The sequence below is a fragment of the Esox lucius genome, chromosome 5 (assembly GCF_011004845.1).
Source record: "Esox lucius isolate fEsoLuc1 chromosome 5, fEsoLuc1.pri, whole genome shotgun sequence".
Taxonomy (NCBI): domain Eukaryota; kingdom Metazoa; phylum Chordata; class Actinopteri; order Esociformes; family Esocidae; genus Esox; species Esox lucius.
The window spans coordinates 15,522,781-15,645,163 of NC_047573.1; the positions used below are offsets into that span (position 1 = coordinate 15,522,781).

General features: G+C 41.7%; 7 protein-coding genes and 1 long non-coding RNA gene across 17 annotated transcripts; 3 read left to right on the forward strand and 5 right to left on the reverse strand.

Annotated features, from left to right (window-relative positions):
• The first annotated feature begins 1,351 nt into the window (after positions 1-1,351).
• unc13d (unc-13 homolog D (C. elegans)) lies at positions 1,352-15,584 on the forward strand. Of its 2 annotated transcripts, XM_010891898.4 has the most exons (35): positions 1,355-1,451; positions 1,662-1,774; positions 2,980-3,012; positions 3,149-3,199; positions 3,415-3,471; positions 3,606-3,713; positions 3,858-3,917; positions 4,053-4,119; positions 4,276-4,456; positions 4,642-4,686; positions 4,795-4,866; positions 6,550-6,619; positions 7,066-7,170; positions 8,053-8,145; positions 9,650-9,750; positions 10,084-10,201; positions 10,293-10,414; positions 10,539-10,629; positions 10,736-10,792; positions 10,907-11,004; positions 11,121-11,172; positions 11,266-11,396; positions 11,513-11,633; positions 11,949-12,101; positions 12,277-12,372; positions 12,525-12,731; positions 12,927-13,001; positions 13,125-13,204; positions 13,369-13,483; positions 14,017-14,088; positions 14,215-14,298; positions 14,390-14,510; positions 14,610-14,733; positions 15,116-15,333; positions 15,425-15,584. In XM_010891898.4, exons 2-35 carry the CDS (start codon positions 1,712-1,714, stop codon positions 15,535-15,537), a joined length of 3,354 nt encoding a protein of 1,117 aa, XP_010890200.1. In that variant the 5' UTR covers positions 1,355-1,451; positions 1,662-1,711; the 3' UTR covers positions 15,538-15,584. The 2 variants fall into 2 exon arrangements, with proteins under 2 accessions (XP_010890199.1, XP_010890200.1); XM_010891897.3 differs by having other exon boundaries at positions 1,352-1,774.
• On the reverse strand, positions 15,552-26,254 carry unk (unk zinc finger). Its single transcript, XM_010891896.3, has 14 exons — positions 26,009-26,254; positions 25,050-25,259; positions 23,513-23,689; positions 21,536-21,666; positions 21,277-21,412; positions 21,057-21,174; positions 20,157-20,244; positions 19,704-20,071; positions 19,307-19,523; positions 19,054-19,149; positions 18,757-18,939; positions 17,943-18,124; positions 17,170-17,430; positions 15,552-17,064 (listed from the first exon to the last, which is right to left on the reverse strand). The coding sequence occupies exons 1-14, from the start codon at positions 26,155-26,157 to the stop codon at positions 16,912-16,914; spliced, it is 2,469 nt and encodes an 822-aa protein (XP_010890198.1). The 5' UTR covers positions 26,158-26,254; the 3' UTR covers positions 15,552-16,911.
• A 981-nt stretch (positions 26,255-27,235) lies between these two features.
• On the forward strand, positions 27,236-29,545 carry LOC105023027 (histone H3.3A). Its single transcript, XM_010891894.4, has 4 exons — positions 27,236-27,369; positions 28,131-28,264; positions 28,494-28,647; positions 28,724-29,545. Exons 2-4 carry the CDS (start codon positions 28,137-28,139, stop codon positions 28,850-28,852), a joined length of 411 nt encoding a protein of 136 aa, XP_010890196.1. The 5' UTR covers positions 27,236-27,369; positions 28,131-28,136; the 3' UTR covers positions 28,853-29,545.
• Positions 29,546-29,628: 83 nt separating this feature from the next.
• On the reverse strand, positions 29,629-40,042 carry si:ch211-250n8.1. Of its 4 annotated transcripts, none has more exons than XM_020046566.2 (17): positions 39,597-40,042; positions 38,833-38,940; positions 38,662-38,737; positions 35,169-35,325; positions 34,992-35,037; positions 34,813-34,871; positions 34,603-34,638; positions 34,468-34,520; positions 34,233-34,365; positions 33,804-34,021; positions 33,426-33,471; positions 33,268-33,333; positions 33,131-33,190; positions 32,942-33,027; positions 30,254-30,348; positions 29,896-29,944; positions 29,629-29,817 (listed from the first exon to the last, which is right to left on the reverse strand). In XM_020046566.2, exons 1-16 carry the CDS (start codon positions 39,631-39,633, stop codon positions 29,919-29,921), a joined length of 1,302 nt encoding a protein of 433 aa, XP_019902125.2. In that variant the 5' UTR covers positions 39,634-40,042; the 3' UTR covers positions 29,629-29,817; positions 29,896-29,918. The 4 variants fall into 4 exon arrangements, with proteins under 4 accessions (XP_019902125.2, XP_034148412.1, XP_019902124.2 ...); XM_034292521.1 differs by lacking the exon at positions 29,896-29,944 and having other exon boundaries at positions 39,597-39,748; positions 39,879-40,040; XM_020046565.2 differs by lacking the exon at positions 29,896-29,944 and having other exon boundaries at positions 39,597-40,040.
• A 31-nt stretch (positions 40,043-40,073) lies between these two features.
• zgc:194990 (SPRY_PRY_C-I_1 domain-containing protein) lies at positions 40,074-49,721 on the forward strand. 2 transcript variants are annotated; one of them, XM_010891892.3, is made up of 10 exons: positions 40,074-40,289; positions 44,810-44,891; positions 45,022-45,120; positions 45,245-45,352; positions 46,762-46,920; positions 47,494-47,634; positions 48,003-48,054; positions 48,376-48,402; positions 48,521-48,547; positions 48,669-49,721. In XM_010891892.3, the coding sequence occupies exons 2-10, from the start codon at positions 44,829-44,831 to the stop codon at positions 49,226-49,228; spliced, it is 1,236 nt and encodes a 411-aa protein (XP_010890194.2). In that variant the 5' UTR covers positions 40,074-40,289; positions 44,810-44,828; the 3' UTR covers positions 49,229-49,721. The 2 variants fall into 2 exon arrangements, with proteins under 2 accessions (XP_010890194.2, XP_019902127.2); XM_020046568.2 differs by having other exon boundaries at positions 40,221-40,289; positions 48,000-48,054.
• Positions 49,722-49,861: 140 nt separating this feature from the next.
• itgb4 (integrin, beta 4) lies at positions 49,862-84,838 on the reverse strand. Of its 4 annotated transcripts, XM_010891888.5 has the most exons (40): positions 84,686-84,838; positions 82,307-82,427; positions 78,121-78,200; positions 77,907-77,989; positions 77,721-77,816; positions 76,708-76,912; positions 75,935-76,031; positions 75,600-75,771; positions 74,112-74,375; positions 72,828-72,917; positions 72,570-72,692; positions 72,234-72,401; positions 72,057-72,133; positions 71,283-71,488; positions 70,972-71,075; positions 69,479-69,833; positions 69,225-69,331; positions 68,750-68,783; positions 68,420-68,614; positions 68,207-68,310; positions 65,683-65,741; positions 65,383-65,555; positions 65,081-65,260; positions 64,250-64,398; positions 63,968-64,172; positions 63,303-63,626; positions 63,021-63,181; positions 62,604-62,784; positions 62,230-62,367; positions 61,952-62,134; positions 61,302-61,430; positions 57,910-58,101; positions 57,433-57,606; positions 54,754-54,888; positions 52,926-53,075; positions 52,529-52,717; positions 51,758-51,913; positions 51,462-51,626; positions 51,101-51,292; positions 49,862-51,000 (listed from the first exon to the last, which is right to left on the reverse strand). In XM_010891888.5, exons 3-40 carry the CDS (start codon positions 78,191-78,193, stop codon positions 50,843-50,845), a joined length of 5,946 nt encoding a protein of 1,981 aa, XP_010890190.2. In that variant the 5' UTR covers positions 78,194-78,200; positions 82,307-82,427; positions 84,686-84,838; the 3' UTR covers positions 49,862-50,842. The 4 variants fall into 4 exon arrangements, with proteins under 4 accessions (XP_010890190.2, XP_010890191.2, XP_010890192.2 ...); XM_010891889.5 differs by lacking the exon at positions 82,307-82,427; XM_010891890.5 differs by lacking the exon at positions 84,686-84,838 and having other exon boundaries at positions 49,862-50,997; positions 82,307-82,840.
• A 1,598-nt stretch (positions 84,839-86,436) lies between these two features.
• sap30bp (SAP30 binding protein) lies at positions 86,437-106,203 on the reverse strand. Of its 2 annotated transcripts, none has more exons than XM_010891885.4 (10): positions 106,066-106,203; positions 104,285-104,403; positions 104,122-104,166; positions 100,941-100,983; positions 91,921-92,009; positions 89,764-89,855; positions 89,568-89,680; positions 89,358-89,461; positions 88,964-89,045; positions 86,437-87,362 (listed from the first exon to the last, which is right to left on the reverse strand). In XM_010891885.4, exons 1-10 carry the CDS (start codon positions 106,157-106,159, stop codon positions 87,184-87,186), a joined length of 960 nt encoding a protein of 319 aa, XP_010890187.1. In that variant the 5' UTR covers positions 106,160-106,203; the 3' UTR covers positions 86,437-87,183. The 2 variants fall into 2 exon arrangements, with proteins under 2 accessions (XP_010890187.1, XP_010890188.1); XM_010891886.4 differs by having other exon boundaries at positions 89,403-89,461; positions 106,066-106,199.
• Positions 106,204-108,468: 2,265 nt separating this feature from the next.
• LOC109615784 lies at positions 108,469-109,654 on the reverse strand. Its single transcript, XR_002196775.2, has 2 exons — positions 109,225-109,654; positions 108,469-108,947 (listed from the first exon to the last, which is right to left on the reverse strand). It is a non-coding gene; the product is annotated as an uncharacterized LOC109615784 (long non-coding RNA).
• Between the last annotated feature and the right edge of the window lie 12,729 nt (positions 109,655-122,383).

Genomic DNA, 122,383 nt, shown 5'->3' on the forward strand with positions numbered 1-122,383 from the left:
GCAAGGCTTTTGAGAGCTAACAAATTAATTGACTATTTATTCACAGACACTAATTTCAATTTAAAAAGCCACAGGTGTGGGAAAGTCACCTGTAATTGCAATCTTCACCTCTGTGTGTCACCTCGTGTTTCTGTAAGAAGGTCAAATATTCAAGGGTATGTAAACATTTGATCAGGGCCATTTGTGTGATTTCTGTTATCATTATGATTTAAAAAGGATCCAAACCACTATGTGATAATAAATGGCTTCATATGATCACTATCCTTAAATAAAAGACATGAACAGTCATAAAAGACATGTATCAGTCATATCAGTCATGTTTATGCTGACACACACCGCCATCACTACAATGTCCACCACAGTGACTAAAGGCAAAATACAGGAATCTCTTGTCAAAAGTAGACTAGTTAAAGTGGAATATTTTCTCATCGATGATAAGATTTTTTTTTTATAATGTTTTAATTTAAATGTTATTTACATTCATGCTATGGCATTTCATGTAATTTGATGACATCCAATAATTTGTAATGATAATAGTCAATATGAACAGTCAATTGCTAAATGATTATTACAGATTGAGAAAATGGAAAAGCAAATGGAAGATGGCTGATGCTTTGATGAAAGATTTGCCAACAATTCTTATAGTTATGGATATCTGTAATGTAATGCTAGACATAGTCACCACAGACTTCCAGGTGTAACTGCAGTTTTGCAAATGGAAAAGCAATAGTAACCAATAAAATGGTCACTTGCATAAAAACAGAGAACGTTACTTGCATCTATTGAATAAGTGCTAGTGTCAGATCAGCGGTAATGTGTAGTAACTGCTATGGGTACATTCTGTGGTCAGCGCAGGTCGCTAACATTAACAGATCTGCCCACTCCTCTTCAGCGGGGGTATTCTGAGAAGTCTTTGTCTTGATTGTGTGTTGTGCTGTGCTATACATTGCAGGTGTTAAGCTCCCAACCAGTCAAACTGAATGTATTATTATGTCTCATAGTGTACAATTCAGCACTCTCAGGATACGTTCTGTGGACATTTCCATGCCCTATTATTAACAACCATGTAAAGAGTGTATATTTTACTGGCTTGCTTAATCCATAACAGTACATAGCAAATGACATGTGAACGGCCCTGAGGACAGTAGTTATAGCTGTGTGGCTGAATGCAGACCCCTTAGTGTTGCACACTGTGCTCAATCTTGACGAAGTCTGCGGTGACGGATGATATGGTGGTGTTGCAACAGAGTCAGATAAGAGGAGAACACAGTGCAGAGAGGGAAACAGACCATTGTAATGAAAGGGCTGGATGTGGTGTGTGTGTGAGAAAGAGGAGAGCGAGAGTAGGGGAGAGAGAGAGAGAGAGAGAGAGAGAGAGAGTGTATGCTTAGGTTTGGGGTAGGAAAATCACAATTTGGTGTTATTGTTAGGAATAGGGTTCTGAATTAAAGGTTAGATGCGTGTGTGTGTCTCTCTGAATGTGTGAGTTTTTATCATTTGTTTATGCGTGTGAGGGTGTATGTGAAACAGATTAAGAAACGGTTGCAAGTCACAGCAACTACATTCAACAGGAAATGATGACTTCCTGTTGCTAAGCAATAATTTGGCCAGGCTCTACACTACCTTCTTGCATTTTTGTCTCACTTCTTCCCATTCACTAGGCACAGTCGACAACACAGCCTCATCAGAAGGCTCATCATCCATCACAACCATGATGCCAAACCAAGATGGGTTCTCAAAAAAAGGAGAAAACCTACTACAACCTCCCGATCAGGCAAGTAGCGAACTTTATGTAGAAAACAGGTTCCCTTTGAATGTGTTCCTCTGTAATAAGCGATGAATAAAATCCAACCTAATAATATTCTCTCAAAACACCTTTATTGTTTTTGATATATCTATGAAGGATTAAAATTGCAACAAATATCCACTTTTAAAGGGTTTAAATTCCATTTTCGACTCTTTTGCCGTTATCAAGTTCCAGTGTGTGCTGCATGTTTGTATCCCCTTAGGTTTTGGTTTGGTATGGGGCCAAACAATAGATGCTATAGTCAAATTGGCCTGCAAAACATTATTTTCACTACTAGTTAAATATGTGATGCTATGTTTTATACGATTTTAACTAGCCTCACATTAATGTGATTAAGGAGGAATGACATTGTGAGACTTTCATTCTTATTTAATGTGACACTGTTGTGGAAGCATTAGGCCCACATTCAATCTATTCATTCCTTTACTCAGGTTTTTTTTTTTATCAGTCTATGGGCTATTTTTAGATTAGACGTGAATCATACTTCAGTTCTACTCATGGTTTCTGTTTGAGATCAGATGATGATGATTTGGAGAGTGTTTTTATTTTATTTTAATAAAAGATCAGAACTGACATCCATAGTTTTGATATGCTGTATGTGTAACTTTGCATGCCTGTGTGTATGTGTGTATTCATGTCTTAAGTTAATCCTTGTCAGTATAATTTAACACTCTGTCTTTGCTATATTTGAGTGCTGCAATTGGAGTAATAATCTTAATTTGATTATCTTGTTGTGAAACACATGTTCCTGAACAGCAGGAAATTCAAACATGTACTGTAGCGTATTCTAGGTAAAAAAATACTTATAAGGTTTTTTAAAAAATGTCGGCCTCGATTTCCCCTAACAAACAAGTCATTGCCCACTAAAAATATCTATTAATGATGAATCACATGTCCTGTTTGTGGCTCAAATTAATATATAGCTTGTGAGGGTAATTTCCATATTGCCTTAAATGAGGAAGTCGGCTATCTGACCAGTGTTATGGGCTATTTGCATAGAAAAATAATCCCAGGCATTTCTTGAGTTTTCCTCACTAGTACATAATTGAAATGTTATAGCAGGTAACTTTGGACTATTTTTTGCATGTCTTTCTATGACAAGTATATTACCAGAGAGCTTCTGACCAGGGGCTAACCTGTTTTGATTTCTTTTCACAACAACTTCCTTACAGATAAGTGGCTCAACCAGGGTCCGACAGAGACAGGTAGAGTAAGGAGAATGCCTCAACTTCAAATGTGTTTCTGGAATATGCACATCCAATATATGAATGCTACTTCACTATACATGCTTCCCATGAGAAGGTAACTGTTTAAGCATTGTGTGTTAACCTATAAATCCAGATCTCCCCTGGCCGTAAACTTGGGATGACCAGAAAACAGAAGGACAGGAGGGTAGGTCCAGCCCCTGCTTTTATCCACATAGTGGTTGGTGTTGTAAAAAAGCATGTGCTAACACCTATTGTGGCAATAAATATAATAATCAATGATGTCTGGTCTACATTCGTTCTGTAATAAACAAACCATTCACACACAGTGCCTTTTATTATGTCACTTGACAATGTCTTCAACACCAGACTCCCAGTAAATAACAGTATCTGTATTAACAGGACTTTAAAGATGATGAGAACCCAGAGGAGAAAGAAAAAAAGCACAAGGAGCTAGAGGTATCATTGCTACTATTGCGAAATATGCTTGTTTTCAAATGTATTTATTTTTTTGCAACAGTAGGTTGCGTGAACATGTCCTGTCAGAGTCTCTTGCGGCTTGAACATTTCTTTCTCCTGGCCCTTCATCCCAGCTGAAGCCCCTGTATAAAGAACTGTTGTACACCATCACCCACAAACTGGGGAAGCCTTCTTCACCGGAGGTCTTCACTGACAACCATCTCCGTCAATACATCAGAGAGGTAACAAGTTGACACTCAACTAACCAGATACATTCCCTCGTTCCACAACTTGTCACAGACTGAATGCTGTGCTCTGATTATTTCACTGTCTCAGTATTAATAACTTGTTGTTGTTATGAAACTACCCGACCCCTTCCCCTCCAGGCTTTCTGCATGACAGAGGATGAACACGAGAGTCTCACAGAGAAGGTTCAAAGCACAGAAGTGAGGGAACACTGGAATTTTGAAGTCATTCAATCCAGCAGTATTTATCTATACTATCAAGTATCTAAGAGGGTTCTCCCATATGCAAGAGTCTAGTATTTTTCTCAATTCATGAGTTTTAAGTCTTATCCACAGCCTCCAGTCTACTGTTTAATGGCCACTGTGAAGGAAGCCAAGGGCATCCTGGGAAAAGATGTCAGTGGTACGTCATCCTTACTTCAGATCTGTCAACCAATCAAATTCACTTAAACTAATTTAAGTCTCTGTAGATGGCAAAATAATTTTCAGAGGGATTTGTCAGTTTAGTGAGCACAGATGTTTAACTGTTGTGGTTTGGGTTGTGTTACATTGTCCCCAGGTTTCAGTGACCCATACTGCCTGTTGACCATCCTAGAGGATGAAAAGGAGTGCAAGACACATCGAGGCAAACCTAAACCCTGTAAAGCCATGGTAAAAGATGCTGTCTCCGACGAGGAGATCTACACAACAGATACCAAGAAACAGACCCTAAACCCCATATGGAACCAGACTTTTGTAATGTGAGTGAAAGAATATTTACTCAAGATTGGAGCCCATTCATAGAACATAACTATGAGTTTACTTTACAAATGGTGCCTCTATAGCCAGGTCCCAGATCAGTTTGTTGCCTTGAACATTAGGATCAACTAAACATGTAACGTATTTCATTGAGGTAGTAAACATCTCTCTTCCCATGGGCTGGCAGGAAGTTTGAAGACACCACAAGGGCCAGCTTCCACCTTGAGATGTGGTGAGTCACCAGATAAATATATATATATACTTTTTTTTACTTTATTTTGGTTTATTTAACTTCAATATGTATTTTTCCATAATGACTTCTGATAAATCTTAATTACAGGGATAGAGATGAGGAGGTGTCTCTGGCACAGAAGCTAGAGGAGATCAGAACCAACTTCCACGGACTGAGAAGGTAGCTATTACATGCACACACACACACACGTGCACCCATACCGAGCCCTCCGTATGTATCGGGACAGTGAGACATTGATTCTTCTTTTGGCTCTATACTTCAAATGTTTGGATTTCAAATCAAATAGTTACTATAAGGTTAAATTATAGACCCTCAACTTTTATTTAGGGCTTTTGTGTTTGTGTATTGGTCTACATATTTTCTGCACATATCAGTTTTCACCATTTAGAAATTACAATAATGTATATGAATTTTAATTTCAGGTGTTTTGACAATTGGTTTGACAGGTGTTTCTGGTTAGTCTGGTGTATTCTGTCAAAACATTTGTGCAGTCATCTGACAGCTGTCAATGTCAAGGCTTAATTCTAGAATTTGCATTTAGAATGTGATTTTGTTCTTTGTGAACATGAGGACCAAACAGATGTCACTAAATGTCTAGGTCTATATATGTCTGAAAAATCATTAACAATCCATCAGAAACATTGTAGTTGAGAACATCGTTCAAAAGGAGGCAAGCACTGGTGAGCTCAGCAATCGGTCCAGTTGGCCAACGAGGAACTCTTCTGTGGATGATCAAAGAGCCATTACAATAATGAAGAAAATCTGAAAGCTCCAGAACACTCTGCAGGTTATAGGCATGGATGTTCCAGCCACCACCCTGTGTGGATAATCTCATCAGCCAAACAGAGACTACACTGGAAGGTGCATCCCATTAGTTAGCTTTTAAAACAGAACCTACAGAGTTCTGGAAAATGGTATTGTGGCCAGATGAGATGAAGATCAACATACATACCGTGCTGATGGAAAGAGGAAACTGTAGCACCTCATCAGTGAAATATGGTAGAAAGGTGTTATAGCTTGGTCATGGGCTGTCACGGCAACTGGGACGCTATGTTGATATCATATCTGGTCGGCCACAAGTAAATGCCTTCAAACTCAAAGGACATCACTTCCTCATACAGCAATAAACTAAGACATGCTGCCGTAGGAAATAAGGAGATTTTCAAGGGCAAGAGTGAAATGTTTTGTGGCCAGGTCAATCGCCAGAAGAGAGTTCAGACAATACCTAAAAATGTTTTACTGAAGATAGCAGCTAGTTGTCACATTTCCTAAATTCTCACCTTACTGTCAACATGTGAACATGGCTAAGATTCCCAAAAACCTGTTGTGTGATCTTGCACTGATTACAGAGGCTGTTCAGGCATGCCCCTGTGGGGCTGATGCTGATGTTTAAGCAGCTTATCAGCAAAGGTCCACCCCATATCAAATTCATTTAGAAGCCCACCACCCACACAGCACCTCAAACACAAACACACCAATCATTTCTGGTTTATTCTGTTTTCTAGAAAACATTGTCTCATCAGTATTGAACCAGGCTACTCTGACCACAGAAGGCTTGTGAATGTGACCTAGATTGGTCTAATGGTCTAACCAAAGCCCCCGACTAACACATACGTGTTTGCAGCATGGGTTTGAATCCTGCCCGCTGCTCTTTCAGCAAAAGCCTGTCTCTGTCTTTCCACATTTACCTGTCAAATGAAGCATAAAAAGTCTGAAAGCATAATTTAGGCTTGTTAATGTGTGTTGGGTGTGGTACCGCCCATTGCATCACATTACCTACCAGGTTGACAGTGAGGATACACACCCAGCATCCTAATCTTGATTATTTTTTTTCCCATTCAGGATGATCAAGGATGCTAAGAAAGAGAAAGGCCAGGATGATTTCTTGGGGAGCATTGTGCTAAAACTAAAGGTACAGCAGTTTCCACAAGAATACATACCATGATGCTCACTGAGTAACGTACAAAATGTGTGTGTCTGTGTGTGTTAGTGTGTGTGTGTATTGGAAGGGGCCTGCTCATCTGATGGCTACATGTAGGCCTTTGCTGATAACCTGCTCAAATACCAGACCCTCATATTATGTCAGCCTTGGTGGTTAGTTCAGTCTTGCGGTACCGATGTTAGGGATTCTGGGCCATTTTCACAGGCTGACAGTATGTGACCTTCAAATAACAGATCTGTTAGATTCAAAGGAAGAGCTACGGGTCAGGAGTCATGGGAAGCCTGGCTGTGTGGAGACTGATGTTTCTACAGTTGTCTAGATATCTGAGCCCTAAAATGTTGTAACATCTTGTGTAATGAATATCTTTTGTGGATTCAGATCATGTAAAATGTGCATGCGTGTGTTTGTGTCTGAAGGATCTACATTGTACGGATGATAATTGGTATATTCTGGAGCCAAGGACCGAGACCTATCCAGATCGAGGTCAATGTCATCTGCAGCTCAAATTCATCCATAAAGAGGTGGGCTCAAGTTGTTCTCTACAAACATGTAACAGTAAATGAAGGTTAATAAAACAGAAGTGGTCAAGATAATGAACACATTTAAACAGTGTCTATACAAAAATTAACCCATTAGAGATTGTTCATAATTTAACATACAAAAAACGTTTCACATGACCCTCTCCTTTTACTGTAAAAACAACAACCCCAAAACCATGATTTATCACTGCAAATAACCCTTCGTTTAAAAACACAGGGATCGAGTATTTGACTTTAGCATGGTATTGTGGTATAGTCAATACCACTCAGGGCTACTGATCAGAATGTTCACCAACCAACATGGATGAGCTCCATCTACCTACGTACCTGACTCATTACACTATAACTGGGCCCCCTGAAGATGATGTAGATGTCCAATTATCACGCAAATGATCCATCAACCATTATGGTGACTTTGTAGATAGAGGAAAGGATGGATAGTTAATGTGGTATTGTAAGAGGACAGGATAGGTAGTTGATGTGGTTTAGTCAGAGGACAGGATAGGTAGCTGATGTGGGTTAGTAAGAGCACAGGATAGATGACGTGGTTTAGTAAGAGGACAGGATAGATATTTGAATGTGGTTTAGTAAGAGCACAGGATAGATGACGTGGTTTAGTAAGAGGACAGGATAGATATTTTATGTGGTTTAGTAAGAGGACAGGACAGGGAAGTCGCATGAAAATAGATCATGAGGTGGCTAAGAAGCAATGATACAGCATCATCTCCAAAATGAGCCTAACCTAAAAACCACAAGCCTCCTCAAAGACAAACATTGAAGTTATACACCCCCACCTATAGTTGGGCAATCCCCACCCAGAAATAGTAGGAACTGTTTCTTACAGCCTGTGTTTGTCTGGAACAGAGAGACGGGACCTTGAGTGCTGGACGCAGTCCTTATGTCAACTACTGTGGGATCCTACAGCAGTTTGTCCAGTCTCACATCTCCAAGCAGCAGGTAATGAAGGGATGAGTCCTTACATTTGACCGTTGTACATCTAACAGTTAATCTGTCTTGGCGATCAGCGTTGGGGAGTAACTAATTACAAAAAACAGTAACTGTAATCCGTTACATTACCAACAAATATATTGTAAATGCATTACAGATACTTTTGAAAATATTTATGATTACTTTTGGATTACTTCAATAGAAAAATAATAGTTGCAAGAAATAATGATGACACATTGTATGTTTGAGTTTACTATTTAATGTTATAAAAACATCGTTATTACAACCAAAACATTGTGCCTCAGTTGTGTGTGTGATCATCATGCGCAAAGGTGGACGTGCATAACCATTTTAGTGACATAGGAAGCACTAGTTTAAATTTCTCCGGTTTTGCCTGGTTAGATGGTTGGTAAAAACAGAGTATATCTTCGATAATATTAGCCGAGCCATATAAAATGTTATTAACTTATCTACTCAATGCATAATTCTCAGACCAATGATAGACAATAAGCCTACCTGGTGTAATATCTTTTTCAAGTTTCAAGGTTTATTTGTCAAATGTACCGAACAACACAAGTCGAGTTTCACCGAATAACTTAGACCGGAATGGTGTAATAAATAAACTATTTGTTAGATAGCTGTAACATGGCGCTGCCTTCAAGATAAAACATTATATGGAATCTACCGACTTTTGAGGAGAAAGGGTGTGTTGGGAAGAACTCTGCCAAAGGATGATTATTTGCATTTGACGTGGCTACATCAACTCCGGCCTTACAGGTAGGCCGTGTCATTCTGCTAGCTTTGCATCTCTGAAAGTGTTGTTAATTGATTTTCATTGGCTGCTGACGTCATTTACTTTAAGCTAAGAGTGCAGGTTTATAATCATGCGGGTGTTCACGATTGAAAACGTGCATTCGCGTGCCGGGGGTTACTGCAACATTTTGACCATGTTGGTTGTGGAGCAAATCATCAGACTACTGCAGATTTAGTTCATGCAAGAAAAGCTACGGATATCTTAATTTATATATACAACAAAGTCAATACCCTTTCCGAGTAATTGCCATTTATTTTTCAAAAATGTTTTGAAGCAATTAAAAACATGAATGAAACACAAATAACAGAACAGGCTTAAGCTTCATTAGGTTTTGGGTTATGTTCAGATTCTGGAAGATCAAGGTTTACTGGATTAATTGGAATGACTGAATATCTGACCGACTCTTAGCTTGTAATGTAGAGATGTAGCACAATCATATTGAAGTAAAAAGCAATGGTTTTGAAACTCATTTCCAAAGGCACTGTAGCCTACACAAACCATAAGGTAAAATGCTAATTCAGTTTTTGGCCAGCTATGTATACTCTAACATTGAGTTTGAGTAATCAAAAGGTTAGGTTTCTGATTACAAATGTGGACAGGTAACTTGTAACTCTAACGGATTACATTTTAAAAGTAACCTACCCAACCCTGATGGCGATATACCTCTTTCTCTCTTTCGACTCTCTCTCTCCGACTCAGGGTAGCGGACCATGGAAGGGGGAGTTGTGTGGGGAGGGACAGTCCCTGTTGGAACTCTATGCCACTCAGAATGACCTCTCCCCTTTCCTGCAGGACCTTGCGTAAATAGGCTACCACACAGTCATAGACTCCACACACTCATAGACTACCACACACTCATAGACTACCACACACTCATAGACAGACAAACACTTACAGACTACCACACACTCATAGACTACCACACACTCATAGATTACCAGACACTCAAAAACTCTCACGCACATCGATCAAACTCCATTTGTCCCCTCTTCACGCCTCCTTATGAAAACCCAGTGGATGTGAAGGCCAGAGGTTCCGTCACATTGACCTCTGGGTTCTTCAACCAATGGTTTTAGATAAGGAGCTGTGAAAAGAGGAGTGTGCAATGGAACTGTCTCCACCATGTCTCATAGGAAGTGGGTGGCCTACAGTAAACTGTACCAGAGTTTAGAGGTCCACTCCTCAGTACTGCTCCAGCAGCTGACCAGTATAGAGTACCACTGGCACCAACAGGAGCTGCCCTACCAGCAGGTAACACAGTCTCTGCTTATATATTGTGCATTGCATACTGAATTGAACAGACAGTTTCATTATTACTAATGACATGAATCGGCACATTCAGAAACAGGAGCTGGGCGACTCTCTCCATGGTTTCCTGCAGTATGGACTGTGTCTTGTGGCCAAATACAGAGACATCTTTCCCCCAACGCAGGATGCCACCAGTCGCCTACACACACTGCTCAGGTACCTTTCGTGTGTGTGAATGTGTGACCGCGTGTGTGATTGTGCATCCATGTGACTGTGTGTGTGTGTGTGTGTGTGTGTCACACTGTGTGCTTAAAACAGTCTGCGTGTGGATCTGTTGCAGGATCCTCTGTCAGATCTGCAAGACTCAGGCGTTCCAGAAACTGAACCCAGCTCAGTTTGACCTACATGAAGAAGTCAATGAGGCCGTAGACGTGAGTACGGATCGACCAACCGCTGTGATACTGTACCCACCACACATGCTCAAAGATCCATAAAGCAGCCTGGGAAGTTATAAGTGAACGTCTTTGTTTGCCTCAGGCTGGTACACAGGAGTGGTTCACCATCAAGAAGGGGCTGCATCAGCCCATGACCAAGGTACTGATGAGGGAGGACACTCTATAATATACACTATACAATTGAATACAGTACCCTATATGTGTCATCTCTCTTTCAATCCCGGTCACTGACTCCCTCACTTCGTCTTTGCAGGACCTGACAGAGACTGTGAGCGCCCTCTCCAGGCTCATAGGAGAAGTGCAGGAGGACATCAAGCACAACAAGGACAGCTGGAACAGAGTGTTTGTGAGGTACGAGTCAAACCAGCAAATAGAACGTCAGGGTGAAATGAGGGGATATTGTCTGTATGGAAAACAAACACGGTGATTGTTAATCACATTAATGGACTGGTTTGTTTCCTCCTTAGTGCTGTACAGGTGGATGTGTTCACCATAGTATACCAAAAGCTGGACTCCCTGGTAAGTTGTCGGAAAAGATAACCTCATGACTCCCCAAACTTTCTGCCTTTCCCCGCTGTTCAACTCACAGCTTTCCACTTGTCTCTCCCGTAGCTGGCAGAGGAGGTGAGGCACACTCTGAGTCTACTGGAAGGTGAGATGGAGCAGAGTCTAGCCAATAGCCTGTTCCCTCTCTACCTGAGCCTGCAGGCCATCCACAAAGACAAGGCCTTCCTACAGAAAAGGTCAGATGTCACTCTGTTACACTAGACACTAGGCAGTCGTGCAAATGACTACGCCCTGCACCTTACACCCATTCAATAGTACACGTGACAGCACTGAAGTACGTGTGTTGTTTCAGAGGGAAGCTGCTAGAGCTGACTTGCTTCCATGAGGACTTCCGTGAGGCACTTCCATACTGGTTGAACAAGGCCTTCAGCACCACTCAGGACAGGGTGGAGAGAGCTGTACAGGTGGACCAGGTAACACTATTACAACACAAGTAGAAGAGGGCTTTCAACCTGCAGGACATTCTGTATAAACCTATAGTAAAATGTATATCAGCAACTGGAATGTATGAACTCCAGCAGGGAAAATAACTAAACATTTAAGCTGCATCATTTTTTTATGTGGAAAAAAGACTGCCAAGGAGTCTTGGATTGGGGTTTTGGATTGGGCCTTAGTGGTCCCCAAAAGCGAAACTGGTAGGATAGAATAGATACCAGGTGAAACAGTCACAGTACACCTCAATGCCAGCTGAGACACTCAACACTGCCCCTCCCCCCGTCTCCCCACAGCTCCAGCCGCTGCAGTCCGGGGCGGTGCCCATCAAACACAGCTCCTCAGCCGTAGACCTGGTGGCCTGCGTCCAGCCCATCTGCCAGCTGTGGGAGCAGCTCTCCTGGCCAGACCCTGAGGAGGCCTTCATGCTCATGGTCAAGCTCACTGAGGTGCTGCACTGGAAACATCAACGAATGAAGCGCACACACTATGTTGTCATTACCACACATTACCACGCATTACCACACATTACCACACATGCTGTGTCACGCGTCAACGTGAAAACGCATAGTCTCATCGTCGGCACACAGGTTTTAGCGTGTTTAAGTGCATGTTTGTGTTCAGGATGTGTGTAAGATCGTGGTGAACTACTGTCGTATCCTGAAGGAGAGGGTCAGAGAGCTGTCGGAGAACTCGGACCACGGCAGCGCTGTCAACATGGTGAGCCCAGGGACAACAGACCCTCCCTTCCACCCTTCACTCACATCCTGCAGCTTTTCAGTGTCGACCACACTTCCTCTCTCAGGACGTTTCCGTTGAGCCCCTTGTCAAACTGAGAGGAATTCTGAATGTATGCCGGTCATTCCCTCCAGCTGTGTGTAGTAGTAAATGACCTGGAACACCTGAGGTCGGTGCTGACCCGCCTGCCCCAGCAGCTGAACTGGGCGGGACTGCGGGAACGCACCCGTCACGTCATAGGCGACTCCCAGTTCCAGAACGTTCTGCCCTCGCAGCTGCAGCATGCACAGAGCGTGCTCAACAGGGAGATACGCTCCGCCTTGGAGACCGTTGGGCAGAAGGTAAGAAAAGGGAGAGGGAGGATGGAGGGATGTTGACCCAGACCAGGTGACCGTGTGAGAAAAGGGCCTAAAAAAATGCGTGCACGCCGCTAAAATACCTCACATGACAAGGCAAGAGGGGTCAGAGGGTCGAAAGGGACCAATGAATTAGTTGACCCCTATGGTTGTAAAATAACATGTCCTGCTCTCCTCCAGCTGAATTCAGACATTGAGACCTATGTCCGCAGCATGTCCACTCGACGCAGATTACCCTCCAAGTCCACGGAAGATGTAAGAAAGCGTTTCTAATGGAGCGAAACGGAATTCCAAGATGAACGTGTCCTCCTGTGCGTTAACATGACTCAGTAATATGACCGTAACGTGTCAGTCTGTTCCATGTGTTCACCTTCCCAGGCCGTGGTTCCTCTGATGAAATATCTGGAGAGAGAGCTGCAGTACATGAACGAGAACCTGGTCCAGGAAAACTTCAACAGGTAGAGGTAGACGCATGCACGTGCACACACCTGTAGTTCCAAAACACAACTTACCAGTGGTTCAATTAGTATTGAACCGGCATTACCTTGTGTGTTCCAGCACATCTACATGAATATGTTGGAATAGTTGTCAAGCCTCATCTCCCTCCTCTTCCCTTGTATAGTCTGTTGACTCCCTTGTGGATTAACTCCCTGCGGACCTTATACCAGGTGGCCACACAGCCAAGGCAGGATGAGGGACTCATGGTGTTCTGTCAACGACTGAAGTACACACTCCAGGTTGGTACACTATCGTTAAGGACACACTCCAGGTTGGTACACTATCGTTAAGGACACACTCCAGGTTGGTACACTATTGTTAAGGACACACTCCAGGTTGGGACACAATTCTTATGTACACACTCTAGATTAGTACACTATTCGTAACTACACACTCCAGATTAGTACACTATTCGTAACTACACACTCCAGATTAGTACACTATTCGTAACTACACACTCCAGATTAGTACACTATTCGTAACTACACACTCCAGATTAGTACACTATTCGTAACTACACACTCCAGATTAGTACACTATTCATAACTACACACTCCAGATTAGTACACTATTCGTAACTACACACTCCAGATTAGTACACTATTCGTAACTACACACTCCAGATTAGTACACTATTCGTAACTACACACTCCAGATTAGTACACTATTCGTAACTACACACTCCAGATTAGTACACTATTCGTAACTACACACTCCAGCTTAGTACACTATTCATAACTACACGGTTCTTAAGTAAATGTTGTTGTTGCAGTGTCTGGAGCAGTGTTTCCATGCTGACGGGAATGGACTGCCACCTGAAACCCTGCACACAGATGACTACAGGGTCAGTTCATGTTGGTCAAATTGCACAGTATACCATCAGGACCTTCTGTATTAGGACATGTATGGAACTGTGACTTTGGGTCCGGGACACTGTACAATAACCCAAACTTCTTCACCTCCCATTCAGATTCTGAAAGCTCATCTTACACACAATTCCCTCAACTCCCAGCAGCTTATAGAAAAATTCCTGGAGAGAAAAGTATGGGAGCAGGTAAGAAAGTGTTCGATTGTGTAACTGTGACGTACATAGTATTGCCCAAAACATTACACTGAACCTGTGTGTGTGTGTGGGTGTGTTACAGAAAGTTTACAGTGGAGAGAAGTATGGTGCGGTCACAATCATAGCATCCTATAGGAGGTCTGATCATAGACTCAGAGTGGAAGTGTTGAATGCCGCTAACCTGATACCCATGGACTCCAACGGTGAGTGTTTTCCTCTCCTAGCCTAGACGTGAGTGCATGTTAAAGTACCACACACGTATTCTCACAGATCAGATGCACATATATCTCCTCTCTCCCCAGGTTTCAGTGATCCATTTGTTCAGTTGTGCCTGGAGCCTCACCATGTGTTCCCTGAAGTGGAGCTTCGCAGCACGCAGATCAAGAACTGTGACCTCAACCCCCTGTTTGATGAGGCCTTTGAGTTGTAAGCACTAAGCTGTTCCCCCTCCACCGCTACATTGGTACACAGATAATCCTCAGAAGTCTCTCAGAGGATCTTACTTCAAAACAACCACCTTTTCCCACTTGAATGCCAACCTTTGCATTCTACTTTGTACCTTTAGGAACTATGCAAGTAGTCATCTTTCCAACATCCCTTTGCCTTTCAACTTTCCCCTAATTTATGTCTCATCTCCCTCTCTGACAGTCTGGTGTCCTTCTCTCTGTCTCATCTCCCTCTCTGACAGTCTGGTGTCCTTCTCTCCGTCTCATCTCCCTCTCTGACAGTCTGGTGTCCTTCTCTCTGTCTCATCTCCCTCTCTGACAGTCTGGTGTCCTTCTCTCTGTCTCATCTCCCTCTCTGACAGTCTGGTGTCAGTAGAACAGTGCCAAGCTGCAGGGGCATGTCTGGTGGTGAGCGTGTTTGACTATGACAAACTGAGGACAGATGACTTTGAGGGAGAGGCGTTCCTAGCTCTGAAGGCCGTGCCGGGGGTCGGAGGGGGGTCAGAGGACAAACAGGAGTCCCGGCCCGACCCCTCCCCTGCCCAGATCCGTCTGCCTCTAATGCACCCCAAACCAAATGGTATGACTTGGAATTCAGTTCTGTGAAGAGCGACAAACTCTGTGAAAAGGAACACCGGCTTACCTGACACATAACTGTATGTTTTCTCTAGATGACAGTATTCTGAAGCTGTTGGAGTCTAGAAAAGGAGAGCGGGAGGCCCAGGTGTTTGTGAAGAAACGAAGACAGAGAGAGAAACAGTCACAGGAGGGAAAACAACCATGACACACGCACAGAGCTTCATTATCCAAAAATATACCTTTGTATTTATTGTTCTATTCCAAAAAAAAACACCAAATGAAACACTGTTTGCGGACACAGTAAGAGAAGGTACAGACTGTGGGAGTAGTGTGCGTGTCTGTGTATAGTAGAGATCATCACAGTGATCTTTCATCGGGGACACACACACACACAGAGAGAGAGAAAGAGAGAGAGAGAGATAGAGATAGCGAGAGAGAGAGAGAGAGAGATAGAGAGAGAGATAGAGAGAGAGAGAGATAGAGAGATAGAGAGAGAGGGTTTCCAAAGCTGCAGTTGGTACCTGATACCTGGTGGCTTCAGTGCGTTGCACGTTTGACATAGAACTGCATGAGGTGTATGTGATACCAGCTTGACATACTGTGAAATATCAAAACCCCTACAAATGGAAATGATGTCTCAAAAACATAATGCATTCATTTTTATAGTAAAAAAAGGCTGGTTGTTTAACAGAAATAAAAATGCATTTGAGTTAACAATAAGCGCTATTATTGAATGAAAAAATAAACAATTTCAAAGACTACACAACTGACTAGTACATGTCTCTTGATTGTGTTGTTAACCAGCTCCCATCTTCCAGTTAACAGATAAGAATATTACAGACAGCAAACCTGAGAGACAGTCACATTATAGAAACCATCTTTGAAAATCAAACAGACTTTCTGTATCCCAAATGTCTAACAGGCATCCTTTCCTCAAATCTTTCCGAATTCAGCAACTTTGTAGGCTTCCTCCAAAATCTATTTAGATACAGCCCTTTTCCACCTATGACTTGAAGTGTTGTTAGCAAAATAATGACCACTGATTTAGCCTGATTTAGCCTTAACTTCTCTCCAATAAGCATGGAAATGGCATGAAAATATCAACTAGAATGTCAATGACTTGTACTCAGCTGTCTTTTGGGGTTTTCCCCCAGGCTGTAGTATCATGGAATAGCTGTCTGGATCTAACATGGACTTAACGATTGACTAAGAATCAGAGTGGTTTAGCTCATAATGGTTAAAATGTCAGGTCTGTGGTAAGGAGAGCCGATCATGAATCATTTCTTCCAAACAGGCAGTATGTGAGTAGAAAAATCTCTGATTTGAATCAGCGACTATAGCGGCAGGAGGCTGGTCTCTGTATGAGGACAACTGATCTAGGATCAGAGGGAAGAGAAAATGGAGTATCTAACATCTGGTCAAAAGACAGCTTTAAGGTCAACTATTTGGGTTCTGGTCTAAAGCCAGTTTGAACTGGTCGGGTCTGGCGTCAGGGTGACTGGGCTGATGAAGTGGGTCGGGCAGGGTGAGGCTGGTCTGCACTGGACAATCCCTCTGGACTGTAGCTGGTTGAGTCAGGTCAGGAGAGTGGATCCAGGTTGTGTTCTGGGCAGAGGGGACACTCTGAAGAGCCAGAGCAGCCGTCACACTGAAGACCGTGTCCACAGGGCAGAGAGATCGACCCCTGCTCCCCGCATGTCACACAACCCTGACGCTGCTTCCTGTACACCACCTGGAACAGAGAACGCTGGGGTGAGGAGAGCTCTGCTGAGGAGCAGTTTCACAGTCACAAACATAATGCTGGGTCTACCATGCGTATACTGGCCGTGGCCTCTACCTGCTCCACGGCGTGCAGACATGTACAGAGCTGGGCCTGCAGACTGAGGACTGACTCCAGAGGCAGTCTTTGGAGCAGCTGTAGCTGATGCAGGGCCAGGTGGGGGTTCTCTCCTGTGGTCATGCTCTCCAGCGCCTCCTGAAGGAGGGAAGTCTGTCTCTGCACCTCCACCTCAGCCTGCCTGGCACGCTCTGCTTCTAGAGATAACCGAGCGGCAGAGCCACGAGACTCCTCCGCATCAGACTTCAGCACCGCCCACGACTGAATGAGAGGGATGTGGATAGAGATGGAGAGGGTGTAGAGAGAGACAGGGTGCAGAGAGAGACAAGGTGTAGAGAGGTGTAGAGGGTGTAGAGAGAGACAGTGTGTAGAGAGACAGGGTGTAGAGAGAGAGACAGGGTGTAGAGAGGTGTAGAGAGAGAGACAGGGTGTAGAGAGGGAGACAGGGTGTAGAGAGGGAGACAGGGTGTAGAGAGAGACAGGGTGTAGAGAGAGACAGGGTGTAGAGAGAGACAGTGTGTAGAGAGAGAGAGTGTGTAGAGGATGTAGAGAGAGAGACAGGGTGTAGAGAGAGACAGGGTGTAGAGAGAGACAGGGTAGATATGGGTGATGGTGACGGGTGGCATGGTAGAAAAGAGGGGGAGAGTACATAAAGAGTATGAGTGCTGTATTAGTGTACAATAACATATACATGGCACACACACAGACACACACAGACACACACAGACACACACAGACACACACAGACACACACAGACACACACTCCTCCTACCTGGGCTGTATGTCTCCAGGTGTGGTCCCACTGTTTCAGCACTCTGTTAGCCTCGTCCAGTTCCTGTCGTAGTCTGGCTGTCTCCATGCTCTGGCTCATGGTGGGCAGGAAGGCAGGGGGCGTGCCGGGGGAACCCTGGCCTGACGGGTGCTCCCAGATACTACTGCTCATACCATTCAGGCCTGGAGATAATTGGATTTTGACCCGTTTTACAATCATTCAATGGATTAATGTAACAAACCAATTGAATGTATAAAGAGAGTATAACCATGACAGTACATGTATCTAAGATCAAAAGTTCTCCGGAGATTCAAGATGTTTGCCAGAGCAAAGATGCAGGCGGAGGTAAAGAAAAGGCGACAGAGCTTTCCCAAACCCCACTAGGGTTATATCTAACATGAAGATACCAAGACTAGTCCTGCAGAACAGACCCTTTATTGGTTAGGGACTCATTCCCATCTGTTCCTAGGGCCATCTCATAAGACATGGTGGTGTTATCGAAGATCAGGCAAGCTAGACAGTTAAAAGTAACCCTTTTGTCCCTGCATTCACACCTGACAGAAACATCTGTTAACCACTAACATTCCAATAATAGGGATAGGACAGAAATTAAGTATATAGGTATAAATGTCTATACTAAATAATGAAGAATAATTTACTAAGTAAATGAACATAGAATTGACATTTTTTCGTTCCTTCACACGACATAAGAATTTGAAGGGCGCTAAATGAGTATCTCCTTTAGTGTTGCGGGATTTCGTCCAAAAGCTTTGGGGAGAAACAGCATGCATGACCTCAAGAACAATCCACAAACCTAGGGAGCTATGCGACGTTCCCAAGAAGTTGCTTTCTGATTGGCCATGCGGTGTCAGATGAGAGAAGAAAGGCGATTGCTGGGCCCTGATTGGTGGAGAGGGTGAGGGGGAACTGAAAGGGGCGGAGCTGCACAGGGAGCCTGGGATGTTGACTGGAGCAGAACTCTGTACCTGATTCCCTCCTGCAACATCAATCATTTAAATCAACCAACCAGGACATTCCACAGGTGTGTGCGTACATGTGTGTGCGTGTGTGTGTGTGTGTGTGTGTGTGTGTATGTAGTCTCCATAACCACCTGGCATGGTTCTAGGCAGAGCGGAGCTGCCCTCCAGGCTTCTCTCCAGGGCAGACATGCCAAAGTCATTCAGGTCCAGGTCATCCAGCGCAGATTCTACACAACACATTAATAACAGAAGCAAAATGTCAGTTGGTCTTCCCCAATGTCATTACCCCTCGTGGATAAACACAGTCAATTATTTCCCTGAACACTAGGAAGAAAACAACAACAGTCTGCTTCTTGGCTGGTCTCCTGCGCCAGTGTGACTCACCGACCACAGACTCGACGGTGTCACTGGTGGGGTAGAAGGGCAGAGCGTTGGCGTTCATGCCCGAGGAGAGGCCTGGGGCCGGAGCACCTTGGTGGAGGTGGTGGCCCTGGTGGAGGGGTCCTGGAGGAGCTGGGCTGGGAGGCGTGGCTGCCAGGCTGGAGGGAACACTGGAGGACAGGCTCAGAGGACTCCCCACCGGGAGGAACACCAAAAGATCCTAAAAAGGGACAGCTACAATAAGCCAGGACGCCTCATCGTTTTCTCAACGATGGCTGCCTCGCAGAGACAGCAAGACAATGACAAACTGCCTAGAGCTGCAACAGACACGCAGGCCAATAGTGTTGATCAAAGGTTGACAGATAGAAGCCGGTTGATTTTGACGACAAGAAAAAGCTACCGGTTTGCTATGATGGGACGCCATTTCCCGGTTGCGCTGCTCCATGGCAAAATTCTTCTGCTTGGCCTGGTCTTCCCGCTCGTAGCCTGGCGCCCGGCCGTATCCGCCCTCCCCCGCCCAGGGGGAGAGGGGTTCGCCTCCCCCGCACACATCCTCGCACAGCGACAGTACCCTCCCCAAGAGGCCCTGCTCGGCCACACACACCCCCCCCGACGGGGAGAACGGGCCACCGGACAGAGAACCAGACCTCGCAACCCGGCCCCCCGGGCTGGAGCATCCTTCCTGGGCAGAGTGAGGATCCAGAGGCCCTGGGGGTGGAGGTGGGGAACTGGGGGTCTGGAGCGAGGGTTCTTCACTGACGGGCGGCTCTACGGGACGGGAGGAGAAGAAGGGTAGGTCAGTTGCTTGCTATCAACGCGCAATGCGATTGGTGAGAAACTGCCAGACACTTACTGTTGTCTAGGTGCGCAAAGGCACAGAACGGCCCACGGGGACAGCTGCCAGACTGCTGCATGTCGTTACACTTTGTGGATTTATAGATCTGATAGCAACAGGAGACAGAACACACAGTCATTATCTCATTTGAAATACATTTGACATTTTCTTCTGAATTTTGTACAACTGCACCCCAAATTCCTATAACATGGATTCAGAGTTAACTCCCTTCTCCCTACCTGGCCTTGTCATTAGTAAAACTTCCTATTAGAAACTTAGATCTTTACATTAGGAGAGCAATCTTAAACAAAAATAAAGCCAGTGCCATTTACAATTCTGCCAACATTCACCTTTCTACACCTTATCATCTAACAGGAATTTGCACTTACATTTTCCAATGTGGACACTGAAAAATAATTACCAACACTAACAAATAAAATGCATTTCTAATGTTGCTGGAACCCTATGTATTACTTAGTGATGGCCATACAAGGCTTCATTACCGTTCTTCTAGCAGAAGGATATTATGCTATCAGTGTTAACTAAGAATACATTTTTCTAATTAAAAGCCATCATTGAAATATATAAGGCAATATAGTTGGCAATCTAGTCTGTACATTTTATGTTTAATGTCCGTTCCAATATTGTTCGTGTCTGTTCATTTTACAGACTAGATTAACTATATTGCCTTATACATTTTAAGGATGTCTTTTATTGCGATACAGAAAATCTGAGTGTTGCCAGCATAATATCCGGCTGCTAAAATAACGCTAATGAAGCCTCGTTTGGCCATCACTAGCATTACTTCTTTGGACAGAATTCTTTTGAAATCCACGAGAAAATGTAGTGAAAAATGTGAATGACCCCGGATTTTGTGATGAAGACCACGTTTCTAAAGTCAGGAACCTCAGCACCTACCTCAGGGTGGAACTGCTGCTCAGTGCGTGTGTGGCAATACTGGCACCCCTCAGCCCCCTCACATTTACTAGGGTCTCCCCACTCCTCACTGTGCTTGACCGCTGGGCACGGCAAAGCTCTGGAGAGGGACACAGAGGCCACACTGTTTTGGGAAACCAGATTCCGTATGTTTAACCACAGGGCCGGTGTGCGGCAAATGGATGTGTGCACGTTCCCTTACCTGTATTTGTGTTTATGTGGACTACGCCGCCGGTCTTTGCTGTTGTGGTAGTAAGGGCAGGCGTAACCTTGGCGACACAGGCGAGGAGGCTTTTTACACAGCTCCGTCTTGTAGTGGGACAACACGTAAGTGTTGTCTGCGGAGAACAACGGGGGAGAAACCTATTAGCCTTGGAAACCCAGACTTCATACGCTACCGCTACGGATGAGTTTCGGGACGAGTATGCGCTGTGTGTGTGTGTGTGTGTGTGCAATCATACCCTGCCAGCGTGGTTCTTCGCTCAGAATCTTCTCAATGAGGGCGGTGCTGGCCGCCAGCCCCGACTGGCCCTCACCTCCTCCCCCCTCCGCGGCACCCGACCCTCCCTGGGACTCCATCACCTGCACCTCCCTGGAGGGGGAGGGACGCAATTAAGAAGGAGGACGGTAATGAAGTTAGGTTCCCGACACTCCCTCAACATATCTGCCAAGTTTGATCAGTGTTCAACACTGATGTTGTTGCATTATGTTGAGTCTTTACAGGGTTCGCCATGGTTGTACCAAAAACGCGGTTACAAACATCACTGAATGATTGGAATGCATTTTGTGCCGTACTATGCCCATGTGAATGATGGTAATCCACAGTATTCCGTCACTTGTTTTTACAATAGGTTTCTATGATGCCTTATTGTACAGATTTGGGCATGGTGCTATAAATCTGGGTAATTGAATTCATGTTGCTACTCACTAATCTATCATGAACTAGGAATCTGATTTTAACTCACAGTGGGCATAGCTTCTAATATACGGAATGTTGGGAGCCTACTTTCTAAACTGAATCAGAATCTAAATTTGTGCCACAAAGGCAAATTCTGACATTTCTATCTTGAAAGACATTTGTATGAAAGAAACCCCTCTGACTGAGCTAAATCTTGATGATTATAATTATCATCATTTAGGGCTGACAGAAATTGATTAAGTGTCCACTTTCTCAGGCTGAAAAACATCTGCATTCCCAAACAATTTGAACGTCAGGCAATAAAGGGTTAGTCAACATGAAACCACACAATCCTATCATATACATGCATTCTGTCATACATGAATATTCTGCATTCAGTTGTTTTCTTCTTCGGTAAAATAATAAAGATATAACTTTTTTTCTCCAATACTATGGCCTATTTGTTTCTTGAATACATAACTTGAAGAACAAAAATGTCTGGCAATTCATATCTTGCAGTAAAACTATAAATGTAATTCTAATCTCAAGGCAAGACTTTTAATGTTAACATACAGCCCCGGGAAAAGTTAAGAGACCACTGCACCTTTTTCTTTTCTTTCCAAAAAGGTTGAAAAGGAAGGTTTTGAGTGAGGAACAGAAGCGTTCAATTTGCAGTGGTCTCTTAATTTTAACCCTTCTGTTCCTCACTCAAAACCATCATCATCATCATCTTCCGTTTATCCGGGGCCGGGTCGCGGGGGCAGCAGTCTAAGCAGAGATGCCCAGACTTCCCTCTCCCTAGACACATCCTCACTCAAAACCTTCCTTTTCAACTTTTTTTGGAAAGGAAAGAAAAAGGTGCAGTGGTCTCGTAAGCTGTATATGTTTAATGGCACCCCATTTAGAAACAAGGCCTAATCATAAAAACACAGGAAGCAGTAGAACTGGGTTTAGCTGCAGGCGACCTGAGGGAAAATACTGTGATAATAGGAAAAAAAGAAATGTCCAAGAACACTTTGTTTTAGATGGATGTGCAAATCAGCTCCTCCTCTATTCTAAACTATTGGATGGGTGCCATCTTCCATTGTGCCCTTTGATTTATCTCTGGTGACATCTTTAGGACCCATCATTGCATCTTGTTTGAAAAGGTGGGCTGGGCCTCTCTGGATATAAGAGGGAAGCATTCTCTACTGTTTATTTTCAAGGTGCTCTTTCATGGTCTGACTACATATATCATGGTTAAAATAAGAAAATAAAGCATGAAAATAAAGGAATGGCTTGCTACACTCAAAGTTGCTTCTGCACTACTTGAGGAATGGAAAAATGGGTAAAAAGTGAAGAGTAAAAATATATAGTATCAGTTGAGAAAAGTCCCCACAGTCCCCTCCCTCCATTCATGAGGCTGGGCAACAATGAAACAGACAAAGAGCCTAGACTACACATTGGCTCTGGGTCACCAGACAACGCCTTCATTTGAAGATGCACAGAAAAGGATGCATGTGTATGCTGATTCTTTAAAAGGCTGTGTGTCTTCCTGTACCTTATGTCGTAGACAGGACAACGTAGGTCATGTGACCCATGCGCAAAGGCGCAGTGGGAGCCGTTCTTACTGCAGTGGCCCTTCCCGTCCGTCTCGTGTATACAGGAGCCCGTTTTATAGTATCTCAGATGGTATCTCCGCTCTGTATCCCCCGCTGTGCGATGCAGGAACGGGCATCTAGAAATAACCCCACAGACAGAGAATTTGAATATTGTGAGTGACAAAGAACAGCTTACGCATCGTGATATCAGCTCAAAGCCAAAATCTTCACCATTAGCATTTCCCTAGACTGTGAAATAAGTCAAAATTGTTAAAAGGTCCTATTCACATAATGTAACACCTGGTTTACTTAGCAAGAGGCACATCTCCACAGGTGGTCCAAGTTACCACTGCCACATACCAGTCACGACATTTCACAAGTTGGGGGGGTAGGAGTTTCTTCTAGCTTTAAATTGCTCCTCTATTGTTCCTCGTGAAAACCTCTCATCAGACCTATTCATTGGATTCCCTACTCCTTGCCGATTGAAAGTATAATATATACTCTTTTTACATCTTAGTGAACAAAATACTGCCAGTAGGAGGATTTAGCAAAAGATCACAGCAACGGTATGTTTTTGTTGTTACTTTTGGTGGTCGGTGTTACGTACAGTACCGAGGTAACAAAACAAGCCAAAAAACAACAACACTCCAGGCCACTTATTTTCAACACATTATTTTATCATGTACGCATGCAAGGAACATGTTCTTATTTAGTGCCAAGTTTAAAACTAAAACAAATTATAATAATGCTGGCCTGCAGCTTGGTTTTGACTGAGAAACTAGTTCATAAAACATGTGCAGTCCTGGAGCCATAATGACTGTCTATGGTCAATCCTGCTTTAGTATGTGATCACTGTGTTCATACTTGGGATATTGCACTGAAAAATAAATGAAACAACTGCATTTAAAAAACAAAACATATGTTGGCTTGACAGTTGCTGGATCTGCATTTGAGTCCTGGTTGGGGGTACCCCCAGAATTCGCTAGAACCCACCAGACCAAACTAGTTACAACAGGATAGAGGGGTGTTGTATTCTGAAAATCACAGTAGTGAGCAATCATCATCATGGGCGATTAACTTGAATAGATTCACTTCATTGACAAACACTGCCCTAAATAATCTGTTACAGTGACCACAAACTGTAGACAACTGACAGGCAACGATTGAGGCTTTTCTACATTGTTTGGTTAATTTCAGCTGATAGTCTGTTCAGAGGTGTTAAGTACTCATGGCAGAGATGCTCAATAATTGAACCATTCCATCCATGCCATGAATATGGGTAGTGAATGATAGACCACTCTTTTGCCAGTAGAGTAGATTAGAAACCTCCCATAAACGGTTCTGGTGACTCGTTAAGAAAATAAGTAGGTGCCTAGTTTAAAATTAGAGAACCAGTTGATCAAATCCCCAAATCTATCTTTGTATTATGGTACCAAGGTACCAGACCCACACAAAGACCCTCTCCCTCTCTCTTTCACACAGAAACAAACAACTCACTCATCCCCGTCAGCGCAGGTGCCTGTGCCCTCATCATATTTGGTGCAGTAGACATCTGGGCTGTAATTGAAGGTCCCGTCCCGCCTGCGGATGGGTCTGCGACGCCGCTGGTTCAGGAAATGCCAGTGGAAGCAGGCGAAGGGCCTGTGCTGGGTACACTTGTGCTGCACAAACAGAGGGCACTGCTCTGTTCTGAACTCCTTCAGATACCTGGACAGAGGTGGCAGAGGGAAAATAGGGACATGGGGAGATCATTTCCTATATTTGTTAACAAGCAACAAAAATAGCAAACTGCAGGTGCAATGACAACTTCATGACTATGTTTGAAATGTATGTCCCTTTCACAGAGTGCCTCCTAAAAGTTGTGATTATATTTCAGAATCAAGTATGATTCCTAGGACTTGGTTAGAAGAATGAACAACCTTTTTGAACCATTCGAAACTTCCTTTGTGAGAAGTTAATACAAGTTCAGCGCCAACTGAAAAGTCACATTTGCCTGGTTTTGGCCTTAGTTCAAATCAGGTCTGCCAAATCCATGGCCCACATACATGGAAACAGACATGTAAGCCTTTTAGGTAAAACACTGGTGTAGCCTATGTGTAATTCAATCTTTGTCATTTTATTGCAAATGATCTTATCCTGAGAACATTTAGGGGAAACTCAGGTAAACTTAACAGATGGCTCCCCAAATAGTCCATCCCTAAGCTACAGACACAACACACAGGGTAATGTTAACTTAGGACAACTCTAAATAAGACTTGAGGATGATCAAAAATACACACTTAGTCACCCAGTAGGCCTCTCACTTCTATGCCCAACTATAACTGGTGTACATTCATCCCGACCACAGAAGCAATTAAAGAATACTTAAATTCTAATCGCCGTGAGTAATTGACTTCTATAGGCAGTGTTCCTTTTGAATACACGTGAGGTTGTGTGTGTGTGTGTGGTCTACGTACGTGTAGTGTTGAGGTTTCTCAGGCTGTACGTGCAGGACGTTGGCGGGAGACGTTGTGCCTCCTAATGGCGAGGAGGAAGAGGAGGAAGAAGGTCCACCAGAGGCTGTAGGCCCCGACAAATTCGCGGGCTTTGTGTGTGTTTTCGACATATTTGTCCTGTTTAAAGCTTTTCTAACAGCGTTCCGTATCCAGTGTGCGACGAAGTCCGCATTCTTTACTATTGTGCGCTTGCGCCTGTACGAGGAAGTGGAAGCAAGCTCGAAGGGTTTGCTAAGAACTATGGGACATGTAGTTCAACAGTGTTTCTCCCATTTGCTGCAGTGTGTGGAGCTATACATAAAAGTACAATATCAAATAATCGCATGAATTAGATACAGCATAAATCACGTTTCATTTGACGTCTGAGTGACACGAATAAAATACAATATGTTCTGAGCCAACCAAAGCAGTTTACTTCAACCGAAACCTGTGTAAATAACATAGATCAAAGACAACAAAACACTGTTGCCCTTGTATGGGTCATTCATAAACTATTCGTCACAAAACATGTTAAAAATTAGATGTCTCTGTCATAGGAGAGAATTTGATTACAGAAAACTGAAAAATGTTAAAACCATACCCTGGCATCAAAATATAAATAATATATTAAGGACAAATTAGACTTTGAAATTGTCCTTCTACGGTACAGAATTTTTTTGTTGCATTCACGTCAACTCGACCAGGCAGCATTAATGTCTGCTCAGACAACCGTGGCCATATTAACACTCAATGTATGTTACGGTGTATTCTTACAAACTATTTTGCCGGTTTATGCTTACAACTGAACCAAAGTATACTCAATGATAATAAACGAATATTCACAAGTATGTGATATTTATTTCTATTTGGCAGTTATTTCTCGAGGAATATATACCATGAAAAATGTGAATCCACATTGATATTACAACCAATGATGTCTTTCAAATAGCACAGATTTGTTAGAACATGTTGAAACGTTTCATATTTACATTTTATTAAAATGCCAATGTTTATGTCTTTCTTCCACATGGGATTGCATTTTTTCTACCCGTGTATCTTCCTGTATGAGTTTCGATTGCTTTTATTGGCTAATGAGAATATATAATAACCAATGGAAGGTTGACTTTGTTGACCAATGAAAGAGACACCCTTTAACCAATAGCCTCACGACTTTCTTGGTCTAAACCAACCCGCTTTAGAAAACGGTTACTTGACGTCATTGGAAAGTATAAAATTTGACTCACGTCCCTTTCATCGTTAGTGTTGTGTGTTTCAACGAATAGGATATACATTAAGTCGGTTCACCTGTCAAAGTTTTGGAATACTTTAACAGTCACCAATTCGTAAGTAACTTGAGGTTTTCTGTTGTTATTTCCATTCAGTAGTATTTGGAAAAAGTAGTCGGTTGACCTACCGGGGGATTAAGGTTGGTTAAATATAGGTTGAACAATAGAATTCCAAACAGACCTGTGATGCTTGCTGTGTATCGGCTAACGTTAGCTAGACTAGTTACCGAAATAACCAGTAAACAACGTGACCTACTGTACTGTAGTTAACTACTGTTGACATTCGTCAACCATAACTAAGCACAATATTATATCAAATGTGATTAACGTTTAACCAAGAACATGGGTTTTGTATGGCAATGTTGCTAGCTAACGTTAGCATTACCGCTAATGCGCTACTTTTTAACGTTAACCATATCAGGTTTTGGTTTTCGCAACTTAAAATAGTATGTATTTTTACTTGAGCCACCTTCCGATCTCAAACACGGATTTATATTTAACTTAATACTACACGTTTTAAGGAAAGCGGTTCATAATCTAGCGCGCTGCTGGAACCGACGAGACGCCTCCCAGTGGTGCAGTTAAGCTATCGTAGTGGAGGTGGGGGAGGGTAACATCACGATAACAATTGTTTCCTATTCGATAGAGAAATTACGCAACCGTCACTAACTAGTAAAAACAATCGCCCCGGATACAACATTGTTGCAGCTCCTTGTTTATTAGACCGTGCCGCTTTTGTCAGCTGTACTTCGGCCTCGTTTAAAGCTGGTGCTCTTTTCAAATCCCAGCCTAATCGTTGACGTTTTTTCTCTCCCTAGTGAGAGATGGCTCGTACCAAGCAGACCGCCCGTAAGTCCACTGGAGGAAAGGCGCCAAGGAAGCAACTCGCCACAAAGGCAGCCAGGAAAAGCGCGCCATCAACTGGAGGAGTGAAGAAGCCCCATCGTTATAGGTACGGAATGCAACTCATTTTGCAGAACTGTTGTCTAGTTTGTGTGATAACTATTTATGAAATTTGGAGACAGCGCCTGTCTTGTTCAGGTGTCGGCTGCACCAGTGTATTGCATCTTTGCGTCTGAGCTTTTACAATATTGGCTTAGCATTGTATTGTGGGTACCCAAAATCACTAGCAGCACATCCAATTGTATCCATAGCCTTACATTGTAGTCTTTGTATCTTAGGCCAGGAACTGTGGCTCTTCGTGAGATCCGTCGTTACCAGAAGTCTACTGAACTATTGATCCGCAAGCTGCCCTTCCAGCGTTTGGTGAGAGAAATTGCCCAGGATTTCAAGACAGACCTGCGTTTCCAGAGTGCCGCTATTGGAGCACTTCAGGTAAGATCCATGCTGACTGCTGCTTCTGCACAAGTCTAAAAGTATCTGGACTGAACTGTCCTCTTTTCTCCAACAGGAGGCCAGTGAGGCATACCTGGTGGGTCTGTTTGAAGACACCAACCTGTGTGCCATCCATGCCAAACGTGTCACGATCATGCCCAAAGACATCCAGCTGGCCCGCAGGATAAGGGGAGAGAGGGCTTAAATGGCACTCTGCTGCTCCTTTCAGACATACTCCTATTTAACATACTAAACCATTTTGTGGACATGTTATTTTTGGGTATTTTAAGTTTTCTTCCTGTTTTTGTAATGTATTTTAGAATGAGATCAGTCATTCCACAACCCTGAATTCAGATCTGGCTAGTGTGCAATCAGGATTGTTGTAGGAATACATGCTTGGCTTTAATTGCAAATGAGGCTTGTTTTTACATTGCGAATAGCAGATAGAAAATGTTGTGACTGTTTCACCATAGTCCTCTTCATAGATGTCCTCTTCATATTAACTGGCTCATTTTGGGTCTTGGTGGGTAATATAGGCTCCAGATGAGGTTGGAGCTCTTGAGGTTTAATGTTGGGTATGTGTGAATTCAAGATGGCTGAATTCTTCTCTCAGCTTCCAAGGAGCTGTGGTCAGGTGTCCATCACTTTTCCACCCTCTGTCCCTGCAGTCTAACAGCGTGTCTTGCTCAACAGCTCACTCAATAGGGTCAGGTAGATTGTCCATGTGCAGTTCCTCCTGACATCCTGGGGTGGACAGGAGCATGACAAAGAGCCCTGTATATTCTGGACTGCTTTTTACATGTTATTTTTCCAAAATACAAACTTGGCAGCTACATTTAATACTATTTATGAAAGTGTTGTCACATTGTAGTCTTTCTATTAAATGTCTTTATGAGAATGTTGATGTCTGGTTCTTGTTCTGACAACGCTGAGGCTAATTCATTCACTTAGTGTATAAAGGCCTTTAATTGCTATTACCATTTAAAGCACATGTATATTCAGTAACAATAATTGGCAGACATTGCTCTAAAACATCTTTAATGTGTCTATGGGTTTTCATGTCCAGTACAAGCACAACAGTTGAGACTCATGTCTAAATGTAACATCTGGTTTGTCCAGTTGGTGGGATTTTTGGTCATACAAACCATTCCGTTTGCTTGAAACCAGCAGCTGTGGAAGGAAAGCAGATTTAAAGCTTGGTTCCACTCTTTCTGTTATGTTTTTGGGCACAAAAAAAACCTGACTCACACTATGCCACATGCTTGGTCCAACTACCACATCAGAATCAAAGTATGTACTGTGGAAAAAATGCAAATCTATGATTAAGTTTCAGTAATACCCATTTGAGTAGCTACACCTCAACCCCCACTTGGCAAACAATCCATTCAGATAACTGATTCCATCCAGTTTGTGCAATGCTCCCCAATCTGCTGTAGACCTGCATCTCATTTTAATGGGTATGGTTTATTTTTATTTTTTTTGAGGAACTTTGCACTTGAACTGGCTTGTGACTCTTTTCCCCTGGAAGATAAGTGTTTTTCAATTATGCCTCCCCATCTCTTTAACCTGTACCAGAGGTAAAACAGTGGAAATCGATTATACTCACCGATGCGGTTGACTATTTCCTCACACTCTTTAACAACACTGGCTTTGAGTACCACACAGCAGAATCCTGTTGACTGAGGAGTTTCTGGGGAGTCTCTGAAAACGGAGCCAATCACATGTTCTGATGACACACTCAGCCAATGACAACAGACCTGTGGCCGCTTAAAATGTGTCATCACTGTTGCTAACATCTTCAGGGAGGAGAGATGTGGGAATGTAGGAGGATAAGCCCAAGATGCAGATCTTGAACCATTTCTGTAAATGTTCCTAGATCTGTGTTTGGGTTATGTTCTATCCTGGAAAATGTGAGACAGGGATACCAAACTTCATTTGGTAATCATATACATGATTAGAATTTTTACAGCAGTTATGCTAAAAGCCATGTTGAATTAGTGTTATTGTTGTAATGTTTGTATTCTGAGCAATGATGCAAGCAGAGCAGCTGCTTCACCACTTCGAAATTGGGGGGCAAAAATGAAATGATCCATTGGGTAATTTTAAACTGGTGTTTTAAACTGATCTATAGTAAAACAGACATGCCAGTTATGTATACCTTAACATACAGTGCCATCTACCATTGAGACAGTAAAGTATATTTGTTATTTTGCCTCTGTATTCCAAAAGTTTGCTTTTGAAATCTAATAGTTACAATGTGTCCGACATTCTCAGACAACCATCGCTGCAGCACCACCAATCAGGCCTTGATGGTAGAGTGGGCAGATGGCTGTTAAAGGCACATGGTGGAGGGCTTCAGAGATGTTTATCCTTCTGGAAGGTTCTCCCATCTCCACAGAGGAACTCTGGAGCTCTCTCAGAGTGATCATAGGGTTCTTGATCACCTGCCTGACCAAGGCCCTTCTCCAAGACCTTCCCCAGATCCGTGTCTCAAAATAACATTGTCTCAGAGGTCTGCAGACAATTACTTTGACCTCATGGCTTTTTGCTTTGAAATGAGCTGTCATCTTTGGGATCTTATATTGTTAGGTGTGCGCCTTTCCAAATCATGTCCAGTCAATTGAATTTACCACAAGCGGACTCAAATCAAGTTGCAGAAACATTTGATGATCATTGGAAACAGGATGTACCCGAGCTCATCTTAAAGTGTTTTAGCAAAGAGTCTGAATACATAAATATATCATTTCTGGTTTTAATTTAAAACACATCTGCAAAAAGGGAAAAACAAACAGTTGAATTATTTTTTGAACCAGACTGTAATGTAACAAAATGTTGAAAAAGGAAAGGAGTCTGAATACTTTCTTAATGCGCTGTTAATATGAAGAAATAGTTTTTTTGGAATAAATTTCACTGTTGTTTATCAGCATGATCAACTATTTAAAGAAATCTAACATTAAGTTGAGTGAACATTATTCAAAGAAGAAAAAAAATATCAAGAATTATTTTCTAAAACATTCCACCTACAGGTACCAAACTGCTGGTTGGTTGTTACTTTTGGAATAACCTAGACCGCTCACCCTACATGTTTTTGATTGGATTTAGGTCATGGGACTGTGAACCAGTTTCGTCTGGATTGGGAAGTATAGTCTGATTGTTGTTCTGCTGCAAGATTTAAAGATAACCCAATTTTAACCCTTGTGCCAGATGCACTTGATGGGAGTCCATGTTTTCAATTATCCCAACAAGGTTCACAGGTCCTTTGGAAGTAAAATAGCCCCACAACATCACATATCCACCACCATTCTTCAAAGTGAGGATTCATTTCTTTTCATCATGACCCTGGCTCTTTTTATTCCAAACCCAACCATGGTATTTGCTTCCAAAAAGCTTAATTTTAGGCTCATCAGCCCATCTGATTCCAAAGTTCCAATGACATTACACAAACCCCAGGTGCTTACAATTGTGGTTTGGTGACAGCATAGGCTTTCTTTGAGCAACCTGTCCACATAACTTGTTGGAATGGAAGTGACGTCTTAATCGTAGTTTTGGAGACTTGGTCACCCCAAGATGTAACCAATTATGTAACCAACTTCTGCAATTATCCGAACTATGACCCTTGGAAATCATTTTGCCAGTTGAACCATCCATCACTGTGTGTGTAGGTATGCATCCTCTTCCAGGTAGGTTCATCCCAGCTGTGTTACTTGTTTCTTACTTATTGCCCTAATAGCCCTAATTAATTATTTCAGGCTTATATATCATTTTGTGAAATTCAACAACCTTTATCTGATTACATTTGAGTGTTCTGTGGCCTTTCCTAAGTTTATAGATGACTAAGGGAGTTTAGCCTGTGTGTCACCTCATATTTATACCCCAGTGAAACAGGATTTTATGGATGACAACTTAAGAGTTCCAGCAGAAACTTTATGAAAAAAGTCTAATTGAAAAATTTAATTGAAATAAAATAAAAATTAAACCTTAATAAACAATAATATTAAACGTTTTAAAAAGTAAAATCTTAATTCAAATATACATCAATCAATCAATAAGATGTTCTCCAGGTTCCAATAACTGTGGCACACGTTACTGAATAAAACAATTATTTCTTGATGACAGTTGTTTTTTGTTTAATTTAAATAATGTCACTTTTTCACATGCTTTTTATTCAAATTTAGCTAGGGTGCCAATAATTCTGGAGTGCACTGTAGAAAATGACTGGAATACACTAATTTGCAATGGAAAGATTCTATGTTACGGTATGACTGCTGTGTTGATTTTTTAAATGGATACTCACGACACACAAAAGGCAAAGATGGTATAGTCCGGGTAGCCAAACCGCCCTACGCATGAGATCTCTGGATAATGATGCTGGAACAACTTCTACATATATAGAGACATAAAAAAACATCACATGCAGTATTTGAAGTCAATCCCAATAACTGTAACACACTTTTATAGGAAATTTCTGATATGAGTTGCTCACTATCTTATTGGATTTCTCAGTGCAGATCAGGTGAGTTTCCTTTAGGTCCAAAAGTACTTCCTGTGGGAAAGTCAGAATAATAATTATTAGTTCAATTACAGACTACAACACCAAACTCGAGTTAGGGCAGCATGTACCTTGCTGGGCTGGTTTTTCTGTATAACCAAGGTGATTCCATGTTGAAGCACCTCTTTGCCTCCATACTGTCAAGAAAACAGATAAAACACTTAACCTATTACAAGTCTCATCAAGACAATTGATCAATTATTATTTGCAAAAAATATACTGTACATACCAATCCAATGTTGGCCTTTCCCAAGAACTGCACAATATACACAATCCTGGAGGGCAAAGGGGTTGTCTCAGAGTAGGTTAATATGCCTGCGTTCTATTTTAACATAATAGATCCTGTTAAACCACAAAATGGTGAATGCGAAATGAGGCCTATCCTTGTAAACATCACAGAGCTGAACGGACCGGATTGGCATCGCAATATCTTAGCACCAACAACTGAATAGCCACCATGTGTTTGCCATATTTTAAATAACAATTCTAAACTTTGAGACCTACGTAAGACTAGATGCTCTGTGTTACAAATTCATCGTGAAGACAACAAAGTGCTACACACCAATGTTAGGTGCATTACCACAACACAACAATCCTTTACACTTGCCTTCCCTCTTTGAGGCACTGAGAGGGCGGTGTCCCCAGGCCTTGATTAGTCAGTTGTAGAGATGAATGGGAGGAGCCTAGCTGCAGGGAGGGGTTCTCCTCTCTGAGAGCCCTCAGGAGTTTGATGATAGGGCGATACATGCCCCCGTCCTGCCCACGCCATCGCAACACACGCAGGGACAGGGGACAACACTTTAACCTGGTGAGGATCACACCTGCCTGAGAACACACATGCACAGAAGTCCACATGATATGCATATAGAGACACTGCGTTTCGTGATATACAAATACTGCATGATATACAAATACTGTCACTGGGAAGTGAAACATGTTGTAGGTCATGTAGATTCAGCACACTCCTGACGACAGTTTAGAAATAAGATGTGTTAGATTAAGGCTGGAATGAAATCCATCATTACGTTTTCCTTACCTGTCCATTGCAGGCATTCCGTAAAGAGATTCCGTTGATCTCGTCGATGATGTCACCGGGATGTACACACTGGTCCACCTGAGCCTGGCTACCTGGCAACAGCTGCAGGACAAAAACACGACCACTGAGATACCTGGAGGTTGACAGAGAGAGAGAGAGAGAGAGTCTCAAAGTAGAGTGAGGCCTGTCTATTCTGAGACACACTGAAAAATCCATGACAGGGAATGACACTTACCTGAGCACCATCCCTAGTTCCTGACAGGGTACAGCCTCATACACATCACACACCTGGAAACAGATAGAGCACTCACCTCAAAAGACACACAGATGAGGCATGGAAGTCTTCAATCAGAGATTGTATACTGCTTACCGGTAGAAGCCAGCTCTCATCCAGAAAACTACAGTTCTAAAATAAGGAAGTCGGACATGTTTTATTCTCCAGTAGTATAGGGACAAGTCTGGTTTTTAATAAGTGTTATACTATCTTACATGCCAACAGTGTAAGCAGTCACTTTCCACATGCTTTTCAACACTTTTCCACATAACAGGCAGAAAGGAAGGGGAATGAAATGGTTTGTACCTTCATGTCCAGTTTGAAGTCCATTTCTGTAAGGACCTTAAGCAGCGACATGAAAGGTTCTGAAAGAGGAAGGATACTTGACTCAATCATTATTGTTCTTTATAAGATTAATGTTATTAAAATGATTTATTGAGACACTGTCAAAGCCAACCATTTTAGAAAAAAGAAAAAAGCATCACCCAAAAACTCCTCATTCCTAAGAAGTGAAACTGCTGGGTTGTACCACTGGAAAATAGAAACCAGGAAATGTTATCATAGCCTATCTAACAACACTGACATTTTACTTTATCTAACATCAAAGAAAACCATATTGTAATCTTACGGTACAACAGAGTGACTAATTATATGAGCTAGACCTCTAAGACTTTCGGTGTGTGTAGCAGGTGTTTGATGACTTCTTCTAGAACCCTCCGTCTGAGGGCTAGCCTGAGGAGGTAGCGTCCTCGTCCCTGAGCTGACAACAACTTCCTGCAGGTTGAAGTCTCTTCAATTGCCAGCGAAACAGAGCTCAGCCTGTCAAACGCACACACACACCAAGAAAGGAGACAAGACAACAACTCGGCCTAGTCGAGAGCCAAATTATGTCTCTACCTACAAAACAATGTCTAAATGAGCTGTAAGTTGTTTACCTGTGTAGCTTGGTAAAGCATGGCGCCTACAACACCAGGGTTGTGCTTTTAGTACACACAGTTAGATCGGTAAAAATAGAAAATACAGTTAGGTCCAGAAATATGACACAATATTCGTAATTTTGGCTCTGTACGCCACCACAATGCATTTGAATCTAAACAGCATTTAGGAAGTGCAACCATTTTCATACTCAGTCCCCTTATTTCAGGGGCTCCAATGTAATTGGACAAATTAACACAATCATAAATAAAATGTTCATTTTTAATACTTTGTGGAGAATCCTTTGCAGGCACATGGACACATGGACATCACCAAACGCTGGATTTCCTCCTTTTTGATGCTTTGTCAGGCCTTTACTGCAGCTGTCTTCAGTTGTTGTTTATTTGTGGGTCTTTCTGCCTTAAGTTTTGTCTTCAGCAAGTGAAATGCATGTTCGATCAGGTTGAGATCAGGTGATTGACTTGACCATTGCAGAATATTCCAGTTCTTCGCCTTAAAAAACTTTCACAGTATGTTTTGGATAATTGTCCATCTGTAAAGTGAAACACCGTCCAAACAACTTCGCTGAATTTGGCTGAATCTGAGTAGACAATACAGGTGCTGGTCTTTAAATTATTATATCATCAAAAAGTAGATTTATTTCAGTAATTCCATTCAAAAAGAGAAACTTGTATAATGTATACATTCATTCCACACAGACTGATATATTTCAAGTGTTTATTTCTTTTAATTTTGATGATTATAACTGACAACTAATGAAAAACCCAAATTCAGTATCTCAGAAAATTAGAATATTGTGAAAAGGTTCAATATTGAAGACACCTGGTGCCACACTCTAATCAGCTAATTAACCCAAAACACCTGCAAAGGCCTTTAAATGGTCTCTCAGTCTAGTTCTGTAGGCAACACAATCATGGGGAAGACTGCTAACTTGAAAGCTGTCCAAAAGACGACCATTGACACCTTGCAAGACACAAAAGGTCATAGCTAAAGAAGCTGGCTGTTCACAGAGCTCTGTTTCCAAGCACATTAATAGAGAGATGAAGGGAAGAAAAAGTGTACATGCAATAGGGATAACCACACCCTGGAGAGGATTGTGAAACAAAACCCATAAGGGGGAGATTCACAAAGAGTGGACTGCAGCTGGAGTCAGTGCTTCAAGAACCACCACGCACAGACGTATGCAAGACATGAGTTTCAGCTGTCGCATTCCTTGTGTCAAGCCACTCATGAACAAGACACAGCGTCAGAAGCGTCGCGCCTGGGCTAAAGACAAAAAGGACTGGACTGCTGCTGAGTTATGTTCTCTGATGAAAGTACATTTTGCATTTCCTTTGGAAATCAAGGTCCCAGAGTCTGGAGGAAGAGAGGAGGGGCACAGAATCCACATTGCTTGAAGTTCAGTGTAAAGTTTCCACAGTCAGTGATGGTTTGGGGTGCCATGTCATCTGCTGGTGTTGGTCCACTGTGTTTTCTGAGGTCCAAGGTCAACACAGCCGTATACCAGGAAGTTTTAGAGCACTTCATGCTTCCTGCTGCTGACCAACTTTATGGAGATGCAGATTTCATTTTCCAACAGGACTTGGCACCTGCACACAATGCCAAAGCTACCACTACCTGGTTTAAGGACCATGGTATCCCTGTTCTTAATTGGCCAGCAAACTCGCCTGACCTTAACCCTATAGAAAATCTATGGGGTATTGTGAAGAGGAAGATACGATACGCCAGACCCAACAATGCAGAAGAGCTGAAGGCCACTATCAGAGCAACCTGGGCTCTCATAACACCTGAGCAGTGCCACAGACTGATCGACTCCATGCCACGCCGCATTGCTGCAGTAATTCAGGCAAAAGGAGCCCCAACTAAGTATTGAGTGCTATACATGCTCGTACTTTTCATGTTGGCCAACATTTCTAAAAATCTTTTTTTTGTATTGGTCTTAAGTAATATTCTAATTTTCAGAGATACTGAATGTGGGATTTTCATTAGTTGTCAGTTATAATCATCACAATTAAAAGAAAAAAACATTTGAAATATACCAGTCTGTGTGTAATGAATGAATATAATATACAAGTTTCACTTTTTGAATGGAATTACTGAAATAAATACTTTTTGATGATATTCTAATTTTATGACCATCACCTGTATACACTTCAGAATTAATCTGGTTGCTTCTGTCACATCAATAAACACTAATGACCCAGTGCCATTGGAAGCCATGCATGCCCATGCCATCACACTGCCTCCACTATGTTTTACAGATTATGTGGTATGCTTTGGATCATGAGCCATTCCTAGCCTTCTCCATACTTTTTTCTTCCCATCATTCTGGTCCAGGTTAATCGTAGTTTCATCTATCCAAAGAATGCTGTTCCAGAACTGGGCTAGCTTTTTTAGATGTTTTTTGGCAAAGTCTAATCTGTCCCTTCAATTCTTGAGGCTTATGAATGGTTTGCACCTTGTGGTGAACCCACTGTATTTGCTCTCGCAAAGTGTTCTCGCATGGTAGACTTGGATAATGACATGCCTACCTCCTGGAGAGTGTTCTTCACTTGGCTGGATGTTGTGAAGGGGTTTTTCATTACTATGGAAAGGATCCTATGATTATCCACCACTGTTGTCTTCCGTGGATGTCCAGGCCTTTTTGTGTTACAGAGCTCACCAGTGTGTTATTTCTTCTCAGAATGTACTGTTGATTGGCCACTCCTAATGTTCCTGCAATCTCTCAGATGGATATTCTTTTTTTCTGCAGCCTAAGGATGGTCTATTTTACTTGCATTGCGAGCTCCTTTGACCGCATGTTGTGGATTCACAGCAACAGCTTCCAAATGCAAATGCCACACCTGGAATCAACTCCAGCCCTTTTACCTGCTTATTTGATGAGGAAATAACGAAGGAATAGCCCACACCTGTCCATGAAACAGCTTTTGAGTCAATTGTCCAATTACTTTTGGTCCCTTGAAAAAGAGGGGGCTACATATTAAAGGGCTGTAATTCCTAAACCCTTCCTCTGATTTGGATCAAATTAAAGCTGGGCTACTGCACTTTAAGCCCATATTAATTATTTAACTGTAACTTGAATATAGTTTGGTAACAAGACAAAATAACTAAACTTGTGTCAGTGTCCCGTTATTTCCGGACCTAACAGTATACTCACTCACTAATGTAAGTTCTTCTGAATAGGAGTGTCTGCTTGACTATTTAAGCGTAAATGTTTACCTGCCGCAGGTGTCGTGTTGAAGGAGTTGCTCAAAGCAATGCCAGTAGTCCCTGTGTACCAGGCCAAGGACCGGCTCTGAGGGAGACAGAGACACACCAGTGTAAATGTCTGCAAGCTCCATGTCGTGCACTCCTCCTGTCTTTCGAGCTTGGCTTTGTTATAATACTCACGTTGAAGACCCTTTCTGAGGATAAGTTCAAGAAGTTCACAGCAAGAGGAGAGGTGAGGGCTGACATCAGTCACTGTCCCCTCCACCGTCTGCAGGTTCAGGATGCATACTAGACCAGCACAAATCCATTCAAACACAAATTATACAGTATGTGCATACACACATTGCATGGGCCACAATGGGTAGATGTGTATTGGTATGACATACATTAATGATACTGTGCGGACATGAACTCAACGATTCATCATTGGCTTATGATATGTGCACTATACATGGACATAACAGCAGAAAAGTGTCTTTTATAGTTTTTGTCCGATCATGACTGAATGAAATGTAACTCTCCCAAACTTGATGAAGGCGACCCAGTTGCTTGGCAACCAGAATCATCACCTATTTTTTGGTATTTGTATTTTGCAATAGGCTGACGAAACACTAGATTCTATAAGGTCGTTTGAGTGATGGAATATAACAGAGCTGATAGGAGCAATTGACGCTTCCAAATATTTTATACACAACATATCTGTCATTTCTAAGTCAGTGTGGCATAGTTTTGAATGGTCCTTGTGAATTTTTTTTAACTCTGCGATACATCAGCACATATCCTTAACCTGAGCCGTCAGTCCAATTATTATGTAATCAAGCTGAGTACATTTCTCCAAATATTATCAGCTCATGTTCAGTCAATTCCTGACTGTGCGTCCCCAATCAAAGATTGCATAACAATGAACCATTATACAGCTTTCCATTCACTCGGCATGTTCTTACCTTTTAGAGTCCCGAGAAGCGGATCTTTTGGAGGCATAATTATTACTCAATTCAGATGGAGACGCAAGGAGCCGTCCGTCATTTAACACCGACGCATAGACCTCAGACACTTCCGCATGTCTAAAACATACGAAGACGCACTTTCCCAAGGGCTGTTACATAGAGATATAGGTAAACCTGATAATGTCATAGATATGCTTTACATTTCAGGGAGGTTAGACAGGAAATGCCAGTATGAGCTGCAATAAACAAATGGCACGCAAAAAAATTTAGTTCGCTTACTACGTTTCAGAAGAGCGCACTTCACTTTACACGCATTGTTTCTGTCATTTGAAGTCTTATCAACTGACGCCATATAAAATACTTTTGGTACTGTGACGACCTCTAGTGAATAAAAATATCCACAATCAAAACGCGCGAGACGACCCAACAAAGATGTCCACCTCTTTGGTCCGTAAGCTGTTCGTCAACTTGTCGGAAACGCCCGAACTTTGATTCGTGCAGCGGGGTGTAATAAAGTCACTCTCACTCACTCAATGCCGTCGCGGGGGATATAGATCCTGCTGCATGTATCCTCTGTTAAAGGAGGTTAAGGCTTTAGCAGTGGTAGTCTGTTGTAGCATACACCCACAGAGACGAAGCGTGCTTTCTGCTGAAAACAGTGGACAACTATATTTCCTGTTGGCTCCCTAAGTAAGTATTTATGTTGCATTTAAAATATTTTTTTATAATAGCCAACATGTCTGAGAATAGCCAACATGTCTGAGAATCTGGCATTGTGTGTAATTAGTACATTGGACAAACTTTCACCATTGTTTTGGTGTAGCCTATGTTTGTTGGTTGTATCCTATTTATTCGGCATGCTGCGCAAATCGCACTTAATATATTACTTCATGGCCTATTACGCATAATGTGCTTGTGGCATTACACATGAGAAATGGTCCAAAGGAAACCTCAAGCCCATTGTATTGTGATCTATTTTAACCGTCCAGAGGTGCTGTGCTAGAATATAAAGTCACTAAGGTTGTGTTCAGGGACAGATTAGTTATAATCCGAGATTTGCTCTATGCGCTAAGAATCTACAGTAGACCTACGATCACCCTACGGGACCTATTATTACCGTCATTGTGGTCCACAAATATTTAATTTCACGTGCGTCATGAATTCCCGCATATTTTGGAGACATTAGGAAAATCCACTTTTGTGTTTATCCGCGTTGGTTTTAATTATGTTTCATAGTTTATCCACCTTCATTTAATTCATTAACCAGATTAGTGCCACGGGTCAGCTGGTGTCCAAGCGAGCCGCTCGCAGCCCCAATGCGCGCGTCAACGCTCGTTTTCAAAGAGATTGTCTTCGATATACTCTGCACAAATCGTGTTTGTTGTTTTGACCACGCCAATAAAAATGAGGGTTCATCTGTACTGAATGTAGATGTGAATTCTTGTGTAATTTAAAATCTAAACCAAAATGCAAGTTGAAAGTTATCCAGTATAAAATGTAGCCACACAGAAAGACGTACAACACATTTATTACGTTGCTAGGGAAGTTTGGAAGTAATTATTCTGCTTTAATTAAAAAGCAGAATATTTTTGCCTTACTTTTACATTATATTGATGAATAATATTTGTAAAATTTTATATTAAACTAACTATTTGTGTTACCTGTTCAAAATATATGTATTAACCTGGCCTTCTAAAGTGCGGTCAATTAAAATGTTAATAATAAGGCCTATAATCTAGGCTGCTGTAGCTTTCACCTAAGAAGCAGAGCAAGTGCACTTGAACACTGGCACAGTTTGGCTTCTTGCACAGGGGCCCAAGATTATATAGTTCCACTGCTGCATGCTGTACATACATTATCCTTAAAGTATTTTGACCAATGTTGTTTAGGTTACCACCCTAAGGTCACCCTAATGTCCTTCTACAAAGTCAGGGCATGAGTCAAGAATCATGTTTTTAAATGACTTACTATCTCCATTCCAGAACTTTATGATATTACATAATAGGTTATCCTTTGTACTTCTTGGTCATGTAATGAGCGCTGTTGTTGGGTCTTTGGGCCAAGTCCAGCAGGGCTCAGTGTGTCCCACTGCTCCGCTTCCTTGTTCTGAGATTCTGTTGTAATCTTTTGAATTAACAGTTCACCACAGGGACATTTGTGCCTATTTTGCATTTGAAACAACAATAACCAGCAAATTTTTTGAACGTCTATGGGAAAGATGACTGGTCTTTGGGAAAAATTTCCCAAACCATCAATGGGCCCTATTTGCTGAGATTGTTGGATGTGTTCAAGAGGATCAGAAACAGAATGTATAATTGGTTAATTGTGACAGACGGATCAACAAATAATAATGGTTTGTTGTTTATTGAATGATGCAAGGTGATTTGTAGGTCAGTCAGTCTGCAGTTGTCTTGAACAGGCCCTCAACCCCTTGAAGTAGTGTCATATGAATTACACTTCTATTCTAGAAATAAGCCCCCTGTAGCAAACAAGTCATTCTATTCTAATTTAACACTCATATTGGTTATCTGTACAAGCCTTTTGTATAGAAAAGGTGGGGGGGTTTTAGAAGAAAAAGAAGGCTTTATTAAAAACAAATGTAATTCTATTTCAAAACACCTCCAAAGAAAATGCCAGCTCCTGGACAAAGAAATAATTTCTGCTCAGTGGGGCCTCTCGTTAGCTCTTGAACTCCTTGTTGCCAAGGGGAAGGGGCTCAGATCAAAGAGAATGGCCGTAGGCCAGCCCTCCACTTGAAGAATGGGTTATGCAGGCATTTGCTTCAACTCAAAATGAACACACCTAATCAAACGCCTGACTATCACCAACTAAATCCCTGCAGGAGGGGTAATCCCCCAGATTTAATAATTTCAAGAGTTGTTTATGAGCTCATTATAAGCTGCCTTGTTGCTCTATGTCCCGGGGTCTTTATACGCTGCTTGGTTACTCTGCTCCATTTGCCCTTCAAACACAAATGATTAGCAAGCATCATCTTTGTCCCCTTTCCCGTGCTTCCCACGTCAGAAAAAGTACAAAAAGGTTCAGCAAATCCTTTTTTATTCGTCAAACCAGGGGCCGCTGATTCAACACCGTGGGACAGAATCCGGATCGGCAGGATTGGGAAAAAAAAAACACTTTCAGCTCCTGCCTCAGATCTCCCTGGGATTTTCTTTTGACACTAAGGCCATGATTAAGATGTATTGGTGCACACAAACCTAAAACATGTTACTCTGCAGTTTTCAGCTCTTGTCCTTTTCCATCCTCCTTTTTCTTAATCTCTTTCTCTCTCTCATACCTTCTTCTCCATCTTTCTTTCTTTCTGTCAACCCAGGCCAGTTTTAGATGAAGTGCTGCTAATGAGCCAACAGAGGGCTTACTGCAGTGTAGTGTAAGAAAAGTTAGGCAATACACACTCTCTCACACACACACACACATTTCTGTATTCTGCCTTCTCATCGATTTGAGGTGCCTTTGGAGGCCAGTCAGCTGTAGCTCAGGCTCAACACTGACAGAATGAGTGCCAGTGCATAATAAAACTGTGGATCACTGTGCCAACATTTTAAACCTGTGTGTTACTGTATCTGCGTAATATTGTTTTGTAGCACTGTACAGCCATATTAAACCTGTGTGTCACTGTATCTGCGTAATATTGTTTTGTTAGCACTGTACAGCCATATTAAACCTGTGTGTCACTGTACCGGCATATTAAATCTGTGTCAGTGTTCCAGCATATTAATCTGTGTCACTGTTCCAGCATATTAAATCTATTAGTCACTGTACCAGCAGATTAAATCTATGTGTCACTGTGCCAGTGTATTAAACCTGTGTGTTACTGTATCTGCGTAATATTGTTTTGTAGCACTGTACAGCCATATTAAACCTGTGTGTCACTGTATCTGCGTAATATTGTTTTGTAGCACTGTACAGCCATATTAAACCTGTGTGTCACTGTACCGGCATATTAAATCTGTGTCAGTGTTCCAGCATATTAAATCTGTGTCACTGTTCCAGCATATTAAATCTATTAGTCACTGTACCAGCAGATTAAATCTATGTGTCACTGTGCCAGTGTATTAAAGCTGTGTGTTACTGTACCAGCATTTCAAATCTATGTGTAACTGTATCAGCGTATTAAATCTATGAGTCACTGTGTCAGTGTATTAAATATTTATGTCACTGTGCCAGCGTATTGAAGCTGTATGTCACTGTGACAGCGTGTTAAAGCTGTGTGTCACTGTGCCAGCATATTACAGCTGTGTGTCACTGTGCCTGCGTATTGAAGCTGTATGTCACTGTGACAGCGTATTGAAGCTGTATGTCACTGTGACAGCATGTTAAAGCTGTGTGTCACTGTGCCAGCATATTACAGCTGTGTGTCACTGTGCCAGCATATTACAGCTGTGTGTCACTGTGCCTGCGTATTGAAGCTTTATGTCACTGTGACAGCGTATTGAAGCTGTATGTCACTGTGACAGCATGTTAAAGCTGTGTGTCACTGTGCCAGCGTATTACAGCTGTGTGTCACTGTGACAGCGTGTTAAAGCTGTGTGTCACTGTGACAGCGTATTACAGCTGTGTGTCACTGTGCCAGCGTATTACAGCTGTGTGTCACTGTGACAGCGTATTACAGCTGTGTGTCACTGTGACAGCGTATTACAGCTGTGTGTCACTGTGACAGCGTATTACAGCTGTGTGTCACTGTGACAGCATGTTAAAGCTGTGTGTCACTGTGCCAGCATATTACAGCTGTGTGTCACTGTGACAGCGTATTACAGCTGTGTGTCACTGTGACAGCGTGTTAAAGCTGTGTGTCACTGTGCCAGCATATTACAGCTGTGTGTCACTGTGACAGCGTATTACAGCTGTGTGTCACTGTGCCAGCATATTACAGCTGTGTGTCACTGTGCCAGCGTATTACAGCTGTGTGTCACTGTGACAGCGTGTTAAAGCTGTGTGTCACTGTGACAGCGTATTACAGCTGTGTGTCACTGTGACAGCGTGTTAAAGCTGTGTGTCACTGTGACAGCGTATTACAGCTGTGTGTCACTGTGACAGCGTGTTAAAGCTGTGTGTCACTGTGACAGCGTATTACAGCTGTGTGTCACTGTGACAGCGTGTTAAAGCTGTGTGTCACTGTGACAGCATGTTGAAGCTGTGTATCTGTGAAACAGTGTGCCAGCATGTTGAAGCTGTGTATCTGTGTGCCACAGGATTTTTTCAGCTGCCAACATGATCAAGGAGTGCCTCCAGTTCCTCATTGAACCAGCCAAAAAAATCAAGATCCGTCTCAAGGTATGACCCTTCTCCCGGGAAACCTCTGCACTCTCATAGACCCTCTTACTAGTATGGATGTCTGTCCTTGTTGCATGTCAGATTCCCTCCAGCCTTCTCTTTCTTTTTCACCATGCACTGTTCTGTTCAGGAGTCTCGTAAGAAAGTGAAAAATGAGAAGAAAGAACCTTTAGTGGAGAGTCAGCTGTTCATAATGGAGCTGGCCAGGGAACTTAACAGACTATGCCAGGTAAACACACATACACACACCCACACACACAAATACACAAGAACATGCACGCAAAGAAACACTAGAACACCCATATACACAGACACATGCACATTCTGTACTATTACTGGAACACTCTCTGCAGAGGTCCAGTGTCCTAGCCCACATCTGGACGTGTGAAGATACCTGGCCCCCCAGTGTGTGTCGGGAATTCATAGTGGAATGGGCAGCCGTGCTGGAGAACAGAGTACAGGTGAGCCGTCGTCTTTGTAGGCGTGGCGTGAGGGGGCAGTGCCTCAAGACTTTAACCCTCAGAACTTTTGCCCAGCTTCTACCCCTAAGGACATAAGACCATAAAACAAGGCTGTAAGTTTACCAATTATATTGATTAGCCTAGAAAAAATAGATCACCAAATATCTCTTTGTCCATGATCCCTTTGCCCCATGAACACGTATGTACAGTATACAGATACACATACACACACTTACATTCATACTCCACATATGCTGCAACTGATAATGTTAATTACCTATTCCCAACTATCGGTACATATACTCAAACGCCTGACCTGGTACTGTAGAAAGACGTTACTGTTATTCAGATACTTCGTGTCTTGTTATTTTTATGGAGAAAGACACTGAGATACATAATACCTTCTATTTTTCATTTTCTATTTTCTCATTTTTGCCAAACCGCATGAGCAGAGCTTACTGACTGACTGACTGACTGACTGAGTACCCCTTGTTAAATAGCGTAGTGGTTAGAGAAGTGGACCTGTAAACTATACGTCCTGCGGTCCTATCTTTGCACAGGCACAGCAAAGTATGCGTTACGAATTATTCTGTATAGATGAGAACCTCAATATTTACATTATAGTAAGCCTGAAATAAAACAGTTTATGGTTATATTGAGAGTGTTTCTGGTGGATTTTTGAAGTACGCATCCGTGCATGCGTTTTGGGTCAGGATAGACAAACACATTTGCCTTGCTCCAACATACAGTAGGTATGTTATAGTAAGCCTTAACTAAAACTGTTACGGTTATATTGAGACTGTTTCTGAAATGGAAAAGTTCATTTTCAGTCTTGATAGCAATTGCTCAATTCTTGTGACTACTCCAATAAGTTAGTAGATTCCGGTAAAGCTTATTACTGGCTAATATGCTGTTAAAACTGCCAGTGGCAAACACCATACAGTTCATAGACGCTATTTGTGGTGGAGGTAAACGTAGTAAGAAATCTTAATCAGTTTAACTGTATCAATATCATTCACGAATGGCCAATTAGCCGTTAAAACGGCCAATAGCAAAAGAGGATTTGTTCAGGATAGACACACAAGGGCTGTACTGACACCTGTCAAATGCACAGCTCTGTGGTGTAGTGGTTAATGACACAGCCTTTCACGTGGGTGACCTGGGTTTGAATCTCTAGAGGGTGAAACTTACTATTGCGGGCCGGCTGAACTAGGCTTGCCTAGTTAACAAATTACAAAGCAATTTACTACATTTAAATATTGTTTTGTGAAAAGCAGATACTACTTAGGACTTACAGTCAGTCATATCTCTAGACTTTTGCGGGCCCTAAGCAAAATTCATTTGGGCCCTCTCTCCCCTATTGAGTCTTTTTTACTCCATGTCATCTTATCGAGCCTGGTGTTTTGCAGACAAGGAGCATCCAAAGAGAGCTGCATGTTGAGTGGTCAGAGAAAAGGGACTGGAAGGATCATCTGCTGTGTATGCTGGAGACAGGAGGAGAACACGACATCGGAGGCCACAAGCGGGTCATTTTGGATTGGACTTACCAGCTGAAGAACAGATTAGAGGTACTGAACAGAAAGGGGTTTGGTTCACTATGGTACTGAAGTGATTGTTGTTTGTTGCGCTTGTTGCTTCTTGCTGACAAATTGACAGACAAATCTTTGTTTCTTCTTTTTTTTCTTTATCTGGTTCTGGAGGAACCCCCCAAACAAATAGAATGAAGTACCATTTTTGGTACTGTTAGCATTTTCTAATATCTGAATGTAGTAAAAAATAAATATATATGTCTACAGATCATTCAAACACGTCTTTAAACACTAAACTCCTTGGCTGCGCTAGACCTCATCAGCTAAACGTTAGAATTAATTCCAGATTTGAGTTATGTTGACTTATTCTGCCATTTCTTTGGAGGGCAACATATTGCTTTGTTTGCAGGAGCCTGGGAATGAGGTTAATGGCTAAATACTGTATTTTTCATTAGTAGCAACTGCCGATTACCCCTTTAAAGACACGAGTAACAGAAGAGACGAGTAATGGAAGACCACCTACATTTCTCACTAATTCCTTCCTCTCCTTTCCTCTTTAGTTTATACAGAAAGGTACTAATCTAATTGAGTTCCCTATTTCTCCCACTCTAGCCCAATATCTGGCCTGGTGAAACCGTGTTGATGATGTTGGATGATCTGGAGTTCCAGTGGAGGAGGGGACGCCTGCCAACCCTGCTCCCAGCCATGGAGCTCATCATGGAGGTTGTGCTGAGTTCCGAAAGCCCTGAAAACGTATGTATCTTTTTGCTGACAATGATCAATCACTGTGTTCCTGCTAAGCAACCTATGCATCTCTGTTCCGAAGTATCCCCAGACAGCTGTCCCCCCATTCTATATTGTTTATGTGAGTACTCTATATGTAATTTTGTGTTGTCTTGCAGTATTATGCTTTTGGCCAGCATTTGTTCCTTAATCGGCTTACCTGGTAAAATAAAGGTGAAAAAATAAAACATTAAATAAAATAAATTCAGTATTAGCTGACACCTGCACCCTTTGCAGTAAATCATAATCTCTGCGACAGTTGCATTTAAAAGCTGAAGTGCATATAATGTGCTCACAGTTGAATCCAGGACTCACTCAGTCCTGTCCTGTGTTAGCAGGAGGATGTCACTAAACAGTGGCTGATTAGAAAACAGAGGAGTCAGAGGATTGGTGAGTAGAGCTTTGAATCGTTGAAGTCATTATTTCGTCACCTCACCAATAAATTACGTGTTGTCTGCCTGTGATCTTAGTTATGTGATTTTATCATCAGTAGTCAAGATATCTTAACATTTTCCAATTAAATAATAATTTTGTCTTCTGTTGTTTTTGATAATACATAATGGCTGATGAATAGTTTTAGGTGCTTATGGGTAGTCGCTATTGAAAAGGATTGAAGCAATCATGGGAGGTTGATGATATTCTAATTATATGACCAGCACCTGTATAGGTTAAAATTTAATAGTATATTAATCTCATCTGTATAACTTTCAGATGCAGCTCGCTACATTCCCCACAATGGTAAGTCAAACCCATACTAACAAGTAAATGAATAATTCCAGATTTCTTGAGTTATGTTGACTTATTCTACCATTTAATGCTTAATTATTTTAATAAAAGAACATGGTTTTCTTTTCAGTATGGACCTGGATCTGTGATGCTGCAGGTATGTACACTTTAAAATGTTTACAGTTGTACGTACTGTCTAAGAACAAAATGAAAATATGAGTATAGACAGAAAACAATATTAGAGTACTTTTTATTTATTCTGACCACCCCTTCCACAGAGGAAGTGACCCTTGACCCTAAGACAGCCAACCCATATCTCATCCTCTCAAACGACAACAAACGCATGCGCTGTGGCCTGGAGCCGCGTGACTCCCCCAACTGCACACCCTGCTTCAACGGCTGGTGGTGTGCTATGGGGAACCAGGGCTACACCTCTGGGCGTCATTACTGGGAAGTGGAGGTGGGAGACAGGGACTGGCGCCTGGGCGTGGCTACGGCGTCCGCCCAGAGGAAGGGTTACGGTTCTCTCAACACACAGACGGGCTACCTTACACTGAGGCTGGAGAGAGGCACCGACCTCAAGGCGCTGACCCTGCCCGTCACCCCACTGACCCAGGCGCCGGTCCCCAAGAAGGTGGGGGTGTACCTGGACTATGAGCAAGGCCAGCTGTCCTTCTATGATGTGGAGAAGAGGTCCCACATCTACACCTACAACGAGACCTTCACAGAGAGACTGTTCCCCTTGTTTGGGACTGTTGAGGTGGTGAAGGATATGGTGATCAGGTCAGCACAGACCAGGGAACCCTGTCTCTGTCCTGGACCCTGTCTTTGGTGCTGAGTTAAATTCACAGCATTCTTTAAAACTGGTTCGTGAGAGCTTGCCTAGAATCCACTCTAAATATTGTAAACATAGCAATATTCAGTGTCCATTCAAGGCTAGTGGAGGGCAGGCTTTGTATGTTTTGGTCAAGCACTGATACACCTTATTCAAGGGTTTGATGGGAACTATTCATATTAGTTGGCATGGTCATTCATGGTATTATGGCATGTTGAAAGAAAGTGCTGCCCAAAAATAGTTCAGTGAGAGCTTTTCAGAGAGAGCTTGTTCAGTGAAGAGCTTGTTCAGTGAGAAGACACAGAAGATAGACAGCATGCAGTAGTTCATTCTTCCTGTCTCTGAGTCTTTGCCTCTTCTGCTTGCCATGGTCTCATAATGAGCATCAGTATATTCTTGGATGTTGACAGTGTGTATAATGGTAATAACAATGCTTTTTTCAGTCATCAATAAATGTAAAAACAATCCAAGAAATATTAGTTTGTCACTTTGTGACGTACCTACACTTAAAAAGAAATGGGTAGTATGAACACTATAGCACTTATATGGTTTATTAAATCTTTATTACCTTAAGTGCAATAAAATAGACGTCTTATCCATAAAAAAACAAATTACTTTATGAATTAATTATGAATTCTACAAATGGTCTGCCTTTTATATTTTTTGGTATACTGATGTAATGTTATTATATCTTTTAATAACAAATTAATCAAATTAATCCAACACTTTTCAGATAAATATAATTATACATGAAATGCCTCACTAAGAGTAAAAATTCCAATAGACAGTATTTTGTATTGAACCAAAGCACAGCATAAGTGGGAAAAAAACAATATACTGTTAAGAGAATACAATCTTTTTGTCTCGCTAAAACAAATCCCTCAAAAATATCTGTATTTTCTAGTCAATCTATTCTAAAATATATTAGTTTGGCAGAGACTGAAGCACTCTTGACAGAAATAAAAATGTAAACTATTACATGACCTTAATGAGCTTGGCAAAAAGAAAATATGCCAATTGACAGATGCAAAACGGAAACACCTTATACACAAACAATACATAGCAATATAGTATTTGGCTTCAATATTTCAATTCCATTTCCTCAAACATACAGATCCCATATCACTTTAATATGTTTCATGTTTGAAATGAGTTTTACCAACGATACGGTAATACAATGCAATAGGATACCCAACGAACAAACATCCTTTAAAGCACTGGCAGACGGTTACCACAAAGAGGCCATCAATTTAACAAACCGCAGCCAAGTACGAACCCTAGTAAACACTGTCCCTCTGTTAATCTCTCAGCTAATCTTGTGTCAAGGGATATTAGCACTAGCAGACTCTAAACTACAGAGACCTCAGACTAGTGTCCCAGCAAAATCTAAACCACTAGGCGTCATACAGTGAAGAACCAATAGAGGGAGCTGTGAAGAGTGTTTTTAAATAGTATCTACAACACCACATCTCTTTATTGGTGTAGTAGAGTTCTTTGAGTGTAAAAGGTTTTCACCAAAATAGAAAACAAGCGACACAAACTATAAACAAAAGAACGTCAGGGGAGACACGACAGGAGCCACTGTTTGTAACAGACAGAGCGGGGGCCGTGTTGAGCTCAGGTCTCATAGAACGACCTCTCGACCTTCTTGGTGACGCTGCTGGTGCCAGCCATCTGCATGCTCCTCTGAACCACCTCCTTGGTCACATGACGTGTCACCATGCCCCCGGTCTCTATGTGCTGAGTCGTCATACCAGTCATCATCATACCGTCTCCTGTGGGCAGGAGAGAGTGTTAGAGAGCGTGTAACGCGCGTGTGTGTGTGTCTGTGTGTGACCAAGCCAGAGAAAGGAACACATGAGATTGACACGCTACCTGAGAAGTAGGGGTCGTTAACCATGGTGTGTGTTACGTTGGTGTGGGTGGTGACGTCGGTCGGCAGTTGGAACACTTCTCTGTTGGTCACTGACTGGGTGCTGTACTGAGACATGCCTCCTAGTTGAGACAAACCGCTTAGGCCTCCCAGTTGAGACATACCACCTATTCCACTTATTTGAGACACGCTACCTAGAAAAGGGAAAAAGATAAATCACATTATATACGATAGTATACGATATAATTCCAAACTTACAGATTTGAATACAGGCATCAAAATATGTAACCCAAAATGGTACATTTAAAGTTAGTACTGACACTTTAATCATTTGATTTAAACACAAGAAAGAAAAACTCTTACCCCCTTCCTGAGACTCTATGGTAATGATACCCTCCCTCTCGGGCCCGAAGCCCTGGGTCGTCTTGGCCTGAACTTTGAACTTGTACGGCATGTTTTCTCTCAGGTTTGGAACAGTCAAACTGGTCTCGGCACTGTCACCGCTCACCTGGAAGGTACGCATGTCCCCTGGAAGAGACACATGGGTGATGGGGGATTAGAAGATTGTCCATGAGAAGTACAGGAGATGAGCAAAATAAAGGAGACAAGAAATATTTAACATCTCTGATGATGGATCATGTCTCAGTGCTCTGCCTCACCTCCTCCGTGCAGCTGTTCACAGGTGACCACATAGCCCAGGATGTCTCCATTGGGTTTGCGTGGTTTGTCCCAGCTCAGCTGAAGTGCCTCGGGGGACAGAGCTGTGAACACCAGGGGGCCGGGAGCACTGGGGGTGCTCAGAGTGAAGGGAGAACCTGGGTGAGATGTGGAAAGACAGAAACAGTCAGGAAGAGAGTAGATGGGGTGAGAGAAGGAAAGACACAAAGTAACAAGAGAGAGAGACAAGGTAAAGGTATAGTTAAACAGAAACATAGAGACAAGGTAAATGTATAGTTAAACAGAAACATAGAGACAAGGTAAAGGTATAGTTAAACAGAAACATAGAGACAAGGTAAATGTATAGTTAAACAGAAACATAGAGACAAGGTAAATGTATAGTTAAACAGAAACACAGAGACAAGGTAAATGTATAGTTAAACAGAAACATAGAGACAAGGTAAATGTATAGTTAAACAGAAACACAGAGACAAGGTAAATGTATAGTTAAACAGAAACATAGAGACAAGGTAAATGTATAGTTAAACAGAAACATAGAGACAAGGTAAATGTATAGTTAAACAGAAACATAGAGACAAGGTAAATGTATAGTTAAACAGAAACATAGAGACAAGGTAAATGTATAGTTAAACAGAAACATAGAGACAAGGTAAATGTATAGTTAAACAGAAACACAGAGACAAGGTAAATGTATAGTTAAACAGTGAGATAGCGGCAGGGGATAGTTGTGAATTAAGGGTGTACATGACTACCAGGCATTGGGCTCAGTGGACTGTTGGGGTCGACGGCTGACTCTATGGTGATGACTCCCTCTCTCTCCGGTCCCCAGCCCTCCTGACTCTGAGCCTTCACCTTGAACAGGTACGAGTGGTTAGGAAGCAGATCCTGCACAACCACGGAGTTCTCTGCTGGGCTGGACACGTTAATACGCTTCACATCACCTAGAGAAGGGGACAAGGGGCCTATTATCATACAGAGATCCAGAAACAAGGATTTGAGATCTAACGGAATTTACATGGCTGGAAACGAAATTCTTCGAACGATCCTTCAAACCATGCCGATCAAATCAGATTAGACATGTCATAGTCCCCAAGTCCAAACAGGGGGAAACGTGGTCACAGCGGTGCACAAATCTTCATATATCCGTACCTCCATTCAGCAGCTGGTACAGGACACAGTAACCCAGCACGTCCCTCTCGCAGTGTGGCTCCTGCCAGCTGACCTTCAGGGCTGTGGGGCCCAGGGCAGAGAACACCAGCCTTGTGGGAGTGTCAGGGACCCCAGGAGAGGGCCGAGACTCTGACATGGGAGATACAGAGGTATATGAGAAAGGAGGACAATTGGACAAATTGGTTGGGGGGGGGGGGGGGGGGTCAAGCACAATATGGAGGAGTGATTCCAGCACACATTTGCGCACAAAATAATGGAATGAATGTTATGGATGTTACATGAAATAGACTGGATTTATCAGGAAAGGTTTGTGAGTTTGTAAGTCTTAGGAAAAGGATTGGCTGAACACAAAAATTATAATTTGCAAGTGACCAAAATGACAGTTCTGGATATTATAGAGTCTGCAGTAGACTGGATAGCTCTCTTGATCAAAATCAATCATAACATATTTGTTGTCATCTGGAAGTACCTTAGGTTTGCAAAGTAGAGCTACACCCTAATACAGTGGGTAATTTAAATCAGAATTTGAGAGTTGAACAGAGACAATCCATTGTGAAATACTGATTAAAATCATCTGAACATAAAATGATATCCCTGTGTCATACTGCCAATCCACAAGATTTCAAAAGATTTCTAGGGGCTTTAATTTGAAGAAAGGACATGAATCACTCAAAGCACTCAGTTCAAACATCTACAGTATCTAAAACTGGTACAGTACTGACATAGATTCATTTCAGCATATATATTCTTAGAATATTAGCTCCAGCATTATTTCCAATATTTCAAATATCAACAACTGCTTCAGTTAAAGTCTAATTAATGCATCCAAAAAGAAGTACAAAAAATCTTAGCTTTTAAAAAACTTAGCTATGATATGACACTAAGTGAACCCTTTCTAAAAGCAATTAAATATGAGTGACTGAAATGCCTTGTTTAAGACTTGGCCACCTACTCTGTTAGGGGCAAAAAACATGCCTTTTCCTACATGCACTGGTAAAACCAAAACTGCACTCAAAAATATAGACCTTAAAGTTGCAATTAGAAAGTACTATATATATTTGGAAAATATATATAATTTTTTTGTGAATACGTAAATTCCTTCTTTAAGAATATACCATCATATAAAAATGGAGAATATAATAATAACATAATTAACACGTAATATACTTAGCTTAAACTTCTAAGCTTGTTAAAAAATAAATAATGATAAACAAAATGTTTGTCAATAAACACTCTATAGCCTACCAACATGGTTGAAACAATTTTTCTTGTTATGTTTATGTAGGTTGCAATAACCATAAAACAATAGGACACATGACAAACACAATAGGTCAGAAAGAAAATCGTCCATTTACAAGCAATCAGCCAATGACAATCACTACATTTTTTGCCAATTATGGTCTGATACTGATTGCTGGCCGATATATCATGTTGGTGCAACTGTAGATTAATGCTTTATGGACAATAAGGACATTCGGAAAATATACACTTTATTTTGTGATGCTCAGGTAGACAGTCACATGAATTCATCCAGGATCAACATGGACAGTACCTAGATGAGGTAGGATCAGTTAGAGGGGGGCGGGCGAATTGGAGAGGAGAGACTAAAGAGACAGAAAGAGGGAGAGAGGAAGAAATAGATACCTATCAACCACATTAAAGCCATAAAAAAAGCCTCAGCAACACAAAGCATTCCTCTCACACCACCAATAGGCATGATAGGATGAGCCCATAGTATGGCTTTAATCCTACAGGCTCTCCCAGTGAGGTGGAAGAGGGCAGCTGTGTGTTCTCCAGACAGACTCACCCAGGAGCACCCTGTCCAGGTTCAGTAGCACATCGTTGACATCCTCAGAATGGGTCCTGCCCCGAAAAGCCTGAGACATACCGTAGCTGTACTGACTCGATGTAAGAGTCTTAGTTGGGCTGAAGCCATATGTACCTGAGGATGCAGGGAGCGGGCAAAAGAGAGCATAATGGAGAAAGAGGAGAGGCCAGGAAGTAGAGGAAGGGGAGACGTAACAGGGGAAGGAGTAGGAAGGAGTCCGGGCAGCAGAGAGGATTGAAAGGGGGAGGATAACAAGAGAAAAGGAGAGCGACAGTCAGCATAGCTCCTGCATAGCTCTACACAGCCAATTGCCCCCTGTTATCAATATCTGATATCCAAGCCATCCTCCTCATGCACCTCATCCATAAGCCTGCTGCAGAATATTCGTAGATCTTACATTTACAGGCACGATTGGTGCAGACAAACAGATAAGCTTCTCCCAGCTTTCAATAGTATAGGACAGAAAAGAAAACGATACAATGGAATCGCCGCCAGCAAATTCCTAGTAATCAAAAATCTTATCTCAGTGCTTTAGTAAAACCCTATGTCGGTGACCTGTATCAGAGTGGATTGTGAATGACAAGCTCTTTAAAGAGCCAGTGCAATCTAAGTTCTGTTAAACAATTGTTGATGAAACTGCACTGTGTGACAAAATGATACTTGTGTTTTTACCTTATATAATTGCTGGATGAAAATACAATTAAGGGGCACTATGTAGAAGTTAATCCCAATGAGGAAACTGGGGGAATCGCAGGTAGATTCCTAACATATCTTACGTTCTAACATCTACGTTTTGCAAAAATTCTTAACATGTCATACATTTTTGCAAATTCGAATTCATGAAAGCTATTTCAATGTAAGATATCATAGTATTTAATAAAATGTCCCAGATATACGTATAATATGTTCCGTCTACCAGGTGATTTTTTTTTTCTCTTTTAGTATCCAGCTGAAAAAACAATCTTTGGGATAAACAACTTAGGAAAATATAAATAAGCGATTTTGATGGAACAATGATTTCCTGCAACAGGCAGTGGTTATCGTCATTTGAACAGAAAATGAGTGAACTGTATAGAATTTATAAACAACCAAATGACAAACACTGATGAGCCAAAACATTATGACCACCTGCCTAATTTGCTGTTGCTCCACGTGCCACCAAAACACAGCTGACCGGCTGAGGCATGGACTGTGGTATCTGGTGTCCTGTGGTATCTGGTACCAAGAAATTAGCAGCAGATCCTTCAAATCCTGTAAATTACGAGGTGGAGCCACTGTGGATTGGATTTGTTGGTCCAGCACATCCCACATTCCTCTCATAAGCATCAACAGTAGACCTTCTGTTGGTTCGGACAAGATGGGATAGCCTTCGTTGGCCTCGCACATCAAGGAGCCGTGGGCGCCTAACACCCTGTCACCGTTTTGTGGTTTGTTCCTCCTCAGAACACGGTTGGTAGGTACTCACCACTGCTGACCGGGAGCGCCCCACAAGCTTTTTCCGTTTCAGAGACGCTCTGACCCAATCGTCTGGCCATAACAACTTGGCCCATGTCAAAGTCGCTCAGGTATTTACTCCTGCCCATTTCACATGTATCCAACACGTTGACTATTGACTATGTTCGCTTGCCATCAAATCAACCAAGACATTGACATTTGCACTTGTTAGGCAACATGGTCTCATTGGAATATGTAGACTATTTTACGTAAATCCATGGCACCCAATTTCAAATAATATGTTAGGTTATGTTACATTCCTATTTGCAGGAGTGGGTAGTGCACCGTTCTATGGAGCTGAAGGCCACAGGTTCTGCCAATTATAATTTTTTTCTGGATTATTACTCGTTATTTCACCTAATGTGATATATCTTATGAATTTGGCTGTCAAAAATTTATGTAAAATAATATAAGTACTCCAATGAGACCAGGCAGCGTTAGGAGATGATCAACATTATTCCTTTCACCCATGAGTGGTCATAATATTTTGGCTCATCAGTGTATGAAGTGCACAAACATTTTCTGGTGAATAAATGTTATTAAACACTATCATTCCGCCGTTACATATATATTATGGACATTTTCTTATATTACAATAATATTTCTCATTAAATCCTACATTTAGCCTCTTTAATGCAAGATTGTCTAATCAGCAGGTTTTGCATAGGTGGAGTTTTAGCTTGCCTTATGTTCCAAACCTCTAGCTAATTGTTAGGTTACTTTTTCCTGTAATTTTACCACTCTAAATTCACCCTTCATTTAGACACTCATAGCTTTGACTGCACTTAAAGTAGTTAGATATTAGCTAAACTTTAGTTGTGGAACGTTCCATAAGATGAAAGAAACATTTAATACATCAAACCCAAGAGCTTGACATAAACAAATGTCTTGTCAAGAAAGTAATGTCTATAATCTCCTTGGAGTGTAGATACCCTCTGGGGGTTTGCATTTGGCCCTCACTATCAATAAAGTAGCTCAAAATCTTTTTTTTGGCAGTTAGTGTGACTAAGTAAACAGCCATGCATCATTTTTCATACTCTGTGAGTACTGATCACATCATGTATTTTCTTGGTCACACTACCTAGGAAATAAAAGAGAGATTCTTTCAAATACACTATTTTGTTTTGTTTTGAATGAGTTAAAATGTGCTTTAGCAAATCTTACTTTGGCCTTCAGAGTAGCCTGACAATCCACTGTGCATGTCTCCTATGACAATGGAATCTCGGATGTTGTCGTCATACTCATAGTAGCCTCTGTTCTCCGACCGCTTTCTCATGACAACGTTCTCTGTCCGTGTGCCGCCCCCAATCATCTGTGTACGAGAGAGGGAGGTTCCTCCTGTAGGAGAGAAGAAGGGTCAGTCTTATGATAATAATGACTACCAGGAATGGAAACAGCGCAAGAGACATATAGCACAGGCCTAAATTCAGAGTTTCTTAGAGCTCTTGGTGTCAACGTGTCTGCCTTTGAAACTCTCTCAGTCTGTCCCCATTGGAATCTCAGTCCAAGCTTGCTGAACTGGTGCACTGTTCAGTTAAGACCATTTAACTGGAATGTATTGTGTGAAAGTGAAAAACAAACACTCATTTTAAAGACAGGTTTAAAATCTTACATATTTAGATAGAGAATCTGCTATGTTACCTTGTCCAGAGATGTATGTGGTGGTGGAATCCATGGTCATGGAGCCCCCACCCCCTCCTCTGTGGTTGGAGCTGAGTGTGGACATGGGAGAAGCCTGGCCGTAGCTTGACGAAGACATATTTGCGCTGCGTGACATTGAACCACCGCCTCCAGGGAACAGGAAGTTCTGTTCCCACCTCCCGTTTACTTGCTCTGAAAGACAAAGATGAGAAGAGTCGGAGGAGTGAGAAAGGAAGAGAAAGAAAAACAAACCAAGTGTTTCAGGAACCAAACAACATTCTGAATCCAAATAATGGATTCAACTGCATGAATACCTGCAAATCACAACAAACAGCAGGAGTAACAGACACCTTCTAACTTTAGTCAGCACACAAGGACATACATATATTTGGCATTACCACTTCAACAGCCAAGAGAAGCATTTAAACCGCTGAGACCTTTGAACCCTACAAGCTACCTCCGTCCCCAGGGCCCGCCTCCACAGAGAGGTGTAAAGAGGTCAGACAGGAGAGACAGACAGGCACCTGGAAAAGCCTGTCCAGGATCATCAACTGGAGGTGGGGCAGTTGATGATAGGATTGGAAGCGCCTCTTTGGGTGGGGTGCTCACAGGCAAGGACAGGACCAGGTGATATTGAAAGGACCAGGTGATATCGACAGGACCAGGGGTATGGACAGGACCAGGGGTATAGACAGGAAAAGAGTGGAAAGTGTAAAACTGCTGGCGATTAGATCTGAAGACTTGGTTTGTAGATAGAAAGAAGGTGGCAAATGGACACTACAGCAGCAGTGGAAGGTCTAGCATGGCATTTCAGTTGTCTGCCTGTCTGTTTGTCTGCCTCCCTATCTGTCTGCCTGTCCAGTGAGGTCTTCACCTTGCTGGGGTGTCTGTGTTCGGCTGGGCCGGGGGGTCTCTTCGGTGCTGGAATCAGTGTCTGTGCTGACTCGGTAGGGGATCACATCCACATGCCTCTTCCAGGACACCGAACGCAGGTCCAGCTTGGAACCCACCAACTTGATAAAGCCTTGTTATGAAGAGGAGACGCAAGCAAGCAGGCACGGTGGGTGGGGGTTGGTCTGGACTGATGGTTGGCATGGCAGATGTTTTGTGTGGCGATTGGTATCAGGGAGAGTGGTGAAAGGAGTTAAGAGAGGACGAGGAAGAGGAGTAACACGCTTGGACGTAGCATCTGTGATATCTACCACTACAGATGTCTGGAGGCTCTCAGAAGGCACAGATTATATTTGCAATGATAGATGAATGGATCGGCATTATAAAGCCATGAAAAAGAAAATGTTAGACTGGTTTAATGGCTATTATGATAGAACCCAAAGCCATGTAGAGGAATATGAAGAGACAGCACTTTGTGGTCTGATAATGTCAGTTTCTTAATGAATAAAGAGAAAGAAAGGAGAGGCAGAAAGAAAACAGAGAGCAAAATTAAGAGAATGATAGAGGAGACCCTCCTGTTTATCAGCCTTGACCCGTGACTCTTAAAGACCTTTTCTCTTTGGATTCCATAACTTTCTCTGTCTACGCCAGTGAGACCCACTCACTTATCTCAATACTCTCAGTATTAGCGGTGACGTCAGGAACCATGGAGCACACTAAAGAACCCTTAGATTTAATCAAGGAAACACTGCAGATCAATCGTTCGTATTTGTACCTTCAATTAGTTTAGCGGTTCTTGGAGGAACATTTGATGTTTCAGTGTAGCAAAAAGTTGTAGAGGAACACTGGATGGAGGCATGTCTTAGTAGGAAAATGCATGGGTTTCAAATAGATATTCTTTAGTCTACCATTAGAGTAAATGTTTTTACTGTCCACTTAAGGTAGTATTGTTGTCTTACGACTCCCAGAGACCTTAAACACATGTATTTATAATACAATGTATTTATATGCTTGTCCTGCTCTTTATGTAGCCCCATATTGAAGTGTATTACCATTTACTTTAGGACAAACAGCGCATAAGTAGGTAACACATTTTGAGAGGTAAATTCTTTAATGTCACTTGGAAAGATCCCATAGACACAGACATTGATTGGTGAGTACGAAATGAATATCTAGCTAGTCAGTGATAACTGTGTGGAGTTTGCTGTGACAGCAGCTGTGCTAGTTTGATAAAGTATTATAGACACTGTCCTGAGATTTATTATGATCTATAGGACTGATAGGACTATTATTATGAAAGGTTCAAATGTTTTCGCATCACAAAAAGGTACAGGATTGGGCCTTAACACAGGGCTTCCTCTATGACCATCGTAGGAATTTCACGACGGCCAAGGCTGTCGTTGCCTTTCGTACGCCCTACTGCCACTATGGCCATGTTGCTCTTGCTACTGTAAAAAAACAAATTATATCGTGGTCAGCAGTCGGTTTGTTTGTACGTTTGTAGCTCGACATGGCAGCGTCTGTGGTGAAAAAAGAATACTTGCTACGCGCACAAATAAGTCACTTTTTTTTTATTTAGGTCGTACTCATTAGCGCAGGTGATTGTGATGTTAAAAGATACTTAGAGGTTTACTTTTGGGTAACTGAGGTAATGTTATCCGTCTGGCTAGCTGGCCTTAACGTTACTTAATAACTGTCAATATCGTTGCCTGTTTGTTGTGGAATGCTCTCAACTAAAACTTCTGGAATTAATCAAATTCCAGAATCTATACAAATTATGAGGGAGGTGTAGATTATATTTCAAAGATGAAGTTATGATAATTTAATGTGGAAAATCATATCATTTATAATAGGTTATTATTCAAAGTATGATATTAAAAAAGCGAATCATGTATATTTTTATGTCATGCGTGTTTTTTGTCTTATCAGCAATTCAAGTAATTTCTGTTCTCCTATTTCACTCCGTGGCCTTGTGCTCTGACATGTGGCCCTTGTGCTCTAAACATTTTTGTGACAGGGAAGGCCAAATGGCCTTGCCCCTAAATGGATGAAATTCCTGTTTGAGACCCTTTTGAGACCTGCAAATATTATAGTATGAAGTTATTACATCATACAAACATTGAAGATAAATCTTAATAAGCAACTACCAGATTCACATCAAATATCAACACTGATGATCAGTTGACAGTCCAATAGGCCATGTGACTTTTCCCAAAGTCAATCCCATGTTTTGAGGCACTGTCTCTAGCTTGCTAACAACTTAGAAAGAAAGAGTATGTATGGGGTGGGAGGGCTACCACCAATATGTGTCTATTCTAAGAAACAAGCCAACATGAGATCCAAAAATATAAAAAACTGTGAGCTTAATCCCCATTTGCTGTTACACAGCAACATGTACTCTTCCCGGGATCCACTCCAAACACAAAACAGCCCCCCAGTATGCCTCTGAAGACAGGCCGCAGAGAGAGCCAGGTGACATGGCATAGTCCGTGGGTACCCACCTTCGTCTGAGACGCTGGGTCTCTTGGAGCCTGTTGGTGACTTGAGGACCTCACTGCTGTACATCAGGTAACTGTCGTAATCCTCCCCTGCCTCCGCGTCCACTATCGGGATGTCTGGGATGATAGGTACTGCAGGGAGGGAGGAAAGCAGAAAGACACTGAAGTCGTATACTTACTACATCATCATCAGTTCTACTTTTTTACTACTCCAATAGTTCATTAAAGAAGGCTGTATCCTGCACACAACAGCAATGAGAAGGATGTATCCTGCACACAACAGCAATGAGAAGGCTGTATCGTCCCCCCAACAGCAATGAGAAGGTCTGTATCGTCCCCACAACAGCAATGAGAAGGTCTGTATCGTCCCCACAACAGCAATGAGAAGCTCTGTATCGTCCCCACAACAGCAATGAGAAGCTCTGTATCGTCCCCACAACAGCAATGAGAAGCTCTGTATCGTCCACACAACAGCAATGAGAAGCTCTGTATCGTCCACACAACAGCAATGAGAAGGATGTATCGTCCACACAACAACGAGTAGGATGTGTCGTGCACACAACAGCAATGAGTAGGATGTCTCGTCCACACAACAGCAATGAGAAGGATGTATCGTCCACACAACAGCAATGTATTTCCATGCAGGGACTTACTGGACATGGGTCTGGTCGGCTGTGAAGCTAGGTTGATGGTAGCGTCTTTGAAGGGGCCCCAGCCGACACTGTTCTTGGCACGGACCTGGTAGAAGTAAGTCTGGGCTGACTGCAGGTTCTCAATCAGCAACATCCTTTTCTTAGGGTTGTCTATCTTCACCTTCTTAGAAACACCCATTTGCTCTGTTTGGGGAAGACGGAAGGAGAAGACAGTGTCTTAGAAGCACAGACATTGTTCAAAGGAATCAAGAGACTCTTTGAGTTTATTAGACACCCACTGTTGTCCTCATTGATGGGTGTGTAGATGACCTCGTAGGCAGTGATGACGCCATTGGGCTCGGCAGGCTCCGCCCAGCTGACCTGAGTGACAGTTGGACTTATAACATTGAAGGCCAGACGACCGGGCTCACTAGGGACTAGAGGAGGAGGGAGGACAGGAGGAAGGAGTGGGGGACAGAGGAGGGAGGAGTGGAGGAAACAGATGAGGAGAGAAGGAGGAGTGAATGAAGGAGGCAGGAGAGAGGAGGTTGGTCACAATGTAGATATTGTTTTATGTTAGACATCCTGGTCCTGAATTTGTTAAAAACTGAGAAAAAAAGTCCAGAATCTTGGAATTCTAATTTTTGGCAGGACCATGAAGTGACCAACTTACCATCCTCCAGGGTCTGACAGGGCACCATTTCACTGTAGTTTCCATCTCCCAGGGCATTGTAGCCACACACCTTCATCTCGTAGTCACAGTAGGGGTAAAGTTTGGTCAGCTCAGCTTGGGTGGTCTTCACATCCATCACCTGCGCGTCAGCCTCTGGGTCCCCATAGATCCAATACTTCACCTTGAGTCGGAAAGGTAGAGAGAAAACATGGTTCACGAAACACAGGTTGGATTAAAGAAACAAAGAATTATGTGGTGTGTATTTCAAATGTTCTAATGTATTTTGCAACAGGTTCAAATCGAACGACTTGGTCACCTATGCTCCTAACAGAGTTATGGGTTTAAGTGATGACAAGGTAAGATATTCAAGGTCATTGTACTTTCTCCCAGAAGGTGGGATTCTGAGGGGATCCACACCTTGTAGCCTAGGGAGTTTCCTAAGGAGTCCCAGTTAAGGCGGATGTTCCGGGGCCCGGTGGCTGTGGCCTTCACGTTGGTCGGAGAGAGGAGACGGCCACCCGGGGACGCGACTGGATGGCTGAAGCCCTTACTCTGCATCTGGGCCACCTCTGGGCGTCCTAAGGGGATTGGGGACAAGGAGAGGAGCTTAAGTGACGCATCGTGTCGAGCATCCGGTTCCTCCCGGACAGCCCATACTGTGTACTTGCGTGTTCACGGTCTGTTTCTTTGTTGTCGTACCTCCATCGGTAACATTGACCATCGTTATCTTTCTCTCCCCGACCGCTGTGTTCTCACTGGGGTCGAACAGCTCGAGTTGGAAGGTTTCTGGTTTGACCGGGCTTTCTGGTTTAACCGATCGTGGGTCAATCACAATGTTCTTCTCTGTCTCGCCGGGAGCAAACTTGAGGGGACCGGACAGGTCATAGCGCTTGGAACTGCGGGTCTTCCAGTGGACCATGGCGGGACCCTCCGCATTGCGGGTGCGGACCACAGGGATGGAGTAGGTTGGGTCAGCGGTGCTGAAGTTCTGGGTGCTCTTCTTAAACATGACCACACTAGGCTCTGAGGGGAGAGGCCGTTGGGTTTAGCCATGTTAGAGAGGATGAAGATAAGGCTGGTACTAGTCACATGGTTGTGCAAGGCTATCCTGGCCTTGTAACAATCTACAGAAATATTGCAATATTAAAACTAAAAGGTAGTATAAATGGTGTCCTCTCATCTGGTTGGTCAGTGATGGTGTCAGTAATATATAACCTCACATTTGGTTTGTCAGCTGGTTGGTCCCTGCCTGGTGGTGTCAATATTATATCATCTCACATCTGGTTGGTTAGAGTTGTTATCAGTACTATCTAACGTATCACCTGGTTGGTCAGTGAGGGTGTCAGTAGTTTGTAACATCTCACCTGGTTGGTCAGTGATGGTGACGGTTGTTCTTGGGTATCTTCCCAACTTGGCTCCCTGTTTTGGGTTACTGAGGTCCATGACAAACTGTTTGACCTGTGTGTCCAGCAGACTATCCCCCTTTCCAAGCTCCAACAGACTCACAGGGACGTTCTTCTGGGTCTCACCAGGTCCGTAGGGCAGGACCCCATCCACAGCCACATAGTCCTGCCATGCGGGGACGAGCCGTTAAGATTGATTGCAAACTGAAAACAGACACTAATGAACGGCATGTTAGATGTTACCTTCTTGTCCTTAGCGGTGAGGTCTCTGGTGCGGTACGTGACCTGTGTGTTTCCATCTTCTATGATCTCTCTGCTGATGGGGATGTTAGCCACTTTGTCCTGTCGGCTGTAGGTGTAGGCAGGCTGGAGGAATGTCAGAACACTCTTGGCTAGAGAGGAGAGGAAAGACACAATTATTAGCAAATGAGGATCTGGGAAAGGAAAGTGGACCAAAAAAAGAAGGATGGCCCTAGCCTTAGAACACAGTGTTCAACAAGTAACCTTGAACCGTGCTGGTTCAAATCCCTGTTGATGTGCCCTTGAGCAAGGCAGTTAGATGTTATTGCACCTGTAGGTTGCTCTGGGTAAAAAAAAGTCAGCTAATTGACTACTGATTAAAATGAAAGATAAAAATAAAGATTGTAGGAAAGAGTTATGCAATGAAATCTGGTTTTAAATTATGTCTGATCCTTCTTTTACTATAAATGAGTGAATCAGGGCCCTTATTTGTCAAGCTTGCACAAATCTAGCTGACTCTAAACAGTAAAAGCTTAATCAAAACATATATTAAGTTAGATTTTCTAGGGGTGAAAATAATTGTGACGATTTTTTTCTTTGAACAATTTTCAAACAAGTAAAGACTCATATAAAAATGTTCACATACTTTTTTGTACATATTTACCTAGGTTGCCAGTAATTCTGGAGGGCAGGGCTAGGGAATAGAGATTACAGGTCTCCACAAGGATGGAAAGACAAAGGTGTGTTTGCGTGTGTGTGTGTGTGTGTGTGTGTGTCTGTCTGTCAAAGAGTAGACATCACAGGTCAGATAGGGCTCCACTGACTGGTTCTCACCATGTTCTTTAATAATAGTGATGTTGACAAAGCGTTTCCCTATCTCAGCAATGCCCAGAGGAACATCTACCGCCTTCAACAGCAGCCGCTTCTCGTCATCATCTTCATCCTTGATGAAGAGCGGCACACGCACATCCACCATCTCCACCCCCTCCTGGAACTCTACGGCACCAGTTGCCTCTGCAGAGAGAGAGAGAGAGAGAGAGAGAGAGAGAAAGAGTGAGAGGCAGTGAGGAACTCAAACACACACACACCCATATATACAGTACACACACATACATATTGTACACACACACGCACACCTCTATCTGTGGCCACTGTGTAGTAGTTTGGCATCACTTTAACATCTTGGAAGTTTCCAGACTGGACATTTTTCTCAGTCAGTTGGACGATGTCAGGGTAGCTGGAGCGAGGAGCGTGCAGAACCGTGTCCACGATGGTGTGATCCTTCCTTTTACCAGCATTTCTCTGTAATCTGAAAAACCACCAAAATGTCAGAATTGATGGTGTGAGCTAAAACTATTTAGCTACACAGAATGCACACATCTTTTGATTGTAATACATTCCAGTTGTATTGAAGGGTAGGTTGGAATGTGTCTCACCTAAATGTAGTATCCTCAACTGCCTTGGCATAAGGAATTTGCTTGTACACTTCATTCAGCTAAGTAGAGAAAACACACACACACACACATAATTGATTGTCACAATATTTCATATAAACAGCTTGTTCACACCAGACCTCTAATCCAGAGAAACTAAAAATAATGAAAACATATGCACTTACTATGAAAATGTAAGCACTCAATATTAACTGTGAATTTGGATAACAGTGTCTGCTAAATTACTTTCATGTAAAAACGTATGTAGAAATGTTGATATACCATTGGAAGTACAACCCTGTTTCCCAAAAAGTTGGGACGCTGTAATAAAAATGAAAATAAAAACAATGCAAAGATGTGCGAATCATTTAAACCCATTATAATTGTGTAATACCAAAACATTTCCTGGTGGAATATCACACAACCATTTAGGTTAATTGGCAACTGGTCAGTAATATGATTGGGTATAAAAAGAGTCTTTCAGAAGTAAAGAGGGGGAGGGGTTCACCACTCTGAAAGACTGCACAAGCAAATTGTGCAACAATTTAAGAATAACGTTTCTCAACGTAAAATTGTAAAGGTTTTGGGAATCTCATCATCTATGGTATATAATATCATTAAAAGATTCAGAGAATATGAATAAATCTCTTTACGCAAGGGTCAAGGCCAAAAACCAATATTGGATGGCTGTGATCTTCAGGGCCTCAGGCACAATTCTGTAGTGGAGATCACTGCATGGGCTCAGGAAAACCTCCATTGTCTGTGAACACAGTTTTTTCACTGCATCCACACATGCAAGTTAAAATTCTACAATGCAAAGAAGAAACCAGATATAAACAAGATCCAGAAAAGCTGCCGTTTTCTCTGGACCCGAGGTCATTTAAGATGGACTGAGGCAAAGTGGGAAACTATCCTCTGGTCTGACAAATCAAAATAATTTTGGGAATCATGGCTCTGCAGTAAGAGTCCAGGTGCTAAAGTGGCCTTCCTGCAGTCCAGACCAGTCACCCACTGAAAACATTTGGTGCATTATGAAACAAAAAAATATGACAAAGGAGACCCTAAACTGTTGTGCAGCTGCAATCCCATATAAACTAAGAATGGAAAAACTATTCACTTTCATAATTACAGCAATTTCTCTCCTCTGTTCCCAAACGCTTACAGATTGTGCAATACAGTAATAAACAAGCCCGTCCCAACTTCTTTGAAACAAATTAAAAATGGGCATATATTTTTCCAAAAATAATAATATTTCTCTGGTACATTTGATATGTTGTCTTTTCTTAATTTTCAAATAAATAAAGGGATTAAATGATTTGCACATCATTGCATTCTGGTTTTATTCCCAACTTCTTTGGAGACAGGGTTGTATTTGAAAGAGTAACTGAAAATGTGTATTTTAATTATTTAGTACTGTATGTGTATGTACATCCTAGTAGTGTCATACAGCCATACAGGGGCCCCATTGAAGTTTCCTACAGCCATACAGGGGCCCCATTGAAGTTTCCTACAGCCATACAGGGGCCCCATAGAAGTTTCATACAGCCATACAGGGGCCCCATAGTAGTTACATTTTAAATTACAAATAATAGTAACTTCATTTGCTGAGTCCCAAAATTGTGTCTCTAGATTCTCTATAGATTACCTACTGACTATCAGTAATATTTTAACTAACTATCTATTAACCCTAACCCCAACTAAATATTGTTCTAAACCTAACCCTAATCTTAGAAAGCAGTTGCATATCATCAGACAGTTTGTTGAATGTTTGTAGTGTAAATATCTATGGGACATCAACAGATGGAAAAATAGATACTTTTGGTTAGAGAAAATACATGCATTTTGATGACTACATGAATCCTTACACTATTAGTAAATGTTTTCTATCAAACACAAATTCATCAGAACAATTTATTTCTTTGCAACCAGGATCTGACAATGATTTATAAATTGACTGTTTGCCCCATCCATGATCACATTAATGACCTGGTCAAAAGACATACCCTCCAAAGCTGAGATGTCGCTTCACTTCTGCAAAGGATACTGGGACATGGTGGTCCCAGCAGACTCTCTGTTCAGTTTTGAGTGACGAAGTGTATTCCAAAGTCAGTAATTGAATAAGTAATTGACGATATGAAGTCATGAGGTAAACTCCAACATTTTTTTGGGGTAAATGCAGCTGTGCTTTATTGTTTGGTGAAAGCAGATTATGTCCAATCAGCTTTCCTTTGCTGGTGGTTGTGGCTAATTGTTTGGCGGAATAATTTGTTGTCCTGTCAATGTTTTTCATTCTTCTGCAGTAAGGGCAGCCTACTTCAAGTCTTTGACAGTAATAGTCAGGCATTAGTCAAATGCTTTTTTGCAAAGGGAATAAAAACAGCCCTCACAGCCTCACAGGGTCACAGCCTCACAGGGTCACAGCCTCACAGGGTCACAGCCTCACAGGGTCACAGCCTCACAGGGTCACAGCCTCACAGGGTCACAGCCTCACAGGGTCACAGCCTCACACAAACACAAACACACTTACGTTGTCATTAACCTCCCTTCGTAGAAGCTCAGAATCTCTGGAGTCTTGACGGGACAGGTTGTCTGAGAACAACCTGACCAGGCGAAGGGACAGGGGGAAAGGAACTACAGATATAGGAGAGGATTGAGAGGAGAGGTTTAGGGCTGCTTTCAGTGATCTAGAATCATAACAATGTGCCAATGAGAGCTGGAACAGTGAACCATTGAAACGTACTGATCTGTTTAGGGTCGGGCTGGACCTGCGCCAGTGGGTGGCTGGGTGGTCGGTGGACATTATCCGTGATCTTCCAGCGAACAACATCAGTGCTCTTGGGTGGGCCGGTCCTCACTAAGGGCGTGTCCAGGTGGTCAGAGGTGAGCAGGGATTGTCGGAGCATGTACTGGTCCTCCTTGAAACCAACCATACGCCCTGCGGACAGAACAACGCACAGAGAAACCTTGTAAAGCACTCAAGGTTTTAATAAAACAGGAATAATGACTAGTAATATACACCTAGCCAGATATATTATATTGTTCTAACGGTGACTTGGGGTGGGAGACTCACCTTTGCCACAGCATGGTAGAAGAGCAAGAAAGGCCTTGGATGGAAGAGAATGAAAGAGGGAGAGGCAGAGAGAGAGAGAGAGAGAGAGTATATAATCAAAGTACGGAAAGGACGTAGTTAAGTCATGGTTTTATGGTTGTGTTATGATTACGACTGGACAGTACCTTACAGCATGGTTGGCCGTGTTAAGGTCATGTTTTGGTTGTTTTTATGGTTTAATTATGATTGCGTCTGGAAAGTACCTTGCAGTACTGTTGTGTGTGTTATGGTCATGTGCTGGTCGTTGTAATGGTTCTGTTTTGATTGCATCTGGACAGTACCTTGCAGTATGTTTGGGTGTGTTAAGGTCATGTTCTGGTTGATTAATGGTTGTGTTATTATTGCTACTGGACAAAACCTTGCAGTATGGTTGGTTGTGTTAAGTTCATGTTTTGGTTGTTTTTATAGTTGTGTTATGGTTGCGTCCGGACAGTACCTTGCAGCATGCACAGTACTTCCAGCAGCAGAGCAGCAGCAGACCCAGCAATAACATGAGGAACATGATGAGAGGAATCAGCCACAGGAAACTACCAGGGGGACATTCTAAAGGGACGGACCAGAACATCAACAACGTCACGACCAGGCTGCAGGTTAAAAAAATGCGAAGCCATTGCAAAACAATTCCGGGAACCCTTGTAATTGTACAAGCATCACACAAACAAAGGGCATAGAGGAATTGACAAGTCGAACCTTTCTTCTTGAGCCCCTGGACTTCCAGATTCTTTTCAGTTTGCTTGTCAGAGTAGTCAACGGTGAACTGGTACGTGCAGTCATCATCCTCGTCGCGGTATACACATGTCTCAAACACATCTTCATTTTCCTTCAGCTTGTCCACCATGATGACTTTGAACGGGCACGTATCACATTTGTCCTTTGCCTTTTTCTCTCCCGTCTTCCAGGCCTGACACTGGACACAGCTCCTCATGCCATCACACATCCCACGCTGGGCCTGGACGTTACGCTCACAGGTGGAGGTCATGGGGAGACCTTTGTCCGGGCACTTGCAACGACCACATTCACACTCACCAATGTTGTTACAGAGACCCTGAGGAAGAGGCAGGGGTTGTTAGATCACGCAGGACTACAAATATTGTAGCAATCTAGAGAGGGAGAGATAGGGAGACGAAGAGACGGACAGAGATTACAACAATAAATACAGGTATCGACTCCTACAGCTTTTTCACACGCTGGGTACAGAAATCCAATAAGAATTGAAAAGGAACAGCATGTCGGAGAACAGATCAATCTGATTGAATAAAATAGAATCAAATCACTACTGGGACAATTGAAAAAAGAAACCACACATGATATTCCAAAATGGGTAAAACATTTCTGCAACCTTTTCAGCTATATTACAAAAAGCAAAACCAAAATCAAATGCGTAATCATTTACAAAACATCAGCTGAATCAGCTGTTGAGGACAACCAGACCACACTGGATTCTACAATCAGACAAAAGGGAAAGCCTCCAAACCAAAAAGGGACAAAATAGAAACCCTCCAAACCAAAGAGGGATAAAATAGAAACCCTCCAACACAAAAAGGGACAAAATAGAAACCCTCCAAACCAAAAAGGGACAAAATAGAAACCATCCAACACAAAAAGGGACAAAATAGAAACCCTCCAAACCAAAAAGGGACAAAATAGAAACCCTCCAACACAAAAAGGCATGTAATGTTGATTATATACTAAATAAAATGAAAAACATCACAGACCACGAACACAAATAAGCCACTCTAAAACATCCCCCTTGGCTCTGGAATCTTTCTCAACATTTGGATCCACGGTCAGATCTCTCAAAAGCATAAAAGCAGAGAACAATTGAAAATGAATTAGTGGTATTCTATGCGGTGCTTAGTGATACATTTAGTTGGTTTTTGAGTGTTACTGAAAGATCTTTGGTTTCTGCCTCCTACACTGTATGATCGATTATTTGGACTAGCCTGTAAGATAGAAAGGCAATTAAGCTACTGTGAACAAGATGAAACAAGAATCTATAATGTACTTTGGACAGTGACCCTGACTCTGGTCTTATATTTCTCCCACCTAACTGGGTTTATGGCCAACTGTGGTCCCGTCACAATACAAACATATGGATGGATAGATGAATAAACAGATGTATGAATGGACAGACAGGGTGAAAGAGACAGATAAAGAGACAGAGGACAATGTGTAGTACTAACCCCTTTAGTGTCCAAACAGGTCTGGTTACTTAAGGGACACTCACAAGCTTGTCCTTTCCAGCCGTGTGCACACACACACTGTCCCATGGAGCAGCTACCATGGTCTACACACACACATAAACACACAAACACACACATCCAGGAATGGTTACAGTCCATTCTCACACATTGTCACAGAAAACCACAAGCTATATTTATGACACCTGTTAACATACTGTAGCTTCATTGTCTTCTGACAAACTGGGTAATTCCAATGCAGCGAGTTGACATGGACTTGCTATATTTGACAATGATGACAACCCTTCACTCACCATAGCAGAGGAAACCTCTGTGGCGTGGACACTGAAGCTTGTGAAACTGACAGTAGGGTCCTTCATACTGGTCAGGTTGGTCACACACACACGTTCCACACAGACATTGTCCTCGGTCAGAACACGGCTTTGCCATGTTTGGACCCAGACAGGTACTTTCTGTGTTCGACGACAACTTAGCTGAGCAGTTACAGAATGGACCCATCCTTAGAACACACAGCAGAACATAGATCGTTGACTTAATATGATAGTAAACTCAATATGACATAATGATAGACTCAATATAACATGATGGTTGACTTAATATAAAATGATGGTTGACTTAATTTGATAGTAAACTCAATATGACATAATGATAGACTCAATATAACATGATGGTTGACTTAATATGACATAATGGAAGACCCAATATTAAATGATGGTTGACTTAATATGACATAATGGAAGACCCAATATTAAATTATGGTTGACTTAATATTACATAATGGTAGACTCAATATGATATGATAGTTGACTTAATATAAGATAATGATAGACATAATATGATATGATGGTTGACTTAATAAGACATAATGGCTTGAGTCAATATGATATGATGATTGACTTAATCAGACATAATGGTAGACCCAATATGACATGAAGATACACTGAGGGACAACTTCCTGCTTCCAAATGTTACATTAGGAAGTCTTGCCTCTCTTCTATCCAACTGTATTTGAATGTTCATTATCTGGCACACAAGAGGGATAGTAGATTCAGTTCTGTTAGTCTCACCAGCCAGGAGCACACTGGCACGTCCCACAGACCAGGTCCCCATTGCCTGAACACTTTGGTGCATTTTTCATGCGTTCCTGAGATGGAGAAAGATGGTATAAGAAACTGGAGAAAAAAAAAAGAAAGGACCTGAAACATGTTGTGTGTTCCTTAATGTGTATCTGTTTGTTTTCGCACCTGCTCACACTTGCAGGTTTGGCAAAGCACCTCAGCGTTGATTTTCAGATCTGCACTGAAAGTGGTTGGTTTCACGCTTATCTCTCCATTCCTGTCAGACTTTTTCAGCTCACACACATGTCCCTCACCTGCCTTCTCATTGGCCTTGACGCGCACCTTAAACCTCCCCTGGAAAACACACAATGGGTTTTGTTGTATTCGTGTGTGTGGGTGTGTATGGGCGGGGTGTGCTTGTGTGGGTGTGGATGTGTGTGAAGGATGTGTGTATGTGTGTGGGTATGTGTGTGTGTGTATGTGTGAGTGTGTGTGTGCCTGTCTGTAACATGTGTTTCTTACTATGTTTCCAGGCTTGATTTCGAAGTATCCGGCCTGTGCAGTACTCGCTACTTCTGATTGGACCTCAGCTTGTATAGCTGAAATCGGGTTTTGTGCCCGGATACTCATTTTAGAACGGATACTCTGAGAGGAGAGGGACATAGATCATTACTAGGAAAGAAGTTGTTTTTTTAAAGGCGTTTAGGGGATTCATTAAGTTGAATCAAATTGAATGAATGTGTTCACTGTGAAACACCTCTCAAACAAGGCCATTCTTACCGCAAAGGCACTCCTCAGAAGGGCGATAAAGTTAGTAGAGTCTTCCTGTAGTATACCCAGCTCAGCAATTGGGAAATACTCTTGTAGCTTCTACAGAGAAAAAACAAAAATAAAATATGATATAAGATTTTATCTAAAAAGCTAAGAGGAAGTTTAGAGAAATGTTAAGACCTTACAGAACAAACAGTGTATAAACTCCACTTATAATAACAATAGGACTGTCGGCGATGGGGATGTTGCGTTAAGTTTGGGTTAGTAAGGTTAAGATTACATTGAGCGTTAGTATGGTTTTGGTTTGGGTTAGTAAGGTTAGATTACATTTAGGGTTAGTATGGTTTTGGATTGGGTTAGTAAGGTTAGATTACATTTAGGGTTAGTATGGTTTTGGTTTGGGTTAGTAAGGTTAGATTACATTTAGGGTTAGTATGGTTTTGGTTTGGGTTAGTAAGGTAAGATTACATTTAGGGTTAGTATGGTTTTGGATTGGGTTAGTAAGGTTAGATTACATTTAGGGTTAGTATGGTTTTGGTTTGGGTTAGTAAGGTTAGATTACATTTAGGGTTAGTATGGTTTTGGTTTGGGTTAGTAAGGTAAGATTACATTTAGGGCTAGTATGGTTTTGGTTTGGGTTAGTAAGGTAAGATTACATTTAGGGTTAGTATGGTTTTGGTTTGGGTTAGTAAGGTAAGATTACATTTAGGGTTAGTATGGTTTTGGATTGGGTTAGTAAGGTTAGATTACATTTAGGGTTAGTATGGTTTTGGTTTGGGTTAGTAAGGTAAGATTACATTTAGGGTTACTATGGTTTTGGTTAGTAAGGTTAAGATTACAATTAGGGTTAGTATGGTTTTTGTTTGGTTTTGTAAAGTTAAGGTTAGTGTTAGTAATGTTAGGGTTAATACAGTAAGTTTAAAATGTTTTTTTAGTAAGGACACGATTAGAGTTGGGGTAAGCAAGGTTAAGGTTAAAGTTAGTACGTTTAGGATTAGGTTTAATAATGTTACGATTAGGGTTTGGGTTAGCAAGGTTAAGGTTAAAGTTAGTATGTTTAGGATTAGGTTTTTATAAGGTTATGATTAAAGTTAGGGTTAGCAAGGTTAAGGTTCAAGTTAGTATGTTTAGGGTTAGGTTTAATGAGGTTACGATTAGAGTTAGTAAGGTTAAGGTTAAAGTTTGTATGTTTAGGATTTGGTTTAATTAGGTTTAGGATTAGGGTTAGTAAGGTTAAGGTTAGGGCTGTGGTATAGTTCCTAAGGTTTACAGTAAATGAGTTACAGTTCTTACCTCATAATAGCTATAGGAGTATTTAGTAACTGCAAAAATGGGGATAATGTTGTGATTTCCCAGCAAGCGAACCAGGGTTGGTACAGAGGGATAGTCCTGCTTGGTGTCCATTGTGTATTTCCCCTGGGTGTCAAGGTGGCACTGCTCGTCATTGCGTGGCAAGATGCCTGACAGGACGTTGGCACCATCTGCCTCATAGTGGAAGGCCGACTCGGTGGAGAATACCAAGAGGTGGGTGGAATCATTACGCCAGCCAATCTTATCCTGGATGGTAGAGAGTGTAGGGTGAGGGAAAGAGACAGGGGAGGGCGAAGAAGGGGGTAAGGAGAATTACATACAAGTACAGCTGGTCCAGAACATGGCAACCCATAGGTATACATGGAGGCTGAGTGTCACAAGCATGGTACACTCCCTCCTAGCTCAAACATGGCAACCCATAGGTATACACGGAGGCTGATTGTCACAAGCATGGTACACACCCTCCTGGCTCAAACATGGCAACCCATAGGTATACACGGAGGCTGATTGTCACAAGCATGGTACACACCCTCCTGGCTCAAAGTAGAGGAAAGATTGAACTGGGCTTCAAATGCCCATGTTGGATTGGGAGGATGATTTGGAATACAGTGGATATAAAAAGTCTACACACCCCTGTTAAAAATGCCAGGTTCTTGTGATGTAAAGAATGAGACAAAGATAAATCATGTCAGAACGGTTTCCACCTATAATGTGAACAATTCAATTGAAAAACAAACTGAAATCTTCGAGGGGGAGAAATGAAAAATAAAAACCTTACAATAACCTGGTTGCATAAGTGTGCACACCTTCTTATAACTGGGGATGTGGCTGTCTTCAGAATTAACCAATCACATTCAAACTCATGTTAAATAGAAGTCATTACACACCTGCCATAATTTAAAGTGACTGATTAATCACAAATAAAGTTCAGCTGTTCTAGTAGGATTTTCCTGACATTTTCTTAGTTGCATCTCAGAGCAAAAGCCATGGTCTGCAGAGAGCTTCCAAAGCATCAAAGGGATCTCATTGTTCAAAGATATCAGTCAGGAGAAGGGTACAAAATAATTTCCAAAGCATTCGATATACCATGGAACACTGTGAAGAAAGTCATCATCAAGTGGAGAAAATATGGCACAACAGAGACATTATCAAGAACTGTACGTCCCTCCAAAATTGATGAAAAGACAAGACAAAAACTGGTCAGGGAGACTTCCAAGAAGGCCTACAGCAACATTAAAGGATGAAAGTGTCTGCCAAATGACTAAGTGGTAATGTAATTTAAGTGCTACGTTAACATTTGTTATGTTTTATTTCCTATCCCATGAAAAGAAACCACTGCCTCAGCAGATCCTAATAAATACCAAAATATATAGATCATTTACAATAACTGCACACAGAGGGGCTTCAGGGTTCCTTTTATAAAAGTAAACTGTAAGGATTGGTCTAGTAAATGTAATTCTTTAGTCATACCCCGCAGACCGCAGTTTGCAGTATGGCATCAAAGCCCCCCTCAGGAGCATCCAGGTTTCCAGAGATCCTCTCCTTCGTCAGCTTTTCAGTGAAGGTACGTTCATCACTAGTAAGAGTGATCACATGTTGGAATGAGAATGGAGGGTCGCTGTTGGGCCAGGGCTTGGCCAGTCTGGAGAGAAATGGAGGCAGATGAAAAGGACAGGAGAGGGAGAGAATGGGAAGGACAGTGAGTAAAAGCACATACATGCAGACATTTTAAGCGAACAACACATTTGTGTACGTGTGTGTATTTGTACATGTGTCTGTATGTAAAGGATAAAAATAGTTCTCACTTTGACGGTCTCATGTCTGTCTGGGGTTCTACCACCTTGTCAACAAACTTGCCGAAGCCAATAGTGAAGTCGTCAGACAGGTCTTTAATCAGTTCCGCTATTTAGGAACAGAGAATGTTAATACCGCCGAGGTAAACTCCCGGTAATATGGCCCGGGAGCAAGTCAGGTGCCGTAGTACCGTAACAACCGTAACATACTATAACAATTAGACTGACCCAGTCGGATGCCGTAACAACCGTAACATACTATAACAATTAGACTGACCCAGTCGGGTGCCGTAACAACCGTAACATACTATAACAATTAGACTGACCCAGTCGGGTGCCGTAACAACCGTAACATACTATAACAATTAGACTGACCCAGTCGGGTGCCGTAACAACCGTAACATACTATAACAATTAGACTGACCCAGTCGGGTGCCGTAACAACCGTAACATACTATAACAATTAGACTGACCCAGTCGGGTGCCGTAACAACCGTAACATACTATAACAATTAGACTGACCCAGTCGGATGCCGTAACAACCGTAACATACTATAACAATTAGACTGACCCAGTCGGGTGCCGTAACAACCGTAACATACTATAACAATTAGACTGACCCAGTCGGGTGCCGTAACAACCGTAACATACTATAACAATTAGACTGACCCAGTCGGGTGCCGTAACAACCGTAACATACTATAACAATTAGACTGACCCAGTCGGGTGCCGTAACAACCGTAACATACTATAACAATTAGACTCAGAGCTTCTCTTTCACTGACCCAGTTGGGTGCCCATCTTTTTGAGGTTGTCCAGATCATCTTGCATGGAGTTGGAGAAGTCCATAAGAATATAGAGGTCCAGAGGGCCTTTAACTGGTTCATACACCTCCATATCTATCACCCTCTCCTCTCCTGGAAGCAGGCTCATAGTCACCTTCTGAGGAGATACCTGGGAGCGGATGATCGTTTTGTCGATTCGTTGTTTCTGGAGAGTTAGATGAAGGGATGGAGGGAGGTGGAGATATAGAGTGGATAAGTTGTCATGTCCTCTATTTAATATGGGGGAATTGGCTTTAACCTGAATAAACCTAGCTTGTGACCACTGCAAATAAAGGATTTGTGTGGTGAACTGATTTGTAGCCAAATGGTGATGATGATGATGATGATGATGGAGATGATGGTGAAGATGGTATTGCAGATGCAGATGTGGAAAGGTAAGCCAACTAGTGAATGTCTGTACTGTCCTACCAAGCAAAAAACTGTAACATTCATTTAGTCATAAAATGTGCATATGGTATATTAAATACATGCTTTATCATATGGACAAGTGTCCTGCATCCAACATATTGTTGGAGACAATGTGAAGTCATATTAGCAGTAACTGTAAGGGTACTGTGAAACCAAGGAAAAATGCCTTTAAGTTTGGTTTCTTTCTACCTTTCCTGCAGAAGAGATGCACTTTTAGTAAAAACACTGCTCTATTATTGATAACATAAATTAGTACAATAAACTCAGAAGTCAAAATGTTAGATACTTCTATTTGTTTTGGTTTTGCCCCAGCGTTTGTTACACAATGTGCCAATGATGAAGGCTGTAACTGCTAATTCTTAGTCAAAGGATGATGTTAAAAATAATACTGCTTTTATTTATATTACAAATGTCCACATCTCCAGTAATCTGCTTAAAGTTGTTTTGGGTGGACAGTAAACATGTTGAAACCATTGTTCTCAATGCCACTCTATGAGCAGGTACTGCCTTCTAGCCTGGCAGGGCTGTGTGAGGGTGATACTTACTTCCAATATGGAGACACTGCCTGTAGCTGTCATTGTGTTTTTACAGCCACGCATTACGATGACCTGCTTGAGGTCACAGCGAGGACCATCATATACCTGTATGCAAACAAAGACACAGGTCATTTTTGTGTTTTCTGCTAAAGGTGTGTGTGTGTGTGTGTGTGTTGGGGAGAGTTGTCCTCTCACCTCATCTGGGCAGTATGCACAGTCCTTCGCCCGCTGGATACATGCTGAACAAGTCTGACTGCTTTTTTCCAGACAGGGGTTCACTGTGGGAGGGAGAACAGTTTGTCATCTTTTTTTTTTCAATGTGGCAATAAGCATTAGTAGTATTCCAATGAAGAGTATGATCTCAAGTAATTACTAATCAAACAATCACTTTTTATTACAATGTTCTCACCTTCAGCGTAGCAACTGGCCATGAGAACAGCAAGTACAACCCCCACACAGAGATGAAACATCCATCTCCCCATCTCCTACCTGCAAAAACACACACAGAATTGAAATAATCCCACTTTACACCTGATACGCCACTTTGCTAGCATCCTTATCTGAATTCCCATAACGTCTATTGTGCCCTTGTTTGACATTTTAAAATATAAAATTTACTCAATTATGGATATTGTTGTATGGGAACCAGCAAGTAAACATTTTGTTGAATGATCCTTACCATGTGTGTACTGTTCAAAAGAAAACTAAAACTAAAACAGACACACACATGCGCGCGCACACACACACACACACATCATGACCTTTCAACTTTCACCTCGCACTGGATCCCGTCATTTGTCAAGCTCATAGTCATGGAGGAGTAGGTCCTGTCTAATCATCTATTGTAGAGGTCACAGTGATCTTATCTGTGTGCCTAAAGCAACTTCTACATGGTGAGCATCCTCATTTTCACACAAAATCTATGAAAAGGTTATTTCAGCATCCAGTATTGCCTTCTGGGTTACATTATCTGCCTCCTGTCTCCCCCAGTGACCTCAGCACCTGGGCACATTCCTTTGCACAAATATGAAGGTGTAATCAAAACCGTCTGCCCCTGATTGGCTCAGTTCACTTTGTGGCCTACCAATCACAGAACAGAGAGACAATGTGAACCGTCCAGCTTGGTATTATCAACTATATCTCTCTGGTGTGCAAAAAAACCCATCTACACTTCAAACAATGCTCAACCTGTAACTTTTAACTTAAATATCTCAGCAAACAGAGGCAGCTGTGTCCTGCCATAGCTTGACTGGAATGCATGATCAAAACTTCAGAGTAGGAGTGGGGAGATCAGCTTGTATAAATCAAGTTTGGGCATGGTGAAATAAACTTGAATGTGAAAGCGCAGACATGTGAAATACAGTATTTGAGGCGAATGTTCCTCTGGTCATCAAGACAAGCATTGTTTAGTGGAAACGTTTGGAGTCTCATACAGTAGCAGATATCATTCATTGAAATGAGAAGCCACATATATTCCCACACAATCGTACATTTTGAGTGAATGCTTGAATTCGGTGTCTCAAAATATCATAGTAGAGGAAGAATGTTTTATGGTCCACAAATGCCCTCTATTTTGATCATTGACTCACCCAACAGGAATTTCATCCTAAGGCGAGACAGTGACCCAACCATGACAAAAACAGAGCAATAAAACACAGGAACGGCCACATTCTGTAGTGTAGCACTTTATCGCCAACTTGACCTGCCCACAGGAGTGTGTACACGTGTGCTCCCACTGGTATCTGTCCCAGTAGTAAAGTGGGACGTGAAAGAAAAACAGGACCAATTTAACTATGAAAAGAGATGCAAGGTCCCTACAAGTCTGTTAACAATTATAAAACACAGCCATATCAAAGAAGAATATCTAGTCAAATAGATATCCTTATGAATTATGTTCCAGGGCAAAAATTATTCTGATAATTAAAAGTTCTCTTTGAGTTTGCCTTGCCTAGTGCAGCATTTCTAACCAAGTGGGAAATGTGACTTTACAGCAAATTTGCTAAAGTCTGGATTTCTCCCAGACGCTGACTTCCGACATTACCTAAAAAATGACCTAATGAACATTCTCAGCAGTTAAACATAACACAGTACTAACAATAATCAACACTTTACACCTTTAGTTAATGGCTACCTTCTAGTACCTTTAGTAAAGCATGTGAATGCATCCAACTGATACTAACATGGTATATTCCCCCCTTCCACATGGTAACAAACATACTAACAAATTACTTACATGTAAAAACCTAAGTAGAAATGTTAAAATACCATTGGGAGTACAACCCTGTTTCATAAAAATTGGGACGCTGTGTAAAATCAAATAAAAACAGAATGCAATCAAGTGCAAATCTTTTAAACCCTATATTCAATTGAAAATAGTACAGAGATATCAAATGTCGAAACTGAGAAATGTTATTGTTTCTTGAAAAATATATGTCCACATTGAATTTGACGTCAGCAACACATTTAAAAAATTTGGGACAGAGAATGGAAAAGTTGTTTAATTCTAAAAAACTAAATCTGGTGGAATATCACACAACTAATAAGGTCAATTGGCAACTGGTCAGTAACATGTTTGGGTATTAAAAGATCATTCCAGAGAGGATGGGTCTGTCAGAAGTGAGGATGGGGATGGGTTCACCACTCTGAAAGACTGCACAAGCAAATAGTGCAACTATTTAAGAATAACATTTCTCAACGTAAAATTACAAAGAGTTTGGGGATCTCATCATCTACGGTATATAATATAATTAAAAGATTCAGAGAATGCAGTGAAATCTCTGTACACAAGGGACAAGGCCAAAAACCAATATTGGATGGTCGTGATCTTTGGGCCCTCAGGTGGCACTGCATTAAAAACAGATACAATTCTGTAGTGGAAATCATTGCATGTGCTCAGGAACACTTCTGAACACCATTGTCTGTGAACACATTATGTCATTGCATCCACAAATGCAAGTTACAACTCTACCAAAGAAGGAACCTATAATAAACAAAATCCAGAACCGCCGCTACCTTCTCTGGGCCCAAGCTCATTTAAGATGGACAGAGGCAAAGTGGAAACCTGTTCTGTGGTCAGACGAATCAAAATTTGTTGCGTCCTATGAACTAAAGAGGCACCATCCAGCTTCTTATCAGAGCACAGTTCAAAAACCAGAATCTATAATGGTATGGGGATGCATTAGTGTATATGGCATGGGTGACTTGCACATCTGTGAAGGCGAACATTAGGTGAACATTCCAGTGCAGGGAGGGGGACCAAGCCATTCTGTAATCAATATGAGGGCGTTGCACGGCTCCGTGACAGGGGACACAGCTAGGCTTTATACAAGATGGATCGTCAACTACACATCTGCCACAGCCATCCAGAAACACAGGTACTAAATGACCACACCATCAATCCATCCAAATGAGTTGACCGGGTTTAATAGGAACAGCAGTCTGAGAGTACAAGAGTGGAGAGATGTCTGGGACCTTTTGTCAGTCTGTGTTTTTTGATTCTGCTCTATCACTGTCCATCTTTTAGGCTGTGTCTCTTATGAGAAAGGGAGAAGAGTGACTCCTAAAGTGACACTTCAATGTGCAATGAGGACAATGTTATGCCGCAACCTTTTACAGGCTGTAATAAAATACACAAGAAGCTTTGGTATCCTTTCAAATCAGCATAGGCCTTGAACTTCTGAATTGTTATCTCTAGGATGCATACTGGCAATAACAGTCTTTTATTAGTATATCTGTAAAATGTAATCTGAATAACATTATTGGTTTAATCTGTCAGACATTTCGTTCTTCCAATCCAAAACATTTCTGTTTACCCATATTAATGCATTTTTGGTTTCCTTAAGCATCCTATGAACAAGGTTTGACAGCAAGCCCTGCTTGGGTTTTGTTTCTTGCACACAGTTTCCACCGTTTTCATGCTTGTGGCACTAATTTCGTCATTCAAGTCCAGCTAACAATATATAAGCATTATTTGTGCTTCATTTCATAATCATTCAGAAGTATCTTAAATGAACAGATTGGCTCCGCAAAACAGGATGCATGAAAAATTATAATATTGGTACCATGACCTAAATGGGATTTGTTCCGGATATGCCACAGTTATGGTACAGACATGGTCATATTTGAAATGTTCAATCCCATCGGAGGGTCCGTGAAAAACAGTATGAAAATGTATGCACTCACTACTCTGTGTCGCTCTGGACAAGAGCTTTCACTATATCAGCTTGCAAGTACCAATTAACCATAAGTAACATTATTAAGCTGCACAATCCTTTGTAAACACGTTCAGATAATTGTAACCTGGCGTTCGAACAACGCTAATATGTGTACCAATAACTAGTATGGATTTGTGACACATTTGGAAATAATGCCGGGCAAATAAAATGAAAGCACTGATTGATTGATGCCGAACTAACCCTTTGAAATGGTCCATTACAATTGAAAAGTGATCTCCTTCAGGTGTCTTAGAATGTTAAGCCGTCTGTGTGTTTGCTCATCCAAGTAAATGACTATCTTTCTAACACAGAAATGCAGGTTTCAACGCTGTAATAAAGCAATAGGAGTTTATAACCCAAAAGATTATTGATCAAACAAACCTCTTATGCCTTGCCCAATACAAGTCCAGAAATCCGTCCAAAAAGGGAGAAAATCGCTTAATCCTTTGCCTTTGTTTTGTTTTACTCCTCGCTGTTCTGCAAGGTTAGTGTCCACCTGCGTCTGGAGGGGGGAAAAAACTCTTAGAGTCCAAGTTCCAAGGAATTTCCAATGCCAATGTACAGGGGAGGGACACACTTCTATTTCTCCCTTTCTATTTCTTTCTTTTCTTCCTCTCGTTGTTCCTTCCTCCTTCCTTCCCTGCTCAGTCAAATATTGACTTCTATGTCTTTGAACTTAGAGGCGAGGTATATGTCTTAGTGAAAGCCTGAGTGTGAGTCTTTAAATGAGAGACACAGAGTAAGTCAGCAAGTTTTTTTTGTGTGTGCTGTGATCCCTCCTCTAACTTGCACTGACTCTCTCTCTCTCTCTCTCTCTCTCTCTAGCTCAGGTAAGTAGCTAACAGTAAGAGCAATTTTCTTCCTCTATCTCTATTGTGTCCCCTGGCGTTAAATGTTCAAGGCACCACACCTCTGAATTTGTCAATCCCCCTCCCTGCTACATTCCTCCAGAGCTGGGCTCACCTGTGTGGGCTTGAGTTTGGTAAGAGTAGCCCCTCCTTACATGGCCTGCTTCCAAGTTTAAGGGAGTGGCAGAGAACAGAACACTGCCTGCAGGCTACCGATAACAGTCAATCAAGAGTACACAAAGAGCTAACATGGCTCGATAAAGGGCCTCAGATACATCCCCTGAAATCACACACAGCCCCACTCACTTCAATTAGTGACATGATATCCCACTGAGTAATAACCTTTCATGAACTTGAAATGAACATAAACACTAAGTTTTGTGTACAGCTGGTGGAAATTAGGTGAAAAGATGGAAGCGACTAGTGTAGTAATGTGCATTCTTAGAACCTGACAGCAGAGAGAACAGGGGCACCAGAGAGAATAAAAGAGTTGCATGTTTTATATGTACATATGACTGCATTATATTATTTAACTGCCATGAGCTCTAATGAAAGCTACAGACAGGAAGGCATTACTGTATTTTTATTGTTCACCATGGAGGGGATATGACCTCTGCCCTGTCCAGACTAGCTCCTGTAGCTTGACCTGCTCTCATTGGTGAAATGCAAGTCCACTGACGTCACATAGGCCATAAGACCCAGGTCAAGACTGATTGCGATCTACACTAGCAAGACTCATGATATTGAGACTGATCCACAGAAGGCTGAACACATAAAAAAAAAGGCCAATTTGACAAGCAGACTGGAGTTCTATCTCACACTGTATTCAGTCATGCAATGACTCATAGGTGAGAAAAAAAATACCTTTGTCGCCACAACAGACCTTTCGGAAGGGACGTACAGTAATTGAAACGGAACACAATCATAAACAAAGTTTGGTTTTGACAATGGTTTAGTCCTCTCCAGAGAAATGGAAATGTTGCAAAACACCACTCCCTTTTTTTCCACCCTCCCTCCCTCCCTCCCTCCTTGGTTTTGGCAGTGATGCCAATCCAAACATTTAATTTAAGGAGTTAAAAATGTGTTGCTTGCTTAAACCTTTTTCATTTGTGTTTCTCAGGAGAGGTTTCGAAAAACGCTTTTTGTTATTTTGAGGGACAAGGTTTACAGGTTTTTACTGTCCATACACCTGTACTAATTACTGCAATGTAATTGTTATTTTCAGGTGTTGTAGGCCACCTAACTACCTCCGCCTTTTTAGCACCGAGACATTTACATTCACATCGGATTTATCTGTCCTCAAGGGCTTAGAGAAATATCAGCATGAGACCTCTTAGAAGCCTAGTACATTACCGAAGTCGGCGATTAAGCAGATAGTAAATAAATGAACCCAACACAGACCGAAGAAGGATTATTGCAAAAAAGGATGTTTATCTAGTGAGCATTATAACCGTCACACTAATCTCAGATAGGCTACATGTCAACCAAGCAGCCCGATGACCTGTAACAAGCATGCTACTGAATGCCCAATGAACTTTTAAAAGCAATAATTTAAATATATACTAAATGCCGTATTTCTTTAATCAAAACACATGTTGATTATAAATGTTAAAGTGCAAATGACGCTGCGTCTAAAACTCCTTGTCAACAATGTAAAGAACTCAGACTTCTACACTATACCCACCCCAACGGGAGCAGGTATTCTGCAAACCATTATTTTTTCATTATCATTAACTAGTCGACGCATTAAGTCCTTATGAATAGTAGCAAATTAATATATATACTAGATTGAGACACTGATGCCTAATGTTATTTGTCAATTTTCTGTGAATTGAAGGGTACCCATCTAAATGTTTATCCTTTCTACTAGAAGTCCAACAGCGCGCCTGAAGTCAACGTAGTGGTTCGTTACCGATGCCAGGTGGTATTGGCGCCCCGTGGATGAACAAGAAAAGTTGTTTCCAGTCTTCAGCGAGTCTTTAGCCTAACATTTCATCAATCCATTCGAAATATAAGGACGTACTTATTCTCCAACGATTCCCTCCAACTCGGTTGTGCTTTGTGCAACAGTGTCCCCAGTGTCAAACTCGGATTTCCATGACAAAAGCCCGAGTTCTTAGATCATTGAACTTGCCCAGAAGTCTTTGTGCCACTTGTTTTTTTATAAATCGGGTACAAAAACAGCCAATGAGAGATGGACAGTTTTTTGGGGAGGGTGGGATACCAAGTAATTAAGTTACGTTGCACCAGCCATGATGTACAACTGCATCCTGAACAAACGTGTTACTTCAGCTTAAAATGATTTTGACTTTGAACCAAGCACTCATTTGGTGTGGATAATGATGTGGACTATTGGACTTCTCATTAATGCTATATGAATACTTTGTGTCATTCAAACGTGTATCAGTATACAAATGGACGGTCTGCTGCGTTAATAAGGCAAGGTTTAGGCCTGTTCAGGACTTAGCTGTACATTGGGTGTGTCTCTGACTCACAGGAACAGGAACACACAGAGACAGAGGTATGAGCACATACTGGGTAGGGTTGCTATGCAGAAGATTCATACAAAATGTAGCCTGTAGGCATGTATCTAAGCACAGCACCATATAACAGTATTTAACCATCACAACAGGGAATTAGGGAGAGAAAGTGAGAAAGACCAGTACAAATGTAAGTACTGACATAACAGAGGAGATCGAGAAGGGACATAGTGCGATAAAGGCTGTTTTCACACAAGCAGAAACGATGATGTACATACTGACTCTCATCCTGTTCTGAGGTTTTTTCCCAGTTCACCAGTCTCATCTGGTTCTGGTGATAGGAATCATCTTGGGGAGCTGAGTTAGTGGGATTGGAGGCGATCCAGAAGAACGTGCCAGTGGCTCGGAACCACGGCATTCAGACATCTTCAATATGCATATTTGACATTACTGACAGACAAGAAAAACACCCATCACGCCTGGCAAGTGGAAAAACACTTAAAGGAGACCGAGACGATATTCACAAGAAAAAGTTACCATGTCTCATGTTTGGTCTGAAATGCTGAGGGAACCTTGGGTATTTCTCCTTTCCTTCCTGACCACGAGTAAGGGAATTCTCATGCACTTGCACTAAAATGTTCTGTACACAACAGCCTAAGGAGGTTACACATCAAGACAAACCAGCCATGTAACAACCAAGCAATTTTACAAGCAATCAAAGCTAAATGGTGATATAGATCCGTCGTTGGTACGCTGATCCTAGATATCTGCCTAAAGACTCAATCAAAATGACAGATAGATATCACACACTCAAACAACTCCTACTGGGAACTTTGAACTCAAGTGGTGCTTCAAAAGGCCACATGTTGGGGGAGATATACAGAGGTAGAATAAAGGGAAGATAGGAAGACATGGAGGGTGTAAATCACATCCTCAGCTGGAGAACACATGCAAGAACAAAGTACCCAGAAATGGAGGGAGGAAGGAAGAAGGGGGAGGGGAAACAGAAGTGGGTAGTGTATAGAAGGGAGGGGAGGGGGGGATAGTCAGAAATTCCTCTGTCCAGATTCAGGCCACTGGCCGCAGTCAATAGACTTAGAAAACAAGACAAAACCATCCCTTCATTTCCTGGACAAAATTCTATTCAGAGAACAATTTGAAAATAATTGTACGAGGAGACCACTTTCATTTTGTGTTTTTATAGAAAACAGTTTGGATTAAACCCAAGACCACACAGATTCAAAAGGTAGTATGATGCTTGATTTATTTACCTTACAATCATTAGCTATAGATATGTACATTTGTGTAAAAAAAACAAAAAAAGCTAACCAAACCAGTTTGAACAGGCCATTAACATTTTTATGAAGAAACACTGATGCAAATGTACATAGTATTCATCCTCAGCCTTAAAACTATAGACAATATAAAACATACAGCCCAGGAAACAGCACAGATACACCATATACAGTGCCTAAAAATTATATTGTAGACTCCCCTGATAATACAAATATATATTGTACAATAACAGGCAGACTGATACTGGAACAAACCACTTTCCTGGAGGATTTAACAAACTAACTGTTCAAGGTTCAGACATGAGCCTAGTAACCAATGCCATAACTGACTTACTTTTGTAGCTAAGATGGTTTTCCCAATGGATAGACTTCAGATAAGAAACAATGTCTAGCTGATAAACACAGACAACTCAATGAATAACTTCAACTGGGTGTGGACTACATCTGGGTAAAGGAGGCAGCAGAGAAGCAGAGGTCTTTGTGTGGCTATAAAAATGTTCATGTGACGTCCATATTGTCTTTAGATTTAGTCTCTTCTTGGCATTACTAATACAGTCACACAGCTATATGAAACACTGGCACTGGTCTCTCCAACACATGGACTCCATGGGAACAGAATTCCTGGCCAAGCCGGTTCACTGCTTGGCTTTCTTCAGGATGGTGCCAACAGCAGAGATGACCGTGGTCTTGGTTCCACTGGCAGTGGTCGTCACGGAAACGACCCCTGGAAGGGTTGCCGTGGTAGTGAGCAGGGCGGGTTGGGCCAGGGTCACTGGCACTGCAGAGTCCCACTTACTCTTCCTCTTCTGAGCCTCTGAGGAAGACAAATTGTGAATAGGTGAGAAAAGAAAACCTGATATATTCTTACTCTATTTCAGGCAGGTTATGAACTAAAATCAGACATTATAACGTCTTTAGAATCTCTCTGCCATTGATTGTACAAGTTTTGATAGCAGTCCATCGGATAATTTGCAAGACATAGCTGTGTATTATGTATATTGGATCCTGTAGTAGTAGTATTAGTTGTATGATACAGTCTATTCGGTCCTGTAGTAGTAGCAGTATTAGTACCTTTGGAATTATTCAGACCCCTTAATTTCCTTCATATTTTGTTGTGTTATAGATTGAATGTATAACTGATTACATTTGCTTTGGCCCAAAATCTACACTCAATTCCCCATTATAACAAAACAGGTATACAAATGGGTGCCAATTTATTGAAAGTAAAAAGAAAATCTCATGCATATAATTATTCAGACCCTATATTTTCTAGATGAACCTTTGACAGTAATAACAGCTTTGAGTCTTCTTTGGTTTGCCTCTTCCCAATTTTGTGCATTCTTCCTGGCTGATCCTCTCGAGCTCTGTCAGACTGGATTGGGGGCTTCAGTGAAAAATAATCTTCAGGTCTCCCCAACAATGTTCAATGGGGTTAATGTCCAGGCTTTGGCTTGGTCAATGAAGTATGTTCAAAGACTTGTACCAAAGTCACTCCAGCAGTGTCTTGGCAGTGTGCTTTGGGTCACTGCCATGCTGAAAGATGAATATTTGCCCCTGTCTGAGGTTCTGTGCCCATTTTCTTCAAGGACCTCTCTGTATTTTGCTCCGTTCATCCTCCCCTGACCAGGCTCCTTGTCACAAAAAAGCATCCCAATCGCAAGATGCTCCCATATCCCCCTTTCACTGTGGCATTCAGGTCTACTGGTTCCATTTTTGGTCTCATCATACCAGAGAATCATTTTCATCATGCTCTCCATCATTTAAGCGTGTTCTGACAAACTCCAGGTGGCATTTCTTATGCCTTTTACTCAGGAGTAGCTTCCACCCAGCTATTCTACCATGAAGGCCTGATAGATGTTCTCCCATCTCTGTAGAGAAACTCTGAAGCGCTACTCGAGTGGCCATTGGCATTTTCTTCGCCTAACTGATCAAGGCCAGTGGTGCCCGGCTCATTTGTTTGGCCGGAAGACCAGTTCTAAGAAGAGTCTAGTTGGTTTCAAACATACCACAATCACTTTGCCCCTGGGAATTTTAAAATCTTCAACAATTTCCCCCAGATCTATACCTTGACACAACCTCTCAGAAGTCTACAGAGAGTTTCTTGGAATTCATGGCTTGTGTTCCTTTCTAAATCTTTCCTCAGGTGGACTCCAATCAAGTCCCAAAGACATCAAGCATAATCAAAGGACAATACATTTCAGTGTCATGACAAAAGGGTGTGAATACTTAGGAATGTGAAATATTTAAAGTTGTTCATTTTAAATGATTTGGCAAAAATTTATAAAATAGTTTTTTTGCTGTGTCATTATGGAGTATTGTGTGTAGATGGAAGGGACAATTTCTTAATTATTAAATCAGTCAAAATGTGGAGTCTGAGTATTATACGGGCTATTCTTCTGATGCCACTGTATGTACCTGTGGTGGTGGCAGTGTTGGTGGTGGGAGCTGCTGTATTGGTTGGGTTGGTTCCCTTCTTAGTGCCGGTCACAAACTCAATCTAGGAGGGGAGAAAAGGAAACATGGGATCAGGCATACTGCAGAGGGAGTGGAACAGGGTTGTGACGACATTCGATAGGGATTAGGCTAAATCATTTGGCCTCTTAAAATGGTGAAAGATGGAGACTGAAGTGCCCTCACTATGGCTGGTATAACAACAAAGGTGTAAGGAGACTGGGAGATGCACGATAAAATGCTGTCCAGGTAGTGTATATTTTTAAAGAATGCTTTGTGGGCAGCATTTAAAGAGACCATGGTATAGGTTTGTTAAGAGAGGGGGGTTTAAAAACATGCATATTGTAATTCAGGTTACCTCAGGTCCCCTCTTCAAGTCAATAAAAACGCCTGTGTCCCTCACCTTCGTCCTGTCCTTCTTGGCTTTCTCCAGTTTATCCATTTCTACCTTCTGAGCTTTGGCTGCAGTGGAAAGGGAAGGAAAAGTCTTCAGTACCGGCTAACCCAACATGGCAGATGAGGACAATCAGCTTTTGCCACAAGCAAAGAATACATACGACTTCCTTACCAAGTGCCTCATAGTAGGACTCCTCTGACCAGCCATGAGGATCAAACATGTCTTTGGGATAGTTGGTTCCCAGCTCATCTATGCCGCAGAACTGGATGAGTTTCTCATAAATACTGCAAAGACAACAGTCAACTGATACATCTGGGAAAAGCACCGGTATATCAGATAATTATATAAGCCATCCCAATGTGTGTACCTAGGATTCCTGAACTCCTTCTTCTTCTGAATGTGGTTGTTTGTGTCAAAGTCTCCATGTAGATTCTTTTCATATAGCTTCTGTATCTTCTCCTTTTGACAGAAAACAATTGTATCTGGTAAATATTAGTCCAAGAGTCAAATCCACATCAGTATACAGTTGTTTTTACCACACACACAGTTTGTCTGGTGTACTGTGCATACATCACAATGGGTAGACATTGTAGTAAATACAATTGGAATTAAACTTGCAACCATTGGCCTTCATAGCAACCAACATTATGAACACTTATTGCCTGGTCAACTGGGAATTGAAGTGAGCTAGCTTAGCTACTTCAATGCTACATTGTGATAATCAAAGCACAACACGGCAGCTGTACTCGGTAGGGGCAGCAGCTAGGGTATTTACACCAGTCCTGACCCATATGACTGACTGGGCTCTGAATGGAGACATTGTGTGTCTGCAGTTTCTGATACCTCAGGGCAATATTTGGCAACTAGGCTCCAGGGAGCCAAATCTGTCAACTGGAGCCAGGGGTTAAATTAGCTTAAAAAAAGGGAAGTGGAATGGCACATTGAATAAAACATTATTTGCTTCATTTAACCATATTATGTCATTTAATTACAAGACTGAAAGACAGACAGAACAACATAATGTTAAAAACTAAGACAAATAAACGCTATATGCAGGGGAATAGGCATTAAACATCAAATGACAATACTATGAAACAAAGATTTCTGATGGATTCAGATGGTGAACTAAACACAGCAACTGGATTTGTTTTTATTAGAAAGTGTGAGGTGTGATGAAAGCCTTATGCTTAAAGTTATTTAGCAAGCGGCTCTAATAGGACAAGGAAACGGTTTAAACTTTCTTTGGAGACGTTACATAATGACGGGTGTTGCAATAATGCACTGACCACAACCTGTTTACTCGTGTGTGTGTGTGTGTGTGTGTGTGTGTGTGTGTGTGTGTGTGTGTGTGTATGCGCGCATGTCTATATCTCTTAACTAGCCTAAGGTGAGGGACATTCAGGCAGTGATTCATTATTATTGATTCAACTGGTAGAGCGGTGTTAGGCATGTGAGGCTCCCTGAAGCAGCATGAAGTGCTGAGCTGTTCCATCAGTGGACCACACCCTCAGCTACCTCAACATGATGATGTGCTGAGCTGTTCCGTCAGTGGACCACACCCTCAGCCCCCTCAACATGATGAAGTGCTGAGCTGTTCCGTCAGTGGACCACACCCTCAGCCCCCTCAACATGATGAAGTGCTGAGCTGTTCCGTCAGTGGACCACACCCTCAGCTCCCTCAACATGATGAAGTGCTGAGCTGTTCAGTCAGTGGACCACACCCTCAGCCCCCTCAACATGATGAAGTGCTGAGCTGTTCAGTCAGTCAACCACACCCTCAGCTCCCTCAACGTGAATTCCATATTTCTCCAAATACAGTTAGGGTTAGGAGAGGAGACCTTGACCCTAGATCTGTGCATGAGGCCTTATCAACCCAGAATTTAACATTTTATAGGAGGAAACCCTTTCAGGAGTGACCGACCTGAGCCTGTGTCCAGAGGGGAGTGACATACAGCTGAACACAGTTGTTGTTATTCTCCTACTAGAGGGCTGAGCTATGCAGTAGTGAGGAACATTCTTGAACATTTACCAAAAACTGCAAAAGGCTGCTGGATGCTGAAATGTAACAGAGCTCAGGAATTGGGAGGAGGGACCATGATCACCTGGAAACCAGTATTTCACTACCACCCATTAACTCTTACACCCCATCAAGATCTTAGTATTACTTTATCACTTGTGTACCAAAGGCAATAAATCAGCTGTCAAATTAATAATGGTCAAGTGTGTATTAGTTGTGTTCCAGGGAAACTCAGGTGAATAGCACATGTAGGTAGGGAGATAAGTAGGTGTGTGTGCGCTATTCACATCCGCATGCAGGCACGCACATGCACACACCTGGCAATGTGAGGCTCTTTGGCCAGTTCTCACTCGCACAAAAGACTATTTTAGGTGTTTGATTAGAATTAGGTTTAGGGGTTAAAGTGAGGTCAATATTTAGGGTTACGATTCAGGTTGTTGAGTTTAAGTTCGTTTTCTGTCCTGAAAAAGTGCACAGAAGTACAGGACATCAAGCACACGGGCATACCTGTAGGTGACTGGAGCAGCGTCCAGGCGGTTCCGGAGGGATCCGGATCTTGTCAGGTGACATGTTCCTCACTTTCTCTGAGAACAGAGCTGACAGAGAGAAACAACCAATCAGAGGAGCAGACAGACAGACAAACAAAAAGCCAACGACTTCTTGATGTTTACAGGTGAGCCCATAAAGCATGTTTCCGAAGTGAGCGAGTGTTGACACCACATGTCTAAGGCATTCGTAAGCTGACTGCGGATCTGCGTGCGTGTGGCTGTGCACGTCTATGCCTCTGTGCTCATGTGGTGTTCGGCAGCATCTGGTCCTGGTATGAGACTGCACCCATGCCCAGTCAGGGAGGGTCTGTTGGGGCTTGTGTAGAGAGGAGGCTACTCTCCTCTCACCTCTTCCCTCCTTCACCTCCCTACTCTCCTAAACTCTTTGTTTTTCTGACTCCAGGCCAGGCATTCTTTGGTGTCAGTCTGGGGCCTCACCAGTGGAGAGGTTATACAGTCACTCAGCACTGTCAAGCTAAAACAGGCTTTAACATGGTACTCATGATAGTCTCAAACATTCAAAAGGCCCGGTCTACAGACACTTTCACAGGTTTAGTTCCAACACATTTTCCCCCAGTGAGTTGTTGTAATTAATGTTGAATCTATTGGCCTCAACAAAATGCCAGGTTGGCACACCATTCCAGCTTTGATGGCAAACCAAACGATCATTCTGGGTCTTCAAGGTAGTTCAAGTTGTTCGTAGTAATATTAATGACAAATTATTAAATAAAACAAAAATTGATGTAACAGCTTGAACATTTTTAAGAATATCGGTTTACGGTCTTTTGTCCTTAACTCAGGCCAATCCCCATCGCTTACACTACCAGAACTTGCCCCCTGCTGGCCTTGCCCCCAGCTTCCGGTCTTTCCTCACACACTGTCTTCCCTTTAACACCATATCTTACTTCAAGGTGTTAAAACTGCTAAACCACCAGCCAAAACCAAATCAAGCGCTCTACTTACACACTGCCACCATTCTTTGAAACTGCACCATTGTTTGGAACACTCATTTGATTGTTGAGTTCTATAGGTCGGGCTGAGTAGTAGCCGAAGCACAGTAGTAGCCTGTACACTGCAACCTAATCAATTTACTTGAAAGGAAACGTCACTGTTTAACTATACAGAAAATATGAGAAAAAAAAACATGAGTCTTGCCCTTCTAGTAACGAGGAATCAGAAGCAGCCACCATTTCACAACCTCAAAAGGACTAGCTAGTGAGCAAGAGTTTTATTGCAGACATCTGGGGTCCTTGAGAACGATTTACAGACAGACACGTTTCAGCTAGTTATAACTAGATAGGTAATATTCTTGTTTGAAAAAAGCATCTGGACGCAGTGCCAGATTTCTGTTTCACTGCCAGTTGCTGATCTCTTATTATTTGTGGATTTGTCTGAGACATTAGAGGAACTGGAGGAGAACAGCAGTACACACCATCCACTCTGGCAGTACTGAACCTGCCTGAGCTGGTATGTGGTCTTGACCTCAATGTCTCAGTATGAGTAACCATAGCAACAGACATAGCAACCAATTTGAGCAGGGCAAAAGGCTGAGCAGTGGCCATTCGGTAGCTACTTTGCATCTCTAAACTCAACATTTCATTGATAAAAACACATTCTTTTCAGATCTCTAAAGTGTTTGGCAAACTGGTAAAATAGCAGTTGTTTGTAATAAATTCACAGAAAACATTAGTAGGGCCGTTATAGCTTCACTGTAATTTTGGTAACCACTGCATTGTAACCACTGAATGACTGAGGACATCTAGCAGTGAAAATAAGTTAATTTGTAGTCCTCAAAATAAGACTATAGTCCCAATAGTTTCACACTGAGTCACAAGACATTTTCATTCTACATTTCACACCATGCGACCAAGTGTTTCCCAAAAATCTACAAATAAAAGATCTTAAATCACAGAAGTTATAGCCCTTTCAGAGCTGGAAACTCAAATTACAAATAATTCAAATATTTTAAGTGTGGCTGCTTTGCAAGCCACCCCACCACATAAGCACAAAGCTACCCAAACACCTAGGAACAGTAGAAGATAACATGACCAGGCAAGTCAGAGGAGTCACAGCTCTAGCATGTGTTGCTTTAGTTTACATGAACATAGCCGACAGGAGGTAGTAGGTGTGTGTAGCAACAGGCACATCTCTGAATCACATCTCTAAACCTGTGGTTCTCAACCAGCCTCTGGATGCTGGTTCTTATTCAAGCCCTCTAATCAGGACTGATTCCGACCTGGGAACCCAGATGAATGCAATTAGCAGGTTTACGAATCCCTAAAGAACTCCCAGTGAAATAAATCTTTACTTGAAAAAGAAAACTTCCTGAGTGTGGTTCAGTCTGGTTTCAAGGTGGGGCTTAAGAAAAGCATTCTTCATCAAAAAATATCTGTTTTCCTCAAAACCACATATTTTGGCACCCCTAGGATATACCCATTAATATCCATTTTGGTCATCAGAGTCATTTGGAACTCCTAAGCAATTATCCCTGACTGATAAAATGGTGTCATGCTCAACTCCTTGATGAAAAATGTTGTAAAATATGTAATTGCAATAAAAAGCTGCAAAGTGGTGAGAAACCTCAGGAAAAGGACAAGTGTATTTTGCACACACACATTAAGCTGGATAGTTTGAGAGGTAAAATAAAATCCAAGGATTCCAAAAGGAGAATTGCTTAAGTTTGTTGAATTTTACAATCACCAAGTCTCCAAAAATACAATACGCCAACAAGCTACTTGAAAGTCTTTCCAGAAAACAAGCCTCTACTCTCAACAAGACATTCATGCCAGCACCTGAAGGTAGCTAAAGAATCACCAGGTGTCTTGGGGAGTACAAGCTTTCCTCTGGCAATATGTCCAGTCTGCTGTCTATTCATTGGCCAATAATTATGGAAAAAAACTGTATACTGACATAGCCTCTTGTTACTCAGACTAGACACTATCATGCGTCCCTCAGTCAGCCATAATTATACCTTCTACAAAATGGTAATTTGGCAATGATATGCACAGACAGTTACATAGGTACATGTTCATTTACAAGATAAGGCCCAGCTTGAAAGACAGATCGGAGTTCATTCTCTAGATAAAAAGGTAAAAAAAATAAAGAATACAAACTTAAAAACAAGTAACATTAATTATGGTCTAGTCCAGAGTATATACTGTATATTGAGTAGAAATAAGACCTGTCACTGTGAGGCTCATTTAACTGCCAGCCAGCCAATTAAACTCCCACCAGAGAACAGACAAAGCCCATCTTCATGCTACTGGCTGTGCTGGCACAGCAGGAGACCTTTAGAAGAGAACTATGACCTTTGGCTTTAGCAGCAGACAGCCCAGTGGACCAAACAACAGACTGGGCCCAGGGATGGAATGTATAATGACAGTATTGGGTCACAATGAGTCACAGAAAAGACATTGTACAGTGGCGATATTCTACAAAATCTTTTGTCTGTTGCCCAGTCGGCATTGTCACTTTACACTTGGAATGTTTTTGCACCGAAAAGTGGTGGGGTTGTACGGATCACAGATGACAATCCATTTCCACATTAGCTAGCTATTATTGTTGTCGTCGCTGCTACAGAGTGGCTGCCATGCTAGGGATGTGTTATCGTATTGATATTGGGTGGAGTTTCAAAACAACTGTGGATGAGTCACTCCAGTATGGGAGTCAGGTTAAAAGAGGAGTTCATCCATTCATTGCACTGCCTGTTATCGCAGTTCATACAACAAACGGTTTGTGTACATTGTTAAATTACAGAGAAAGTCGGTCGTCACATTTCACATGGTAACGAGAGATGTATTTCGACAGTGTCTCTACGCCTATCTTAACGGAACACGTTACCAAGTCATTGGATCAGAATCTGAATGATGCTTCAACTGCCATCAGTCCCATCCAACTTATCCAGAATGCTGCAGCCCAAGTCCTCCACTGGCTGCCAGTTGAAGCTCACATCTACAGTCCTCGTCTGTGGAGTAGAAACAGCCCTCCATATCTTCAGGCAACAGTCAAATCCCCACAAAAGACCATTGTTTTGCCACCTCTGTTGTCTTCGCTGTTCCACCGTAACGAGGAGGGGGGGGGGGAGGGGGGTCAGTGCCCACTCAGCCCGGCCAAGGCTCCATGTCCCGCCATCCTGACGGCAGAAGGAGATTTTCACTAGATGCTAGGACAGCCCTGTCCCTGAAAATCCTACACTTCTCAGACTCTTTCAAACCACTACTAAATGATGGACCGTGCACTACTAGGATGAACACCTCAGGTCCACGCACACTGGTCAGTCCACCTCAGGTCCATGACCACTCCAGCAGTATTCACAGCTGGAGTGGTCATGGTTTCGCTGGTTCGTTTGGTGGCCAGCAACACTCATTTGGTTTGGATTCTGTAGTTCACAGCATCTAAACAACTAAGAACAATGAATGAAAGGAAAAAAAATAAGAACAAACGAACCATCTGTCCAAAGGCAGCCTAATAATCACTTTAGGCTGACCCAAGATGTCAAGGAAGACCTGGATGCCCGAATTCTCATTCGGATTTAGGAACAAATGAAAATGGGCCAATGATGCACCATGGATGCAGGTTTCAGCACGGTTACATTACTTGGTCCTTCGAGCCGGATTCCAATATCTCCGTTCCTCTGGTCCAGGGTAGGGGGATTGAAACCGGGCACGGGGGATACAAGATATCCTGAAAGAAAGTCCTGCACCGCGCCTGGGGCGAGTCTTACCAGTGTTTAAAAAAGGGTGTTAGTTGTGGGATGATCCGAAACTGACCAAGCAGACGTCTATAGAAAAACTAGTCCATCCTGGGAAGGACAATACCCCACTCAGATGTAATATCTATTCCCAGTGCTCCTCCACAACTTAGACTACAGGACAGGGAGCAGAACCAAGAGGATTCACTCCAGCTAGATTGTCTGTAACTTGGGGACAGGGGTGAGCGAGTTTAGGCCAGCAACATAGGAGCGGTAAAACATTTGGGAAGGAAGAGGAAAGAGTGGTGCCAATGCCAGAGCTAGGGGGCGAAGTGTTCCAGGCGCCCATGATTGCACGACACCTGTCAAGAGTCGTTGACAAGACCCATTAGATTTGTTGACCCCATTACAAGGAAGGAAGTGACAGCATCTATTCTAATATCATCCCAGTGTCCTGTGAACCTGTTGGGTAGCGAGTTAATGCAGAAATTAGGCATAGGAGTTATCCCAGTTAATGACGGCATGGAGGCAGTGAGAAACAGAGGAAGTGAATCTTGTGGTTTTGGGGGAAGGCACCCCCACATATTGGTACAGCTTAGATCTGACAACCACAGGTCCAGGAGCAATAGTTACAGAACTGATAGAAAAGAGACCAGAACATTTAAACTGTACTATGTATTACAGACATACTCCAGGACGCTGTCCCAGATTTGAAGAACAAATGGAAAAATTAAAATGACATATCTTAACCTTTACAGACTTATTTTGGAATAAGTAAGGTTTCTGAGGGGCGCTAGTCAGTTTGACTCTGGAACAGCAAGCCCTATAGCGAGGAAACACTGGCCCTCATGTCTCCGTTAGTAAGCCCAAGACAGCAAAGGGGCAGGATGGGGGTTATTTTGTTTCCGAAGCTGTTAGGCAGAACGACTGGCAAGACTTAGGCAGATACCAAATTAAGGTCTTCTCAACCAAACTGAACTGGAGAACTACAGTGACTCCAAACACACATCTTGCGGTGAAGTCTGAATGACAGTGATACCGTTTTGCAACCTTCCCATGCAGTAGAGAGTGTTTAACGGGACTGAAGGAGGAAGATTCTTTAAAAGATACCACAGACTTTGTGGTCAAAGGGAGTAGCAGATGTGGGATCGAAAAGGACTACTACCAGTTTCAGGAACCCCTAAATCGTCATATAGACCATACCAGAGACAATATTTACATTACCGTTGAACAGGAGTTAACTTAAGAACGATTAAAAGAAATGCAAACAAATGCTCCTAGGGTAGAACAAAATAAATGGGAAACCAAGGGAGCAACTAAAAGACGATTCCCTGTGGAAATGACCTGAATGAAAAGACATCTTACCCAAATCGTTGTACAGATATGTTGCATTGTTTACACACGGAGCAAGCCATGTGTCAACGGGGGGTGTATGATATGGTGAACAAGGTTTTCACCATATATGGGCTGATAACTTACCTAAAAGAAATAATAATTGGGCTACATGTGAAGTCTGCACAAAACAGAACCACCAGGGGCAAATAAAACAAGAACTGGGAAAATTTTCAACCTCAGAATACCCTTTTCAGAATATAGAAATTGATCTTATAGAATTATCCTTATGTGAGTGAAATAAATGGTGCTTAACAGTAAGACACTTTCACCAAATGGGTATTCAAGTATTCCCAACGAGAAACGCTGACGCAATTTGTGTCGCTAAAGCCTTGTGTAGAGAAGTTATTCCCAGATACAGAATCCCAGAAAGAATTTATTCAGATAATGGGGCACATTGTAAATAAGGTCATAACAAAATTAGTGGAAAATAGCACTCAAAACTCATTGTTCCTACCACCCTCAATTAGCAGGATTAATTGAAAGAACAAATGGAACAATAAAGAATAGATTAAGAAAAGCATGCGCAGAAACGGGAAGGAATTGGGTACAATGCCTTTCATTGGTAATCCTAGCCTTACATATTACTCCAAGCTAGAGAGGAATATCACCATTTGAAAACATTTATGGAAGACCTTATATAATACCATCCCTAACGCCTTTTAGGAATGATACGAATTAAGCAGAGGGGACACTAGCAGAAAGTGAGAAATGTACTAACTAAAAAAGTTGCAGCTCCGCAAGACAGTGACCAGACAATTCAATTCCACGGAGTACAGCCTGGTGATTGGGTCCTCAACAAGGTGATTAAGAAAAAGAACTGGAAGACACCAACATGGGAGGGAACATATCAGGTGCTGTTAACAACTCCTTTTGCAGTAAGAATCAAAGAGAGCTACGTGGGTACACATCACCCACTGTAAAAAGAGCTAAGAGAGGGAGAAAAGACAAACTATCTAAGTAAAGAGGCCAGAACCGTCCTCAGATCCTGGGACTATGAGAACTCCTGTTACTGTGTTACCAGGGACAGGATTAATCAATGAAGAACCGACAAATGAAGTTGTAAAAATAATAGAGCTTAAGTACCTTCATGAAACAAAAGTGGAAACAGGATACTCATTTGTGGTTAGACAGGATACAATACACTGCCTGAACTGTTGTCAAGGAAGAATGGTATGCATGTGGCTTGGGAAAACCTCAATTGGGAACTATACCGTTTCCATTAGACACCATTAACTCACTGAATGGAACAGCTTGCATGATAGTTATATCAGGGCAAAACAAAAACCAACCAACGGTAGTTGTGTCGACTAGCATTATATATATATATATATCCACCCGTAACATCTGTATTTAGACCCCCAACATTCGAAGACATGCTGCTAGCTGAAAAAGGAGGGGTTTGTGTGATGTTTGGATCTGTGTGGTACTTTTATCCCAAATAATACAGCTCCAGACGGATCAGTTACCAAGGCACTTGTTGGCGAACGAGATGGCTGAGAATTCTGGAGTGGATACAACTCTACCTGGTTGGATGGATTCTCTGTTTAGGAGATGGAAAGCCATTATCAAAGCGGTTATGACTACTGTTTTAATATCAAATTGCACTATTAGCATTGTGTGGATGTTGTATTATACCATGTGTCAGAGGTTTGGCCTCGAAAGCAATTGAGAAGTCTGTTTCTGTCCAAATGTTTCAGTTATCAGGAAATTCATATGTATCCTGATCCCGAACAATACTACCCACCTGATCTTACTAACGAACCTAGAAGTAGTTTTGGCAGAGACGTTCATTTACCATTAAGATTCTTAAGAAGAATGATCAATACATTGAAAATCCTAACCACAAGTGATGTAATTGTGAAAATATTTTATGGGGATTCATGTTGAATAATGATAAATGATACACAAGGGGAAATGTTGGATAAAATTGTAATATAGTATGCATTTATCAATATTACTAAAGAATTGTGCTTACATGACTCAACTTTAACCTCTGTGAGGAGCTTAATGTCACCCATTTATAAGGCTTGTGCAAGAACTGACATTTACTCAATGCTGAGGTTTCCTATTATTTGCTTGCTTTAAGCAAAAACGTTATTAAGAGTAGAAATGAACAGATTAACTGTCTGATGAACTTTCTAGAATAATAGAGCTGTGTCTCCTGTGTTCGATGTATGTTGTCAAGTAGAAAAAGGGCAGAAAAAGGGCAACCCCAGGTGTCACATTAAAACAGTCTCAGCACATGTGTAACAAATATGAAGGGAGAGAAATAGGACAGGGCGAGACAAGGATTCAGATGTCTACTGACAAGTATAAAATGTATGCGTTTTTCCAATTGTATCAGAGCTCCCCGAATAAACGCTTAAGACCAGTTGGCCGTTTCCAGGGGGTTCCTTTGATTTACAACTAATAAGTCAGAACCTTACAACCTCTGACAAGTGATTTTGAAACTGACAATAACCAGGGCAGTAAATATAATTGGCTACTTGTTTTATAACATCCCATTCACCCTATATGACCTATCAAAGGAGCATGTATCAGTAAGAGCCACTCCCTGTTCTGCTCCCATCTTCCCAGGGCTTAACACCCACACCTTCAACCAGCTAACGTTACACCAACACCCAGCACTCCTTTACCTTCCAGGGAAGACATACGGTGACTACGCCCCGACCATTTCCTGTGAAACACCACCCAAATGACGCTGCCTTGAAGACCAACAAAGACCACTGGGGTACTGCCCACATACTAATTTCAGCAATTAGAAATGCATTCCAAATGAGTCCGAGTGTCTACGGCATTGCGGCAATTTAAATATTGCAAGCCAAGTTCCGCAGTGTATTGTGTGCGCACGTGCGTGTGTGTGCGCGTGTGCGTGTGTGTGTGTGTACACTCACCAACCAGCTCGTTGGGGTCCCTCCTTTCTGCCTCAGAGATTTCCTGAAATACATGGTAAAATTAAGTACAGGATCCTGAATCAGTTGGAGGGAGCTGAGCCCAATGGTTGTCATAGCAGGGGACCAAGAGGACACAATCATTCAGTTCTGGAGAAGAGGGAACTTGAATGGGTACAATGGTAGTTGGCTGCCTAAACACCAGCATTTCTGCTAATCATCAACTACAACTACTGATATGAAACATGAGTAGTGCATTATAGGTCCTGTCTGTATAACAGGAAACAAGGGGCTACAGGATATTTAATAAAGCGTTTGATGACATTTTTGTGAAAGCAGGGGCTTGGTGAGGTGGGTAGATCTGAACTGCCTTTAAAATATCTGGCCCATCTTCGGCCAGAACTTTGGGCATAATAGAGGAACAGTGCTCCTATTCACAGGCACAAGCGGGCGGGCGCGCACGTACACACACACACACACACACACACACACACAAACAGTCACCTAGCAACTGCACTGACACATCCAAGAATTGTCTTGAAGAGGGCTGAGGGCCAAACTAAGCAGAGTACCAAAAGAGGTAGACTTCCAAACCCCAATAACATGGCACGCTCACCCAGAGAGGGAACTACAGCTACAGAACACGAGAGCAGCCAAATTATAATATTCTGAGTTACTCTGGGTTCTTTATGCGCAAAACACTGGTCAAGTGGGTAGAGAGGTCAAGACACAAACACTAGACAATCAAGTTAATAAAGTGCAGGCATTTGTTCAGCAACTGCATTTGTTAAGGTTTTTTTTTTCAAGTTGGTGGCAGTAGTGGTAGTAGTAGTCTACACCCACACTTCTAAAGACAGCCAGCCAGAATAGAAGCATCCCAACCTAGGAGTAAACACCAAACTATTCTGAATGTACATGACATTTTCCCATGGGGTGTTCCAACAAACACAGCCTAAAATGTCATTAAGTACTCAAAACCATAGGCTCTCAGCAGCAACATAATCTAAGCATCATTGACATTATCGCACCCTTGTTTTGACATGATTGGCTAAAACTTAATTTACAGTGCCTGATAATACATCACTCCCAGTGTAATGCTGATGCCTTGTGGGTTGATAGAAATACTTTTAACATCTCCAAGGCGTTACAGGAATGGATCATCTCCAAAAATGGAATAAATTACTGCGCCTAAACTACACACAAGTACTTTCTATAACTCATTTTGTTTTAAGGCACCAGAAAGAAAAATATTTCATCCAATTCAGCATGAATGAGATAGTGGTGGAGAGATAAATCTTGCTTGTGCAACTACTAAGCTATCACTCACTAGTTTGCTAAGACTTGAAGAGTGAAGGAACGGCTAAGCACTTACATCCCTTGGATTAACAGCAAGCAATGTTCCACTTTCACATGAACTCGCCCCAGAGGGAGGTGTTTTTAAATGCAATGGCATTTGTGTTCCCTTGCCTTTGCAAAAGTGAAGCACTTGAAATAAATACATACATTTTTATTCATATTAAACCATTTATGAATGAAAACAATTAGGGAGATATCCAAGTTTCAACAGTAATATTAGTGCAAAACTATGTTAATGCTTTGAATAATATCTGTATTCAAGGTATAAAAGGAAAGACAAATCGGTTTTTGCTAGTTGTTGTGTTCAGTTGGGCCAATTTTAGCAAATAAACATGTCTATCATTATGAATGCTTGAAAGTTTGCAAATATATGCTGTATGGCTAAATAAAGAACACAGGAGTGGCAGACAGCCGGGTTGCTTAAGCATATCAGCAGAAGCTGAAAGGTTTCTAAGAAGAATCTGAGCAATTAACATTACGGGACATTCCCTGAAATGTTGCTGGTTGGAAAACATGGGTCAAGGTGTTCTTTTTCACCTTGACCCTTGAAGTTGACCACCCCCCCCAGGCCCTGTGTATCAACCCTATTGCTACTTGCACCTTGGGGTTTCAGGCTGGGTGTTTGTAAAAGCATTTTGTGACAACTGCTGATGTAAAAGGGGCTTCAGAAAATACATTAGATTGTATAGTTTGTTTTCATTGGCAAAACGTATCTCCATAATTTCAGCTGTTGAAGACTACTAAAAGTCTGATCATGAAAAACCACATATAATCACAAACAAAATGCATAAAAATTATTGACAGAGCAGCTGTGTGATTCTCGTTAGGACATGAAATGCAGTGAGATATCAGTAAAGCTACACTAGTTTTATCTCAACTCTAACAAGGTAATGAACTCAAATAGTGATCACACTTATTACTGGAGCTGATCCTTTAACAATAATGGCTACATTTAAAGTGTATGCAAATGCTGTTGTTTTTTTTAATCAAATTACTGGAAATAATGAAAGTTAACAGCCAGACATGATATGACAGACCAACAGCACCACCTTGTGGCAACATCCCAGAGGCTAACAATTGTTGCTTGGCTCCCCACAGACATTGGAACTCATTCACCAACCATTCGTAAGAAGAAATACCTTCTTAAAATACACTTATGTAGTTTCCACAACGATTCTGACATTCACCAATGTTTTGTTATTTGGGATTTGTTCTTAGGGAAGAACAGGATCTATGCACACTCAAGAACAAACTTACAATTGAGTGCTGACATGTTTGTGCCAAATAGTTCTGCGTTTTCCAAAATTCTACAGTTTCAATTCTAAGCTATTTCAAGGAACAACGTTTGTTTTTCTTAAATATGTGAATGACATTGATACAATAACTATCAATATAGGTGTTGATAACAGAATTTTTTGGCAAGTGAAAAAACGAGAGAATCGTAGAAACCCCTCTTTTACTGCGCAAGGTGTTGTGGTCTATATTACCCCAAAAAGTATGCACGGACGCATACTTCAAAAATCCATCAGAAATAGTAGTAATTTCTATGTGCACACAGCCCAGTAGTCTAATGCCCTTTTATGGGGATTGGTTGGGGGTTTACCTATGCTAATTAGGAACAACTGGCGCTCGCTTTCAATTTACGAGGACAATGGGATTCATGATTATAAGAACGTAAGTGGGAACAATTATGCGGTTTAAGAACACTTCATGAATCTGACATAGACTTCTCTTAGGACCATTCTCAAGAACAAATTTAAGATTTTTTTTTATTGATGAATATTGATGAATGAGGCCCAATTAATGTTATTAGGGGAGGTCAAAATACCTTATAACGATCGGTGACTCCCCCCTCATCAGATTCTTCCATGTCCTATAAAGACAAAAATGCAAGTGGTTAACATCGCTGAGAGACCGCAAAGCGGAGAAACCCCTAGCATGGAACTGTGGAAAAAGACTGGTTACGTTGGAAGAGCAGCAAAACAACTGACCGAGTTAGGGGAGCTCTCCCCACTGTCCTCATCACCAGATTCCTTGTCATCGCCATCCTCAATCCGGCTAATGTCATCCTCTCCATAAGCAGCCGACACCAAACCTACTCCATGGCCCTCTGGAAAAGGTTAAACAGAAAGCTTGGTTATCAGGTTGGATACTTGGCAGCCTGTTGGCGGTATAATAGCAAGTTAGATATTCCTTGGACATTTTATTGATATCAGAATTTCATACAGGGAGCACTTTGTTAAAACTTTACCAGTAGTTCAGTGGGTTGTTGCCTTTGATTATGGTTTTAAAAATTTACATTTCAAAAATCTAAATAAAAGTATTCATTTCTAGGAATTTCCAAAAGCACTCAAAATATATTAAGATTCAAGAGTCTATTTTAATTGAATATTTTCCTCTGAATAATTGTTCCAAACATATTATTCACCTTGTCTGCTGCAGAGGAACTCAAAATAGCATTAAAGATGCATTTCTGTGACTATAACGATTCACACAATGTATGCTTTTAATCTAAGTGGAGTCCATAGAGATTATACATGTGCCTTTGTTGACAAGAAACGTTTTTGACGACCCCTGGTGCGTGCACAATGTCGCTCGCTAGAGTTACAAAGAGGCACTCTCATTTCCAACGAGAAACAGCGAATCACGGCGATAGCGGGAGTAGATGTGTTCAACTTGATGCTCATTTTCAGCGAGCGGGCAGAGACCGAGTTCGGCGACTACCAATGGCAGGCCAGATGTTCTATGCATCTTGAAGTCCCTTCTCTTTTCTACTCGCTAGCTAAAATAAATTGACGAGAGAGAAACTTATAATTGCTCTGTCCGTTTTCCCCACCATTTCTGATGCCTTTCTGGCTTCATGCAGAGATATAATTCTAAAAAACGGATTAATGGACGTTTTCGGAGATCGTTAGTATCACGGGTGAGAGATACATGCATAACTTAAAATGAAGTGAATTGCTATTTTAATTTTGACAAATCATTGACTTGATATCGTAGTAATACATTTTTTGTAGAGTCACGCAAATACTGATTACTATTTGAAGAGACATATGTTTCTCCTATAGGCCTACCTGTTGACTGGTTGTTGCTGGCATGAATTAGGAAAAGCGGGCAGTGTGTAAACTAGTTTCGGCGCAGCGACTAAAATATTAAAGAACATTATGATGACAACACAATATCTTTAATTAATTTAAAAAGGGAGTAACAACACGTCACTTAAATACAAACTTTGAGTAGAGGAAATCATATCCTCATGAAATTAAGTGAGTTGGGCAACGACAGTGTAACACCAATACTATCGTTTTAATTGGGGGAAATTATCGGCGATATTAAAGGTAAAGTAAATATTTTCTCAATAGTAAAACACTGTCAGGGATTCAGATATGAACTACGGTACTCCTCCTGTACGAACGTAACGATCCCGCAGACCAGCTGGTGATGCATGTTATTGACAAACTCGTAGCCCAGCCACAACGTAATGCTAACGTTGACGTCAATTGCAAACTAGCTAGTATTATATATTACTTATACGGCGAACACTTGTTTTAAATGACGATGATGAATTCGTGGATGTTTACCATGCTCAGGGATAGTAAGTCGTTACAACTTTGCCGATTAAGTTATTCAACACCAAGCAATTGACTAGCTAGTTATCCGGCCAGCATTGGCAGCAACAACATGGTTGGGGAAAGTACACCTCCGTTATAACAGATATTGGGGCAAAATCCCAATTTACAGTCATTATTAGTATTTAAGCATTTTTTTCTACCTGTTTCTTGAGTCTCTGTTTCAGAATCTGGCTCTGAATCGTCTCCATAGTCCGCCAAACAAGAGAGGAGTGCACTCTTCTTACCGCTCGCCATTTCTCCGGTCGCACAACAGCTACGTCACCTTTAGCTTAGTCTTTGTAATGCGCATGCGTATTCAGAGCCCTGGGCAATGTTGCCAAGTCTACTTACAATGCACGTCTTTGGGCTTTTTTTTGTAAGTCGCTTGAAATTATCACTAGTCGCGGGTTGCAGTTTTTTGGGCTTGTTTTAAAAGGTTTGGTGCCTTGTTAGGAAAATCTGACAAGTGACTTCGTTTTTGTACATTTATCGTCGCTACTTTCCCCTTAATGCATTGATTGACACTGTCTGCTCACATCCTCACAATAATATATGTGCTGTAGTGTAATTCGCTCTACGACAAATCCCCACGTGGATCTTTCCTGCCCCCACCTCCCTCCCATTGGGGAAAAAAAAAAAGTTTGAATTCCAAGCGATGTTACAATTTCAACGTTTATTTGTCAAATGTACCGAGCAACACAGCGTCATCCTGAACAATTAAATTGTGACATGGCACCCGACACCTCCGTAGTGAGAGTTAAGAAGAATGCATAAGGAAAAATATAGCCAGACAAAAAATAAAGCAGCACTATACATAACACTTCACACTAGCAGCAGTTTAAAAGAGTATACTGTAAACTAGCAGCAATCTTAGCCAATTATTGATTATAGATATGACAAGTAAGGCAGTAATGTACATAATATAAACTTGCAGCAATTTGGTAGAATTTTTGAATGTTATATATGAGTGTAATAAGCTAATGAATGGTTACATAGCACACTACAACTACATAGTGAGAATTAAGAGCAAAAATATATCAAGAAGAGAAAGCAAGAATATTCATAACACTGTACACTAGCAGCAGTTTAGAAAGAGTACTGTAAACTAGTAGCAATATTGGTGGTGGTATGAAATCATGGATAAGCCTATGGCAAGTATGGCAATAATATACATAACAATAAAACTATTGTTAACTAGCGTAGGATGGGGAGTATGAACAGTATGGTCAAAGTACTGAGTATTATAGACACTTAGTACAGCAGTTATGATGAGTCATCATTCATGACATTTGATGGCATAGCACTAGATACATGACCACAAACGATGCCACCAACAAAGTAGACTCATTAATTGACTGTAACATGCTATAACAGTATTGGGCTTGTTTTTGAAGCTGCAGTTGCTTGTTTGACTCGCGAGAGTTGGCAACACTGCCCCTGGGAAACATGACGACTATGTTTCAGACAATTAAAATAATGGCAGATTAACTATTCTATAAATCAAATTGCATTATGAAAAAGCAGATGAGGGAGTTACCAGCAGTAAGTGCAATGTCTTTACATAGAATAGGGTCGATCCATGAATCCAACCTTGAAGAACACACCCGTAGAAATTGCCATTATTAGATTTTGCATGGAAATACTAGTTTTCAAAACGCAAATGTCCTCTGTCCTCTGAAAACCCAATATTACAGTGTTTATTGTTAAGGATCGGAAGTTTGGTATAGTCAACAGCTTTAGTCAAATCAATCAACAACAGCACAATACGGCTTTTGTCAGATATTATTTAATTTAGAACTTTTCGAAATGCTGAGATGGCCCATCCAAATGACACATTAACTGTTTGTTGACTCGGCATTCAATAACATTAGACAGGTAGGGCAGGACTGATAGGCCTATAAAAGCGGTTTGTAATAATAGGTTCAAAAATAGTCGATACTGGGCCCCCTGGGGGTACCCGGCCTGTCCATGGGGGACCGATGCAGACGGTTGCAACAGTAGGCATAGAATGATAATGAGATTTTTTAAATAGTTATATAAAAAGGTTCAAGGCTTTTTATTGAGCACATTCATTAAAAGTATAATCAAACATTATATCTTCTTGCTGAAATGAATTAATTAACATTATTTATTTTACATTGTCTTTTCTTTTGGTTGGGTGTGTCAGGTTTCAGTCATCATGGCTGCATTTCAACCAAATTTAATTAATGAAGCTGCTTGATGTGCATCTTGTTATACTTACAGTATGTGAATCAGTGAACATATGTTAATATTTCATTCAGTATTTAATTAATGTTCTAAACAAAAAGTCAAATCCAGAATCGGTTTCTGTTTCACAACTAACCTCCTTCTCCCATGCTACAAAAAAAACCTGACCATCCAACCAGTCCTAGCCTCTAAATTGTGCCAACACAATTTAGAGGCTCAGAGCTAAATGTTACAAATTGCCTAAGCTTCTACTTGAAAACAACATCTTCTAAGCACCATATCTATCTGTGTATACTGTATCTATCACCTTAAATAGTGAGCACCTTTGGACCTCATCCATCTGTACTTACTGTATGTTTTCATCTCTTCTTATGGTACAATTTATTAATTTGTTCTATTAATTGTTTTTATGGGTAACTGAATGTTATCTGCTATGTTATGCCTTTGGCTGTCTGGTCATTGTAAATGAGAATTTGTTTTTGATTGGTTTGCCTGTAAAGCTGAAAAATAATGGGGTCTCACAAAAATGCGTGTTTTTGGGGGTAGTCAAGGAATCACATAACATCGAAATGGCCAACAGATTGGGGGTATTGGGGGTCACCCGTTTCTCTAAAGCACACCATTCTTCATCCTCCTTTTTCCTCCCTTTGGTGAGCAGCAACAGCCATATATCAGAGCAAAGACCACCAGAGCCAGGATCATCAGCAGGAAGAGCCCTATGACCACGGCCCCCCCCAGTGCCCAGGGTTCCATCTGCAGGCGCTGCACAGTCCACTGGACCCAATCCTCTGTTGTCCCATCCAGACCAGGATGCTCTGGAACCTTTGCTAGAACACTGTAGAAGATTGATAGGTCAGTGTTTAGAGGTCAGAAGGTTTGAGTGAAGCACAGAGATGTTTCAGTCAGACTGTCTCCGGTGATATGATCCAGGCCAGGGAAACAGCCGTTTGTTTTTTCTTCTTCAAATCTACAGTGCAACCAGTGAAACTGCTTTGTGAGTCCACTGTTGCTTACTTTCTTTCACATTGTAACATGCTGGCAGTATGGCTACAACCTACACAAGAAAAGCATGGTTTTCCACTATGTTACAGATTTTTCAATGAGTGACTCACCTTTCCACAGACATCTATTAACGTTCTCAGTAAAGCTTACGATGTATACAGGGAATCGGACATGTAGGCCTCTGTTAATTATTTATTATACGGTCCTGTCCTTCATCTGGTTCAAGAAGTCCACTTCCAATTCCCGAAATCCCTTAAGCCTTGCTGTCTTGTGAGGTAAGCACTTTCACACAATCCAAAAGCTATGTTTTACCTTATTCCTTAAGTCTAGGCAGTGTTCATTGCCTAGCTCCTTCACAGCTGAGGGGTTTTAATACAGTGTAGGATGAAGAATAGAAAGGTAGAGCTGGGTTAATGTTTACTCATTATGTTGACTATCGGAGGTTAGACAGAGACTGTGCTGCCAGGCCTGATAAGGTGTACTCTACTGTAAGTGAATTATGCACTGCGTTTCTAAGTTGCGTATCAAGTGAACATAACAAGGGGGTTAGAACTAAGGTGTGGTCTTTGTTGTTTTATAGATAGTCATTCCAGGTATAGGAGTGGGATTTGTTTCAACAGTTGCCAATCAATGATAAATAATAAGAATGATGACAATATACTTTTCGTTAATTCATTAATGTACAATGTTTTATTTCCACTTAAACATTAAGTAAAGCTAAACTTGTAAACACATTGTTCTTGTGATAACTACAAATTAATATAATCCAAAAAACTGTTTTTTTTATTCCAAACAAATTATGTACAATCACAGATGATTTGGTATCAGATAAACTACATATAGCCACAATTTACCATCTATAAAGCAACAGGTAATAGTATGTCTACAATGCTACATCAATACTGTACTACATGGTTTGCTTTGGCATGTTGTACCAATAGTGTTTGATCCTTGCACCAGCAGAGGGCACTCTCTGACTGCCAGTCAGAGATTTATGGGCGGACAACTTGGATGGAATGCGTTTTAACCTTGATATTGCTTATGTGGGCTACAGTGGTCGCCTTTGTAGGACTTCCAATTGGTTAAGGATCATGTGATTTCATCTGCATCATATGTAGGTCAGTCAATGAAAAATACTTGTAATTCAGTGATTTAGAAAACATTTGCAACTTCAAAATGGAGCTTCGGGCTCAATGGCACTGCCAATGGCTGCTAACATGCAGCATAATGGGAGCAGTTTAGGGATGATCTCTTTATGCAACTCTGTGGTCGGTTCCCTTTTCACCAGAAAAGGCAGTCACACAAAAACGACAAGAACATTTTGGAACTTCAACACTTTTCCCATGCAGCTCAGGGAGAATAAAAAAACCTAAGTTGTAGAAGAACAAGATGTAAAACTGAGGGAATTTCATACACATCCTTCTATGTAAAAAACACTACATAAAACATAAAGGGTCTTTCAGGTGGAAATCACATGAGGAAACCGGTGAAACGCCTTGCCCTCAGACAGCCTGTAAGGGCTGGACCCGGGTGACCTGGTATTTAAGCTTTCCACAGCAACAGCAGGGAATGCAGGATAGCAACATCATGAACAGGAAAGTGGCTGGAAGGAGAGAGAGACATTTGCGTTTATGACCTTATTATGTAAACAGAGACTAACCTGTTGCTCTGCTGAAAACATACTGAAATGTTGCATGGTACGTTTAATAACTAATTACATTCATGTTGTTGCAATCACTGGAATTTGACTCATTTGGTCATACCCAGTTGGAATGGAAACTATCAACGATATTGAATCTTTCTGCTTATTATTATATGATAATTTTTGCAATTCAGTGTGACTATGGACGATTGCATGCTCATATTTCAGTGACTCAAAACATAACAACAATATTATTGGATCTCTCTTAAGACACTAAAGCCAAAAGTCTACCATTGACATATGGTAGGCTGGGTGCTGATGATTCCAGCATATTGCCATTTCCTCCTTTCAGATAACCAGAGGTGGTACAGAGTAGAGGCCATAAACTTGGCATGTGCCTTGACTCACAGATGAAGAGGATGATGATGAAGAAGGCCCCAAGCTCCAGTGAGTTTGCCTGAGGAAGATTCTGTAGTTTAGACCACACCTTATTCAGGATGTCCAACACCTCCTGCTTCACCTCCATTTTCTCCTGATCAGGTCAGATGCAAATGTTAACTTACTCCACTGTATCTGAGAAAAGGGTATAGAGTGGATGGAATTACAGGGTTTGTGATGCTTTTCTTGAACATATACAATTCTGGTTACACAAACATAGAGACACAATTTAAACATGTTATTTGAATCTACCAATCACCTTAAAGTCTCGGATTCATACCAGTGAAAGGTTATGAATAGCTAGAAACCTTGTGTACCGGATGCTACTGACCACTGACAGTGAGCAGTACCTCAGTTGTTGCTTTGCCTTGGTTTTAGACAAGCCTGCAATCTGGATGCACTGTCTGTGAGAATAGTCCCAAAGACCAGAATCACAAGTCTGCACCGAATTCCAGGGGAATTATATTTGAGGACTGTCAACAAAATTCGACTCTGTTAGCAGTACAAGCTACATGATTCCTCTCCCAAGATGGGCCCCTCCCCCTGGCCTCCAACTCAACCACATGTAGCAAATTTATTACGCCAGCAAACACTTGGCCAATAAACATTACATTTTTACTCAATGTGTAAGACAAATAATAGATCACTGTTTGGAGGGGAGCGGAGTGTAACTTGTGTTTTGTTGCTATCGAGGGTTAAAAGGAACCCCTAAGATGCCGTTCCACATATTGAAAAACACTGAAGGGGTGGGGGAAGGTTGGCAGTGTAAGGGGTGTCTGTCCACTACATGTCAGAAACTTAATCTTGAATAAAGACAGGCACTATTTGCACTTGAGTATAGGTGTTGTACCCAATTTGTTTTGAAAGAGCTGACTGAGCGGATATATCTCCATCAAAAATGGCAATCAAAACAAGTCACCCAACCAAGACCATACACTTTTAAAGAATTGAAATGTAAATAAAAAATAAACTATAAAACGTAAGAAAAAAGTAAATCTCAAGAATTTTGTAATTTCGTTTTGCAGTTTTGGAGGTCATGAAGCCAACTTAAATCCAGAAATAAGTTGCATAAAATGTATGCATATTTTATGAGTGTAAGCAAAACAAAGGAAAATTGAGTGGTACATGTATATTTTCATTTGTTTATTTTGTAATTGCATTTTTGTTTTTATATTTGGAGAGAAACATAACATGTCAAGTGTCTTAACAAATAAATCCTTGTTGGTTTGGCAACATTTCCTGACTTGCTGGTACATTTAAATCATATAAGTGATAAAGTAAAAGTTTAATCAACATAATAAAAAGAAGACCTATGAAGTCCTATGTTTCTGAATAAAATTACCTCATGTTTTAAAAATGTTTTGGATAAGTGACTATGGAATTTTGTGTAATCAACTAAAAACCTGGTCATAATTGCGGAAGTAACACTAAAGTGATAACCACCCCCCCCCCCCCGCACATACACACACACACAAATTATTACCCGTCAAGACTATTTCAAGATTGGCATTTCAGACATTGCCATGTGTCATCAACTACAGCAGCTGTGTGTGGGCTAACTAATGTGTGCTGATACTAGACTCAAGTGTGTGTGCGTGTTTCTGACTTAACTGTGTAACAGGGACAAAACGTTCCCAAAAACTGTGGTTAAATCAGAGAATGTTGAGTACTGGGGTACTGGGGAGTACTTCATGTCCCCATTTTGAAAAAAGGCTTTCTGTGCTAGATGCTGGATTTTGGATTGCACTGGGTACCCCTAAATTATCCAGTCTTGTGCATTTTCCCAGTAAGCCTATGGTCTCATGAGTCTTGTCAAGTATTCCCTGTGGATAGGCCAAGTACCCCCAGGGATCCTAGGACCTGTGGTTGGGAAACACGGAATAGTCTTCTATCACTTTCTGTGCATATTGCTGATAAGTCTGGTGACCTCTCTCATTAGTTAAGTTTCTATTAACTGAGAGTTTCTATTAATGAGATAGGTTTCTATTAATTTCTATTATTTGCAGTTAGATTAAAAATAAATGTGATTTTATTTGTGACCACAAAGAGTCTGTTAAATATCCCATTTCAGTGATGGTTCACTACGCAGGGCCAGTGGGATTCAGCCTTACTGTAAGACCAGATGGAAGACCGGCCCTCCACTCACATCCCAGAGGGAAGACTGGCCCTCCACTCACATCCCAGAGGGAAGACCGGCCCTTCACTCACGTCCCATCACATCACATCCAGCAACTTCTTGTATCCCATCCAGGAACTGGCCTGCTTAGCTCAGAGTAAGATTATCAATATCTTACTAGAACATGCACAATTAAATATTTACTGTGTCATAAGTTTACAATTCCTAAGTGACACTTAAAAGTGAGGTCACAGTACAAAATTATACAAAGTACAAAACCAACTGAAATTACATACCATCATATAAAGAAAAAACTTAAAGTGATGGTACATTGGATATAAAAAGTCGACACACCCCTGTGAAAATTCCAGGTTTTTGTGATGTAAAAGAATGAAACAAAGATCAATAATTTCAGAATCTTTTCCACTTTTAATGTGACCTATAATGTGAACAATTCAATTGAAAAACAAACTGAAATCTTCGAGGGGGAAAAATGAAGCATAAAAACCTTACAATAACCTGGTTGCATAAGTGTGCACACCCTCTTATAACTGGGGATGTGGCTGTGTTCAGAATTAACCAATCACATTCAAACTCATGTTAAATAGAAGTCATAACACACCTTCCATCATTTAAAGTGACTGATTAACCTTTTCACGCGTGAGTTTCAAATATTCCTTACCGACCCCCCAGCGTGAGTTTTTTTGCACGTGACTTCGGTACTCTGCAGCATTTGAACTCACGCCAGCCTTTGAACAGTCACCTTGCTAGGTAAGGAACACTACATGCATTGCATTGCAAGCTTCTCTCGTTGACTCGAATTCTAAGAGCTACAAAAGTTGGTTGATTTATTACTGTAGCTAGCTAGAAAACGTCAGCTAACCGCTAGCAAACGTCAGCTGCCTGCTAGCTAACAAATCGTGACCAGTTATTCAATGCAGTGAAAATGAATAAACTATATAAAATGCATACAACGGGGAACGTAACTTCTAGAAAGTTTTTGCAATGGTTTTGATCGGTAGTAGTCGCTAATATAATTCGTTTTTGTGCATTAGTGTTGGCTGTCTGTTGGTACGTAACTAACACTTCTTGTCCCGATTTGAATGCTTTCTACCTGGTTAATATCATAGTATGGTCTTGAAACAATTGCAATCAGGAAATATAGTTATAAACACTGTTTGAGCTAAATGTGAGTAAATAATAGCGCGGTTTTACCAGCCATTGTTACGTTACTTGTAGCTAGGTATGCTAATGGTGCGTTCTAAACATGACGTTCTAATCACACCAGTGTGATCGTACGCTCCAGGGACCACTCTAGATTGATCACACTGGTGTGATCGTACGCGCCAAAGGGTTAATCACAAATAAAGTTCAGCTGTTCTAGTAGGATTTTCCTGATTTTCTTAGTTGCATCTCAGAGCAAATGCCATGGTCCGCAGAGAGCTTCCAAAGCATCAGAGGGATTTCATTGTTGAAATATATCAGTCAGGAGAAGGGTACGAAAGAATTTCCAAAGCATTAGATGTACCATGGAACACAGGGAAGACAGTCATCATCAAGTGGAGAAAATATGGCACAACAGAGACATTGCTAAGAACAGGATGTCCCTCCATAATTGATGAAAAGACAAGAAGAAAATTGGTCAGGGATGCCGACAGCAACATTAAAAGAACTGTAGGAATTTCTGGCAAGTACTGGCTGTGTGCTACATGTGACAACAATCTCCCATATTCTTCATATGAATGGGCTATGGGGTAGGGTAGCTAGACGGAAGCCTTTCCTTACAAAAGAAAACATCCAAGCCCAGCTGATGTTTGCAAAAACAAACACAAAGTCCCCCAATAACATGTGGGAAAATGTGTTATGGTCTGATGAAACCAAGGTTGACCTTTTAAACCATAATTCCAAAAGGTGTATTTGGCCCAAAAACAACACTGCACATCACCCAATGACCACCATACCCACAATGAAGCGTGGTGGTGGCAGCATTATGCTTTGGGCTGTTTTTCTTCAGCTGAAACTGGGGTATTAGACAGGGTGGAGGGAATTATGAAAAGTTCCTTCAGGTGTCCGTTAAAAAGCTGAAGATAAAGAGGAAGTTCATCTTTCAGCACGACAACGACCCAAAGCACACATCCAAATCCACAAAAGCATGGCTTCACCAGAAGAAGATTAACGTTTTGGAATGGTCCAGCCAGAGCCCAGACCTGAATCCAATTGAACATCTGTGGGGTGATCTGAAGAGGGCTGTGCACAGGAGATGTCCTCACAATCTGACAGATTTGGAGCGGTTTTGCAAAAAAGAGTGGGCAAATATTGCCACGTCAAAGGGGTGCCATGCTAATAGACTCCTACCCAAAAAGACTGAGTGCTGAAATAAAATCAAAATGTACTTGAACAACATATTAGTTTAAGGGTGTGCACACTTATGCAACTAGGTTATTGTGAGTTTTTTATTTAAAATGTTTCCCCCTCAAAGATTTCAGTTTGTTTTTCAATCGAACTGTTCACGTTATATGTCACATTAAAGGTGGAAAAAGTTCTGACATGATTTATCTTAGTCTCATTCTTTTACATCACAAGAACCTGGCATTTTAAAAAGGGTGTGTATACTTTTTAAATCCACTGTACATATTTTAGTGAAAAAGCATCTAAGACAAAGTTTTGTTCCAAATAAAGGCTACCCAATAACATTTCTTCATGTTGTCTCATTTTCACATGACAGAGCCTCTTCAACTGAATGTGAAGGAATGTCTCAACCACCTGCCAGGGTTACTCTGGAGAATGACCTGACCCTTGTTGTTTCTCTATCGCTATTGTCTGGGTTAAGCTCTAGCTCTTCTTCTATCCTCCCCCTTATCAAATTTTCTCTCTAACCTCAACATACCTGTCTCTCATTCAGTCGGGCACTTATCCTGTACTCGTATTTCATCTATGCATGTCCATAGAGACATGCAAATGTTTTGTTGAATTGTAAAGCCTACTTCATTCCCTGAATATCTGTAATGCTGAAAAACTCTGAAAGTTATTTTCAGTCAAACACTATTGTCCTTTAACAAACTTTTACATTTTTCCTAAGAATTTAGTGACATACAACTGTAAACAACCTACAAATAAAAGATATCACTGACATGGCATCTTTACTGTTTTAAGTATCTTACCTTTAAAGTAAATTTGTTTAGGTTCCGAGTTTGGCAGCGTCAATCTCTCCGACTTCAGCTTAGCCACTACTCCCAAAGTTTTTCAAATGTCAGTAAAAAACTATGACAGAGTAAACTAAAAGTACAAACAGAAACAACTTTCATATCCCAAAGTTCTGCAGTTTTTTCCTCTCTGCTCTTTCACCCTCCCCCTTTTCTTGTTTCTGTTGTTTGGGTGTCTCTTCTGCTGTTTCAGTTCTTCATCTAATTAGCTTGCTGAAGTTTTCTCGTCAAGACTGATAGATTGTCTTTTGTCCTTCGAAGTTGGTCAGGCTGTCAAACTACAAGTCTGTCTCTGGTCTGTGTTTATTTCTTCTTCTTTGTGCTCCACTCGTTTTGTCTGAGTCTGTGTACCACCACTAACTCTACTGTGTGTTCTCTATGTAGAGTTTCGCACTGGCAGTCTCTCCTCTATATGTACCTCCGCTCCCCCTCTCTTGCTCTGTCCTGGTGCTGTCTTTCCACACTCATTCACTCTCTCCGCTTTCTCTCTCACACCCCCCCCCCTCATTCTACACTTCTCTCTCCTCTCTCAAAGCCAGCTGCTCTCGTTGCCCTGCCTCCTTTTTTTTGGCTGTGGTCACCGGGGAGACCAAACTCATTTTACCACATAAGAACAAGGGCTGTGGGCGGTGTGGTTGCATGTGTGTGTGTGTGTGTGTGTGTGTGTGTGTGTGTGTGTGTTTGTGCGTGCTTGGTCAGTCTGGTTCTCTGCCAGCTGACACACTCATTCCTCAAGAATGAACAGATATTGGTTTTACGGACAAAAAGGTTATATCACAAACATTTTTAAATAATATTTCCAAATACAAAATCTCATATTTAAATACATAAAAAAAAAAGGATATGGGTATAAACAAGATATGGAGTATAGTATACCCATAGTTTCTAGTATACCCATAGTTAATAGTATACCCATAGTTTCTAGTATACCCATAATTAATAGTATACGCATAGTTTCTAGTATACCCATAGTTTATAGTATACCCATAGTTAATAGTATACCCATTATTTATAGTATACCCATAGTACATAGTATACCCATAGTTTATAGTATACCCATAGTTTCTAGTATACCCATAGTTAATAGTATACCCATAGTTAATAGTATACCCATAGTTTATAGTATACCCATAGTACATAGTATACCCATAGTTTATAGTATACCCATAGTTTATAGTATACCTATTGTACATAGTATACCCATAGTACATAGTATACCCATACCCATGGAACACAATTCAGTAAACTTAAAGTAGTGAATGTACAGCTTGTATAACAGTGTAAATTTGCCGTCCCCTCAAAATAACTCAACACAAAGCTATTAATGTCTAAACCGCAGGTAACAAAAGTGTGTACACCCCTAAGTGAAAATGTCCAAATTGGGCCCAATTAGCCATTTTCCCTCCCTGGTGTCATGTGACTTGTTTAGTGTTACAAGGCCTAAGGTGTGAATGGGGAGCAGGTGTGTTAAATTTGGTGTTATCGCTCTCACACTCCCTCATACTGGTCACTGGAAGTTCAACTTGGCACTTCATGGTAAAGAACTCTCTGAGGATCTGAAAAAAATAATTGTTGCTCTACATATAGATGGCCTAGGCTATAAGAAGATTGCCAAGACCCTGAAACTGAGCAGCAGCACAGTGACCAAGACCATACAGCGGTTTAACAGAACAGGCCTTGCCATGGTCGACCAAAGAAGTTGAGTGCACATGCTCAGTGTCATATCCAGATGTTGTCTTTGGGAAATAGATGTGTGAGTGCTGCCAGCATTGCTGCAGAGGTTGAAGGGGTGAGGGGGTCAGCCTGTCAGTGCTCAGACCATACGCTGCACCCTACATCAAATTGGTCTGCATGGCTGTCGTCCCAGAAGGAAGCCTCTTCTGAAGTTGATGTACAAGAAAGCCCGCAAACAGTTTGCTGAAGACAAGCAGACTAAGAACATGGATTACTGGAACCATGTCCTGTGGTCTGATGAGACCAAGATCAAATTACTTGGTTCAGATGGTGTCAAGCGTGTGTGGCGGCAACCAGATGAGGAGTACAAAGACAAGTGTGTCTTGCCTACAGTCAAGCATGGTGGTGGGAGTGTCATGGTCTAGGGCTGCATGAGAGCTGCCGGCACTGGGGAGCTAAAGTTCATTGAGGGAACCATGAATGCCAACATGTACTATTCTGAAGCAGAGCATGATCCCCTCCCTTCAGAGACTGGGCCACAAGGCAGTATTCCAACATGATAACGACGCCAAAAACACCTCCAAGACGACCACTGCCTTGCTAAAGAAGCTGAGGGTAAAAGTGATGGACTGGCCAAGGATTTCTCCAGGCCTAAACCCTATTAAGCAACTGTGGGGCATTCTCAAACGGAAGGTGGAGGAGTGCAAGGTCTCTAACATCCCCCAGCTCCGTGATGTCGTCATGGAGAAGTGGAAGAGGACTCCAGTGGCAACCTGTAAAGCTTTCAAATTAGTGAATGGTTAAATTAATTTTGAAATGTGCATTATCACTGTTTAAAAGCTTCCATGTGTTTCTCCTTAATTTGTTGTTCCATCTGCTATAGAGGTGTGGTCTCCTTCACTACAGAAGGCTTCCAGTAAGAATGGAAAAGAGAATAATGTGGGTTTTCCTCTAAACCTGAGCAACATGAGGTAAGGAATGTGTGTTTATCAGAGGCAAGCCTTTCAAAGAGTGCAATGATTTGTTTACATCTCTTTAGAGGTGGGACTATTACAAATAATGCTGAAAGTACTTTTGTTTCATGTCTATATTGTTCAAATGATTTTGATGCTCTTCATTGTAAATGTTTTCCCCATGCATTCTTTGCTCTTAATATGCCATTTCTATTATATAACAGAACATGGCAAATGGCTGTGAAAGTCACAGAAGAAAACAACAAACAGAACTGTGTTCTATAAACTCTTTACTTCTGGTATATGTTACTTGTTTTTAGCTTAAATAGTTTGCGTTCTACTGACATTTCTGTGAGTTTTGTACTTGTATAAAAGTAATAGGATTATGGGTGAAAAAAATTATTAGTCTCTAGTTCCTACACACACACACATAGAGCTATTTATAACAAAATGATGATCTCTGACACAGGATGACATGGCCATAGGATGAATTAAAATACAGCTCTTGCTCCAGCCAGGCCACACTCTTACACATAAATAAGGCACTCACCTATTAACTTCTCCTCCCCTGCCTTTGTCATGATCTCATTGGACGATATGGTAATGTCAACGTCAAACGCACTGTCATTCGATAGAACAGGGAGAGGAGGTGTGAATGCCAATACTAACAAAATAACTGTGTGTCTATCAGTGTTTCTGACATCCTCCGTCATAAACGCTCTTCTCGGTTCTGTTGGCCTACTCACTCTTCTCTTGCGTAACTCATTGGAAGACAGGCACTGTAGCTCAGTGAAAAGAATGGATGAGACTGCTTCTGCACAAAATACCAGCTGAAAAAGAAAGTGGAGAACGAGAGAGAGAGGGAGGGAGAGGTAGAGACCCTTGTAAGTGGGCGGAGTAAAAGTTGAAAGGTTACAGCAGAGTTAACAATAAAGTTACAGGAAGCTCATTCATATTCACCAGTCGTCACCAGCAACAACCCATTAGTTGTTGTAAGAATGCAGGGCAACAACGGAATGGTCTGCACTGACCTCCATGTGATCAGGTCAGTTTGGGGTAGAGGGAATGGAAGCCCGTGAAGTAGCAACAGCCCGCGCTGAGCAAAGGTTTTTGTTCGGACCGGACCGTGGCGGTTATATGAAACCCTATTAACCCTTTAACCTGTGACACGCTGGGCCTCTCAGATAGACGACCCAGCCCGGGTGTATGTGGGAATGGGGGAGGCTTTGGGAGTGTTTTCCAGGGTGGTAGAGGGAGGTTGGGGTAGTGTGGGCCATATGTGGCAGGCTTGTATAAAGCCTTTCTTTGTGCAGGTGATCCTGACCAGTTGCAGCTCGTCTGACCCTCTGGTCTGCTCTGGACAATGTCCCCCTGTATCCAGAGCCTGTCCTCAGTCTGATCTGTTCCATGCACTGTGCTGCACCAAACTGCTAGCTGCTGTAAATGTAGTCTTCATGGAGGACTCTTATTGGCAAAGCACTACCATCCCATCTAATAGTAGGGTGGATTCACCACAAGACGAATCTGTCTGTTTTAGCGTTCCTCCCTGACGTTGGTACCCTATCCTCTCCTGAGCAGAGAAACGGGCAGACTCCACCGGTTACTCCTGGAACCTGTTCACAAGGTTGAACTCCGGTTTTAATTACAATGTGATGACATTCAGCGTTCAGCCAGGATCGATATGACGTCTGGCGGGTCCTCGGTTGTATAATGTATTAATCATGTGAGAACGTTTAACGCAGTCTGACTCATGACATGATTGAGTGTCGGCTATGATCTTTCTAGACGGTGTGAATCTACCAACAGTGTCACTGTTGGAGTCAAGTAGCTGGATGGTACTGCAGTGTAGGCAGGGGAAAGTGCCACGTCCTGTGTGGTCAAAGCACATGTGTACACACCCACACACACACGCATGCGCGCGCACACACACAAATGCACGCACACAACACATACACACTAGGCAAGGAGAAAAATAGTCCAAATTTAGAGATGATAACATGTGATTTACAAGGTTTTTCTCAGTAAGGCTGGTCTGAATGTTTGAATGAACTTACACTAAGCATATAGTGTTATTGACATTGTTTCCTATTCTTTGTAGTGGGAATTTACACAGATATGTTATCATCTGCATAGCCTCTTGTTTCTTCTCTTTGCTAAGCCAGCCCAAAATCTCCATCATCTTTTTAACTTACAGAAATGGGATATTTATCAGTTGGCACACAGGTGCAACCAAGATTAACCTTTTGCATTTAGGTGGAGGGCTGATATGTGCTGTGTGTTGTGTGAAATGCCCAGTAAACGTAATGTTTTGCTTCTTCAGTTTGGAGAAAATGTTTGGCACTCTTCATGAGGTCACAAGTGTGATCTGGTTATAATAGACCAGAGATGACTGTTTATCTGGCTGAAAAGCTTGGCTCAAGATCATCAACCAATCTGGAATGTGTGTGTAAATACTTCACATTTGTTTCCTAATGCCCACAGGATCGAACTAAGCATTATAAGAGCCCACAGATGCTCAGGGAAATAAATGATTGAACATATATTAAAGTTGTTTTCATTAGGTTATCACAGTGATGTATAAAACATGCATTCACAATTTCAATATAAAATTACAAACACTGCCTAGGGGCCGGAACTGATCGATTGAAGGGAGTTTCAACTCAGCTCCCCTCCTTCTATAATTTAGAGCACCTCAGACTGGTGTATATTGTACAGTAAAAGCAGAGCAGTAAAGCAGAGCAGCTTTGCAATTCAAATGTCCGACTTGTGTAATGAAAGCATTGTGTGTTACTTTCTCCTGATGCATATGTATCACTAGACTCAGTGGGCACAATCTAATGGCTCTGATGTAGCACATCTCTCCACCAATGCTGTGACCCATTACTGAACTGAAGGGTGACATCCACACACATATTTCCTCTATTCTAATACAATGTATAGTAATCACAAAACACCTATCGTTCTGTTATAGCACGGTACTATCAGTGCCGGCTTTAGCTTTTTTGGGGCCCTAAGCAACATTTTATTTGGGGTCCCATCTCGCCTAGTGGTTGGGGGCTCACTAGCGGTCAGAGGCCCTAAGCGGCCGCCCAGGGTACTATGAAAATGTTCTGTAATTACTCTGACACAAGGGACCAGGGCATTTTTGTCAGTCCCTATCACACACACAACAATGGAGCTAGCTGGTGCCTGTATGCACATATATGTAGAATCAGGTTTACATCCCCAAAAACTGAGAGAACT

Coding starts and splice junctions, on each gene's coding strand:
- unc13d (XM_010891897.3), top strand. CDS start 1,712: ATGATGCCAAACCAAGATGGGTTCTCAAAAAAAGGAGAAAACCTACTA. Junction 3,918..4,052: donor AGAAGGTTCAAAGCACAGAA/GTGAGGGAACAC, acceptor TCTTATCCACAG/CCTCCAGTCTACTGTTTAAT. Junction 14,299..14,389: donor AGAGAAAAGTATGGGAGCAG/GTAAGAAAGTGT, acceptor GGTGTGTTACAG/AAAGTTTACAGTGGAGAGAA.
- unk (XM_010891896.3), bottom strand. CDS start 26,157: ATGTCGAAAACACACACAAAGCCCGCGAATTTGTCGGGGCCTACAGCC. Junction 21,413..21,535: donor CGAAGAACCACGCTGGCAGG/GTATGATTGCAC, acceptor TGTTCTCCGCAG/ACAACACTTACGTGTTGTCC. Junction 21,175..21,276: donor CCACATAAACACAAATACAG/GTAAGGGAACGT, acceptor GTCCCTCTCCAG/AGCTTTGCCGTGCCCAGCGG.
- LOC105023027 (XM_010891894.4), top strand. CDS start 28,137: ATGGCTCGTACCAAGCAGACCGCCCGTAAGTCCACTGGAGGAAAGGCG. Junction 28,265..28,493: donor AAGAAGCCCCATCGTTATAG/GTACGGAATGCA, acceptor TTTGTATCTTAG/GCCAGGAACTGTGGCTCTTC. Junction 28,648..28,723: donor CCGCTATTGGAGCACTTCAG/GTAAGATCCATG, acceptor TTTCTCCAACAG/GAGGCCAGTGAGGCATACCT.
- si:ch211-250n8.1 (XM_034292521.1), bottom strand. CDS start 39,633: ATGCCTCCAAAAGATCCGCTTCTCGGGACTCTAAAAG. Junction 33,472..33,803: donor CAGTGCCTCAAAGAGGGAAG/GCAAGTGTAAAG, acceptor TTTGCCCTCCAG/GATTGTGTATATTGTGCAGT. Junction 29,818..30,253: donor GGAAATAGTCAACCGCATCG/GTGAGTATAATC, acceptor TTCCTTCCACAG/CTGCTGGTTTCAAGCAAACG.
- zgc:194990 (XM_020046568.2), top strand. CDS start 44,829: ATGATCAAGGAGTGCCTCCAGTTCCTCATTGAACCAGCCAAAAAAATC. Junction 44,892..45,021: donor AAATCAAGATCCGTCTCAAG/GTATGACCCTTC, acceptor TGTTCTGTTCAG/GAGTCTCGTAAGAAAGTGAA. Junction 48,055..48,375: donor ACAGAGGAGTCAGAGGATTG/GTGAGTAGAGCT, acceptor TATAACTTTCAG/ATGCAGCTCGCTACATTCCC.
- itgb4 (XM_010891889.5), bottom strand. CDS start 78,193: ATGGGGAGATGGATGTTTCATCTCTGTGTGGGGGTTGTACTTGCTGTT. Junction 64,173..64,249: donor TCACCGCTAAGGACAAGAAG/GTAACATCTAAC, acceptor CCCGCATGGCAG/GACTATGTGGCTGTGGATGG. Junction 54,889..57,432: donor AGGCTACTCTGAAGGCCAAA/GTAAGATTTGCT, acceptor CTGCATCCTCAG/GTACATATGGCTTCAGCCCA.
- sap30bp (XM_010891885.4), bottom strand. CDS start 106,159: ATGGCGAGCGGTAAGAAGAGTGCACTCCTCTCTTGTTTGGCGGACTAT. Junction 100,984..104,121: donor GAGTCACCGATCGTTATAAG/GTATTTTGACCT, acceptor CATGTATTTCAG/GAAATCTCTGAGGCAGAAAG. Junction 89,856..91,920: donor GCTGCTCCAGTCACCTACAG/GTATGCCCGTGT, acceptor TTCTGTCAAAAG/GAGAAGATACAGAAGCTATA.